This window comes from Lutra lutra, chromosome 1 (genome assembly GCF_902655055.1).
Source record: "Lutra lutra chromosome 1, mLutLut1.2, whole genome shotgun sequence".
In the NCBI taxonomy this organism is placed as follows: domain Eukaryota; kingdom Metazoa; phylum Chordata; class Mammalia; order Carnivora; family Mustelidae; genus Lutra; species Lutra lutra.
This window is the reverse complement of record NC_062278.1, coordinates 1,929,043-2,061,804: the sequence shown is the minus strand read 5'-3', so window position 1 is coordinate 2,061,804 and position 132,762 is coordinate 1,929,043. Positions and strand designations below refer to the sequence as shown.

The following is a 132,762-nucleotide window of genomic DNA, read 5'->3' as shown; positions in this document are numbered from 1 at the left end:
CTGCGACAGCCCCGGGGTGAGCGGGTGGGGCAGCAGGGGTCCCTCAGCAGAGCACAGAACCCCGTCCTCCGGGGCTCGGGAGGGACCCTGGGGAGAGACGCTTGCCTGTGGGCACTGCTGGAGGGACCCTGTGGGTGGAGGGACGGGGCGGCCTGCACCGGGACAGTACTGGGACAGCAGCCATGAGGGCGCCCCGCCTGGTGGGCAGCATTTGCCTGGTGACCCCACGCCCCCCACCGGGCACCCTGCACGTGGTCCTGGGGCTGTGACCCCCTCCTCCAGGGTTGGGGCGAGCCAAGGGACAGAGCCCAAGCCACCCTACAGAGAAGTGGGAAGAAACCCTGAGAACACCCGGAACGGGAATGGCTGACGTCGCCTGTCCCGGGCCCCGTGTCGGCCCCTCTCGGACCTGAAAGTCTGAGGCCACGGTCTCAGGAAATATTTAGGAAGTTCTGGGAGGCCTGAATTTCAGGATGACTGAGCTGGCAACTGACAGCCTGGGATGGAGGGGAAGTCCCCCCACCCCCAGGCCGCGGCCGCCCGGTGACAGGAGCGGCGAGGGGCCCCGTTCCCTTTCCAGCCCCTCCCCACACGCAGGGGTGACGTGCCTGGGGTGTCTGGGTCTGAACACGGGAGACTGTCCCCACGCTTCATTGTCAAGACTATTTCCTGAACCAGTTCCGCTTGCGGCACAATCCATGTTGTGCTGGTTTGGCTGTTGTAAGTGCCCATTGCCGTGGGGCTCAGCCCCTTCACGCCGTCAGGCAGCGTCCCCACCGCCCGCGTCCAGGCCCCTCCAGCTCCCCCGGAGCCCTGGCCCAGGAGGTGCCGCCCCGCACCCACCCCGTGCCCTCTGTCCAGCCCTTGCGCCCCCGGCAGCCTCCGGGGAGTGGACCACAGCACACGTGGCCTCGACGGCCGGCGTGTCACCCTCCAGGCAGCCTTCGAGGCGCCTCCAAGTGGCAGCAGGGGCCGGGCCTTGTCCCTCGCGGAGGCTGACGTTCCGTCGCGGCGCAGCGGGCCTCTCCCTCCTCCCTGGGCCGTCCCAGCATCCTGCCGCCGCGAGGGACGCTGCTGAGAGTTGGGCCGTGCGGACGCGTCTCTGAGATCCTGCTTTCACTTCTGGTGGAGGAGCGTGGGGTTTCTGGGCCGCAGGCCGGCTCCATGTTGGGTGTTTGAGGAACCGCGATGGTGCGTCCACGGCGGCTGGACCCCTCCACGCTCTGGCCCGCTGGGCGCGGCTCCACGTTCTCCGCAGCGGCTGTTCGCACGGGTGTGTGCAGTGGCCGTTGTGCTGTGTGTGCCGGAAAGGTCAAGGCCTGGGGTGGGGGGGCGAGCCCCCGCACCTTCTCCCCGAGAGCCGTGAGGGCCTCCGCTTTGCCTCTTGCCCTCCCGGCGCGTCCATCAGTTTGGACGTGCTGTTTGGGAAGCTGTGGACATTCACACACTTGTCCTGGGCTGAGGGGACGTCCTCACGGGCTCCCTGCCCTAGAACATTCCGCAGGACCGCCTGTGGCCATGGCTCTGCTGCTCCCTGGATGCCTCCCGGTCCGCGATGGCTCCCAGCGTCTCTGGGCCTGGACTCCGCTCCCGAGGACATTCCCTTTGCTGCAGACGGTGAACCGAACTCTGGGTCCCGCTGCCCCTGGGGGTCCCCGGCCTACCGGCCGTCCCCTCCCCAGCTTCCTGTAACCTGGGAGGTGGGTCTACAGTGGCCCGCCCCATCCTTAACCGGGGCTGCAGGTGTTTGCTCCCAGTGGGCACGTGCCAGGCATGGGACCCTGACTCTGGCCTCCAGGCCACGTGCTGTGACCCTTCCCTGCCGCAGCCCCCAGTGGCCCCTCCCAGTGGTCTCCGCTCCCCCCCAGTCCCAGGACGAGGCGGGGATCACAGCGGGGGCCGCGGGGGACTGGGTTCTGGGCTCACGGGCACCCTGGTGACTGGCTGGCCTTCCTCCGCAAGGAAGAGTCCTCCCTTCAGGTTCCTTCTTTCCAGCCTCTGCTTTTCTGGGCTGGTTCCCAATTTAGATTTAATAGAGCGTCTCTTTGCGTTTTTATCCCTTCAAGGTGTTAGTGGCGAACCCCAGCTCTGATTCCAGGCAGAGCTCAGCGTGCCCTCGGCTCCACCCCGGGGTGGCCGTCCGGCCCATGCCAGGTGCCTGGCGCCCTCGCTCCCGCCTCACCGGGCCCGTCACGGGGCCTGGATTCGCCGCTTCTCTGGGTCCTTCCGCGGACGCTGCACACCGGTCCCGGGTAGCCCACACGGGCCAGGCGGCGCGCCCTCTGGGTTATCCAAGGGCCCCACGGCCGTTAGGCGCGGGACGTGCAGCGGAGGCTTCCGGACCCTCGCGAGCACTTGACGGTTTCCGTGTTGAGCCTTGCGCCGGGAGGGCTGCGGACCCCCCCGTGGTGCATCTGGGCGTCTCTGTCGCAATCTGAAACTCTCGGTTTCTAAGAAAGTCGCCGTATTACTCAGTTGCTGGGTCTCTGGGAGGCCTGGTTCTGCGGCCGCAGCCCCGAGCCTGGCGGGTTTCCTCGAGCTCCCGGGCCGGCTCCTCCCCTGCAGCCACCGCCGGGGCCGCGAGCCCCGGGCACACGCGTGGTGTGTGGACACGCGTCTCAGCAGGCGTGTTAGTGGCCGGGGATTATGGAAATTTAGCTGTTTCCTCGAAGTACCAAGAGCAGTACCTTGCACGTGGACTTTCTTTTTCAAACCCTGAAACTGTTTTGACAACGTGAGCATCAGGTCCAGCTGCTCAGCCCCTGTGGGTGCAGGGCTCCCTCACGCATCCCCCGGCCTGTCACCACCTCCCTGTCCTGCGAAGCTCCCACGTGACAGGGGCAGCAGCCGCGCCACCAGCTCCCCAGGCCGGTGGCTGCCACACGCATGCTCCGGGGCTCCCTTGGGTCCGTGCACGGAGGCAGCAGGCCCTCCTGGGGTCCTGGGCTCTCAGCTGCCCTCACGGGGGCTGGCGGTCATGGTAGCGCGTGTCCACGACTGCCCGGCTGCCCACCCAGCCCCATCCGTCCGTCTGGCCTCCTCGGTCTGTGTCGACAGGAGCACGTGGGTGGCCTGGGCTTTCCTCCCCCAAGCTGCTGTCCTTTGGGGGCATTTCCTGAGTCAGCCTGGCATGGCGAGGGGCCACTTAACTCCACGCGAGCTCTGTTCTCCGTGCTGTGTGGCCCTGGGTGGGCTGTCCAGCAGTCTGGGCCTCCGCTTCCTCGCCTGTGAAGTGGGGAGAGTGAAGAAGCTATTTCTGGATGCGCCGGGAGGTCAGGGCAGGTTAGTCCAGGGCGGCAGGTGCAGGGTGCGGACGGTGTCGGGACGTGATGACGTGGCCAGGTTATCAGCAAGCAGGCTCCAGAGAACAGGGCCAGGTCCCCCATCCCTGCCCACGAGCGGACGCCACCCTGGGCACAGGTGGGAGGGGGCAGGCAGGTGGGGCAACGGGGAGGAGAGCTGCCAGGAGGCCGAGACACAGGGCAGTCGTGGGGCTGGGGGCTCAGCTCTGTCGGAGGCCCTGGGGCGCTGCCTGGGGGCCAGAGCGTGGATGCCACGGTGGAGTGGCATCTGGAGCGTCCCTTAGTGGCTGTGGAGGGATGCCAAGCTGCGGGCTGGGAGGAGTGGGACCGCTGTAGCCAGTGGGGCCGAGAATGCCAGCCAGCAGAAATGAGGGGCGCTGGGGTGCTCGTTCTGGGGGTTTGGTGCTTGCCAGGATACATCTGAGATGACATTGGGCCTGGGAGGCTGACTTTGGAGTCTTTCCTGGAAGAGAAGCAGCAGTGGGGAGTTGGGAGTGGGTGGCCCCAGCAAGGTGGGGGCCAGAGGTCAGAGAGGACCCCATGTCCTGGACCCAATGGGAGAGGACGCTGCAATGGGGACTCTGGTCGGTGCAGTCACTTTGGGAGAACACACGCGTGTTCCATGTGGGCCCCGCTTGTCTGGGGTTCCCCAACCTCAAGGGCAGGGACTAGAAGGCTGTCTGTCTGCTGTGGGGCCAGTGGAGCGGCTTCAGGAGGCCCCGCCTGGAAGAAGGAGGCACATGGGAGGTCAGGCAGTGTCCGAGGGCAGCCCTGGGCAGGAACTAGGTGCCCGGGTGGCCGGGAGGCCCTGGCTTCCTGTCCCCTGAGCTCAGCACCCCTGCAGGTGGGGGGCTCCGCCCAGGGGTCCAGCGCCCCTGTGCCCTTCTCTGCCCCCCTCCTCAGACCCCGAGCTCCCTTCAGATGATGACCCCAGGCATGCGGGTCTCAGGAGAGCGAGAGCGCACTAGCAGGCGTGGACGGGAGGCCCCGGTGCACAAACGCCCCCACGCTCCAGCCGTGGCCCCTCATGCCACAGTGTCTCCGGAGCACCCAGGACTGAGCCAGGATGCGGGAATGGGTGGCTGCTGGCACTGGTGCGTGAACTTGACCGGGCTGCCATACTGGAGATCTGGAGTGAGGCCTCACGGCCCACCCTGTCCTCACCGGTGTGGACCAGCGTGGGGCACAGCGGGCAGGGGTAGGACCTCTGGTGCAGGGCGGTCGTGGGGATGGAACGGATAGAATCCGCAGGCTTCCCTTCACTCCAGGCGCTGTTGATTTTAAATAAGGCCAGGGTGTGGCCCCTCCCCTTGGGGCACCCCTGGGCCTCTCTTCCTCTCTCAGGGTTCCCTGCCCTGCAGCTCCCTGCCCTCTAGACTTCTCTGTGCCCCCCACCCAGGTTCCTGCACCCCTCTCCGGCTCAGAGCCCCTCCTTGCACGGCCACCTGCCTGACCCCCACACGCTTGGGGCCTCCTCCTGCACCCATGGGCGGGGCAGCTCATGACCTGGAGCGCCAGAGCCCTGCGGGTGCTGTGCCCTGCTCTGCGACTGCCCTCCGTCCCTGGCTGGTCCTCCAGCCGTCAGAGTTTGGGTCGCTTCCCAGACAGTGACCTGCCGTCCGGGGCCTGGTCACCCTTGCTTCGCCCCCTGCCCCTCGCTGGCCACAGCGAGTCTGCTGTCCCCTGGTCCCACGGGCCAGCCCACGGCCCGGAAGGTCACTGTATGACCACGAGGTGGCCTCGCACAGGCAGACAAGTGCCGTCCCTGTAGGGAGGCACGTGCTGATGCAGGGACGCTGCGCTCTCCTGCCCTGGGTGCAGCGGGAGCCCACGCCAGGCTCCTCAGGCCTGACCTTGCCTGGCCTGGCCTGAGGCCAGTTCTCCCTCGCGGACTGTTCTCTGGGAATTTCCTGGTCAGAGTCCTCGCCACAGACACAGTCCCTGGGGAAACCCCATGTGAAAGTGCAGTCACCAGGTCAGCGGGGAGAGTGCTGGCTCCAGCAGGGCCAGGAGGGGACACCTGGCCTCCTGGGAGGTGCAGGCAGGTGTCTCTTCACGCCCGGGGTGGAGTGTATCACACTCTGAAGGGCCATCCCTCGAGGCCACACCCCACCCTGCCTGGACAGGGACCTCGACCTCTTTGAGCTCGGAGCTCTGATCTCCAAGCACCTCTCTGCTCCAGGGCCTTGGCACGGGCTGTCCCCACGCCTCCTCCCTGAGGGCCTGTGCAGGGAGGGGCCTAGCACAGCGTGGATGCCCATCACGGGCTCATTGGATGAAAGTCGGTTTAAAGCCTCACAGACTCCTTGAACTTGAAGGAGCAAAGATCAAAGGAAAGGCCATTGGGGGATGGGAGAGAGACTCTGGTGGTGGAGGGCCTGGGAGGGCTGACTTAGGAGCCTTACGAGGCTCCAGGGAATGCCGAGGCCCAGGGACGCTGTGAGGCCAGGGCTGAGAGTGGGGGGTGCCGAGTACATCTCCTGCACACGTGTCCAGCTCTCCAGGGGCTGTCCCGGGAGCGGGTCCCTAGGGGCTGTCACAGTGGCTGGAGCCCAGGATGCCATCCTGTTCTGTTCCATCGCCTTGCCCTGACCCCAAATATCCCTGCTTCCAGGCCCTTTTCCACAGGGGTCTCTGGTTCCTGGAAGGTACCTGCAGACCCTGTTGCCCCAGGAACGTTCTAGAAGGCGTGAAGCAGGTGGGGCTCTAGCACCCCATGGTGGGGCATGCAGGGTACCCCCTTTCCTCTTCTCGGGCAGCCCAGCCACCAAGGGCCCCTCTCCCCGGAGCCACACTAGGGGCTGCCTGTCAGACTCTTGGGTTCTCAGGAGAGAGAAATCCCCTTTCCTGCTCGGGCTAAACTGAGCCTCGTGGAAATGTCGGGCGGGAGCGGGGCTCCGTGGGGACTTTCTTGGGAAGTGGCAGGGGACTTGCCCTGGCTTTCCATTTCTCTGCATGGGAACCTGACCCTGAGACAGGCCTGGCTGGGAGGAAGTGAGCTGTGGGCGGCACCGAGCGGGGGCAGAGGGCAGCGTCCGGCCCAGGGAAACAATGCAGCCAGACATGGGCCGTACACCAGGGGCGGGCACCCCTGCCACCTTGCTGGCCAGCGTGCCCTGTGCCCTGGGCTGGGGGTCAGCGAGGCTGGAAGACGGGGCCGTCCGAGGGGTGGGGGCTCCGAATCCCGCCAGCAGCTGGTGCTTCCCCACTCCCGGGACAGGAACAGGCTGTTTCCTCCACAGACCCCCACAGCCTCTGGGTGCTGGGATGGGTTTGGGTGGACAGCGGGCACCCCGTACTCCGTCCCCTCCCGCTGTGGCGTGGGCCTCCCACTGCCCCACCCATCCCACCCCAGCAGTGGGGTCCCAGGGCGCACCTAGTGTCCCAGCACCTGGGACCGGGTGGAAGGTACATTAGTGGGCTGGGCAGGTGCTCTGGCTCTGTGGAAAGTGGGTGCCAAGCCTGGCAGAGAACAATTGGACGACCAGTGCCATGGGGGCCTCACTCAGGCGAGGAAGTTCCCCAACTCCCATTCAGTGGTAGAGCACGTCGCTTCCTCCCGAGGCAGCCTCCCCACGGGGCCAGGACCGTGGTGTGTCATCATTAGAGGGACACCGTTGGATTCCCATGAGATGACCAGCTCGGGAGGAACTCGGAGGACGCACCTTTACGCCTGCCTGTGGGAGACCCCGCACCTGCTCCAGGCTGGGTTCCCACCTGCCCTGTGCTGCCCATGCCCGTGCCCGGGGCCGTCCGTGCTCTGGCCCTGCATGTCCTGCGTGCCCCACGTGTCCTGCACACGCACAGTCTTCCGGAGAGACAGCACGGTTTTTCCCATGCGCTCTCCACGGGGCTCCCTTGGGACAGGAGCCGGGAGCAGCGGGCAGGGCTGCCGACAGCCAGGCCCCAAGTGTAAGGTGTGTCCCTCTGAGCACAGTGCGTGCTCCCATGTGGGGCTGTGACAGGAAGCCCGGTGTTGCCCACGCTTTAGGACAGCTTCCCCAGATCAAAGCCACAGCGGCACTAAGTGACAGCTTCACGTCGGCATCGAGCTTCAGAGCCGTGGAGAGGTGGGTGGGAACCGTGCACGTCTGCATGGGTGGTCGGACCTCACAGTGGCAACCGGGTTCACCCCATGCAACTGGATGCTGCCTATATCCCCGACGATGTCCCGCCAGCCGGGGACGCACGGGCCCTTCCCTGGGGTGAGGGTGGCCGGGCGGTGTCCTGAGTGCAGAGGGAGGGGCCGGACCTTCATTTGGGTTCTTGGAGAGGTGAAAACGGCTCAAATAAGAAAGCTGGCACGTGCCGACTTGAAGGGGTGGGTGTGGCTGTGGCTAATTCCTCCCCTTATTTGATGGCCAGAAAGAAGATTCTAGCATGAGCCTTGATGTGGACAAAGAGGAACCAGAAGGCCCCCGGCCCTCACCCACCCCACGACCGCCCCCGATGTCCATCTGTCTCCAGGAAGGGGAAGACAGGTGGCCAGTGCCATGTGCTGGACGGTAGTGCTCCTGACCCGAGGCCACCGAGGCTCGTTGGGGGCACTTGCCTCTGCAGAATTATGATCGTCCATTCACATTTGTGTGGGTGGATGGATTCGTGGCGGGATTGGAGAGAGCGGCTCCGTTTTGCAGAAACAGAAACTCCTCTCTGGGAAGGAAGCTTGTGTATTAGGACCCTGGCCTGCGGCCAGGTGGCAGGTGCTGGAGAAAGTCTGGTTTCTGCAGCCTGGCGGGTGTCTGGTCTGGAGGCAGTGCCCGCAGCCCCGGTCAGTGCACCCCTGCCACAAAGAGCCACGGGTACACCAGCACCCCACCCTCCCCACCTACCTGGAGTCTAGCTCCTCTCCTGGAAAACTCCTGGGCCTCGGGTGGCGGCCAGGATGCCCAGGAGTGGCTGGGGAAGGTGACCTGCTGGCCCCCGGTGCCCCGGGTCGAGAGCACAGCAGATGCCTTCCCGTCCCCCACCAGCTAGCACACCCTAGAGTGTCCCCAGGCTCACGTCCTCGGGGAGCCCGAGGTTTGCAGCACTGGAATGTTCTCCCGCGAGCTGACCCGGGGGGAGCTGGGTGTGGAGTTTCCCCAGGCAGCCTGGAGAAAGTAAACACAGGTGGGGCTCGCTGGGAGGAAGCGGGCTGCACGTTGGCCTGGCTGGTGAACGGGCAGCAGGGACTTCCCGCCGCTCCCCGTGGCCTCTGGCCAAGACGCACGACTTTCTCCAGGCGAGTTTCCAGAGGTCTGACACCAGACAGAAGCGGTGCTCCCAGTACCGCGAATGTACTTGAGGCCGCTGAGTCGTGCATTTAAAGTCCATAAAATGGTGAATTTCCTTATTTGTGTTTTAGCACGGCACAAATAAACAAGTAGGTGGGAAGAACCCACACGGGCCTTTTCACCCCGCCTGCGGGCAGAGGTCCAGCGCGGGGGCCCCATGCTCCATTCGCCAGGCCGAGGCGGGTGCAGCGGGATCTAGGCGCTGGGGCGAGAGGGCCGTGGGCCCTGTTTCCGTCCTCCTGTCCCAGGGCCGCCCTGCGGGCCTTGCCTCCAGCCAGCACGGGGCGCGCAGAAGCCTGCCTGGCCCTTCTGTGCCTCCCGGAGACGGCTGTGCTCTCACGGGCTTCGGTGAGGAGGCCAGGCCCGCCGGAGAGCCTCTCCCGGGAAGGGCGGCCCGTGCGTCACCAACTCGTGTCTTTAGAACCCTTTGTCCGTAGGCCGTGTGGTCGTGGGAGTGGCGTGGGTGGAGATTGCGCGTGCCAGCCTGGAAGTCCTCCTGCCCAGGCCCTTGGAAGCGGGGGCTTGTCGGCTTCCTGCCTGGCCACTGGAGCCCTGCTCTCTGCAGCGCGTCCCTGAAGCGACGGGCACCGGTCACCTGCGGAGCCGTTGGACGTGGGTGCTGGCTCCCTGGGTCCCGGGCCACTGTCCGTGGGCCACACCACCAGGTGCACACCAGGCTCACACACTTCACGCCGTCCTCTCCTCCAGCCCTGGCCCGGGGCCCACAGGAGCCGCTGTCCCTGCCCCGGTCCCTCGTGCTTAGCACCGGCCTTGCCAGAACCGCGCTTTCTCAAGCCCAGCTGCTGGGCTCCGGACGCCGCACGCGTGTGCATCTGCGTGTGCGTGTGTGTGCGTCCGTGTGTGGGGGGGGCAGCCCGCCTGGCCTCGCACGCACACATGCCCCTCCCCCCCCCCAGGCAGCCTAGGAGCTCAAGGGGCTCCTGAGCCCGCGACCCTGCTGAGCAGGGGAGAGCTGAGAGCCTGGGCAGGGGTACCCTGGGAGGTGGAGCCTGCCTGGACCCCAAAATGCCCCTGGAGACCTGCCCCCGTTTCCCTACAGGGAAGGCAGAGCCGGTGGCTTCCTGGAGACACGGGTCCCACAGGGCCCACACCCCAGTCATGCCGTGCACGGTCCCGCACCTCCCTGTCCTGGGCTCATCTCCCCACAGGCGGGGGCTCTCTCTCTGGAAGCCGAGTGAGCAGGGGGTGCTTCTGCGGGGCCCACCCTGTGGGGCCGTGTGCCCGCTCTGTGCCAGGGCTTCCAAACTGGAGCCCCTGATGGGACGGGCACCGTGTGTGGGCCTGGGGATCCTGTGACACACCGCCTGGGACTGGGGCTGCGGCCAGGAGACCCCAGCAGTAGGGCTGGGGCCCCAGACGGGTGTCGCCAGAAGAGGGGAAGGGCAGTGAGGGCCGGGTGGCCGAGGGGAAGGTGCCCAGGTGACCCAGAGCCGTGACTGGTTTCCGGCCGAGTGTCTCTGGTGTGGAAGCCGGATCAGCTTTCTTCCAGAGACGCTGAGAATGAGGGAGTTATGGGGCTTCTGACACCCATCACTTCAGTCGCAGGGCTGGGTTCTGGTGGCATAACCCTTCTCCTTTGGGAGGGAAGTGATGTATTCGTTTCCACCCGAGTCACCGGGTCAGTGTCAGGGCCTAACCTGAAATCCCCGGTTGGTCCTGAACCTGGGCTTGAGCCCAGGCGGGCGAAGACCATATCTTGTCTCCCCTCAGGGACAGGGGACAGGGCTCCTCACGCTGACGCCAGCTGCTGGGCGCTCTCGCCAGCACGCTTCGCCTGGGGTCTGCGACGGGACGCCAGCAGCAGCAGCAAACCTGGCCGTGGGCACAGCTGGCCCGTCCCCGGCGCGGCCCAGACACTACGCCTCCGGGGTCAACGGCGACCGTGTGTGTGGGCTGGGTCGAGTCCCCCCTCGCAGGGATGGGCTGAAGATAATGGGCTGGGCCGTGCGGGAGATGAACACGAACCAGAGATCAGACGTCACAGAAGGACTCATCTTGGTTTAGTTGAGTGCGACGGTGTTCTTGGGCCTCAAGTGAGACGTTTGTAGTTTTGGCAAATGACCACCCAGCATCTTGGGGAGGGATGGAGGCACGAGCAGCGTCCGGTTCTTCAGCCGTTCTGCTTCTCTGCCATTCATCGTGGGCCACCGAAGACTCACACCACGGCCCGCATGGGACCCCAGCGTAAGCCTGGCCGGTTTGCCCGCCGCCTTGGAGGGGCCGGAGAGGACGGGACAGAGGGGTCATCTCTGAACTGCCCGTCCCCTGCCTGAACTCCTGGCCCCGGCCATGGGGCAGCTGGCCCTGTCTCTGCCCAGGGTGGGCTCTGAGCCCAGGAAGGCCCGCCGGCTCCCTTCCTCGGGAGTGTGGCCTGGAGCAGAGGAGGGATGCCAGTGGGGTCCAGGGTGGCGTCCCTGGGATCGGCCTGACTTTCTGCCTCACCGTGCCCTTCTGATCCCCTTGGCGCTGGTCCCCACGCTCCTGCCGCCACGCCCACCTCTGCTGACCCCGGGCTCAGGCCCCCCGTCTCAGGGCCTGCATCTCGGGGTCTCTGCACCCTTCCTCCTGCCTGTGCTCCTTCTTGACGCTGGTGGCGTCCTGCTCCCAAGCCGCGCTCGCACTGCTGGCGTGGACGTGGTTTGGTGGCAGTGTGCGGAGACCGGACACGGCGCGGGGACCGCTGAGTCGGGAAAGCTCATGTCTGCAGGCATGCATCCCTCCCCTGGGCTGTCTTCATGGGGTCACGTTTTCCTAAATTAGAGGAGGCTTCCCGTCTCTCTCTATGGCCGCATTTACACAGGATGGAAACAGCTCTTCAAGAGTTACACGCGGTCCAGGCGGGCTGGTCCTCACCCCCCTCTGAGCTTCTCCCGTGGAAGCCGAACTTCGGTGTACTTCGACGGCTGAGTCTGGCAATCCCTATTTTGCCAGGAAAGCAGCCTTTCGCTCCTGATTTTCATGAGGGTGGGCTTGACTCCCTCATCTCAGCCCCAAGTGCTGGAGCAGCTCTGCAACCAGCCTGGGCTCCGCGGTCCCGGGGACCCAGGTGCGATGCTCACAGACGTTTTGGGGAGGGCGAGGCGGAATCTTCGGGCCCGTGCGGTGCCGCACGATTTACTTCTGATACGGCCGTGTTCCCGCGCAGGTGCCGATCCTGGCCACCCCCAGGGGCTCTTCCTGCTGGAGCTCAGGACCCGCAGGCGCCGCTGGCCTTTCCTTACCCCGGTGGCCGGGGATTGGCTCTTTATTCAAGTGAACGTCCGTTACTGCTCTAAGTTCCCCGGTAATCGGATGCATTCGTTTCTCCTCTTAGGCATTTCAGACCCTACGAGAAACATCGCAGCAAACAAACCAATCATTCAGACACTTACGTGGAACTTTTTTATCTTATAAATGAGCTTTTAGCAAATCAAGTTCACTTACGTGTTCTACTGCTTTACGGACTCAAATTATTTAACAATTCTTAGCTTCAACTCACTGTTCTCCCAGCAGTAAACTGCCCTCGAGTTTAACCAGCCTCGAGATGACCAACGCGAGAACCGCCGATCTGGTGCGTCGTTACCGGGAGGTCTCCGTGGTCGCGGCGTGGCGTGGTGTGGTTGCGGCGCGATGCGTCTGTGAAGAATTTCGTGGACCATTGAGCTGAACGTGTCTGTTACAGAAATACGTCGCAGTCACTTGCAGGCTCTTCATTCTTCGGGCGGCGGCAGACCCTACGGGACGTGAAATTCACCGTTCTCGCCATTTCTCAGCGCACAGCCCAGCAACAGGAGCACGTTCGCAGGGTTGCTCAGCCGTCCCCGCTGCCCACCTCCGGGGCCCTTCATCTTCCCAGAGTGGAACCCCGTCCCCGTGACACGCCGACTCCCCAGCCCTCCCCAGCCCTCCCCAGCCCCTGGTAGCCACTGTCTTACTTCCTGTCTCTGCGTTGACTCCTCCGCGTCCCTCAGGTACGTGGATCACACAGGATTTGTCGTCTGGTGACCGGCTCGTGGCACGCAGCCTCGGGTCCTCAAGTCCGTCACATTGTGGCAAATGTCAGAACGTCCTTCCTGTTGAAGGCCTGAGTGCTGTCCCCTTGTCTGCGCCGTTGACCCGTCCCTCTGCGCAGACAGTGGGTTCTTTCCTTCCTCCTTCTGGGCATCGTGGAGAGCGCCGTGTGGGCGTCGGCGTGCAAATACCCGTTCGACTTCCAGCTTTTGCTTTTTTGGGGTGTTTGCCCAGAAGCAGGATTGCTGCATGACGTAGTAGGTCTTTAATTTTTTGAGGGGCCCCCATCCTGTTTTCCGCCATCGTACATGCCCTCTGACAGGGTGCGCCTCCCAACTATCCCTCGTCCTCACCAACGCTTGTGTTTTTCCTTTTTCTTTTTCTTTATTTAAAGGTCTTAATTTTATTTTTGTGTATACACTTAAAAAATTAATAGACTTTATTTTTTTAGGACTGTTTCAGATTTAAGAGACACCGAGCAGAAAGAACAGAGAGTTCCCACCTATCTCTTCTGGGGTCCTTGTTTGGTGTCGCGTCTTGCTGTTTTCAGAGCAATCCTAACGGGTTGGAGTGACCTCATCCGGTTGGGACGTGCGTTTCCCTAGCGGTTAGTGATGCGCAGAACCTTCTGATTGTTGCCAGTTTTTGTATCTTCCTTGGAAAAGTGTGTATTCAAGTCCTCTGCGCACTTTTACAATCAGGCCTGTGTTGGGTTTGGTTGAACGTTATTAGTTCTTTGTATGTTCTGCACGTCAGCCCCTTACCGGATCCGTGCTTTGCAAACACTCTCTCTCCTTCTGGGGCTGCCTTCACCGTGTTGATCACTTCCCTGATGCTCAGCAGGTTTTAATTCTGACGCAGGTCCGACTCATTTATTTTTTCCTTTGATGCTTGTGCTTTTGGTGTTCTGCCCGAGAAATTGCTGCCCCGTCCGCCGGCACGAAGCTGGCCCGCACTTTTCTCTAAGGGTCTGTAGTTCGAGCTCCTGCATTTACGTCTGGGCCCAGTGTGAGCCAGGATCTGGTGTGAGCTGAGGGCTCAGCTTCGTTCTCTTGCGCCGGAATGGGCTGGTGGGCTTTTCTGAGAAGAATTACCCGCGTTCGCGCCCGAGATTTCTGTGTTCTTGTTTTGCTCTGTCTCTGGCTGTCCTTTTGGCAGATCGTGGAGCTGGGGGCTGAGAGACTGCTTGATCAAGGCCATCTGTTCAACTTGGCTTGAACTGCAAGCCAGCACGCCTGGGGACAGTCATGCACAACTTCTTGATAAACCTCAACTAAAAACAATAAAAATTCGCACGCGGATGGAGATCTAATGGTGTGGGAGTCGTCCTGGCTGGCGGGGCGTAGCGCACTGGCGGGCCCCGTGGTGATGTGAGGTGGGTGAGGGTCTCAGTCCCGGCCCCGTTGTCACTGTGATTGCACCAGGATTGGCCCGTCCCAAGGCTGGCTGCTCGCCGCCTCTCCTGCCCATCCCTGCATGGAGTCCGTGGTGCTGTCCTCCTGCCCTTTCGCTGAGTCACCGTCCTGGCCAGGGCTTGCTGGGCAGACCGTGGACCTCCCGCGTCCATGACCCCGGCCACACGTTTCCCTGCCACCGGTTGTAAGGGAGTCCGTGCTCGCGTGTGCCCATCTGTGTGGACATGGCAAGCAAGGCTTCCGGCGTCCCCCTGGCTTCCCTCCCTCCCGTCAGGCGGCCCCTTGGCTGAGTCACGTGTGGGCCTTGTTTGCCCAGCCGGAGCCGATGCTCCTTGAGGGTTAAGGCTGCGCCTGCCATCCTCCTTGTCCCCGTCCACAGCTCATGCCACATGGGGCACGTTCCCGGTACACGGCACACACGGGGGGGCCTGGGATGGGGGTGGGGCCGGTGTGGACCACACGCAACCGGGCAGAGCCCAGCCGGCCCACGCATGGCACTTGCACACTGACGGCCAAGTCGGTGGGACCCGCCAACCCGGATGCTTGATCACGCAAAGAAGCCTCTGGAAGCCGGGACTTGGGCGGGTGGCCCTGTCTGGAAAGGCTGACGGCCACGTGCAGCTCCCTGCCCGGGTAGGGTGGTGAGTCGGAAAGCTCCGTAGCGCTCCCTCCGCTGCGGACGGGGAATGTCCCTTAGCCCCGAGACTAGCATCAAGCTGTTCCCCGGGACCCGCCGGCCCCTGTTGCTGGGCCACATGTCTGGGCCAGGGTCCCCGGCTGGACTGCCTGGCCTCCTTCCCATGATGGGGGGAGCCGTCTCGGTCCCCTGGGTGACCTGGAATGGCTGCCCGGGGCACAGCGTACATCTCTGAGCTCGAGGGCCCTGTGGCGTCTCCAGGGAGCGGACAGCTTCTGCGGCCTGAGGGGCCAAGGGGAAGCCTCAGCCTGGGGAATAGGAGAGACCCCTCCCCCCGGACACAGCGCTGAAAGGGATCCGCTGACATGGGCTGGGACGCCAGGGTGCATGACAGGTTCCCAGTGAACAGTATCCGTGCATGAAGGCAGGGCGGGCCCCCGGCCCTGGGTGGGCTGGGGTGGGTGAGTCTGGGCAGAGACGCATCAACCCGTGGGCGGCAGTGAGGGTACCCCACATCCGGGCACCCCGGCCCCGTGTGGCATGGCTGTGCTCCGTCCCTTGGCATGTGACAACACGTCCTCCCTGCGTCGTGGACGTTTATGTCCCAGGGCTTGGCAGTACGGCTACGCAGGTGGGATGTTCCTGCCCGCGGCCATCCCCAGCCCACCACTTTCCAGTCACGTTGCCCAGGGGGACGGCAGGGCCCGACCAGCTCTCCCACTGCCCGGCTGCGTGTTCGCGGTCAGGCCCTGCCCAGAGGGCTTCCTCCCCCCGCCGCCCATAGCACATGGTGGTCCCCGATGTAGGGCTCACCTGGGAAGGTGACAGGCCCAATGCCCACAGCGGCAGGTTATGCCCCAGCAGCCTGAGGGGGGCCTGTCTTGCCCACCCCCTCGCCGCCCTCCACCGCTCACCCGCTGACCGCTTGCTCAGAAACTTCTAGCAGCCGTACGCACAGCTGTGGCTCCCCACAGGACCTCCCAGATGCACAGGCCGCACCATCACCGTTCGGGGCGCGGTGGCCATGAGCTCACTGTCCACAGAGGACGCTGGGAGCAGCTAGTGTTGCGGCAGACTTTCTCTTCTGCCCCAGAGGGTCCCGGGAAAACCCCAAGAAGCAGGGAGCCATCCCAGGATGGTTCTGTGAGTGGCTCCCTTTTGACTTCTGGTCTGCCTCCTACCCCTGGGGCCTCGGGGGCCTCCCCTGGCCCCTGGGCCACCCCACAGGCTGGCAGGACCATGGTTCACGCAGGCAAGCCCAGACCTGGGGCTCAGCCCCTGCCAGCTCAGCCGGTGGGAACAGTGCTTCTCGGGTCGCTCCAGGGGCGAGCAGCAGTGTCTGTGGTGATAAGAGGGTTCCTGGCCAGTCCCCCGCCGGAGCCTCCGCTGTCCCTGCTCCTCGGCCTGCTGGCACGCGTCCCATCGGGGCTCTGCCGGTGGGTGGGCAGGAAGGCGTGAGCTGCCCCACAGTCCCCTCTCTGCTGCTGGGGACACGGCGTGGCCTGAAGGAGGACAGCCCCGGTGGCAGGAGAGCTGGTACCCAACCGGGGTAGAGGGTGTCGCTTGCCCCATCCCGCGGGCCTCCCTGATCCCACCACACAGCGCCTTGACCGTGTGACTGGCTTCAGCCAATGGGAGGCGGCCGCACCCCAGCCAGACCTGTTTGACCCTTCACGTCTTTCTGTAGCCATCCTCCCGGAGAGCAGGTGCTGGGCGACTCTGGAGGGGCCCTCTGAGGCCAGCCACGCCGGCAGAGCTGTGACGGGCCCACAGTCCTCGCCTGTCATGCCCAGGATGCCATGAGCCTGAGATGTTGGGGCCGTTGTCCCTGCAGCCAGTGCTGACCGATACGAGAACCCAAAGGAAATTAAACTCATTCTGAGGGCAGATTCCACTGTGTCCCGTGACAGGTGGTGACTTGAACGAGGTGGGGGTGGCGGTCAGGCAAAAGGCTTGGGGACGCAGCCCAGGGTTGGGGAGCAGGAGGGAGCCTGGAATTCTCACTCAGGTGCCTGGTGGGGCAGAGTGACGGCACGGGGCCTCGGCTTGGCTGGGGGGCACCTAGGGGCAGGCGGGGTGTGGACACACGTTCTCGGTCCTGCCTGGGACAGCGGCTGCCTGTCTCGGGATCACCCTGTTGTCCTTTTCCTTCGGGAGCACAGCGGATCCCCGCCTCCCAGCGCCCCCCACACTTGGGGGCAGTCACGTGTCTGCGTACAGACAGCGGGCACAGGGGCAGAAGTGGTACCCGCCCCCTCCAGGCCTGGCCCTAAAGCCCTCCCTAGTCTGAGCCCCATCTGGATCCCGCACACAGCCTGGTGTAGACTCTGACAGCTCAGAGCGAAACCTGGAAGCTGCCTGGGTGTGACCTCAGGCTTCCCCGGGACACACCTGCCTCGCCTCCCTCCGGTGTCCCGGGACGGCACCTCTCCTCCCCACCCCCTGCTAGCCCTGCGGTGGCCCCTGACTGCCCACGGGATGGAGGGTGGGTGTCCCTGGAGCTGCTGCCCCCTGCGCCCCCAGGTCCCCAGCCCTCCTCGGACCAGGACCAGCGGCTTGCTTTCGAAACCCTGTGGTTCACAGTCCTGAACCGTGTTGAGAAGCTCCGAGCCCCCGCACCGCACGTTCTAAAGTTAACGGCTGCACAAGTAAACCAAGAGTCCCCGAATCAAGGCCATTCTCCAGTTCACTGTGGCCAGGATTCCCGGGAATGCAGAGAGGTGGGGACTGGGGGCTGGGGCAGTGGGGGGCGAGCACCCATGGGCTCCAGCTGGTCGGGGGCGCCGTCTGGCTTCCTGTGTGGTCCCTAGAGGCAGCAGGCGTCTTCCTGCCGTGGCTCGGGGGTCACGGGGCGGGCTGCTGCCGTGGGGGTGCGGGCAGAGCTCTCCGGGCCCCCGGACGTGCTCTGGCTGCTCTCGCGGCCACCGCGTCTCAGGAAAGCTCTCGGAGCTGTGCGGGGGGAACGCCGTCAGCAGCTTGGAGAAATTTCCCACGCTCCCCTCTTCTCCCCGCAAGGTATCATTTCCCTTCATCTGCTCCCCAAGGACTTTCTCCCAACACGTTTTTGTTTGAAGACGTTTTCTTTTCTTTTTTTTTTTTTTAAGATTTTTATTTATTTGACAGACAGAGATCACAAGTAGACAGAGAGGCAGGCAGAGAGAGGGGGGCGGGAAGCAGGCTCCCTGCTGAGCAGAGAGCCCGATGCGGGGCTCGATCCCAGGACCCTGAGATCATGACCTGAGCCGAAGGCAGCGGCTTAACCCACTGAGCCACCCAGGCGCCCGTGAAGACGTTCTGTTCTTGATGGCGACGGCATTCTTGCTTTTCCGCAGCGAAGCGGTCGGTCCGTGGAGGGGCGGCGTGGGTGCCGCGTCCCTGACCGTGAACTTTCAGACCTTCCGCTGGGCTTCTGGGCTGTGTGGATTTGGAGACTTGGCTCATGTCGGACGGAAACAGCCGCGTGTCGTCACGGCGTGGGATTTCCACACCCGGGGCAGATTTGCTGGGAGAGCGTGTCTGTGGGAAGCAGGCCCCGCGGGGGCCCGTGTTCCAGAGCCTTCTAGAGCCCAGCGCCGCTCTGCCCCATCCTTCGTGTTAGACGTGGGGCGGGAGGGGCTTTTGCTGCTGCTAAAAGTCAAAGAGCCAAGTGTCGTCTTCCCTAGGCGATGCCCCAGTCACAGGACTTGGGGGTGCTTTGTGGGGGATCCTGGGGCTCCTGGTTCCCAGAAGGTGCGTTCAGCAGCCCGTTCCCTCGTGTCTCCCTGATTTGGGGGCTGGCCCGGTCCCCAGGTGGCTGGTGGTCTCCCGCGTTCCTCTCCCAGGCGGAGGCCAGCCCTGTGCCCTCGTCACGAAAGACGGGGAAATGGTCTAAAAGCTCGTCTCGTGACGTTTCTCTGCTCAGCGTTTCTAGATATTTACATACATAGAAGATCAATTAGATCTCTGTGTTTATGTGTTTCAGGTGTGTTTTTGTCGGAGAACCCCAAGTGGCAGCCACCCCTCCCCCAACATCGGTCCCCTGGGGATGGGTCTGCGGGTGGTGGACGCTCCAGGGGAGCCGCGGAACCGCGGACAAGTGCGTGGACCCAAGACGACATGCTCTGTGGCTAGTCGCCATCCCTAGCGAAAAGTGGGTGCCTTCCGTAACAGGGGGAGCTGTTGGGGATCCGTCGTGGATGGCGGCTGTGTGGGCGTGGCAGGCCGTGTCGTGGCTGGGGGGGATGGGGCTCGTGCGTCATACGCAAACCGGGCTCTTATGCGTCTTGGTTACTATGTAAGAGTCACGTGCCCGTCGTGGCCGTGTGGTTGAAGGTCAAGTTTTCCTGCGTAGTGGGTGGCTCAGACCTGCCGGGGGGGGGTGGGGGTAGTGGGGTGGGACCCAGGCTGGGAGGACAGGTTTGTCCTTGAGGGCAGGCTCTGGGAAACATGGCTTTCGTCCCTGAGGCTCAAAGGCGGGCGGTGCAGGAGACCTTGGTGCCCGTGCTCCCAGGCCTTGGGGCCACGGCTGGACCAATGTCGAGTTGAGGCTGCGTCCCTTCCCAGCTATGTCCGCCTTGGGGGCCGCCGAGCCGCTCAGCATGCGGACGTAGCCTTTGTGCCGCGATTCGGGGTCTCCCCCCGCCCCCGCCCTGGCTTCCTGGCCACCGTCAGCGTGACCCAGAATGTCCGTGTCTCTCCTGCCACCTCACCCTACCCTCACAGCACACGGTGTGGGCCCAAGAGCCGCACGCATAGCCAGGCTCGCCCTCAGCGGGGACGGCGACAGCGGGGTTGGCGGCCACTCTGCACACCGTCTCCGGAAAGGAATCTTCAGGCGTTGAAGCTCCAGGGCCTGGTCCCCTACCTCTGCCCCTGGGAAAGCATCTGGTACTTCTGTGCCCCCAGTTCGAGGGCTACCAGCCTAGAGGGCCCCCTGTGTTCTGGCCCTTTGTCCCCAGGCTCGCCTGGCCTTGGAACAATGTCCTGTACCACACAGTCGCCTGTACGTGACACCCTCCACCAGCGGCCAGCACGCTGGGGAGGGGGGACAGCCATGTGGCCGTCCTCGTCTACCTTCCTCTTCCTCCTCCTCCTCCCCTTCTCCTTCTCTTATTCAGTAATTGAAAAAATATTATTATGTAACAATTGTTCTCGGTTAAAAAAAAAAAATCTGATAAACCAAACCAAACAAAACAAAACCTCAAAAAAATCTGAGAAGTCTGTGAAGACAGTGCTCTGTGTTCCCATGCCGCCACCGCTGTGCTGGCCTGAGATGACCACTTTTTTTTTTAAGATTTTTTTTTTAAGATTTTACTTACTCACTTGGCAGAGACAGAGCACAAGCAGACGGAGAGGCCGGTGGAGGCAGAGGGAGAGGCAGACGCTCTGCTGAGCAGGGAGCCCGATGCGGGGCTTGATCCCAGGACCCCAAGGTCATGACCTGAGCCGAAAGCAAACGCTTCACCGGCTGCGCCCCCGGATGACCACTTGTAACCCTTTCTGCTGTTTGCTGCTGTTTCTGAAGGTCACCTCTGCTACTCCTTGTCTTTTTTTTTTTTTTAATCTTCAGATAGTGTCCCATTGAGCTAGAAAGCTGTGCTGACCACTCACACAGTCTCAGTGTAGCGGGTGGGATGCCGGCCCCCCACAGACGCCCGCGGCCCATCCTGGGAGCCGGGGCTGTTAGCGGACAGGGCGCGCGGCACTTTGCCGTTGGGACCCCACGCCGGCACTCGAGAAGAGAGGTGACCCTGGGTTACCTGGGGCCCAGGGTGGTCACCACATCTTCTAAGGAGGCAGGAGGCTCCTGGGAAGGGAGAGGGGGCGGGAGGGGCCACAGCCTCTAGGAACGGACCCTCTCCTGTCCTCACCCCCGCGCAGGGGCATACCCCGCCGACACCTGCGTGCTGGCCCCCCGAGGCTGACTGGGGACTTCTGGCTGCAGGACAGCAGTGCTGTGCCTTGTGGTCAGCGTCTAAGTCTTGGTGGTCCTGCGGCAGCTCTAGGAAGCCTGGTGTGATGGGAACTTCCATCCCACTCGCTGGCCGGCACCAGAGCAGAGACATCTGGGAGTGGGTACCAACCCTCACAGAAGGGGCGTCGGGGGCTCCCTCAGCTGGGCGTCCCGTCTTGCTCTTCCAGCTCAGGTCGTGATCTGGGGCCGTGGGATCGAGCCCTGCGTGGGGTTCCGGGCCCAGCGGAGCGTCTGCTGGAGAGTGTCTCCCTCTGTCCCGCCCCCTGCCCCATGCTGTGTGTGTGTCTCTGTGATAAATAAATCTTAAAAAAGAAAACCCCTCCCAGTGGAAGACCACACTGGAGGCGCCGCAGGAGAACAAGGAGTCGTTAAGCGGTTTCCTCACGAACAGCTGCGCGCGTCTTCACCAACGGAGCGGCCCCGAGCCAGGACCTTGACACTGATGCTTATTTTGCTGCTTAAAGAGCAGGATGACCTTCCCGTTGGGTGCATTACTGGGGGCGTTTCCACTCTGTATTCTCGCCAGCAGAGAGAGAACCCTGGCGGCCGGCGCCAAGTGGCCAAGAACCGTGGGCTCCGCCGGCCAGCTGTGGGGTGGGGGGTGGTCACTCTAGGACGAGATGAGACACTTACCCTCCCAGCTGCCCCCACGCCGCTGGGGTTCAGGGAGGCCCCAGGAAATGAAACCACCAGGATGCAGGGTGCTTTGCAGCCCCGTCCAGACCAGGAGAAGCTGCGGGGGGCCCTGGACAGCCCCCAAGGAGCCCTCAGAGCGGCTACATCCCGCTCTCAACGTCAAGGGTGCACCCGCGAGCCCAGCGCCCGCTCCCAGCTGGGACCCATTAAGCAGCACCGAGAAGCCGGTTATGGGACAGCGCAGAGCAAACCAGAGCCCCACTTCTTCGATTCCAGAATGCGAAACTCCCTTGGAATGGCAGTCCTTGTGGTGAGACGGGGCGTAATTGTTACCATTCCTGCTCCTCTCACAGGAAAACAACATAAATCCTCGATGACCCAGAAAACAAGAATGAAAACCTCGCGTTGACTCTTGAGAAAGGAAGTGTTCTCAGCCCGTGAGAGCCCCACAGCACAGAGCCGGGCCCTCCGGTGGGACCGGACAGGCTTCGGAGCAGTTTGGGCGAGGGCTGCCTGGGCACCTGGAGACCCTCAGTCTCGTTGGGGGTCGGGGGGGGGACTTCCGATCATTTATTTTAAATTCAGTCAAATGGCGATCATCCAGCTGTCTTTTATTCTGTCCGTGAAACGTCTCTGCCGAGAAGACTTCATGGCCCAACGTCCTGTGGAGCTGATGCTCTTATGGCCACGCAGAAATAAAGCTTTGCTGGGTGCTCTGGGCCCCCGACCCGTTCGCTGGAGAAGCCGCGTGGAACGTCGTATTTCGGTCTCAGACGCTCAGTGTCCTCTTTCTCGTGGCGTGACTTCGTAACTTTTATTTTCCCCCCAGTTTACTGAGGTAGACCCGAGCAGAACGTCTCGTACGCTTGGGGGCACAGCGTGTAGATGTGACACCCTGATTGTGAAGGGACGCCGACACCCTGAGTGGCTCACGTGATCACTGCTTCTTTCCGTGGTGAGAACATTTAAGAGTGAGTCTCTTCGCAACTTTTGCGAGTGTAACACAGTGTTACTAATCACCCTCCCGTGCGCACGTCAGATCCCCAGAACTTACTCATTTGATAACTGCGAGTCTCTACCCTTCTGCAACATCTGCCCGTCCCCGCCTCCCTCCCGCAACCACCACCCACCCCCAGCCCCTGGTAATCAGCTTCCAACTCTCCATGTCATTTTATAAAAAATTTGGACAACACAGAATTTCCCATAAAGAATCAAAAGAGCAAAATCTCTAAAAATAGGTACAAGAAAGATCCAACTTCCGGGTTGAAATTCTGGAACCGGCATCTCCGTTCAGAAGAAGGGATCTGGTCTAGAGAGGTAGAGAGGTGCCAGGTACCCGAGTCCCACGCAGAGGCTGCGCTCTGCTTGTGCAAAGTGTGATCGGTAGAAAACGTCCTAGGCTGTCTGTGAGATCTGAGCGCCTGCTAGGCGGGCTTCCCCCTGCATCAGGTCCAGACGTGGAATTACGACTTCTGACGTTGCCGGCGTCCGTCATTGATTCAGAATTTCAAGCCCGTTGTTTACACACACGTAAGCTTCTTGCGTTTGATAATACAAGTTTGTGACTATCAATCCCGTAACAGTAGCTTTCCACCAAGGGCAACGGGCAGGGAACACGTGGTGGTTCCGAAGGCGTATCTGCTCTTGGCACCTGGCGGGTCGAGGCCGGGGATGCGGCTCACCATCCCACAACGTGTTTTCTGTTGGAAAAAGGGTGGACAGTCGGGAGCTCTGCCGGTGGTCCGTCAAGGTGCCCCTCCGAGGGGTTGCAGGGTTACCAGGGGACTGGAGAAGGGGTGCGTTGTCAGCACGTCACCCCTGCGCCAGGACATGACCCACAGCCACGCTGCAGAGAGCCTGCCACGTGGGCGATGCCATTTTTACACCTTGTTTATTGGTCTTCTGCTATGAATAATTCGATTTTAGCTCTTTCACGCCCTAATTTCCCCTCCTCATTCTCTCAGTATCATGACTTTGTTATTTTTTTTAAAGATTTTTTTTTTATTTATTTGACAGAGAGAGACCACAAGCAGGCAGAGAGGCAGGCAGAGAGGCAGGCAGAGAGAGAGGGGAGGAAGCAGGCTCCCCGCCCAGCAGAGAGCCCGATGCGGGGCTCGATCCCAGGACCCTGAGATCATGACCTGAGCTGAAGGCAGAGGCTTAACCCACTGAGCCACCCAGGCGCCCCATGACTTTGTTATTTTGATTGAAGAAATAAATATTGCTTGTAGCAAAGACCAAGAGTTCATTATGATTACATTTCATTCCTGATGCTGCCTTATGCTTTCCCTGGTCTTTCTACCTGCTTTTCTTTTCTGTCGTACGCTCCCCTCTCCCTCCCCACCTCTCCACTCTCTCTCTGGGAGCTCGTAACAACACCTCCTCCCAGCTGCCCTTCAGGCCCTGACTATCAGTGCGTGCAAACAGATGCTCCCTGATGCAACCTTCCTCCTGCGGAGGCCTAGCGGGGTTGACCCTGCTGAAGCAGGGGGCTCCTTCCTGATTATTATGAGCACCCTGCTTCCTTGCACAGAACCCTGCAAACTGAGGGGCTTCCTTGACGGAGAGAGGGGGCCAGATGGAAGTCACCTAGGACAGAGACTGTCTGTCTGTCTTGTCCTGGCTGCCGCTTGGTTTCCTGGTGCCGAGCATGAAGTGGGCACTCGGTACGGGCTTGCGCAGGGACGGCTAAAGCAATTAATTGCTCAACAAGGTGAGTATTGCCTCAAGGGGCGTTGGGTTAGGGCTGGCTGGAGACCCTGTGTGTGGGGCTTTGCTTCTGTTTGCTTTCCTGGGAGCCGTGGACACGGAGGGCCTTGATCCCATTAATGGAGGTCAGAGTGCAAACTTGGAATGTGCTTCTCTGGAAAATAAATCCCAGTGGCCCCAATCTTTGGGGCTTTCTGAGTTCCCTGTGAGTGTTTGGGGAAGAGAAACGTGCATTGGTCTCCTAAAAATCCCTAGAATTTCCTCAGAGGTTCCAGTCTACCTCTGTCCACAGTCACTAGGGATACTATCCAGCATGGATGACGCTGGCCAGGTTTCTGTCGGAGCCCCCCGACCCACGCTCACCCCAGAAGAGTCTCTTGGCTGGTAGTACACTGCGACTGCATTTCTTTTCCGATACTGCCTTGTGTTTTTCCTGGTCTTTTTACGTGCTTTTCTTTTCTTTTCTTTTTTCTTACACTCCCTTCCTCCTCCCAATCTTTCCACTCTCTTCCTGGGAGCTCATAACAGCACCTCTTCCCAGTGCCTTTTGGCCCCTGACTATCAATTTGTGCAAATAGACGCTCCGTGGTACAACTACCTTCCTCCTGTTGAGTGGGTCTCCAGGGATAAGGCCACAACCCAGGGCACTGCCTGCTGTGCCCCTAGAGCTGTTGGCTTCGGGCTGTACCTGATCCCCTCCAATTGGCCCTACAGAGGCCCAGGGTCCCACCCCAGGCACACACCGAGCTAACTGCAGAGCAGCCTGTAGATGGTGGGCTCTGCTCCTGCGTCCCACGGAGTGGATGGTGCAGCAGAACCAGGCTGAGCACCTCCCACCCCGCTGCCTCCCCAGGTGCCTGCTCCACTCTACCCAGCACTCCCCACCCAACTTCGTTCCCTGCAGACACCCCTGCCTCCCCAGACCCTGCCAGCTCTTTATCCCCAGTGATGAGGCAGAGGGGACCCAGACACCACTCAATCCAAGGCAGGCAAGCCCAGGAGGGTGTGTGTGGCGGGGGGTGGGTGCTGCACTTGACCTGGACCTGGGTAGGTGGAAGGGGGAGCCACTTCTCCCAGGCCAGAGGAGCAAGGGCTCGTCCCTCATCCATCAACAGGCATTGCTTGCTGAGCACCTGGGTTGCTGGCAGTGACAGCAACAGGACAGATACTGTTCTGGGCACTGGGGACCTGGGACGGAAAAGACAGAGTCCCATGCAAATGCAGCACAGCATGACTGGGACTCTGTGGGGAAGGGACGAGAGTGGAGATGGTGGGGCTCTCTGAGCAGAGACCAAGTGGAGCGTGGAGAATGTGCCTACAGACGCCTGTGGGGAGCACATTAGGAGAGGAAACAGCAGAAGCAAAGGCCCCGAGGCCGGCTGATGCCCCGCAAGATGAAGGCATTGTGGGAGGGGAGGGGAGGAGAGGGGGGCAGAAGATTGGAGTTTCATGGCTGTGGTTTGGGCTTTTGGGGTGGGAATGATGCCTGCCAGCTTGCGTGTCGAGGGGAGAGATGCAGGGAAGAGGAAGTGAAGGCTGGGAGGGAAAGCGATGCTTGGGGTGGGTCTTTCCAAAGGTTTCATCCATGCCCCTCTGAACACAGGCTCCCAAATCCCAGGCTCTGACTCAGCCCCAGGCCTGTGGGTTCTTTGGACACATACCTGGGACCCCGCAGGCTCTGGGTGCAAAACAGAGCTTACCCAGTCCCCAGGTCCTGTGTCTGCAGCCGTAACAATGATATCTGTCATCCCAGGGGCCTGGAATCATTCTCCAGGAGCCAAGTGTAAGGGAATTGGGAATGAGCAACGGAGATTCAGAGACGATGTCCTGTAGGAGCAGGGCAGGGTTTCTGATTTAGCCTTTCCTTGCCAGTGGGCACTTGCTTTCACGGCAGATTACACATAATTGAGAGCAAAATGGGGAACTTTTGTTCATAGACTGGGGGGCTGAGCAGTGGCCTCAAAGAGATGCGTCCCCCCTCCAGCCCCAGGCCCGATGAATGGAGATAGCGTTTGCCAATGTAATTGACCTAAGGACCTTGGGATAAGACCAGCCTGAATTAGGGATGTTGATAAAATCCAGCAACAGGTGTGTTTATGGGAGAGAAAGCAGGTGCGGGCAGGAACCTAGAGGAAATGGGCAAGGGGCACTGAGACCGGAGCGGGCGGGGGCCGGCCAAGCCGCTGGGGAGGAGCTGTGGGCCCCCCTCCCCACCGTGAGAGCAAGAGCCCAGACCTGCGGTTGGGAAGCATCCCGCGTGCACCCCCAAACCCGGGAGAGCCGGCCAGCAGGTGAGCGCCTGTCTCCCTTCCCCTGCTCCACCAGAGTCCTCCTTCTCACTCCGCTGGAGCCTAAAATGAGTCACATGAGATCTCCAATGTGCGTTCGTTTTCTCTCAGCAGGAGGCAGGACTTCACCTTGCGGGGAAGACTGTCTTGTAATGTGTGTGATGTCTGGATTGTGAAATAGAAACTTCTGGATGTAAAATCAGCCTCTCGTCTGCCAACCCAAGCACCTGCTCCAACTGCTTACTCATGACTTCAGAAAGTAAGTCCCAGTGCTCGTGGGGAAATGGCTCTGATCCCTGAGGCACCACCAGCTCTGAAGCCAGGAGGAAAGGATCCCCGAGAGCTGGCCCTTTCGGGTCTGGTGAGGCCCCCAGATCTGCACCCCCCGCCCCTGAGGAGACACGCTCTGGCGCCTCAGGGTGCCCTCTGGGGGCCCCAGGGCTGGCTCCCCTAAGGCAGCAGCCCACCTGTGAGGGCAAGGGATGGGGCCTCCACACCAGGGCAGTGGGGGGACCCTGCACCTTTGGGGCCTCCTCCGGGTGGCCACGTAGGGAAGTCCCAGCCGAGGAACCCCTGAGCCCAGCCCCTCCCCGGCCCGTAGCCCACCGCGTACCCGGCTCCTGGCCATCCTCACAGCTGTGGCCAACGCAAAGACAGTCCTAGTGATGGCAGTGATGCTGGGGGGCTGCCGGCCGGCCACACCGCGACCGCGAGGGTCACCCGAGGCGGAGTGCGGGGGCAAAGGCACTCACGCTGCCCGCCCAAGCCCAGCACCGGCCGCAGAGGGACAGGCCGACGCCCCTGCCCCGAGGCTGTGCAGTGGGGGTTCCGGGCCACGGCCCTTTGCAGACGGCTGCCCGAGCGTGGATGCGCCGCTGTTGTGCTACATTTCCTGCGACGGACCGCACACTGGTGTTCACTAGACTTTCCTGGAGGAGTTTTCTGATAGTAGCGGGGTCTGCTCCCAGCCCGGCCTGTGTGGCCCGGGCCTTCGAGCTCTTTCTGGCCGGCGTGCTCAGTGGTGTCCCAGCGCTGTCCGGGGCATAGCATGACCGTCGTCACTGCCAGCCCGGCCCGGCTGCGTACCTCAGACCCTCGAGGCACGTGACCGGGACAGTTCTCATCCAGGGGCATAGCTGGGTCCATGCGTGAGTTCTCAGAGCTCAGCCTAGTCTGGAGACTTGCTGGGTGGTCCCTGCTGGGCGGGGTGGCCCTGGGACGTCGTGTGTGGGGACTGGAGGCTCTGTTCCCCATGGTGCCCAGGACAGAGGGACAGGACCCCAAAGTCTGTGGTCCCTGGGCAGCACCCTGCTGTGGACAGAGCCTGCACCTCGTTCCCCGGGCTGCGTTTGGCTCATTGACGTCGCGGATGCCCCCTGCCTTTTCTGGGACCGATCCTGCCCCTGAACTCTCTTCAGCCCCCGGTGCATGGGCCCGCCATCCGCGTCTGCACCTACCTGTCCCTCTGCGTCCTTCCTCCCCGCTGGACCCATGGGCCCAGAGTGAGCCACACAGGGTTGTGGTGCCGAAACCCGGCTCCTCACAGCACCCCAGACCCCGCGAGGAGCACCAGGCCCAGGTAACCCAGTGCGGCCCGTGCTGTCGCTCCCTGCTTCGTGTGGAGGCGAGGGGATCCTGTCACATCGTCACCACTGGGACCACGAGGATGGCTTTGTACAGGAGATGGGGATTTGAAGGGGGGCCTGAGGCACGTGTGAGCGAGGTGGGTGCAGGAGGGGAGGGGAGGCAGGACAGGTGAGGGGACACCGTGGTGAGAACAAGGCCCCTTGGAAGGCCGGGGACAGCCCGAGCCCATGGGGGAGGTGAGAGGGGCAGAGGGCCCGGACCTGCGGCACAGACCCGAGGCGTCTTGTCTGCCCGGTCATGGGAGCCCTGTGAGCTGGGAGGGGGCTCCTAACACAGCCGCGGGGGGGAGGTTCGGGGGGCCTGGGTTGGAGGTTCAACCTCAGGACGCTGACCTGGAGAATGTCCCCCTCGTAGGAGAATGACACCTCATAGGTGTCTCCCTGCCTGTCCCACCCTTACCCTCCACCTGCTCACAGAGGGGCAAAGCCCGGGTCCACAGTCTGAGTGGCTCGTAGGGGATTATCCTGGGCACGTCATTCTGAATCCTGATTGTTTGCATGTTTTCAGGTCAGAATATAAACGTATCACTTGTTCTGTTACCGCAGAGCGTGGCCCCATGGGGGTCGGGACCACAGAGATGGGCCCCGTGGGGGGTTAGGACCACAGAAATGGGCCTCGGCCGGGTTGGGGGGTCGGGACCACAGAGCCGGGTCCCAGCACTTGCATGTAGTTACCTAACAGGCCCCTGGGTCCTCTGAAAGCCGAGGGCACTGATGGGTCAGTTCTAGGTCTTTCTGTGGCTGAAGCACACGGTGTTAGCCATGTCAGGTAACGTTAGGAGTTGTCTGGGAACTGATTCTGGAAAAAGGCTCACCTAGTTCCTGTCCAACGTGAGAGGCTCAGGGCTCCCTCCTTCCTCCACCCACCGAGGGAAAATGGACAAGGGCCCGGAGTCTGTGTTGGGGCTGTGTCCCCTCCCCTTCTCTGCCAACAGCTATGAACCCCAGCTCGCAGCGGGCAGGCCCTTGCACTGCTGGGAACCGGAGGTCTGGAGCCTTGCCCGCAGCGGACAGCAGTGGTGTCAGGAGAGGGCGGGCCGTTCCCAGCCTGCCCACACAGGCAGCGCCCTTCCAGACGGGCATGCCAGCGCTTGTCCCACCCCTACCGGTGTCAGAACACCCCAGGGATCCGGAGCCCGTGCAGACAGGTCGTGCTGTGGGAACCCCACACAGCTCTCAGGCACTTGCGACATGCCCAGCCCAGTGGCTGGGTGACCCGGGCCCTGGGGGCAGGAAGAGCCCTCCGGGGCAGCGGGCTGAGGCTTCGGGCCGCTGGAACCGGGAGAGATGTACGGCGTCTCTGGAACGGGTGCGTTCGTGTTCTCAGTGAGGGTCGCCTTTACCCACTTACCATGTGTTCTAACTCCTCAAGATAAACCCGCCAACTCCAAGGTAAGCTGAGCCATCGTCCATCTTGAGGAGAGGGTCTGTGGGGCCCTGAGCCCCTGCTCACCACTGGCAAGCCCAGCCCCTGAGGGGACACGCTGGCCTCCGTCCCCACTGTGGGAGGAACGTTCCTGGTTTCTTCCTTGTGTCTTCGTCAGCAGGTGCTGGCTTGGGTCCACCCCTGAGAGAGGGTTGATGGCTGAGCCCGTGTCACCCCTCCAGCGGGTCACGGCTCCTCATTGCCCAGCAGGAGTGTTCGGATACAGGGAGTAGGTCTGCACACACAGCACGTCCTCAGAACCCTCTAAAGAACACAGAGAAAGGCCCCTTCTGCCCTGTCATCCTCTCTGTTCTCTTCCAGAGCCCGATCACCCTGACATTCTCTTGTTCACACGACCTCTCTGTAGCACGGCCACATCCCCAGTGCCCAGAAGAGATCCTGCCCTGACTTGGTGCTTGGAGAACATATGAACCTTGAGGGTGAGGGGCGGGGTGGGTGTCGAGTGAGTAAATGCTGAGTGGGTGGATGCTGGGTGGGTGGAGGGTGGTTGGAAGCATGACCAGAAAGCCACCAGGTGTCTTGTACCACGACCGCTGTAACAAGACCATTTCCTGAGAAGAGAAAGCTTGGATCTTGGACTTACAGAGGCAAAGGGGGCCTCAGCTGAAAGTGTTAAAAATAGAGGCCGTTGAAAACATTTTTAACCAACTGATGGAAATTCCCCTTATCAAAAGGAGCTACTGTAAATCGAGCCACAGAAGCGATGTGGCCTGGAGCTGAGGGCTATTTCTTGAGCAAACAACGCGCTCTCCGGGGGCTTCCCTGGGGGGAGGCTGCAGAGGCCCCTGCTGCGGTCCCAGCGGCCCCTCGGGTTGGGGGTGGTCCTGGGGAAAGCAGCCATTCAACATTAAAAAAAAAACAAAAAACATTCGTTCCCAGGTTTTGCAAATAAACCGTGGGGCCCATGGAGAGCATCGTTATTTAGAGAAAATGCTCATGGCTGATTCGTGCCAAGGGTTCTCTAGCTAAACAGCATCTCAGCAGCTAGGGCATTTGGGTGGGAAACACGAAGATCTGGATGAATAATTTGGGGAGGGTTCTGGGCTCAGAGACCAGGGAGCGGTGTGTGGCGGCAAAGTGGCTTTCCCAGATGGGTCCCAGCCCCGCGCTTTCTGCCGCGTGAGCCGCCACACCCTGCGGCTGCCTGCACGCCGCCGCCAGCCCCTTTACCCCTCGCTGCAAGGTTTCTGAACACCGGGCGGCTGTTTCCCAGGCCCCGGGCTGCAGGGCCCGAAAGGGTGCCACTTGGCAGAGGGGCGTGCTGGCGGGTTCAAGTGCGCGCAGGCCCTGTGGGTGAACGCTGGTGAACGCTGCCTTAGGCTTTCACCCGGGATGCCTTGCTGGAGTGGGGCCCCACTCGGGGACTGCCTTGGGGCACAGACCCCTGGGGCCTGGCTCAGTAACATCAGGAGGTGGGACTTCCTCCGGCTGGAGCCGTCGGTAGCGCCCCAGTCCCCAGGGGCGGGCCGGGTGGGCGCCTGGAACAATTCACCTTGGGGAGCTTTAAAACCCGGTGCCTGGGGCTCCCTCCAGACCCTGTGACACGATTGGCCTGGAATGGGAGTCGATTAAAAGCTCCCAGGAAGTCCTAATGTGACCCCAGGGTGCGTACCGACAACTGAACCCCTCAGGGTGTGTGTGTGTGGGGGGCACTGGGAGCTCAGCGGGTACAGCGGCGACTCCGGCGCAGTGGGGAGGCCACGACATGGAAATGGAAGATTCTGCCGTTAGTAGCGCCGGGCGGTGAGTTTGCTCAGCGTCCTGGCCGCTGGGAAGGGGCATCTGGCTCGTCCTGGCCGCCTGTGTTGTCATGGGGGTCCGCTGAGCCGTGACTCCTAACAATGCGCCATGCAAATGCTCACCATTCACGGTGCGGTTGTAGAGGAAGACAAATGGGCAAGAGGCTTGTTTTCAAGTCCAGGGGCGCCAGCGCCCGCCAACGACACAGGGCCCCAAGCCACGGAGCGTGACTGCTCAGCCCAGGGAGTCAGTACCTGCAGAGAGGTCCCACCCGGAGCTGGGTCTAGAGTGGGGCACAGCCTGGCCTCTCTGGACAGAGCTGGGGGGCAATGCCTGCTCTCTCTGTCCCCCCACCTGGCCCTCCCCCACCAGCCCCCAACGGGAGTGGTCCTGAGACCCCTGGGTTGGGACACGGTCTCTCACAGGCTCTTGTCTGAACGAACGGGCCCCAGCTCTCTTTTACGGGGTAAGACCAGGAGGTGGGCGTGACCGTCTAGAGGAGTAAATCCAGCTGTTCCGGAATTTTTCGTTTTTGGTTTTTGTTTTTTTTGTTGTTGTTTTGGTTTTTTCAGAAAAAAATTGCAGGGGTTGTGGAATTTGATGGAAACAATTTAAAAATTGGTTTGTATATTTAGCTAATCGTGTCCTTTGGCCCCCTGTGGTTTCCTGTCTAAACTCTGCCCTGCCTGGCAGCTCCACTTCTGCCCCGGCCTCCCTGGTCTACGCTGCGGGGCTCACCCACGGGCGGCCTTGGGGCTCAGGGGGACCCCATGGTCCGGTGGGGACCGGCCCTGGGGTGTGGGTGTGCATCGTGACCCCCCCACCGTGGGTCCGGCACCCTGGGTGGCCCCAGGCTCACTCCTGCCGGGGATCCAGGAGGGAGGGGGCCCCTCCCCGGACCTTACTGGCCTCACTGCCCGGTGGGACCCCTGCAGCCTCTCTGGGAAGCTGCGGGCACTCAGTCTAGAGGCGGCCGCCGCGGAGGCCCGTGGACACCAGCGCTCTGCACGGAGGGGCTGGGGTGCCCAGGGGGGCGCCTTCGGCAGCGTGGACGGCACTGGCCGGCACCCCGTCTCCAGCCCTGGACCCCAGCTTTGCCTCCCGCATCCCTTCTGCTTCCATGGGACCCTGTTCTGGCAGGAATGCCAGGGCAGGCTTTGGGGGATTCTGCGTGTTCGAGGGGGCCCTTTCTGAGCTGCCTTCTTAGGCTGTGGAGTGCCACTTCCTCTCTCGGGCCCAGAAGGCAGACAGGAAGTCCAGGGAGGTAATTTTAACCGAAAGTGTGTCGCTCTTTCCTCTGCTCGGGTCGGGTTTCTATAAATGCGATTCTCCGTGGGGCTCCTCGCCAACCTTCGTTGAGGACACTTTCGGCTGGCACAGAAGGGGCCCACTGCTCTCGCCCCGCGGCAGCCGCTCCCCGGAGCCCTGCACCCCAGCCTGGAAGCCGGGGCTCACACAGCACTCGCTCCCGTGTGCACTGCCCCTGCCCCCAAGAAGGGCTCCAAGCCAGCCGGCTCCGTAGAGGACCGACTCCCTAATTCTGATGTCGGGTCACGATTCTTCACGATGAAAACAATCCAGGACAGTCCCTTCCTCGGGGCAGGGCGGGCCCCCTATTCACAGGTCTCCTCCTGATTGTGGGTCACCCCCTGACCGTGGGACCCCTGACTTTGGGTCCCCCTGACTGTGAGGTCTCTGCACGTAGGTCCCCCTCTGACCTTTTGTCCCGTGACTGCGGTCCGCCCCCCGAGCATGGGTTCCCCCTCGGACCATGGGTCATCCCAGAATGTGGGTCCCTTCTGACTGTGGTACCCTCTGACATGGGTTCCCCGACCATGGGTCCCTGTCTGACTGTGGGTCTCCTGTCTGCAGCCGGTAGCCTCTCCCAGACCTGGGCCTCAAGATGCCCGTTACTGTACGTTCCTACTGGCCTTTGCTTGATGCTTTATCATAGAAGGAAAATGATCCCTGAGTCTGTTCCTCCGTTCAATGTTGGATAAACAACGGTCCTGAGTGGGTGGGGTTCCTGTCCTTCGAAGCCCACAGTGCAGGTCTCCCCCCACTGGTCCCTGGACTGGTGCACGGAGCCCTGGCGGCCCGCCCCGCCACCATTTCATTCCCAGGCCAGGAGGGGACAAACCAAATCTGGATGGTGACATGAGCTCTCTTCTGTCCCAAACGGGCCGCTAAGACTTCCAGGAAGGGATTTTCTTTTTCAGATTTGGAGGTTTTGTGGAAAGATGAACAGAGAACCCCATCAGTTAAAACACAAGCACAGGCCCAGATCTTGATCACACCCGCAGGGGTAAACGGGAAACTGGGCCGAAACCCTGAGACGCTGACCCACTCTGTGCAACGAGCCCTAGCCTGTGTGTGGCCGAGGGCAGCGCCCCAAGTCCGCAGCGAACTCGGGGGCCAGGCTCCCCAGCAGCCGCTGAGCAGATCGGGAGGACCTGCGCCTTGGCCTGGAGCGCACAGCAGCCCTCGCGCCCGGCCTGCCCCGAGGAAGGATGCGTCCGTGGGGTCCACGGATGGCATCGCTTTTAGGGGACGAGCAGCGGGAGCTTCCCAGTCTGGACACACCAGGCCGTCAATGCAGTCCTTGTGGTCGGGCCGGTTCCCGGCGACAGGAGACGGGGCCATGGCTCTGTGCCGACCACCAGGCCTTGCTGGCCACTACGGCAGGGACATCCGTTCTGCTCAAGGCTCTACAGGTTATCCCCCACCTTGATTTTTAGGAAGTGATTTCTTTTAAGCAGCTTTTCTGCCCCTGAGACACTATGGCATGGCTCTAGTCCTCTCAGTTTTGGAGTCTGCAGCGAAATCAGCGACTTCTCTTCCTGGGCCGAAGGTGGCCGCCAACCTCCTCTGGGCCAGGTGGAGGCTGGGCTCCGTGAACCGCTGAGTCCCGGGCCTTGCGGGGTTGGGGCCGCTGAGGACAGGGTCCGACCTTCTCTGTAAAAAGGGATTTGCCAGATCTCAGTCCGCTGGGGCTGGCGATTCCTGAGCCTGAAACCCATCGCTCCCCCGGCCCCTCCCTGGCAGCCTCAGCCACGGGCCCTGTCGTCCCCGTCACACCTTGGGGGTTGGCCCCTTCTCTTTCTAAGGACTCCCCGGCCAGACTCATCCTCCCCCCATGACCTCCTCCTCCTCCGGCCTCAGCCCGGCCAGCATCCAGCTTGCTGGGGGACAGAGACTCTGTTTCGATGCAGGGAGGCCAAGGTCTGAGAGCTCGTGCTTACGGGTGCTGCCCATGCACGGAGGGGGACAAGCCCTCAGGCAGGCCCAGAGGAAGGCAAGGGTCTAGGCTGCCTGCCTGGGCTGCCCCTTCCCCAGTCAGCCTGCCTGGCAGGCTCTGGTGCGGACTGCAGCCAGGCCCACGTTGCAACCGTTAGATACCGGCGGAGAGCGGGCCCGGGGGAAGGGTGGTGCGGTGCAGCGTCAGACGGTGCAGGGGGAATCACGGGCCGGCAGGGCAGGACCTTGGCCGGCGCAGGGTCAGGGCTGGGACTCACCTGCTGGGCCTGGCCTGTGGGAGGACGTCCTCGGATGGACTGAATACGGCCGTGTTCGTGCAGGCCATCCTAGGGGCCCGGGGCCCGGGGGGGAGCACTGTGCCGCCAGTGTGCCCGCGTGGGCATCTGGACCCTAGCCAGGCTGTGGCCCCCCGCTCGGAGCCCTCTTCCCTCTCCTCACCCTCTCCCTACCCTGTCCCGGCATTCTCCCTCTTCCTCTCCTCTTGGGTGCTAGAGTGGGTCGAACGGTGTCCCCTAACCCCTAAATTTTAGTTAAGATGAGGTCAGCCTGGGTTGGGGTGGGCCCTGAATCTGGAGGCCGGTATGCTCTGGAGGCAGGGGAAACGGACACAGGGAGAAGCAGAGAAGGGGTGCAGCTTACCGGGATGGCCGCGAGTCCCTGGCTGCCGGAGGAGGCCCGGAAGGATCCTCCCCGTGGGCCCCCACAGGACCTGGCCTGCTGACAACTTGACCTTGGACTCCGGCCTCCAGACCGGGAGAGAAGAGACCTCCAAGCCGCCAGGACCCTCACGGAGCTCACGGGCTCCCCCTGCCCTCACCGCCCAGGACCCCTGGGTCCTGGGCCCAGCTCCCCTCTCCGGCTGTGTTCTGCCGAGGCCTTGCGCGTAGCAGGGATGGGAAGACCACCAGGGGGGAGGGGCCCGGGTGAGCACAAGGGTGAGAACGTGACGCGGGGACTCAGCCCGGACCTGAAGCAGGCGGCATCACTGTCCCCTTGTGCCCACTATGGTCAGTTCACGGTGACATTTTGAACACATGACTTCAGCACTCCCCGAGACACTGCGCCTTCTGGGCCCTCAGAGCACAGATCCCCGGGGCGGTCTGGTGACCGCTGCCCCCACAGGCTGGGACGGGTGCCCTCCCCCTTCCCCGTGCCGGCTCACAGCAGCCCTGGCACCTTCCCCAGGCAGACCTGGGTCACATGGGGGACTCAGGGAGATGAGTCGCGCTCTCCCAGGGGAACGGTGGTGCCCGCACTCAGCCCAGACCCAGGGACAGGGGACTAGGGGAGGCAGGGTGGTGAGGGAGGGAAGGACAGGGCGGGGAGGACAGTGGTGAGAGGACGGTGTGGGAAGGAGGGAGGATCCTGGACAGTTCTTGGCTGGGACAGCCCCCGCCACTCCCCCAAGGCCCAGATCCAGGTCCGGAGGGGCCTCTGCTCCTGGAGGCCGGCCCCGTCGCGCTGGGAGTCGGTGGTCCACGGCCCCACACAGCCCGGGGTATCACAGCTTTCCTCTGTCCGTGTTGTGAGGGGCCCCAGGGTCCTTCCCAGGGCCTCCCAGCTGGAGCTTTCGGCAGGAGGTACCCCCTCCCCAGGGCTCAGCTCCTGGCCCCTGAAGGGGGCTGATGGCACAGGAGGCCCCTGGATTCTTGACACCGATGCCCCACGGGCCCTGGGAGGGTAGGAATGAGGGGGCCGGGGGCCGGGGTGAAGGACAGGGCTGGGGCGCCCTGTCAGGGCTGGAGAATCCCCCCCAGGAGCAGCGGGAATGGGAGTTCTAACCCTGCTGGGGTGTCGGGGTGCCGTCCGTCTCCAAGGAAAAAATGATCTCAGGTCCCATCGGAGTGACTGCGTTCTGTTTCTGGAAAGCTGGGAAGGGGGGGTAGGGACCAGGTGTGGGGCTGGGGGACCTTCCACACTGCCCAGAGCCCACCTGCCGGCTCCAGCCCTGGCCCAAATGGCCATCAGAAAACCACAGCTGCCCTCCCCAGGGCGGGGGCTGACACACTGGCCAGACTTCTAGAAAGCATCTGAGCAGCTGGGCCAGTGGGCAGCAGCTCGTTCTGCCTCCTCGCCCCACAGCAGGGACAAGTGTCTGCCTCAGGCCACACAGGCTGCTGACCCTTCTCTCCCCTGCCCTCGTGACGAGCCGTCCTGTGTGCTCACCCAGGCTCCTCCGCCCCAGTGGTCTTCCCATGCCCGCTACCTGCAGGTGAGTGGCCGTGGTGGGAGGGCCCCCGAGGCCAGGACTCCCAAGGGCACAGGTGTCGGGGCAGGGCCTCTGGCCAGGCGCTGAGCGCACGGAGACGGTTCCAGGCTCTGGAAGGAGCCAGGCTGAACGGGAAGGAGCCCGATGGGAGACGTTCCCCAGCCTGGCCCCAGGAATCCCCTGTCCTACGCCACAGACAGCCATGGGCCAGGAGCCCCCATGTGGCAGGGGACAGGGGCCCCGTTCACTCTGCCTCCCAGGGCCAGGGGCCAGCGGAGGGCAGGGATTCTCGCTCCTGGACACTGACCCTCAGGGCGGGGAGCTTTTCTGTGGCGGCCATTCTGTACCCTCTCTCCCCATTAAAGGCCAGTGGCAACCCCACGCGTGACAACCAGACATGCCGCCAGACCTCGCCCAACGTCCCTGCGGGGCACGACACTCCCTAGGTCAGCGGGAAGGACAAGGCAGGCCGGCGGGGGAAGCCGCTGGACACAGACGCCGCTTTCATCTTATATTCTCATAAACCAGGTTTCCAGAAGCGGACGTGAGAACAGTGGTCTGCGACCCACCCACAGACGGTGATGTCCAGGCTGAAGGGCAAGGGGTCGCTGTACTTCCTCCCAGACCACACTGGGTCCTGCCCGGGGGGCGCCCCGCGAGTGGGGTCGGCTACAGGCTGCAGGGAGGGCGCCCGGGACTGGTGGCCGGCCCCGCACCCCCTCCCCGCACCCTGGCCGTCCTCGTGCTTCCGCTCTGGACGCCCCGGACCCCGTCCCCCTGCAGGGACTTGTCCCTTCTCATGCTTCACGCAGTCGGATGCTCACGGGTCTCGCCGCGCTCGCGTCAGAGCCGTGAGAGGAGTTCCAGGTACAGAAACAGACACGGACAGTTTCTCCTAGAAAGTGCTGGGCTCAGCTTCGCCCCGAGCCTGGCCCTCGTGTTTGTCCCAGTCCGGGTCCGGGTCTGGGGGCCCCTGACGCCGTCAGTGCTGAGTGACTGCAGGCGGGACGACAGGCTGCGTGTCCAGGGGCTGTGCACACCTGCGTCACCTGGCAGCCCCCTTCACAGAAGCTTCTGGAAGCACGAGCAGCTAGACTCATTCAGGGCCACAATATGTGAATGGCCAGAGCCGTGGGCCGCACGCCTCTGCGTGCCCTGCCAGGGCCCGGGGGGCTCCGAGGAGCCTGGCGTTTGTCCCTTCTGGGCGGGCCAGGGGTGACAGGTGCAGAGGGTGGCATGGAACTCACGCCACATTCTGACGCTAGGGGGACGCCCCCTCCATGCGTGTCGTGCTGCCACTGAGGGCCCTGGACGGACCCTGGCGAAGCCATGTCCCCCGGAGACGCGCGCTCCCTGTCCGGCCTGAGCGAGCTTCTGGGTTGTTCCCTTTGCACCCTTGGAGGCCGTGGCTCCTGCCAGGGCTGCCTGAGAGCAGACTATCTTCTCGAAAAATTCCACTGACTTTTTCGGAGGGAAATCCAGCTTTGGGCCAAAACAAACAAGATCGGGGTTTCTTCCCAGTGAGCATCTCAGAAGAACCCAAAGTCCCAGGAGTCTGTCAGGGGTTTTGCAGCACTGACCGTGACTGTGACCGGCATCCTGGACAGACACACACGTGCAGACACACGGCCCTGCGTCTCGGGGGGCGGGAGGGATACACGGGTGCCTCCGTGTCCCACAGACACCCCTGAGTCACCTTCACCCAGCAGGGCAGTCGCGGGAGAGCCCGCGCCCTCGCTCTTCCTCCTAAGTGAGACGCCCTCCGCCGGTCTCAGAAAAGCCACACTGCCCCCAACCCCCGTGGGTTTTGGATATAGAGGAGCCCCACGGGCTGCGGGGGTGGGTGGGGGAGGGAGCCATCGCGAAGCACCAGAGCTGGGGAGCCCGCCCACGTGGGGGCACGTGTGTCCCGCTGACTGGAGAGGTCCTTGTCCTCGTTCCGGGATCGGGATCGGGGAAGCCCCTGGAGCGCTCTCCCTGGGGTCAGGCAGGGGCCTGCGTGTCCCTTCCAGGCTGGAGAGGCCCCGAGTCCACGAAACCCCCTTGTTAATGGCGCCGGTGGGGGCAGATGGTCCCCCTTGGCCACCGGGCCTGCCACTTCTCAAGCGCCGTCCGCCGTCCCTCCTGGTGGCATTTCACAGCAGCCCTGTCCACCTCCCAGGCGGGGAGTTCACATCAGACACAGTCTTAGAAAGAAAAAGAAAGGAAGCGGAGTCACGGGACCGGCACCTGCTATCTTCTGGGGGAGGGAGGCAGACGGCTGACTTTTCTGGGGGGCTTAGAAGGGTGGAAACAAAGGGCGAAAACTTCGAAAACCCACGGACGGGATGCTTCCGTCCACCCTAAGAACAGGCAGGCCCTAAGGGTTTGGTGAGTTGCTGGTCTCGGGCTGTCGGACACAGGCTCACGTGGCCCCAGGACCACATCCCGGGCGCCCGCCTGTCAGCTGCTGGGAGCAGGGTCCCGGGACCAACGGGGCCCCCTGGGGGTTGCTGCATTTCATGCCCAGCCAGGGCCCGACCGGCCACAGGGCGGCCACAGGGCCGGACGGGCTCCCGGGACTCAGAGCAGGGGCTCACTTGCCGGGGCTGTCAAGTGCACACCGGCCCCTTGGCCCCCGCAGCCCGAGGCACCTGCGTGCGGGAGACGGAGGCTCTGTGGGTGGGTGTGTTCCCCACTCTGGGGGGGTCACCTCGACCTTGGCTCCCGGGACTGGGGAGCTCGCCTCGCACATGTAGCTACTCTCTGACAATGGGCTCGGTGTCTGGCCTCTTGTGGGCCCCATGGGGGGAGGGTGGGGAGGGCGGGGCGCCGGGGGGGGGAGGGTGAAGCTCGGGGGCTGTGCCCGGCGGTCACCATCCCAGGCTCTCTGCTGGCGTGTGTGTCTGGAAAATCCCGTCACCCAAGGTCAGCAAGGACGGATTACACGCCAGAGGGGGCAAGTGGGCAGCAGCTTCTCGAGGGGTTCCCGAGGGGTTCAGTGTGTCTCTGAAAACAGAAACATCTATCCCCTGGCCATCAAGTACAACTCGTGCCAAAGGCAGCCCCCAGCCGCCCACTCCCGTAACCCACACGCGCCCCCCGCAGGCCCCTGCCCTCGACACCCACTCACCAGGGAACGTCCGCTCTGGCTTTGCAGCCGGGCAAATGACGGAATTGGCCACGCGCGCACGGGAGGCCCCAGGGAAAGGCTCCAGCTTGGAACCAGCTTGTCCAGCAGTGACCCAGGCCCTCACCCCATGAAAGATCTGGAAGGTCCCCACCTTTGTCAGTATCTTAGGGGAAGCCCGCCGGCCTCTCCCCCCAGGGAAGACGTCCCTTGCCCCCCCCAGGGTCCTTCCTGGTTGACCCTTGGGGTGTGACTCCGTTCGTGTTCTGGGCTTTTCTGCGAGTTTTGCTGCTTGGTTTTAGAGGGTCAACACCCAGACTTCCTCCACCTGTCTTAACTGGCCAGAGTTCAGGACCGAAGGCAGCTTGTCTTCCACGGAAACGGACCCCGTCCTGACCTCTACGCTCAGAAGCAGCCACTCCCGCCCCACGCGAGGACACGGCCTCCTGCTGCACCCACACCTTGAACACGGCAGCTGGCTCATGCCGGCCCGAGAAGCACTCAGCCCCGAGCCCCGGCGCCCGGTCGCCTACCTGGTTGGAGACCCGCGGGGACATCGGCTCCTACACACCCAGCCGGTGGCCACGGCCACGGCCACGGCCACGCCCAGCACGGCCAGGGTGCTCAGCACCATCCCGTGCTCCCTCCTGCGGACGTCCGTGTGACTCCCTGTGTTGCCGGGTTCGGGGGTCGTGAACGTTTCTGCTGGAAGAGAAAAGGAACCCAAGAGTTAACGGGAACGGAGGAAAGGCAGGGCCTTCCGACCTTCCGACACAGCAAGAGGGGCCTGAGGGAGGTGCTGTTTTGGGGATGCTGAAACCCTGAGGCCGGTGAGGGAAGGGGTCCTGTCCCTCAGGGGAGCACCCCCGTCTTCCTGGGGGCACAGGTGGCCCTCCACACCCCCACCTGGGCCACGGGAGCCCCTGCAGCGCCCACACCTGGGCCGGAAGTGCTGATCCACTGGGTGTGGGCATGGGGAGCTTGTACGGGCTTCCAGCGGTCCCACAGCGCCAGAACTGACACCACTGCCTGGCGAACCTTCTGGTTTCCCTTCCACCCACCGCCCACGCTGCTCTGCGGGGAGAACGCGGCTCAGAGGCCGTGGTCAGAGGCGGGCTGTCTGGTGCTACCCTTGTCTTGGTCCGTTTGGGCTCAGAGACCGTGACCACAGAATCAAAAGGCTGTGCCCTGATTTCTGGAAGGAAAACAGTGGCCCTGCCACTGTTCCCGGGGGTCACGGCGTGCGCCCCACGCAGGCCCAGGCCCACACTCGGGAGGCTTGTGCGTGCTGTCACCCTCTGCTGGTACCATCTCGGATTCTCCCCATTCCTGCACAAGGAGCCCGGCCTTTCCCTCCACTTTGCACCAGGACCTGCAGGTTACCGGGGGCGGGGGGCGGTCCTGGGGCAGCATCACTTTCCTCTAGCAGGCAGGGCCCGCGGACCCCACTGCCAGCTGCTGGGAACCTGTCATCTCAATGTCATGACAGGGACACGCAGATGGAGAGCCTGGGGCCTCTAGTACCTGCCTGTACCCCGCACCCCAGCCCCCCACACCCCAAGCCAGCAGCCAGGCCCGGTTCCAGCAGCTGGAGCCCCAGCGTGGTGGCTCCAGCCTTCTGATGGGGCACAAGCTCATAGACGGAGCAGGCGTGAGCCTCGGTCCTGCTGCCGTCACTGCCCGGTCCTACACAGCCTCTTGGCCTCAGTCCCTCGTCCGTAAAGTGGGTCAGCGAAGCTGAGCCTGAGAGTGACCACTGAGTCAGGGCACGTGCCCTACGCGCCCAGCCCCGCTCCTGCCCTTCAATCTGCCTGTCACCTCTTCCCACTTCCAATCAGCTTTCGGAAGCCACAGCCAAGACCCCTTGCAGGGGCCGGTCCCCAAGTCACCACAGGCCCCCAGGCTCGGGCTGGCCTCAGCGCGCGGACCCCGGGGGACCTTACCTGTCTGGCACAGGCCCGTGAGGTTTTGGTGCAGAAGGACGTTCTCGATGCAGCAGCCGACGTTCACGCTGGGGGTCCGGCTGACCCGCAGGACGCTGACCACGTCGTACAAGCCGCGTGCGTTCAGGACAACCGTGCTGTTCTGCAGGCCCTCGGGCAGCACGCTGTTGTCCGTCTTGTTGATCCAGTACACGTTTGGTTTTGGATAGCCGTTCACCGACGTGCACGTGAACGTGAGCTCCTCGTCCTCGGAGGGGCCGTGTGGCGCGAGGACCACCGGCACGCTGTAGTTCGCTGCAGGGGAGGGGGTGGGAGGGGAGGGCGGCAGGGGCTGAAGGTCAGAAGCGGAAGGGCACACGGCCCTACTCCCGATGACACAGCCTGTCTGTCTGCTGCGCTGAGGTCCTAGGTCGGCCTGAACTGCCTTCCTACGTTCTCTCTCACTTAGTGCTTCACAGCACTCGTTCCTAATCTCGTTCAGAACCTCCAGTTGGAGCTGATTTGCAGAATTCCAGGCAAAGACGGAAGATTCAGGGTTCATGCGTGAGACCAGGTCAACTCAGGCTACAGGGGACTTCCTACGGGGCGGATGCGTTTTCAACCAGCTCGGCCCCACACCCGCTTAGACGCAGACCCGCCTGGAGACGTTAGGAGGCTCTTTACGGACGGAGATGAGCCCAGGACCGCGCCTTGTCCACGCGGGCTTGGGCGTAAGGCTGGGGTGGGTGGGCCACCGGCCTCCACGGTCTTACCTGCCACGTGCAGCGTCACCACCACGTCCAAGATCTTTTGTAACTGCAACGATTTCCTAAACACCAGGCAGCTGAACTTCTGTTCGTCGAGGGGGGTGACGTTGTAGAGACGCAAGGAGAAGTCGCCATGCTTCATGCTGTCCGGCGAGAGCCAGGCCCTGTCCCTGTAGCGGTTGTCCTCGAGGCCCGCCGAGCTGTTCCCCGACAGGTAGTAGGTCACGGTCGTCGGGTGGCCCACGGCGCCGATTTGCCAGTACACGTACAGGTCGTCGAGATCAAAAGTGGGGCTTTCGGGGAAGACGCAGCTGAGCTTGACGTCGCTGCCCACCAGCGCTCTGACTTCCTGCTCTCGAGTATCCGCTGGGATGGAAGAGGACGAAACTGACTTTCTGCACCTGATTTCTTGCCCACAAACTTACTCTACTGGGGGGACAGGAGGAGGATTTTTGGTCGCAAGACTCAAACACCACTTCTGACTCATTTCAGCAGAAACACGATGTGTTAATCAGGTGGCCGTAGGAATGGGAAAGCGCACTTAAAATTCAGGCATTTTTGGCAGGCACGTGGATTTCTATCCTTACAGGAGAGGCTAACGTCGGGAGAAGTGGGGGGACGGGGGACACCCAGAATTGCACTGCACTATTTCGGCTACTTCCAGGGTATTTCCAATTAATTAAAAATAAAATGTTCCTTTTTTTTTTTTCTTTTTCTAGTTCAGACATTTATAAGGAAACAGTTTCGCTTGACGCTCGCACTACATCAGGAAGGCTGACAGGCTGTTCCCAGGGTGGTGCAACGGAAACACCTGCCGGGCGAGCCATTGAGTCCCCGGCCCGCCACTCTCAGGGCTGGAAGGCTTGGCGAGCCCTCGGCCTTCCACGTTTTGCCGAACCCTGTTCCTTGCTTTTCTGCATGGTGGCGGCTTTGCAAATTCCTGGGGGCCAACTGGGGCGAAGGGGTCAGGAGAAAGAGGGGGCCCAGCTCATCAGGGAGCAGAGGGACTGAAACATGGAGAACGAGCTGCCTTCTACCTCCGTGAAACGCGAACTCAAACAAGGACTCCGGGGCCTGCACAAGCGGCCCCCGTCGTGGCCTTTGGTTTGCTCATTACCCAAACCCCGGACTCAGCTTCCTCGCGGGGGACCCCAGAGGGGCAAGAGGGCCGTAGGACCCTGTGGACACCCGCAAGCACAGGACACCTGCACCCACAGCCTCCCTGCTCCGCAGGAGGGCAGAGCCCCCCCGGACCTACCGGCTTGCAGGGCCCCGAGCAGCAGCAGGAGCAGTCCAGGACTGGAAAGAAACAACCAGAAAGGCGGGTGAGCTGCTGCTCCTTCCAGACAGGGCACACTGCTCCTCGCGGCGGGAGTGGTCGTGCCCAGGGAGAGATGTGACCACACGCACGGCCTCAGCCCGTCCGGTGGCTCCTGGGTGGTGGGGCGACTCTGCTGGTGGGGCGGTCAGGGCCACCCCCGGCAGTGCCGCCAGTCCTGAGCCACCCGCCAGCTCCCCCATGCCAACGGTGTGATCACAGGGAAGGTGGGAGCCTCCCCAAGGTCACAGCCCTCCGCCCTCCGCCCGCTGCGGGCCTGGCCTTTGCTGTGGATGGATTCCAAGAAACTACATGAAATCAGAAAAGTGTACTTTGAAGGGATTTGTAGCAGAGCTACATTTACGTTTGGGGGCACAGAGGGGTGCCTGGGTGGCTCAGTGGGTGAAGCGCCAACTCTTGGTTTCTGCTCAAGTCATGACCTCAGGGTCAAGTTCCGGGTCCGGCTCCCCGCGCCACGGACAGTCTGCTCACGGACTCTCCCTCTCTCTCTGCCCCTCCCACTGGTTCTCTCTCTCTCTCTCTCTCTCTCTGAAATAAATAAATAAATCTTAAAAAAAGAAGTTTGGGACACAGAGAGGATCTAACGTGGCCAAGAGCAACGGCCGCTGAACCTCCGGGGAGCCCACGGGAGGAAAGGAACGCGGTCATTCTGAAACCAGAAACCAGATCTGAAGGCTCCTCAGAGCGGGCAGGCCGCTCGCCGGCCAAGGGCCAGCAAATCCCTCTGGGGACTTCCCAGACTCCTTGAAGCAGACCTTGGACTTGGGAGACTCCACACCCCGCATGCCTCCGTCCCCACCACCCCATCCTGCAGCCTCCCAGGATCCTGCGTCCGCTGTGTGAGTTCTGGACCTGAAGGCACCCCCGCCCCGCCCCGCCCCCAACAGCTGTCATCTGAGTGGGCATGGCGGCCTGTGCCTTGCGGGGACGTTCCGGCATGCACTGCTGTCCTGCCAAGCCAGACCCTGGGCCACCATGGGCTCCCCCACACCCTACAGAAGTCGCAGCCTGTTGGGATCACCATTCCAGCTTGTAAGGACAACTTCCAGACCTCCCTGTCCAGCCCCCTTCCCTGGAGCCAGAGCTGCCTTGTAAGCCACAAGGCTGTGAAAACCCCTTGGTGACTCCCCACGGGAGACCCACAGTCTCCCACAGTGCCCATCAGACCCCCCTTCTGTGCTGAGGGTCCAGGGGACATACGCCTGCTAGGGCGTCATTGGGTTATCTGGGGGCTCTCTGGGGGCGTGCACATGAGCACATGCTCTGGGTTCTGGCCAGAGAGACAGGTTTGCCTTCTCCCTGGTGCTCCCTGGGCCCACTTCTTGGGCCCTCCTAGGCCTCTGCTGTTCCACCTGGGCCCCAGGCCAAGCCCCCAGGCTCTGGAGTATGGGTGACTGTGACATTCAAGGACCTACATTTATAACAGGGAAGGCTGGGTGTCAGCACCCAGGTGTCACTGCCACACCAGCTTATCAAGGGGTGCACAGCCTGCCGACCCCACGACTCCACCCAAAGTGGGTATCCTGGCAAAAAGCTGGGAGCAAAGCTGGCATCCGCGTCTTCCCACGAGCAGGGACCAGGAGTGATGGGCAGGCCTGAGCCCATCCTCCCCCCGGATCGGCTGATGGGGGCAGGGATCCTAGGTGTGTGGGGGAGGACATGGCACCAGCCAGTGGGCACCAGCTGTTCTTGGAGAGTGATTCTGGCGCTTCGAGGTCAATGCGTGCCTCTGGGCAATCTGCTGTGGGTGGCCAAGCCAGGGTCTGGGCGCCGGGCCTCGGGGACACTTGTCCGCTAGTCCGCTGCAGGCTGCTCTCCTTCCAGCTTTCGCTCTCACCCTTCCTTCGCGGGACCCGCCTCCAAGTACACCCACGCGCTGCCCTGCGTCCTCCGCCACCTGCCCCACCCCTGGGAGGACGCCACCCGCCCGCAGGTAGGGGCTCCGGATGCCGCCTGGCGCCCAGGGACCGACCCTCCCACGGATTCCGCCCGGGCCACCAGGTGAGCGGTGTCCTATCGGACGACCTCGGGAGCCTGCTCCCCGCCCCCGCGGCGCCCCCAGCTCCTTCCCCGGCACCCGCACACGCACCTTCTCAGCCGCATGGTGGGGGCGGGACCTCGGGTCGCGGGAGCCCTCGGAGCCGGAGAGACCTCAGGCGGCGGGAGACCCCGGAGCGCGGGAGACCTCAGGCCGCGGGAGCCCTCGGAGCTCGGGAGACCTCCGAGCGCGAGAATCCTCAGACCTCGGGAGCTCTTGGGGCGCCGGAGCCCAGTTGAGCCTCCGCGTCCCGCGCCTCCGAGGCTCTGAGCGCTTCGCCAGCCGGGGCTCTGAGTGCCTACCCTGGCCCCGCCCGGCCTCGCCTCTGATCCCACCCCTGCCCCGTCCGGCTCACGAGGGGGGAGGGCGGGGCTAGCGGGACGGAAGCTCGGCCACAGGCCCGGCGAGGTAGCCTCCCCGCAGGGACGCCGCGCGGGGACCAGGGCGCCGAAGGTGTCCCGGGGAGTTGGGTGCGGCAGGGTGCTGGTGCGCGTTCCCGGGCGGGAGGACGGCCGAGGGCTCTGCGGGAGGCTTGCCAGGCTGGAGGGGCCGTGGGAGGCCACGTGCTGTCCCCCGTGTCGCACAGACCGTCCGCGCCCCCAAGCGCCTACCGCGCCCCCCCCCCGCCCCAGGAGCCGGCGCTTCCCGGCCCGAGGCTGGGCTGGGCTGAGTGCCCGCCGGCCTCCCCCCTGCCCTCCCTCTCACCCACGGGAGTCCGGACCTCCAAGTCTTAGGGGAAGTGAGAGCCCTGCGGCCGTTTAAGAACGGGTGAATGAACGGACGGGAGGCGGGAGGGCAGGCGGGCTCTCCTCTCCAGTCCAGAGCTAGGTCCAGGAGATCCGCCCCCAGCTTCGCCCCCGATCCTTTGGGGGGTCCTGCGCCACACGCCACAGCATGTGTGGCTGGTAAAGGCTCTGAGGGGCCCGCTGCGTGGAAACCAGTTCCCGTCTCCTCCTCCAAGGCCGTGGCTCTCTTTTTCTGGTCTGGAAAGGGCCCTCAGCTCCCTTCCCCACCCTGCCCAGCGCCCTTGGCCTGCACTGCGCGGCCAGGCCGGGTGAGTCACTGTTCCACCACGTCCCGAGCAGGCCAGGTACGAGCCAGGGAGGTAGGCGGGGCCGCAAGGGAATGGGGTGTCCTTCCTGCAGAGGCGGCCCCTGGAGAGGCCTGGGATCCCAGGCGCCCCACCTCTGGTGTCCGGGGAGCTGGCAGGAGCAGTGCGTCCTCACCCAGTCCCCGGACCCTCTCCAAGTCCGCTTCCCAGGCTGATGGGGAGGCAGAGGCCGGCGCAGGAGAAGGCAGGGTATAAGCGAGGGCCAAGCAAGGAGGGCTCCCCCGACCCCAGCCACCTCTAGCAGGCTGCCTGCCCCTCAGCAAAGACTAGCGCGCACCTACTGCAGGCCAGGGCCTCTGTGGGCGCGAGGGGTCCACTCCGAAAACACAATCTGTGCTCCGTGGAAGTGATCATTCCCGTGCAAACGGGAGCGGAAGCGGGGGTGGGGGGGGGGCGGGGTGGCCGGACGAGGGGCCGCCGAGCAGGGCGCGCAGGGAGGGGCGGGACCTGCAGGTGAAACCCGGGCGGGGATCGCGGGCGGAGAGCTCCGGGGCTTCCCCCCTTCCCGGGAGGCTAGGCCCTTAGGGTGTACGATTTCGCCGGGGCAAGCGGGACTCCCTCCCCTTTAGTCGGGGAGGGCACGGCCAGGGGGCCAGGAGGGGACTCCGTTCACGTGTCCAGTGGGGGCACCGGCCGTCTGAACTTGGGGCGCCGTGAAGGGGGCGGGAGGCGGGGACCCAGAGGAAAGGTTAAAATCCGGCTAGGAGAGCACCGTGTGGGCGTGAACCGGCTCCCGCAGGGGCTCGGGACGCTGCCTACTCCCGGGCCGGAACGGAAAACGGAAGACGTTGCCGTCCTAGGCCGCAGTTTGAACAAATGTAGCGGGGGACGCTTGGGGGAGGGGCTCCGGGTCAGGCCCGGTGGGCCTGGAAGGAGACGCGATGTTGGTGGCCTGGCTGCCCCCGGGGCTGGCGGCGTTGGCAGCGGAGAGCCCGTCCGGGGGGCCCCGCCCCGGCCAAATCCGCAGGAGAAGCGCGTCAGCGGCCGCCGGACACCTCCACCTCCCAGCCCTCTGGGGTCCCGCCCCGCGAGCAAATCCCGGGGCTCCCTCTGACTGGGGGGGGCTACGCTGCGCTGATTGGCCGACGCCTGGGCAGCGCTCCGCCTCCGGAGGCCCCCGCGGGGAGCCCACGTGGCCCGTGGGCGGGGCTAGGGGAGGGGCTAAGGGAGGGGCGGACCCCAAGTGCGAGGGGCTTTTAGGCGCTGGGAAGGGTGCGCAGTCGGTGGGTCCCGAAGCGCGACGCAGCCCGGGCCTGCTCCAGGGCAGCGGGGAGGGAGGGGCGAGGGGCTCGAAGGGGTAACCTGGGGGGCTGAGGGGCGCTGCGCTGCCACCGGTCCCGTCAGGAATGAGGGCTGGGACGCAGCCCAGGGGCTGTTTGTTGAGGGGACTTCTAGCCAGTCGGGCCGTGGGGGAAGGGACGCCTTGGCTTGGTACATGCATGCTGGTTCCAGTCCCCGCGGCTTCCCAGGAGCTGTGTGACCTCGGTCACTCGTGTGACCAAGTGGGAACAGTCAAAGAGCAGCGGGTTCCCGTGCGGGGCTTGTGAGCTGACACAGGGAACGTTCGCACTGACACTGGCGCCTGGGTCACAAACAGTTATTTTATGGAAAAGCAGACCAGCAGCCCTCGGGGCTCCCCGACGTTGGCAGGTTTTCGTTTCTTCCCCTTCAGGGCGACCATGTTTCCCAGGCGGTCAGAGGCTGCAGAGGGAGAATCTGCTGGAGGAGCATCTAGGCGGCCCTGGGCACCAAGCGGGTCGGTGCTGGAGCTGGGGATCAAGGTCTCCACTGTGGGAAGGGGCAGCATGCACTTGGATGCTGAGACCCAGGCTTCCCCCTCAGCCGTCCTGAGCAGCTCCCTGGGGGTCGGCACAGCCTGGACATGGGGGCAGCCCTCAAGCGGGGTCCCTGGTCCAGGGAGCCCATCTTTTCTCCAGCGGGTGTGCCTGTTTCCTGGGGAAGCCGGATGTCAGCACCACAAGCTTGACATCTCAAAGCAACAGAAATGCATGGTCTGCGAGTTCGAGTTCGGGAGGCTGCTGCCTGGATTCGCAGCTCCTCTGGGGTCTCTGGGCGAGGCGTCTGCTGTCTTCTGCTCCTGGTGGCCCCAGGCTCTCTTGGCTTCTCTGTCTCCAGGGTCATGACCTTCCCTGTACCAGGTCAGGTCTCCCTCTGCCTCCTCTGACAAGGACCTTCGTGATCACATTTAGGGGCTCCCCAGGGTAATCCCGGACAATCTTCCCATCTGATGTCACCGTATCGACAGCATCCTTTCTGGCCACAGAAGGTGACATTCACAAGCTCCAGGGATCAGGACAGGGACACCTTTTGGGGTCTGTGGGTGGAATTAAATACTTGGAGACTCTCAAGGCATTTGAGAACAGGGGCAGCTCTGGGCCCCTCCTGGGGTGCGGTCACGGTCTGGCCCAGAGCTTGGCGTCGATCCCAGGAACCTCGGATCACGGACTGAGCCACTTGGGCACCTCTGACCTCGATTTCATTACTCATCTTGCTAAATTCGCCCCTGGCCCCTAGACCTGGGACCCCAAAGCCCAGGGACTATCCTGTCCACCCATGAGAGAGGGTTTATGTGGACTCAGGGAGGACTTCTGAATTAGTCAGGCTTCTCTACAACCGATGGCAAGGATGGGCTTGCAGAACTACCGAGGCTCGATAAATCCGAAATGTGGGGGGCGCGCTGGGTGGCCAGAGACCCGGGGAGGAGGGGTCACCAGAGTCCACAGGCCGTCTGCCGGAGAGGGCCCTGCTCAGAGGTGAGCCTGTTCCCTCAGACCTTCTCGGCTGGGCAGAGGCCCTCTGTCTCTGGCCCCTGGGCCGTTGTAACAAGATAGGACACACTGGTGGCTCCTGAACGGTGGAGATGTGTGGCCCACAGCTCCAGAGGCTGCAAGTCCCAGGCCTGGGGCCGGCTGAGCGGGTGACAGTCCTCCTCCTGGCCACACACCTGTTGCGCACCCTCACGTGGCATCCCCATGTGGCATCTCCTTACGGCACGAGGGGCAAGGAACCACTCTGGGCCTCTTCGATGAGGGCACTCGTCCCATTCCCGAGTCACCTCCCCAAACAAGTCCTGACACCACCGTCCTGGGGGTTCGGACTTCAGCGTACGACTTGGGGGGGCGTGGCACAGACCTGCAGACCGACTGCCCTCACGTCGTGGAAGGTCATCTGCTCCATTCCGGGCCCACCAATTTAAACATCAAACTCCTCCAAAAACACCTTCACTGAAACGTCCAGAATAACATTGGAGCAAATATCTGGGCCCCGTGGCCCAGCCGAGTCAGAACATAAAATTAATCCTTACCACGAATATTCTACTTCAAGGTATTTTTTTAAAAAGATCTTCAGGAGGTCCAATTTTAGCCCTACTTTTCCTCTGCAAGGTGTGCACACGGCTCCCAGCGCTGGCACGGGCCCCGGGGGCTCGTCGCCCCTGCCCAGACGCCCAGGACAAGCTGTCTGTTACCGTCTAATCTGCATCCCTGGGGAATTCCCAGGCTCATCGGGAAAGATCCCTTTGGGATTCATTACATGTGACTTGAAGCCAGCTCTGCGACCGGCTGGGGTGCGCAGGGGTCCCGCCTTCTGTGAGCAAGTCCCTCTCGTGCGAGGGGTCCCAGCGGGCTTGTGCCTCATGCTCGGATCTGGCCTCTGAGCGGCCTGCTCTGTCCTTCTGTCCGTGCTCCCTTTGCTTGCCAAGTGTGATATTCTGTGATGTCCTGCGGCTATCATCAGGCTTGGTGGTTTTCACGATCACGGCCAATGGCGGTCACGTGCCAGCATGGCCAAGGGCGCCAGGGAGCACGGGCCACACCCACTCAGGACAACGGGTCCTGCTCATCTCCCCCCAAGCCCGACCCGCCCCGTCCCACAGGATACAGTACGACCTTACACACAGAAACACAAGAATGTGACCCATAACCAGCACGATAAATATATTTTTTAACTTCTCAACCGGCACACAGAAACATTTTCAGCAGCAAACATGCTTCGTAACGGTCGGGGGCTGGGAACGTCATGCCCCCCCACCTCGGAGAAGGGCACCGCAGGGCTGGGCCCTCATCACCACACCCAAAGGGAAGACACGTCTGTGGCAACCTTGGAAAATCCAAAATCAAGCAAATAAAATAATAATTTGAAAGGAAAAAAGAAACAATGTAAGGAAAGTTGCCTGGTTCTAACAAAAATCTTTTTCCTTCATAGTAAAATAAATCATTTATAAAGAGGAAGTGAGTTCTGTTGAAAATACTTGAAATATTCTCTCAGGGGGAGAAAACAATTCTTCACCAGCTTGGCAGGTCCCTGGCCTGGGGGCTTTGTCCTCTGCCTGTCCGGAGCCAGCAGGGACAATTCGTCGTGGGGAGCCAGGGCCGAGTGCCTGCTGCCAGGGGGAGAGGGAGGCTCATTACCACCCCGAGCTGCCCACGGCCCTGGGGACCAGAGCGGGGGGGTGGAGGGTAGGGGTGGCGGCACATGGGGAAGTTGCTGGTGCCCATCCCGCTAGACAACCCAGAGGTCTCTAAGGGAAGTGTCCTTAGAAGACCTGGCCCTTCTCCTGGGACTCTCCCAGCCAGCGGTAGACAATAAGCCGTCCTGGCAGTAGGGGACGAGATGGAACCCCCTGCCCCCCAGGGAGGAGCTGGTACCCTGGCCCCAGCTCGGCAGGTCCACTTCCCATGGGAAGAGGCCATCGCGGAGGAAACCACACAGAAGAAATGGCAGGACCCAGTGGGCAAGGTTGGGCAAACTGTGCCGCGTGGCATTCCCGGGGAACCCCTGTCCCCGAGAGCCGAGCCATATGGAGCAGGTCCTCGAGGGTCCTGCGGCTGCCGGCGCTGGAGGCCCCGCGTGTGGGGCCAGCCGCGGGGGAGACACACACCGCCTGCCTTGCAGTTTGAGCAGACGGCGGAGCTCACGGCTTCCAGACGCGGCAGCCAGCCCCCCACCCTGCGCCCCCCGTCTCGGGCTCCCAGGCACCCCACCGCAGTCGGGGAACTCCTCTGGGTTTACTTCGGGGATTAAGGCCACAAATGAGGAGCCAGAAACACAAGTGCCCGTCCCAGTCCCCTCCCCAGATGCTTCCCCGGGGCAGCCCCTCGTCCAAGGGACGACACTGGCTGTGGGCAAAATGCTCCCACTTGCAAGGAACGTGAGGCTGGAGACAACGTGAGCCTGAGGGAAGGCGTCCGTGTGAAGACGCTGCTTCCAGCTTTGTCTCTGGGAACCAGGAGCCCCAGTGCTTCCCTGGGCACCTGCATCTCCCTGGCCCCCGCCTGCCCGCCCCCAAGAGGGGGAAGAGGGGGAAGGGCGCTGAGAGCGCAGGTGGGGCAGAAGGGGCGGCCTGACGGTCAAGGCGGTCAAGGCTTCAGAAAACGTGTGGACGCTGCTTCCCCTGGGCTCCGCCTAAACTCAGAACCTGGTGTGGGCCTGGCGAGTGCCGGGCCGGGCGCGCTCTGCTGTGAGCACCTGCCGGGGCGTGTGGCATTGGGAGGCGGGTGGACAGAAGTGTCCAGAAGCTGTCAGGAAAAGGCAAGACTTCGCTTGGATCCTGTCAATGTCAAGGGCAGGGGCCACGAGGCATGGGGTTGGGGGAGGGGGCGGCTGTGTCCTTAGGGGCTCTGGGGCACCGTGTGCAGCTGAGGTCAGGAGCGTGAGGGCAGGCGTCCTGGGAGCAGAAAGCTGTCCAGAGCAGTGGGGCTGGGGGGAGCAGGGGTGTGGGATGCGGGGGGCTGCGAGGCAGACGGGACGTTTGTGGGAAAGAGCAGTCCCAAGAATGTTCTGGCAGCGGCGCCCAGAGTGCAGCGTGTTTGAGGGACTGTCGTTCAGTACAGCCCAGAAATGCATCGTGGGTAAGCCTGCGTGAGAAAGTGAGAGTGAGTGTGCGCAGGTGTGGGTGTGAGCAGATGGGCGTCGCTGTGCGAGCAGGTGTGGGTGTGGGGATGGCTGTGAGCAGGCAGGTGTGAGTGTGCGCAGGTGTGGGTGTGAGCAGATGGGCGTCGCTGTGCGAGCAGGTGTGGGTGTGGGGATGGGTGTGAGCAGGCAGGTGTGAGTGTGCGCAGGTGTGGGTGTGAGCAGATGGGCGTCGCTGTGCGAGCAGGTGTGGGTGTGGGGATGGGTGTGAGCAGGCAGGTGTGAGTGTGCGCAGGTGTGGGGTGTGTAGGGCAGGGCACAACTTCAAGGGGCTGCGGCGGGAGGCGCACATGGCCAGGTGACGTGTGTCTGGGAGCGGGGACTCTCTTCCCGGGACTTGGGGAAGCACCGCCTATTCCCGAGGGGAGAAGCCCGGACAGGCCCAGTGCCAGCAGCCGGGGAGAGGTCCCCAGTGTGGGAGCGGGCATTCCTGACCTTGATCATGCCCTGAATTTGGGGGGTGGACCTAGGGCCTGCCAGACCCAGCCCCTGACATGGGCACAGAGGCAGCCCGGGCAGGGCTCTGTGTTCCTTTGGTGAAACCAACGCCACACCAGCGCCCCCCAGCCCCCCCCAGCGCCCAGCCCCGCCAGCGCCCCCCAGCCCCCGCCAGCGCCCAGCCCCACCAGCGCCCCCCAGCCCCCGCCAGCGCCCAGCTCCACCAGCGCCCCCCAGCCCCCGCCAGCGCCGCCCAGCCCCGCCAGCGCCCGCCCCGCCACGCCCAGCCCGCGGCCGTGGAGCGCACAGGGACCTTCTCACAGCTGGGACGTTGCTCCACACGTGCACGGCGTCCTGCACGGCTCGGCCACAGACGTCCTGCATGGTCACGGGGTCGGCCTGCAGGGTGGGAATGTCGGCTGGGGAATCAGGGACGACCTCTGGCCCCCACGGTGGCAGCAGGCCTCAGCCACCCTGGCACCACGTCGGGCCCTCCGGACTGCGTCTCCGGCTACCGTGCTTGTGTGTCACGTCTGTTTCCCTTGATGACCTTTGAGGGAAAGAGGCTGAGATCGTGTCGTAAAACTTCTCTCGGGCGGACTTCCCATTTCCTTGTTCCCCCGGGTCACACGCGGGTTCCCCTCCGCTCCAGCACAGAGGAAGACCCCCCTGCAGGACAGTGACGTCCGTGGTCTTGCTGCTAAGGCTGTTTTGCTTTGGGAAGATAAAAGGCTTTGTTGGGAGAAAAGAGTTTTCGGAGAGGCTGGCCTCAGGAGCCGAGGGGGCTGCCTGGATCCTGGAGCCCCTGAAGCACGGGGTGGGGGTGGGAGGGAGATGGATCCTCCACCAATGGGAGGGGGAGCCACAGGAGGGAGGGGGCATCAAGGAGAAACTGAGGCAGGAAGCCCCCTGGTCCCTGACACCCAGCAGGACGCAGGCTGAGTTGGCCCGCGCGCCTCGTTCCCAAGCCCATCGCTGCGGACACACGGGCCTCGTCCTACACACACAGGCCCGGCGGGGGGAGACACGCAGCGGCTGCCTGTTCCGCAGGGACAGATGTTTCTTGATTTGTCCCCCAGAACCCACCACCGGGACCTGCCCGGGCAGCCGGGGAATGAGGCTGGTGAGCGGCCCCCGGACCCGGTTCTCTACAACACGTGGTCAGGCCTCCAGGTCAGAGCCAGCCCTTCCGTTCTGGACACCGAGGGCTACGAATCCTGTCTCACATCCCCTCCCGCTCCAGGCGGGGCTGGCCCCCCAGGATGGGATCCCCGAGGGGAGGCAGACACACAGCCCGGCCTCCTGGAGGACGTAGAGACGCAAGAACGTGGAGATGCCGCGCTCCAAACTGCACGGAGGTGAACAGACGTTTAACCTCAGACCCCGTCACAGGCCCTAGAAACACGGCCCTTCCGGGGACAGTCAGCGGAAGTCTTCGCTGCAGGGAGGACGCCCTGCCCGGGCCTGTCACCCACCCCGGGTGTCTCCACGGGGCTCCCCCCGCTGAGAAGGCTGGGTGTCGTCAGCACCCGATCGCCTTGTTCTCGTTTGTCATCCTGACTACCGTCATCGGCGTGCGCGTTCCGTGCGTCGCCTGTTTCTGCGGGTTCTGAGACGAAGCTCTCCCCTTTGGAGGCCGACACGCGGCTGTTGTGAATGTTTGTGCAGAACACCCGTCACCCGCCAGGGCGAAAACACACGGTACCATGTGCAACACATCTAGGTCTCCCCACCCCGGCAGGAACGCACGTGCACCGCAAGACGGGGGCTGTTAGAGACAATGCGGGGCGCAGGGAGCACGGGACCCATTTCTGGGACAGGCAGACCCGGACGGGGTGTCCCGCCAACGCCGCGCTCCGACAGCGTCTGACAGGCGCCTGCACCACGAGACAAAGGCAGGGCACCGCAGGGGTGATGTCGGACGAGAAGACGACTGCTCTCTGCAGAGGACCGGCCCAGACACCCAGAAAGTCTAACCTAGTCGGCCAGAAACCGCTGTGATCCTCAAGGTGACGCGGTAAGGCCTCGGAGCCAAAGGAGCCCGACGGACAGTGCAGTGAGTCGCACACACATCTGAACCCGCCAGATGGCAAGGCGGAAGGTCTGGAAAATCTCAGGGGGACCCAGGCCCCCACACAGCAGGACTGCAAGGAAGAGTGTGCACCCCCGTGGGCCACCAGGGACCAGGACTGCTCCACGGCAGATGGTTGCGGCCGCGAGGATGACAGACTTTGGTACACGCACGCCCCCCGGGTCCATCCCACAGACACCCACACACGCACTGCATCGGTCCTTTTTTGCGACTGAGCAAAGTAAAGCCGCACAAAACATGCCACTGAAGCGGCGAACGAGGGCGGCCGGTCCGCAGCAGAGGGGCTCGGAGGGGCTGGTTCGGAGAAAGCGTCCACAGATCTGAGGCATCTGCGTAAAGCAGCCCCGAGGTAGCCAGGCGAGGGGACAGGGCCCGGTGGCCAGGAGCTTTCCGCTGTGAGTGTGGGGGGGTCGTCCTGAGAGGGGACGCCAGGCCCCAAGGGTGTCCTGTCCCGGGGGGTCAGTGCTGGGAGGGCCCTGGCCGGGGAGCCCAGGGCGGCTGCTCTCAGGGTCAGAATTCAGGGGGGCAGAGAGAACACCCAAGGCTGTTGGCGCCCAGAGGCCGAAGGCCCGTGTGGTTCTGTGCACGTGTGTGGCGTGTGACCGCGTGCTCGGCATACGGAGATGTTTCTGGGCACGGCCGGGAGCCCCACGCTGGCAAGTGCGGAAGGAAGTACAGGAACCACGGGTTGCCGGACACCCTCCAAGGCCACCGCAGGTCTGTGCCTCGGGAGAGCCGTGGGCCCTCCTGAGTCCCGAGAAGGGGGGGCTCCGGGCGGGGCCGTGAGCCCTGCTGTCCCCGGGGAGGTCACCCTGACCCGCCCTGACGCCCTCCTGGACTGCGGCTCGTACCTCCAGGAAGCGAGTGGCTACGTGCCGGTCATCTTGGCTCAGCACCAGATTGTCCACGAACATCCAGAAGAAGGGCTGCCGGCTGCCTGGGCTGGGCCTGGCGTACTGCAGGACGCGGTGGAACTGGAACAGGTACCACACTGGGGGGGGTGTGCAGGGGTGGGGGGAAGGTGCCCAGTGAGAGGGTGCGGTGTGTGGGGAGGCTAAGTGGCTGGGGGAGGGTGGGCAGGTGTGGGGAGGGGGTGCTGAGGGGCTGGGGAGGCAGGGGTGACTGTGGGACAGCCATTCCGGTGTGGCTGGCCTGGCCTGGGCTCTCACGTGTTCCCCAGGGCAGGCCTGTCCCCTCCAGATTGACTGGGCCTCAAGGGCCCTGGGGTCCGTGTGGCCCCGGGCGCCGACCCCAGCCTCCCCCAGGGCGCCCGCATCAGGAAGGGACCGAGGCACTTAAAATAGCGCAGGGCGAGAGGTGCCCGCGAGCAAAGTGCTTGCCTGTGTCCGGGAGAGCACGTGCGACAGAGACATGGCGCACGGCAGGTGGGGGCCGGGAAGCTTCTGGGGTGACAGATTCCCCACCCCCACTGTCCGGTGCAGTGTGGCTTCCCGCGGCTCAAAACCACCAGACCATACCCGCCAAGGGGGCAGGTTGCTCATGCAGGGGAGGCCCGGGGATGGCTGTTTGTAGGAACGCAGGCTGCTGGCGAACGCTGCTGTCGCTCAGGTGCAGGATGGTGGGGACAAGAGGGCTGTGACACGGGCGGGCCGCCACATCTTACCTGGCGGGTGGTCACAGGCCTGGCCGACGGGGGGTGTGGCGCCGTACACGAGGTCAAACGGGCCCCACGCTTCCACCTGCCGGAGACGGGCACACTGCCGATGGCCGCGCGGGACAGCCCTGTCCTGCCACATGCTCGCACAGCCCAAGTGCCCCCACAGCAGCGGGCACCCCGTGGGTCCCGGTGGGTGGCTTGCGATAGGGTTGAGACCCCACAGGGCCCTGGTGGGACAGTGAGGCCCACCAGGTCAGACCTGCCACAGTGGCTCTTGGTGGCCCCGGCCTCGGGGACACGCGGAGCCCAGCCTCTGTCCTCTGAGGAGAGGCCAGCACCCCGCAGGGCATGTGGGATCTGAGGTGACGCCTCTGCGTCTTACAGAACCGCCCCGGGAAGGTCGGCACCGTGACTGGCTGGAATTCACACAGATTCTGTGCGCGTCCCTGACGTGATAGCGGGTGGCCGGGAGCTGACCGCTGGCCACCACCTTCCCCGCCAGCCATCAGCAGCCGTCAGCCGGCCCTGCAGGCCCAGGAAAAAAGACAAAATCCACCCCCACTCATACCCGGGCAGACAACAGTGGACGCTCTTCAACAAAGGGACCCAAGCACCCCTCTCCGGGGGCCCGAGAGATTCCCGCCAATGACAGTTCTAGGCCCTGTCATTCTATTAAATAAAGAAATTAATGAGAGACCCAGATACCTGACGACTGGTTTTCTGACCACCCCAAGCTGCTAACCAAGAGCCCACATCCCATGATATGCCCCTAATCCTTGTGTCCCCTCCAGCCGGTCCCTGTGTCCCCCCAGGGCTAATAACACGCAGTGTGCTCCTGGGGGCGTCTGGCCACTGGGCTCAGGGACGGCAGGGTCGTCTGCACAGAAGAGAGGGCGTCAGGGGCGAGAAGCCAAGAGTGGGCTGACGGTCCCAACAGTCAGCCGCTCGCCCCCGGAACCTGGGGCAGCGAAGTTTCGCACAGAGAAAAACCGAGTCTAAGCGAGGACCTCCAGGTCCCCCACAGCTGCCGGCCCCCCTCCAGCCTGGACCAGAGCCGTCTGGGACAGCTGCAGCAGGTGCAGGTGTGGACCGCTGCTCCCCACCTCTAGGAGGGGCTGCCAACAGAGTGGCCTGCGTCATGGGCCTCGCGAAAGGAAGTGAGCCCGGAGGGGCGGCGTGGGGCACTGAGGGACGCCACGCACCCCTGAGCTGGGCTTGCTGGAACAGGTGTCCCCGGGGCTACAGAGAGAACACAGATTTCCAGTACTGCATCAGGAGCGCTGCCACACGTCACTGATCGCAGGTGTCACGGGACTATCAAAGAGGCTTGCCACAGAAGACGGGTGTCCCGCCTTGTTCCCAACCGCGGGGCTGAGGGGCAGGGAGATACCCTGGGCAAGGGAGGCCTCGTGTCACCCGCCTGTCCCATGCCCTGTCTTACCCTTGAGGGACGACCTTGCCCTGGGGTCTGGGAGAAGCATCACGCAGGGACGGGCTCCAGAAAGGCCCCATGGGGGATCGTCTAAAGGGGATGGGGTGAGGGCAGACGGGGGGTCTTGGAGGAGGCCCATAGGCATGGCGTTTAAGGGTGTGGGGTTCAGGTGTGCCCCACAAAGAGACAGCACCAGCTTTGGGGCAGGAGGGCCCAGGGTGTGACGAGGCTGCCCGGCTTCCCCAGGCGCAGCCAGAGAGGAGGTCCAGCCCCTCGGACCACCGGCTCCGGGCCTGACGGGGGGCAGAGCCGTGGGGCAGGGACAGCACAACCCCACGTGGGCCCCTCCTCGTGGCCGGCCACCCCCTTCAGCAGCCTGCACTCCCGGCTCTCAGCCCCCTCTCCTGCGCCAGAGACGGACAGACCAGGTCCTCCTGCCCCGGGGCCACCAGGGGAGGCTGCCCAGCCCCCGCCTGTCAGCCGCAAAGGGCTGCTGGCCGAGCAGGGGCCTCCTGAGTCATCTCGAGGCACTTCCTCCCAGGCCGCTGTCCCAGCCAGCAAGAGACGGCCTTCGAGGGAGCCAGAACATTCTGTTGTTGTGTTCGGAGAGTGCCCCCAGCGATGAGCTGCTGGGTTCCAGACTTTCTTTGAGACCCCGGGCGGGGCTGGAGCCTGCTGTCTGGGCCGCGCTGTGCCCGGTGCCAGGAGTGGTCCCCGGGCTCTCCACACCTTGGTGGGGATGTCGGGCCCACGGCTGTGCTCTGGGCTGTGGCAGCGTGGGGCCCACAAACACGGTCCTCTCCTCTCTCCCCTGCCTCCGGGTGCCATCCCTGCCCCCCGCCCCCCACCCCCGGATCTCCCGCACACCCGAGCTTGTCCTCGCCCCCCGGGGGCACGCAGCAGCACTTACGTCCTTCCTCACGACATCTGTGACATCGTCCAGGTGCTTCAGTCCCCCCGGGGCGGAGCCGCTCTCCAGGAAGCCGAGACTCACGAGCTCTGCGTGGGGAGACATGAGGAGGGCACTGAAGGGCCGGTGCGTGACCCCCGCAGTACAAAACGGCCAATGGCTGATCCGAAAACTCGAGCAAACGCTCGCTGGTTCACGAGCTGACGGGGGCTGAGGACGACGCTGTGTGCGACGTCACACGCCAAGCCAGCAAACCCCCCGGGTGCTGATTTAAGAAACTCAAGGGATTTGTTGCAAAACCAGGCCTTCTGGGGCTGTGGTGTCAGGCTCTGGGTTAGGAAACCCGCCAGGCCGTGGTGTTCTGGCGGACGTCACCCGGCCAGGCTGTGGGACACGTGGGCGTGGTGGCGGGAGCCCTCGGCCTGCGGCTGGGAAGAGTCGTCCAGAAAGGACCTCACTGACTAGACCAAGGGAAGCAGCCTCGGGGTGAGGAGGCCGGGGCGGTGACTCCTGGCCCCTTCCGCTGGCCGCTGCCCGCTCTGGCCGCAGGCCCCTGGTCCGCAGCATGGTGCCCACAGGCCGCCTTGGCCGCGGTGCGCATGGCCCAGAGCCCAGGGCCCGGAATGGAATGAATGAATCCCCCGAATGCATTTGGCCAGAGACTAAGAAGTGTTTTCATGGGTTCCTCTCATGTCTACTGGGCCCAGAAGAATCCAGAGGGTTTCCAAAGGCCCCAGCAGGTGGGGGTCAGTGAGGGGCCCGGGCGGCAGGGGCAGGACCCCCAGCAAGGCTGGAAGGCGTCACATGGCCAGCAAGCTGGGGGTCTGTGTGGAGAGGGAGAGGTGGGCAGCCCTGTGGGGCGGTCAGGCACGCGGCGAGGTCTGGAGTGGACTTCGTGTTCGGAGGCCGTGGGCGGGCCGCTGCTGGTGGGCCCCTCTAGGAGGACCGCCTGGGCCCACGGCCCCACCTCGTGACATTTTGCATCCACGCTCGCTTCCTGCGTGTTGGCTCCCGGGAGGGATCCCCGGGCTCCTCTCCGGCCCTGCCCGCCCGCCTGCCGCCTGCCCCTCAGGGAACATTCTTGGGTCCGTCCCCAGGGCAGGACCCGCAGCCCTCACTACACTCACCTCTCCTGATGTCCCCAAAGAGGGACAGCACCCGGACTGGCTCTCTCTTCCACACGGGCACCGTTTTATACGTCTCCAGCGAATTCTATTAAAAACACAGTTCTCGAGGTGACGGCTGCAGAGCCCGTGAGGCACGAGGAAATGTCTTTCTGGTCCTGCAGAGGCATTTCCCGACCGAGGGAGACACCCCTGAACGCGCCTCCAGGCCAGGCTGGCCCTGCCCCCACCCCCAGGTGGCCTCCCAGGCTGAGGTCTCCAGCCCTGACCCCCGCCGGCTCATCTCCAGCGTGGAGAAGGCAGGAGCGAGGGCCTTTTCCTGATGGCGGAGGAAGGAAAGTGGATCCTGAGAGGAAGCACTTCCTCTGGGCTTCTCGGGGGATCCTGAGTTGTACGACAGTGGGATTCCCCGACTCCTCTCCTTCCCCATGTGGGCTCTCCATGTGGTCCCCGAGCCACGGGGCAGCTCTGTGAGCTCCCAGCTGAGGACAAAGGACAGGAGAGCTCCGACCTGCCCCTTCCAGGACGCTCGCTTGTGCCTCAAACACCCCAGAGCCCCTGCCTCCAGGAGGATGCACTTGGGGGTTCCTGCTGTCCCACGAACAGGGCATCAAGCTGCCATCTGGCAGAGCCCAGGCCTGAGGGGGTGACCCCGAGCCATACGGGGAAGGGTCTGCCCCGGGTGGAGCCGACGGGTGGGGTGTTCGGAGGTGTGTGTGAGGAGGCCAGTGGCTCTGATGGACCCCGGGGGCGTCCTGGTCCCCTGCTGCAGCTGTGGCGGCGGGGAGCTCCTTCCTCCTGCCCCCACCCAGCCTGACACCACTTCTGACACCAACTTCATTTCCTTTCCGAGGGGAACTTCCCGCAGCTGACAAGCGTGGTGTCTGCCTGCAGGGGGATGGACTGCACTGATGGGGTGGGAAGAAGGTTCTACTAGGATCGCGTGCACTTCTGTTTCCAAGAAGCACCATAAGGCCCGTCAGGCATGGAGCACAAACTGTCCATTCTCCTGGGCAGTGCCAGGCGCCTGACAGGCCCACCCTGTGCCCAGGTGACCAGCAAGGAGGTGCGGGTGTTCCCAGAACTGTTGTGGCCAAGCAACTGGGTAAGGGTGCCCCGGGCCAGCACCAGGTCCCAGGATAGAGGGGAGCCCGCAGAGGGAGCACCCCAGGGCTGGCACACGCTCTCCCCCAGCCTGCTGGCACCCCCAGCCCTGCCTGTGAGACAGTGGCTCTGGTACATCCTGGGGGGCGGTGGGCAGCCCCGTCACCCCACCTGCTTCCCACCACACAGGAGCCGCCCCAGAAAGCCCACTCCACAGAGCTGGGGGTCTGCCCTCTTCTCACATCCACGGGGTGAGTCCTGCTCGGTAAGAAGACTCTGCCCAACCTCCAGAAGGAGCCGGAGGCTGGGGGTAGCTGGAGTCTGGGGGGGAGCCCGAGGCTGGGGGGAGCCTGAGGCTGGGGGGAGCCCAAGGCTGGGGGAGCTGGAGGGGGTGCCCGGTTTTGGCAGATCTGGGTGTGGGTCACTTGCTGTCCCTGCCTGCTCCCCCAGAGTGACCATACTTCCGTCCTAGCTTCCTGGGGCTGCCGTAACACGAAATACAAGCTATGGCCTAAAACCACTCCTGTATGTTTGCTCTGGAGACCCAGAAACCCCAAGTCTGGGTGCAGCTGGTCTGGCTCCTTCCAGGGACTCCGAGGGAGGTCCTCCTGCCCAGCGTCCCTGTGCCGGCAAGAGCTCCTTGGCTGGCAGACGGTCCCTCCCACGGCTCACCTGTGGTACGTGGCTGGCTTCCTTCTGGGTGTCTCCATCCCTGTCTCCTACGACACCTGTCACTGCCTTGCAGGGGCTCCCCAAGCAGGATGATCTCACCCGGAGACCCGGAGCTAAGTCGCACCCACAGAGACCCCAGTTCCAACATCGGCCCCCGTCCCAGGAACCACGGGCTAGGACTTGGAAGACGTAGCTCAACTCACTCGGATGAACCCATAGCTCCTGCCTAGCTCACGGCTCCTGGCCTCCACCCTCGAGAGGTCCCGCGTCCATGCCCTGTGTCCGTGACCCGTCTGTGCCCCACTGCACTCTGTCCCTGCCTATGCCTGCTGCCTCGGGGTTTGCTCCCATTTGCCGGACTCGGGTCCCACCTCTGCTGAGGCCCAGCCCCGCCTGCCGCGAATGCTCACTCCCTGCTTGGCAGAAGCTCGCCCTCCAAACCCCGGGGCTCCCCCGGCCAGTGGGGCGCGCCCTCGGGGAGGAAAACGAGGCAACAGCATTTGCTTCAAGCCGGTTTCATCATCGGCTCTCAGAGCCACTAGTAGCAGAGGAACGTGACAGTCACGGCCCTGCGCTTCGCCATCAGTCCTGGAAGCCCGGTCCCCAGCCTCCCCCAGCCCCCTCCCCCCACCCCCGCCCCCGCGCTGCCTCTCACCGACTCGCGGTCACAGAAGGCCTTCAGCCCGCCCCGCCACTTCTGCCGCCTCTGCAGGAGCCCGCTGCGGGGGAAGGGCAGGCACAGGAAGCACACCCAGTTGCTCATGGCCTGCGCCCTCCCCGACGTCCCGGGGCCCACCAGCGTGTCCACACACTCGAAGCAGTAGCATCTAGAGTCAAACGGTCACGGTCACGGATGCGGCCTTCCCTCGGCCACCGGGCAGCTGGGAGCCGGCTCTGGCTTCGGAGCGAGGGAGAAGCCTCCCTCATGCTCCTGGGGGGCAGAGTGAGAATAAGCTGACCCCCGGAACGGGGCCCAGTCCCTCCCAGGAACCCAGAGTGACAGGGGCAAGCGTCTGCAGAAGACAGCCGTGTGGGGGGTGATCTGCGATTTTCCGGCAGATTCCTCAGAATCCGCTCTGGCTGTGGGAAGTCAGGGTCTCCCAGCCAAGCCGAGGGCGAGGACACCAGCCGGAGGTGGGAGGGAGACGGAAGTACAGTGGCCCAGGGGAGGACCGCAGCTGGGGCGCGGGCGGCCCCTGCCTGGCCCCGAGCCTGACCGCCTGTCCCCAGGGAGCGGGTGTGCGTCACTTCCCCGCTCATGACTGAGGTTGCCGCATGCCTTGGCACTGACAACAGTGAGGAGAAAACTCGGGGACGCAAATCTGCTAACACCCCACCGCCCCCACGTCAAGGCTCCACACCACACAAGACACTGGGCTGGAGATGGAAATCGTCTTGGGGGCACGTCCCCCCACTCTCCGGCTGAGGCACCCAGAGGCTGGGTGAGCCCTAGATGGTGGGCAGGGGCTCACCGTCCCGCCTTCCCGACGGCTCTGAGCGCCCCCCATGCCGAGGCCCCTACGGCACGAAGGTCCTACTGCCCTCCCCGCAACCCCCCCACCGGGGCTGAGCCCCACCCCCGCTCTGAGCCACCTGCTGCACAGAGGCCCCCCTCCCCAGGCTGAGCACCCCCTCTGAGCCCCCCACAGAGCCCCCCACAGAGTCACACACCCCCACTGAGTCCCCCCCAGAACCCCAGGGCTGAGCCCCCACATACACACAAAGCCCCCCCACCTCCTCCCCCCACCCCGCCCCGCTGAGCCCCGCCCCCAGCCGCACCGGGTGCAGTCTGGGTTCTCACAGATGAGCAGGGTCTCCCCGGCGCAGCAGATGGAGCAGTAGGACTGGTACCCGTCATCGTCGTACAGGAAGAGACAGTCCAGAAACTTGTCCTTGGAGAGGGCAGAGCTGGGCTGGCACCTCCCCGGGCCCAAGGCCCCCAGCAAGGCCCCCCTCGGCTCCCCACTTACCTTGCAGGGGGCGCACATGCCGCCTTCAAACAGCGGGTGCTGCGTGTGCACCCGGAAGCTCCCGCAGCAGATGCACACGTCTGAGCACACGGGGTCGCAGCGGGGGTCGTGGCACCAGCAAACGAGCGACACACTTAGCAACGGGGGAACACAAGGAGGGCAAGGCCCACGCACGGACAGGAGCCCCTGCTCCCGGATCCGGGGGACTCGACCTGGTCACTGTGCCGGGTCCCCCCCACCGGTGCACACACCCCTCTCAGAGTCCCAGCTGGCTTTTCTGGTTTGGGTTCTTTTGTTTGCAAAGATTGATAAACGGACCCTAAAATGCATATGGGGGGTGTGGGTGGCTCCTTGGGTCAGCGACTCCTGATTTTGGCTTGGGTCGGGTCACGACCTCAAAGTGACCTGCCTCGGGCTGTGTGCTGGGCACCGGTAGGCTTCAGATTCTCTCTCCTTCTGTCTGCCCCTCCTCCCTGCCCCGCCCCCCCTGCAGGTGTGCTCGCTCTCTCCAAAGAACAAATCTTTAGAAAATGCATATGGAAACCCAAGGGATGAAGAACCGGCAAATCCACAGAGAAACACAGAAAAACAAAGGAGAGTCACGGTTGCCTAATGCTGGAAAGGGGAGGCAGTACCCCAGGTGGGGTCCTGGGTTTCTTTTTGGGGGAATGGAAAGTGAAGTGAAAATCTCCACTGTGGGGAAGGTTGCGTAACTCCGGGACTGTACTGGGAGACACTAGAATGAAGCTTTGGGGCCCTGGGGTGGGTGCGGGGAGAGGAGCAGGACCCCCACAACGGCCAAGGCCTTCTCCACGACGCCGAGCAAGGCTGGCCGCAGCCGGCTGACCTTCCCTCTACCCCCGCCAGGGCTCACCTTCTATGTCCCTCTGGTTCACCCTGACTTCATGCGCAAGAAGCCCTGAAAAAAGAAACGAGAAGGGGCCGCTCCCTCTCCGGCCTTCCTCTCATGTAAACGTGGCCCAGTGTCACAGGGTGACCTGATCTCACGGGAACTGACGGGCGGCGGGGGAGGGGTGCCTCCTGCCTCTGCCAGGTATGTGGGTATTCCAGAAGCCTGGCACCGTAGACATGGCCCAGGCCTGGGGCTGGCTCCCTCGGGGAGGGACCCGTCCTCGAATGAGCCCTCACCTCTGCAGGGCGCAGGGGAAGCCGGCGCGGACAGCTCGCTGGAGCCCACCAGGATGACATCCATGCTCTGTTCCGTGTCCGGCTCCAGGACTGGGACAACCACATGGAGACCCCGCCGGGAGACAGGACACGGACAGAGGGAGAAAACGGCCGGTGGGCCTCTGCCTGAGAACCCTGGCTCCCAACACAGGGGCGCACCTGATCACCCAGCTTGGGCCCCCCCTACGGTGCTGCCTACCCCTCCTGACCCAGCACCTCCGGCCAGGAAGACCTGTGGGGAGCGCCAATCATGCCCCAAGGCCCAGTGTGTCCCCTGTGGGCTGTCCCTCCCGGCCCAGGGCCCCTGCCACCTTGGAGGGCCCGGTGGGCTTCTCTCCACAAAGGGGAGGGCAGGGGGCCTGAGGTGGGCTGGAGGGCCCCAGGTCCACCCCCAGCTGTGGGTCCCTCCAACACCCCCGTGCTCTCTCCTCCCATAGGGTCCCCCAGACCCCCTCCTGTGGTCTCCCCCGATGACACCCCCAGCGCAGGAGGCCAGGAGCAGTAGGAAGGGCTCACGGATTTCGCAGGCAGCCTGCCACGGCTCCTCCTCGGGGGGCAGCTCGGGGTCGGAGCGGCCCAGGGCCTCCACACTCGGGGTCCCCTCGGGCGAGAGAGCCATGACACCGTGAGGTGACGGGGGCTTCCCAGAAAACGCCTGCAGTCGAAGAACTGGGGGCCAGGGGTGTGGACCGGCAGGAGAGTACTGGGGTGGGGGTTGCGCAGGGCTCCCACGTGACGCCTGACGTGCGGGGGCGGGGGTGGGGCGGGGGTGGCACGGCAGAGGGGTGTGGAAACCCTCACTGCCAGGGGGTGCTGGGTGGAATGGTGAAGGGCTCACGCCGGGCACTCATACTGGGTGGGGGTTTGGGGGTGCGTGGGGGAGGGTGAGGACCGCCCTCAGGATGGGTGGGGTTAAGAGCCCACATCTGTGAGGAGGTTTAGGGTGTGGGAGGAGGGGGGCGGAGTTGGGGGGCAGCTAGGGAGCTGGGTGGGGGAGGGGTGCTGGGGGCGGGGCTTAGGGGCTCAGTGCTCTGGGCTGGGGTGGAGGCGGGGCTCCCGCAGGGGAGGGCAGGAGGGGCAAGGGTCGGGGTGAGGGAGTTCTGTGCTGGCTTGGGTAGCTGGGGGTGGCTTCCAGAGTGGGGCTGAGGAAAAAGGAGCGGGGGGCATTTACTGCGGGTGGGAGGGGCCCAGGGACAGCGGGTGGGGGGTCGTGTTTGGGAGGGGGACACCTTTGAGCCCTCCTGGGGACTCCGCAGGGACCCAGCCTCAGGACGGTTACAGGGCTGGGATGTTGGGGTGATACCAGGGGAGGGGTAGTAACTCCCTTTCCCCCAGCTTGGATGTGGGCCCAGGGACTTTCCAGTGAAAAGTGCAGAATGGGGGGGGGGTAATTCTGCACGGACCCCCGCCTCTGCTGGGTGACCTGGCTTGACTTCCTCAGTGACAAGGAGGGCGCTCCTGCTCTGGGGTCTTCCTCCCAACAGCCCACGAGCTCTAATCTCTCGACCCATGAGAACATCTGCGGAAGATTCCAGTAGGGGGACTTTCTGCAAGGTCCCGCCCAGGCATTCTCCAAACCGCCAAGGTCCTGAGCAGAGGCTAAGGACGTCCACAACACGGTCACAGCCAAGAGGAGCCCAGGGAGACCTGCAACTGAAATGTCCCGCGGGGTCTTGGGAGGGAAAAGGACGGGAGGGAAATGGGAGGAAACAGGAGTGCACCGCGGCCAGTTAGCGTGGGTGACTGTGTCAGCGGCGCTCGTCCGTGGGGACGGACCTCCCCCTGCCAGGCTGTCGCCCGATGACAGAGGATAACGGGGCAGCTGTGCAGTCTGTGGGAAGCTGGGACTACGAGCTCGGCAACCTGACTGTAAAGGTAAAAGTACAGAACTTGCTGGAATTATTACTGTTGTTCAACCACGCGGTGTCGTCAGCTGTCGTCCCCGCGGTGCGTTATGTTCCCAGGACTTGCTTATGTACCCGGAACAGCGTGTGTTTCGGCCACCTCCACCCAGCTCGTCACCCGACCCCTCGGCCTCCCCCGCCAGCAACCACCAGCCCGTTCTCTGCGGCCCTGAGCGCAGAGTGTGTGTGCGCGTGTGCGTGTGGGTGTGTGCGTTCCGATTCCACACCTAAGAGAGGTCCTGCGGGGAGGCAATTACGGGGTTTCATTCCTTTGTAGAATTTAAGAAACAAAACAGAGGAACGCAGGGGAAGAGAAGGGAAAGGGAAATAAACTTAAGACCAAAACAGAGAGAGAGGCAACTCGTAAGAGATGCTAAACTCTGGAAAATAATCAAGGTCGCCAGAGGGGAGGGGGCGGGGGGTGGTGGTGACTGGGGGCCGGGCAGGAAGGAGGGCTCGATGGGACGAGCGCTGGGTGTTGTACGCCGCTGACGAGTCACCAAACTCTACCTCTGAAACTAGTTAATACACTCTGTGTTAATTGAATTTAAATAAATTTAGATAAAACAAAAAAGAGGTCATATGGGGTTTGTCTTTCTGTCGACTTCACTCACTTGGCATAATGTCCTCAAGGTCCTTCCACGTTGCAAATGGCAAGATTTCCTTCTTTTCAGGGCACACGGTAGCCCTGTCCGCACGCCGCGTGTTTTCTCTCCATCCTCCCACCAACACTTAGGTGGTTTCCAGGTCGGGGCTGTTGCCGTCGTGCCGCAGTGAGCACGGGGGTGCACGTCGCTTTCTGAGTCAGTGTTTTGGTTTTCTTTCGATTGCTGAAGTGCGGTCGCTGGGTCGTAGGGCAGCTCTGTTCTCAACGTTCTGAGGACCCTCCACGCTGTTTTCCAGAGCGGCTGCCCCAGCTTGCGTTCCCGCCAGCAGGAGGAGGCTCCCCTTTCTCCGCACCCTTGTCTTTTTGATCCTAGCCACGCTAACAGGTGCGAGGTGGTGTCGCTGTGGTTTTGATTTGCATTTCCCTGATTCGTGATAGTGAGCACCTTTTCATGTGCCTGTGGGACATCTGTCGGTCTTGTTTGGGTAAAAGAGGCACTATGCAGATCTGCCGCCCGGTTTTCAATAGGATCGCTTGTTTTACGGGTAGTGCATTGTATGTGTCCCTCGTCTGTTTTGAACATTGACGCCTTATCAGATAGGAAACTTACAAATTTGGAGTTTTAAGGTTTCGATTCTTAACGTTCAAGTCTTTAACCCGTTTTTGAGTTTATTGTTCTGTGTGGTGGAAGAAAGTGGCCCTGTTTAATTCTTTTGCATGAGGCTGACCAGTGTCCCCAACACCGTTGATAAGAGAGACTGTCCTTTTCCCGTTGTATATTCTTGGCTCCTTGGTATAAATTAATTGGCCACACACCCGCGGGTTTCCTTCTGGGCTGTCTGTTCTACGTGTGTCTGCCGATCTGCGTGTCTGTTTTATGTGGCTCTCGCACCATTTTAAGTATCACAGCTCCACGATACAGTTTGAAATCGGGAAACACGACATCTGCAGCTTTGTTCTTCCTCAAGATTGCTCTAGCCATGTGGGGTCCGTTCTGTTTCCATACACATTTTGGGATAGTTTGTCCTATTTCTGTGAAAAATGGCTATCAGAGTTTTGCCAGGGGTGGCACGGGGTCGGTAGACTGCTTCGGGTAACGTGGATATTATAATAATATTAGTTACGTGAACACAGGATATTTAAGATACCCTTATAAATAGTTAAAAGTATTTCTTCTAAAATTGTTTATTTTTGACTTTTAACATTTTTTTTAAAGACTTATTTATTTTAGAGAGAGCGAGAGCACGGGCAGGGGCTGCAGAGGGAGAGGGAGAGAGAGAACCCCGAGCAGACTCCCCACCAAGCGCGGAGCCCGATGCGGAGCCCAATGCGGAGCCCAATGCAGAGCCCAATGCGGAGCCCGACATGGAGCCCAACTCAGGCTCCATCCCACGACCCTGAGATTGTGACCTGAGCTGAAACTGGAAGTTGGACCCCTAACCGACGGTGCCACCCAAGTGCCCCCAGTTTTTTTAATTTTAAATTTAATTTTTTGCAGTGGAACCGTCTCTGTTGCTCTCCTTCCTCTCCTTAGCTTTGTTTGGGTGTCATTTAGCAAGGACACCGGGGACGAGATCATCACAGGGATGCTGGGCCCCAGTGTCGCTGCTGAGCCTCTGGGCCTGTTCGCCTTGTTCTAGAGTCTGGAGGACGCCGGGCTCCTTGCGGGGCTGCAGGGGCCGTTCTGGTCCACGGAAGGGACCGTGTTCTTGCTGTGGGGCCCACGCGGCTGGAAGAGCATCTGGGGGGGACAGGAGCCGCCGGTCCTCCCGGTGTGGGGCGGAGGCTCCCAGAACGTTCTGCACGGGGTGGGAGACAAGTGCTGGTGTGGCCCTAGGATGCTCCCACGCAGAGGCCTTGCTGTCTGTCTGGGGGTCCCTGGGTACCCTGTTGCAGCGGTCTGCAGGAGGTCACAGAGAGCAGGTGCCCTGGTGGTCTGGAGATAGACCCCGGAGGAGCTAGCCTCTTGGTGACCAGCTCAGGTCCTAATGCCATCCCCAGGACCAGACCATGCGGTGCGCGGGCTTCTCCTGCTGGCTGCGGGTGCCAGGCTTCCGGGTCTCTGGACACCTGTTCTCACCCGTGGAAACCCCAGGAAGCCTAACATCACACACGTGGAGAGTCCCTTGTGGGAGCAAAGGGCAGGACCTAAAATCGGTTCTCTCTACCTCTATGGCAATTACTGGCTGAGCCCTGCCGGTGTACCCGGCCTCCTCCAGGCCCCATGGGGGCCTGTTTCGAAGCTGTCCAGGTGAACCCTGGCCGGGCCTCCTGACCCCCTGCCTTCCCACGGCCGGGGCGTGGGCACGGGTCAAACACATCGACAGCCTTTGCAGGAGCCGCCACAGCCTCAGACCACGGAGGGCATGGGAGGAGGGCCCACGTGCCTGGGGGTCACTCTCAGGGGGCTGCCAACACCCTCTTCCGGCCTGACAGGGTCACCTACAGCTTGATCCTGGCGGCGGTTGGGGGAGGACGGGGAAGTTCAGGTGCTTTCGGGCCTGCGGGCGTCCTCCAGACTCCAGGGGGGCCCCAGGCCAGCGGCGGCGGCGGGGTGGTCACGTGTAGCCAGAGGGAATCCCAGCCCGGTCCAGGTGCCAAGCAAGCTGGCTGCTCGTGTTCTGGGACTGGGGAGAGACAGCCCCCCCCCCCCCAAGCCAGCCCACATGCTGTCCTTCTGTGTTTCTGCAGCAGCCCCAGAAATAGCAGGAGGGACTCGGGGGTCCCACTCCAGGCAACCGGAGAAGGTTCTCGGGCAAACGAAGCAAGAGAGTGGGCCTGGCAGCCGCGGCCGAGTTGCCTGTCCCCTGGAGAGCTAAGGGCAGACGCCCGCACGTTTGGGAAGAGATCGGGCACGAGTGTCCATCTGGGGGCTGGGGTTCGAGACCCTTTCCTTTTACTCCAGATATCAGGTGAGGGTTCTGGCTGCCTGTAGATTGGTCAGGCCGAGGAGACGGAGAGACAGTGCCCGGGCAGCAGGAGCTCACAGCCGTCACTCTCCTCCCAGGATGGCAGGCTCCTGGGGAGAGTGGCTGCCTCTCTCTGCTCGGTCTGGAGCTGGTTTCCCAAACTGGTGTTCCGCGAGCTCACTTTCACGTGCCGTGCCGGTAAACGCGCTGGGAGGGGAACATTCTTTGCTAAGCACGTTAACGGAGCACGTTAAGCACATTTCCTATAGGACTTCCCAGAGACTAAATGAACCTCCAGGCAGAGGACAGGCACACAGTAGGTCCTGGGCCCATCTGGCCGCCAGACCCTCCCGAGGCTCCCTGTGACCGGGCTTCGGAAGATGGGGCAGAGCTGCCAGCCCCTGGCCTGGGCTCATGGGCTGCGGGGACAAACGACGCTGGGCTCAGAGCTTCAGCCACAGAAGCAGAGGGGAGAGATGAGGTGGCCAAGCCTCCCAGCTGGGTCCCCGGTGCTCCTGAGGACACCGAAGACCCCAGACGAGGCCACTCTGTGACCCGAGTGGAAAAGGCCAGCTGCGCTTCCAGCTGTGCAAGCGGGTGCTCCCCACAAAAATGACCAGACAAGCCCCTCTCCTGGCTAAGACGGGGACTGCCGCCTCCCCCTGCCTCTGGATGGCCTCCTAGGGGCACAGGCCCCAGAGCCCCAGAGCGGCGCCCCTTCCCCACAGCACCCCACTGTGCTGGGCAGGGGTGGGAGAAATGGGGCGGTGGGGGAACAGGGGGGAAGCCGGCTCCACTGTGCTGGCTCTCACTGCCGACTGTCTGTCCTTCCCTTACTGATCCGAGTGCTGCTTGAACATTAAAGACACTGACTCTCACGTCATCTGCGGGTGTTGGCCGCCAGCCTTCTCCTGGGCTTGTCGCGGACGTCTTCGTGTTCAGCGCTATTTGTATACGTGACTGTCCTGCATCGTGAAGTCACATCCAGTGGCTTTTTCCTTCGTGATCTCCAGTTTTCCTACTGAACTTTAAAAGTTCCTCTCTATCCCAAGAGGAAAAAGACATTCATCTCGATCTCTGTATTGTGTTTCATTTTTGCTACTTTCGTCTTTATTCAGAATATTTTTTGGTGTTTGGCACGATTTTTGCAAAAGATTTGCCCTTCGTCTCAAGACCGGGTACGAGGACCCCATCCACTCAGTCACACGAGTGTGTTAGAAATGACACGTGTGTGACGTCATCGGTCCTTGGGTGTGTCCGGGTCCTGCTGCGTGGGGGCTGGGATCCCAGCCATGGTGGCGGCTCCAACCCCCCACCCTCCTAATGACCACGCATGTGTCCTGGTAGCACCACAGTCTTCAAGAGGGTTTTGTGCCTGTGCCATCACCTTCCCAAAGAACACTGGGGTCAAGTTCTAAAGCCCCTGTACTGATGGGATTGGACTCTGTGAGCCTCATAGATTAAGGAAGAACAGACTTTTAAAAAAACAATTAAGAAATGAAGTCCAGAAACATGGTGCATCTTTCTGTTTCGTTCTTCTTTTTTTTTTTCTTTCTAAAGATTTCATTCATTTATTGGAGAGAGAGACAAAGCGTTCACAAACAAGGGGAGCAGCAGAGGGAGAGGGGGAAGCAGGCTCCCTGCTGAGCAGAGAGCCCGATGTGGGGCTCGATCCCAGGACCCTGAGACCATGACCTGAGCCGAAGGCAGAGGCTTCAACCACGGAGCCACCCAGGCACCCCGTTTCTTTCTTCTGCGGGTGCTGCAAATTCTTATCTTTATTTCTAATTATTTGATGTTTCCTTGGTATCGTGAATATTTTCCACTACCTTTTATTTTCTATTTTTTAAAAAATCTTAAAAAAAAAAGTCTTTCACTATTTTCTATTTTTACTAGAAAAATGAATGCAGCTGCGTCTCACAGAGCCGCGGCCACACGGAAGTGTGGTGACTGCGCAGGGAGCGCCGCCCTCCCCGGCCTCACGGGGCGTGTGGGCCCTTCCAGGTGCCCGGGCTTGCTTCTACCCTTGCTCTTCTCCACGATGACGGCGTCACCCTACACACGCTGCGTGGCCACCTAGAGCCCTTCGTACTCGTGGGGCAGATCCCCGCTCACAGCCCGGCTCCCCGGCTGGCCTTTCCCTGGCCCATGGGATGCTCTGTCTGGCTTCTGACCGCTTCCCTTGAGGGACACTTGGGTGGTTTCCATTCCTCAATCCTCACGCATCACCGACAGGGGCCTCCCCACCCCTGCAACCACGAAGCAGGTCACATCTGTCCTTGGTTCTCTGCAGACTCAGCAGGACAGGGGCAAGTGGGACGAGCCAGCCCCACCGTGTGTTTTGGGAGCAGAGAACGCTGGCCCCCCTGCTGGAGAGGTGCCTCCCCAGGACTGCTGCACCTGTGGCTCCTCTGTCTAGAATGCTGCTCTCCGGACTCTGCCGCTCGGGTCTTAACTCAGAACTGTCTTCTCAGTGGTCTCCCTCTCATATCTGCAAACCCTGCCCCTTCCTGCTCCTTGCCCACTTCTCTTGTCCTTTCTGCTTTGGTTTCCTCTTCTGCATTTGCCGCCTCTAGGTGCAGCCCGGGTCACTTATCTATCTGTTTATTGTGAGTCTCCTGCTAGAGTAGGAACTTCTTGGGCAGCGACTTTGGTCAGTTTTGTTCTCCCAGAACAATGTCCGGCTCAGAATAGCTGTTAAATAAATGCTTCTGCGCTCCACGCTGCGTGCACACCTGGCACACCTGGGATCTTGGAGGAGGGTGCCGGCTTGGTGTCCTCCCACTGAAACCTTGTGCTCAAAAACGGAACTGCAGAAACCCCAGAACCTTCTGTCAAGGCAACGACCACTTGGGCAGCCATGCACCAGCTGGAAAGTGTGCATTTAATATATGCTTTTAAAATAACAGTGTTACCTTAAAGATGCAAATGTAGTGATCCAAAGGGCACGTGCACATGAATGTTCATAGCAGCAATGTCCACAGCAGCCAAACTATGGAAAGAGCCCAGATGTCCATCAACAGATGAACGGATAGAGAAGATGTGGTGTGTATATATATACAATGGGATACCATGCAGCCATCAAAAAACGCCCAAATCTTGCCATTTGCAATGACGTGGATGGAACAAGAGGGTATTATGCTGAGCGAAATCAGCCAATCAGGAAAGACAATTATCACATGATCTCCCTGATATGAGGAATCTGAGAAACAAGACAGAGGATCACAGGGGAAGGGAGGGAAAAATGGAACAAGACAAAACCAGAGAGGGGGACAAACCATAAGAGACTCTTAATCTCAGGAAACAAACTGAGGGTTGCTGGAGGGGAGGGGGTGGAGGGTCAGGGTGGCGGGATGATGGACACTGGGGAGGGCATGTGCTATGGTGAGGGCTGTGAAGTGTGTAAGACTGATGATTCACAGACCTGCACTCCTGAAACAATAATATATTTTATGTTCATAAAAAAAATAGAGTCTCACCCTCTACAAAGAATTTAACTTGCACAAGTTTATAAACGGCGAGCGAGGGGCAAATATAGAATTTGAACCCTGAAAAAAACCGCAACTTCCGTGTGGGAAGAGGGATAGGCATGCTTTACCCTATTCCTACTGCTAAGTCCCATAAAACTCCTGGGTGTTATACACAAAATGAATATAAGAAGACTCTGAACAGTGGAGAGAAGGAAGACCAACCTCCCAAGGGACCTCGGAACCCAAGGATTAACATGGTGATTGTTTCCCTGGTTTGATTTTTTTTTTCTTAATTTTTGCCTCATATCCCAGGCCTGCTACCGAAGAAGCCAGCAATCCAGAAACACCAACGGGCACAGACCAAAAAAGCTACCCAATCAGTGGAAGGCCTGAAGAGCATAAAAAGGCCGGCCTCCCATGAGTAAGAAGGCGCTCTTCCTCCCTGATCACCCTGAACTGGGGCATTGGTCTTTTCTGGCCTTCAGGCTGGACTGAAACATGGGCTTCTCTTGGGTCTCAGACCTGCCTGCTTTCAGACCGGAGCCTACACCATCCACTCTGCCGGGTCTCCACCTTGCTGCCTGTGGGTCTTGGAACTTCTCAGCCTCCATAATCCTGTGAGCCAATTTTTAAATAATATATATGCATTCTGTTGGTTATGTTTCTCTGGAGATCTTCTGTGGCAGCTCTTATAAGAATGCTTCTGTGAGAAGTTATGAACACATTAGAAACAAGTGGAAAAATAGCAAGTCCCAGGCAAGAAAAAGTCTCAACGAAGAAAGAGAAGATGAAAGGAAGAACCCAGTGAAAATACAATAGCCAAATAAATAACAACTAAATAAATAATTAAACAAACAAACAAACAACAACAACAAAAAAAAAACCCAGAACTCCACGGAGGGATCAGAGGCAAGACTCAGTGAACTCGAAGATAGAACAGAGGTACCAGAGGCATTTGGGTGGCTCAGTCGATTAAGCATCCTACTCCTGATCTCAGCTCAGGTTTTGGTCTCAGAGATGAATTAAAGCCCTGTAAAACAACAACAACAAAAACACAGGTACCCAGTCTGAACCACACAGACATAATATACTGATAAAAGTGAATGGAACCCAAGGGACCTGGGTGGCTACAGCCACAGGATATGTCACCAGAGTCCCAGACAGAGAAGAGAAAGTGCATGAAGCTAAAAAGTACATGAAATGATGACTGAAAAAGTCTCAAATTTTGGCAGAGGTCATAAAGCCCTATAGATTCAACAATGTGAACAAATCCCAAATAGGATAAAACCAAAGAAATTCACTCTGAGACACATCACAGTAAAACTTCTGAAAACCAAGGACAAGGACAAGGAAATCAATGAGAGAGATCTGACATTATACCTATAATAGCAGAAACAGTTCAAATGACACCAAGTTTCAGAAATCATGGAGGAGAGAAACATTTTCAGGTGTTGAAAAAGGAGAACTACCAACCCAGAATTCTGTGTCCAGTGACAATGTCCTTTAGGAATGAAGGAAGAACCAAGAATTCTCCAATAGAAGAAAACTAAAGGAATTTGTCATGAGCAGTCCTACCCTAAAAGAATATCCAGACAAAAGGAAATGATTAAAGAAGGAGTTCTAATGGGGCACCTGGGTGGCTCAGTGGGTTAAGCCTTTGCCTTCAGCTCAGGTCATGATCTCAGGGTCCTGGTATCGAGACCCGCATCAGGCTCTCTGCTCAGCGGGGAACGTGCTTCCCCCCACCCTCTCTGCCTACCTCTCTGCCTACTTGTGATCTCTCTCTGTCAAATAAATAAATAAAATCTTAAAAAAAAAAGAAGGAGTTCTAAAACAGCAAGAAGGAAAGAACAATGAAAAGAGTTAAAATGTGGGTGAATACATTTCCTTTCTTCTCTTGAATTTTACAGATTTATGTTTGACAGTGGAAGCAAAAATTATAATGCTGTCTGATGTAGTTCTAAATGTACTTAGAATAAATATTTCAGGAAATCATATTATAAATGAGGAAGCTAAAAGGATGTAATGTGAGGCGAGGTGTCTGTACTTTCACACAAACTGGGAAAATGTTGACGCCAGCAGATGGTGATGAGTTATGTAGATAACATGCATAATAGCATAGATAATATGCATATCAGATACTAGATAGATAACAGCATACCAGAGCAGCCACCACAAATCTATACAAAAAGATACTGTAGACAAATCACAATGGGATCCTGTAAGGTATTAAGGTAACCCACAGGAAGGTAGGAAAAAGGAAACAGAGAACGAACAAAAAGAACAAAATTAAATGGTGGATTTAAGCCATAACACATCAACAATCACATTAAGTGTAGATTTTTTCTAAGTAGACTAGACTGGTTAAAAGCCTTGTTGCACAGAGTAGATTTTAAAAACGACTGCCTATAGGCTGTGTACAAGAAATTCACTTCAACTATAACAATATAGGTAGATGGGAAGTAATAGGGCGGACGGGGAAAGATGCAGAACGCTAACATGGACCAAAAGAAAGCATGGCAGAGCGCCTGGGTGGCTCAGTCGTTAAGCCTCTGCCTTCGGCTCAGGTCATCATCCCAGGGTCCTGGGATTGAGCCCTGAAATGGGCTCCCTGCTCAGCGGGAAGCCTGCTTCTCCCTCTCCTACTCCGCTACTTGCATTCCCTCTCTCACTGTCTCTGTCTCTGCCAAATAAATAAATAAATAAATAAATAAATAAAGTCTTTAAAAAAAGGAAAGAAAGAGAACATGGCTATCTTAATACCAAATAAAGTACAGCTCAAAGCAAAGCAAATGACCAAATGACCAGAACAATGAAAACTGACTCTTTTATCATTACATAGTGATGAAATGGCTAATCTACCAAGAAGACATGAAAACCTAGGCAAGTATGCAATGAACAATGAAACTGAAAACAATGTGCAGCAAACCTAATAGAACTGAAAGGAGGAGCAGATGAATCCACAAGGCAACCGGAGACATCAGCATCCCCCACTCAGCAATAGCCAAAACAATCAGCAAACACGTAGGGAGACCCTACATCACCGTCAGCCAACAGCCAACATCTCATCAACATTTACAGAGTGTCCCACCCAACAGCAACACATGCACATTTGTTTCAAGTGTGCATAGTTGTATACAAGACAGACTGCATCCCGGGCAATAAACAAACCCCAACAAACTTAAGAGAAGTGAAGTCATATAACATGTCTTCTGATCACACTGGAGTCCAACTAGAAATTAAGAGCAGAAAGATAACAGAAAAGTCTCCAACTGCATGAAAACTAAACATCACTTTTCTAAATAATCCATGGGTTAAAGAGAAATATCAAAAAACACATTGAATTGAATGACAATGAATAAACAACATACCCAGCATTGTGGGTGGTAGCTACAGCAGAGCCAAGAGGATGCTCTAGTGCTAATGCAGACATCAGAAAAGAGGAAACATCTAAGCAACAATCTATGCACCCTCAAGAATCTAGGAGAGGGTCACAAATCAGGTCTCAACTGGTACCAAAATGTTGGAATTATTTCTTGTATATTTTCAGACCATAATGCTTTAAAACTTGTACGTAATCACAAGAGGAAATTTGGAAGGAAGACAAATAGAAAGAGGTTAAAGAGCATCCTATTAGAGAATGACTGGGTCAACCAGAAAATTAAAGAAGAATTAGAAAAAATCATGAAAACAAATGAAAAAGAAAGCACAACTGTTCAAAAACTTTTGAGGTGTAACAAAGTCGGTCATAAGAGGGAAGTACATAACGATACAAGCCTTTCTCAAGAAACAAGAGAAGTCTCAAATACACAACCTAACTGTACACCTAAAGGAGCTGGAGAAAGAACAGCAAACAACAAAGCCTAAACCAACGTGAGTAGAGGAGTAATAAAGATTAGAGCAGAAATGAATGAAATAGAAACCAAAAGAACAGTATAACAGATCAACAAAGCTAGGAGCTGGTTCTTGGAAAGAATTAATAAGATTGACAAACCCGTAGCCAGACTTATTAAAAAGAGAGGGAGAAAGAGAGACAGGACCCAAATTAATAAAATCATGAATGAAAGAGGAGAGATCACAACCAACACTGAAGAAATGCAATTGTAAGAAAATGTGATGAGCCATTATATCCCAACAAATTAGGCAATTTGGAAGAAATGGATGGATCCCTAGAACTATATAAACTACCAAAACTGAAACAGGAAGAAATATAAAACCTGAACAAACCCATAACCTAAAAGGAAATTGAAACAGTCATCAAAAATCTTCCAACAAACAAGAGTTGAGGGCCAAAGCCTTCCCAGGGGGGAATTCTAGCAAACATTTAAAGAAGAATTAATACCTACTTTTCTGAAGCTGTTTCAAAAAATAGAAAATGAAGGAAAACTTCCAAACTCTTTCTATGGGGCCTACATGACTTTGATCTCAAAACCAGACAAAGACCCCACCAAAAAGGAGAATTACAGACCAATAGCCCTGATGAACATGGATGCAAAAATTCTTACCAAGATACTAGCCAACAGGATCCAACAGTACATTAAAAGGATTATTCACTACAACCAAGTGGGATTTATTCCTGGGCTGCAAGGGTGGTTCAAAATCTGCAAATCAATGTGATACACTAAAGTAAAGAAAGAAAGGACAAGAACCATATGATACTCTCAATAGATTCAGAAAAAAACATTTGACAAAGTACAGCATCCTATCTTGTTTAAAACTCTTCACAGTGTAGGGATAGAAGGAACATATCTCAATATCATAAAAGTCACAAATGAGAAGCCCACAGCAAATATCATTCTCAATGGGGAAAAACTGAGAGATTTCCCCCTAAGGTCAGGAACACAGCAGGGATGTCCGCTATCACCACTGTTGTTCAACACAGTGCTGGAAGTCCTAACCTCAGCAATCAGAAAACAAAAAGAAATAAAAGTCATCCAAATAGCAAAGAAGAAGTCAAAGTCTCGCTCTTCACAGATGACATGATACTCTATCTGGAAAACCCAAAAGACTCCTTCCCAAAATTGCTAGAACCCATACAGGAATTCAGCAAAGTGGCAGAATTTAAAATCAATGCCCAGAAATCAGTTGCAATTCTATATACTATCAATGAGACAGAAAAAAGAGAAATTAACAAATTGATCCCATTTACAATTGCACCAAAACCCCTAAGATACTTAGGAATAAACCTAACCAAAGAGGCAAATGATCTGTACTCAGAAAACTATAGAACATGCATGAAACATTGAGGCAGACACAAAAAATGGAAAAAGTTCCTTGCTCTTGGATTGGAAGACCAAATACTGTTAAAATGTCTACGCTACCTAGAGCAATCTATATATTCAATGCAACCTCTATCAAAATACCATCACAGGGGCGCCTGAGTGACTCAGTGGGTTAAGCCTCTGCCTTCGGCTCAGGTCATGATCTCAGGGTCCTGGGATCGAGTCCCGCATCGGGCTCTCTGCTCAGCAGGGAGCCTGCTTCCTCCTCTCTCTCTCTCTGCCTGCCTCTCTGCCTACTTGTGATCTCTCTCTAAATAAATAAATAAATTCTTTTAAAAAAATCACAATTTTTCACAGAGATGGAACAAATAATACTAAAATTTGTATCAAACTCAACACCTAAAGAACAAATAATCCAGTCAAGAAATGGGCAGGAGACGTGAACAGACATTTCTCCAGAGAGGACATACAAACAGCCAACAGACCCATGAAAAAGTGCTCCACATCACTCGGCATCAGGGAAATACAAATGAAAACCAAAATGAGATCCCACCTCACACCAGTCAGAATAGCTAAAATGAACCAGTCAGGAAACGAAAGATGCTGGCGAGGATGCGGAGAAAGGGGAGCCTCCTGCACTGTTGGTGGGAACGCAAGCTGGTGCAGCCACTCTGGAAAACAGCATGGAGGTTCCTCAAAAAGTTGAAAATAGAGCTACCCTATGACCCAGCAATCGCACTACTAGATATTTACTCCAAAGATACAAATGTAATCCAAAAGAGCACCTGCACCCCAATATTTATAGCAGTGATGTCCACAATAGCCAAACTCTGGAAAGAGCCCAGATGTCCATCCACTGATGGATGGATAAAGAAGTTGTGGTTCATCTACACAACGGAATATTACTCAGCCATCAGAAAGGATGAAATCTCCCCTTTTGCAATGATGTGAATGGAACTAGAGGGTATTATGCTGAATGAAGTAAGTCAATCAGAGCAAGACAAATACCATATGATTTCACTCATATGCGGAATTTAAGAAACAAAACAGAGGATCATAGAGGGGGGGAGGGAAAAATAAAACAAGATGAAAGCAGAGAGAGAGAGACAAACCATAAGAGACTCTTAATCATAAGAAATGAACTGAGGGTTGCTGGAGGAGGGGGTGGGGGGATGGGGTAACTGGGGGATGGGCATTAAGGAGGACACATGATGGAATTAGCATTGGCTGTTGTATGTTACTGATGACTCACTGACCTCTACCCCTGAGACTAGTAACGTACTGTATGATCATTAACTGAATTTATTTTTTAAAAGGCTTTATTTATTTGAGAGAAAGAGAGAATGAGAGAGAGGGAGAGAGAGCATGAGAAGGGGGAGGGTCAGAGGGAGAAGCAGACTCCCTGCCAAGCACGGAGCCTGATGCAGGACTCATTCCCAGGACTCCAGCGTCATGACCTGAGCCGAAGGCAGTCACTTAACCAACTGAACCACCCAGGCGCCCCCTAAGTAACTGCATTTAAATAACATAAAATTTAATTTAGAAAAAGAACCTAGAAGAAAAAGAGCAAAATAAGCCCAAAATGGGCTTTGGGAAAAAGAAAAGTATTTTCCTAAGAGTATGGGGAAAGGAATAATAAAAATAAGAGCAAAAATCAACACAAGTGAAAACAAAAATAATAGAGAATATCAGTACAAGCTGGTTCTTTGAGAAATTTTTTGAAAAATCAACACATATCGGGGCACCAGTGTAGCACAGCTGGTTGAATATCCAACTCTTGGTTTCAGCTCAAGTCATGATCCCAGGTCCTGGGATTGAGTCCCGAGGTGGGCTCCAGGCTCTGTGTTCAGCAGGCAGTCTGCTTGAGGTTCTCTCCCCCTCTCCCTCTGCCGCTGTCCTGTGTCTCTCTCTCTCTCTCTCTCAATTTAAATAAATAAATCTTCAAAAAAAAAAAAAGAAAAGAAAAATCGATACATATCTAGCAAGACTGACAAAAAGAGAGAAAACAAAAATTACCAATATTGAAACTGATAAAGGGGATATCACTACAGACCTTGAGGACATCAAAAGGATAATAAGAGAAAACTATGAACAACTCTACACTCATAAATTTGACAATTTAGTTGAAATGGATCAATTCCTTGAAAACCACAAAGTGGCACAATTAATCTATAAAATAGGTAATTTGAATACCCTATGACTATTTAGGGAATTGAATTCTTAATTTTATTTTATTAAAGGATTTATTTATTTATTTGAGAGAAAGAGAGAGAGAGAGAAGTGGGGAGAGGGTGGAGGGAGAGGGAGAAGAAATTTTAGCAGACTCCTTGCTGAGCTCAGAGCCAGATGTGGGACTTGATCTCAAGATCCTGACGTTAGGACCTCAGTTGAAACCAAGAGTTGGATGCTTAACAGACTGTGCCACCCAGGGGCCCCAGGGAAATTGAATTCTTAATTTTAAAACTCCCCAAAAAGATTTCTCCAGGCTCAGATGATTTCACTGGGGAATTCTATCAAACGTTTAAAAAATAATTAACATCATTTCTACACAATCTCTTCCAGGAAATGAAAGAGGAGGGAATTTGCCTTCATTTTATAAAGCTAATATAATTCTGATACCAAAACCATACAAAGATTGTAAAAACAACAAAAACAAACCAACAAAAAACTACAGGCCAACGTATCTCATGAAAATCATTAAGAAAATATTAGCAAATCAAATTCAACAATTTATGAAAATAATTATACACCATGACCAAGTGGAGTTTATTCAAGGGATGCAAGACTAGTTCAATATTCAAAAATCAATCTATGTGGTCTACTGCATCAACAGACTAAAGAAGAAAAATCACTTGATCATATTAATCAGTGTAGAAAGAGCATTGGACAAAATTCAACACCTGTTCATAATAAAACCTCTCATAAATATAAGAATGGAAAGGCCTCTGAAAATTGATAAAGAAAACTTACCAGAAACCTGCAGCTAACATTCTACTTAATATGCAAGAGGATGTTTTCACCCTGAGATCAGGAACAAGGCAAGGATGTCCAGGCCCATCACTTCTATTCAACATAGTGCTGGAAGTCCTAGACAGTGCAATAAGGCAAGGCAAGGAAATTAACGGGCGTATAGACTGGGAAGGAACAGATGAAACTGTTTCTGTTTACAGATGACATGACAGTGTTTGTAGAAAATCCCAAAGATTCTAAAGCACTTCTAGAACCAATACAGGGAGTTCAGCAATGCTGTGGGATGTAAGATGAACATGCAAAAAAAAAAAAAAAATCATTTGTATTTCTATGCACTAACAATGCACAAACACGTGGACATCAAAAGCAGAATCGCAGAACTATTTACCCTTGCTCAAAAGATTAGCTGCTTAGATGTAAGTCTAACAAAACGTGTAGGCCTCGCATACTGAAAACCACAAAACACTGATGGAAGAAATCGGTGAAGGTCTAGATAAATGGAGAGACAGACCATGTTCATGGATTGCAACACTCAACATAATAAAGATGTTAATTTCCCTCAGATTGATACAAAGGTTCACTGTAATTCCTATCAAAATCCTAGCAAGATTTTGTATAAATAGAATATTTTAAAATTTATATGGAAAATCAAAGGAACTAGAGTAACAGAGACAATTTTGAAAAAGAAAAGTAAAATGGGAGCAGACAGAGATGGCCTACTGGAGTTCAAAATTCATTATATGGCTGTGGTATTCGAGACTGTGTGGTACTGGTGGATGGACAGATACACAGATCAGTGGAACAGAGCAGAGAACCCACAGATAGATCCCCACCAATACATCTGCCTGATTTTTAGAATGAGTTTTTATTTATAGTAAGATAAACATACCGTAAGATTTAAAAGTTTTAGCATTTGAAAGTTCAAAATGCTGGAGTAATTAGTCCACTGTAATGGTGTGCAACCATCACTGTCTATTTCCAGAACTTTTTGGTCACCCTACATGGACACTCCATACCCATTCGCTGTCACCCCACTCCCCTTCTCCCAGCTCCGCAAGCCACTGATCTGTTTTCTGTCTCTACAGATTTGCCTCTTCTGGGAATTTCATATAAATGGAGCCGTGCAAGGGGCGGCCTTTTACGTCTGGCTTGCTTCAGTGAGCATCACGTTTTCGAGGCGTATCCGCACTGCAGCAGGCTCTGTATCCCATCTTTCTCACAGCTGAACAATTCCGTCGTGTGGCCAGGCTGCATTTGATGTATCCATTCTTCCGTAGATGAACACCTGGGTCGTTCCCGCCCCGTAACCGCTGTTGAATAGTGCTGCCGTGGACATCTTTGCACAGGCTTTTGTTTGCACACCTCCTTTCAGTTCCTTTGGGGATGCAGCTGGGAGTGGAATGGCTACCACGGTAATTCTTATTGAAGAATTCAGCATATTGAGGTACCTGGCTGACTCGGTCGGGGGAGCTTGTGACTCTTGATCCTGGGTTTGTGGGTTTGAGCCCCACGTTGGGTGTGGAGATGACTTAAAAATAAAATCTTAAAAAAAAGAAGACCTTAACTTACGAAGGAAATTACTGGGGAGCCGCCATTTTTCTCAGTGGGTGCACCATTTGCATTTCCCCAACAATTTATGAGTGTTCCAATTTCTCCATATTCCCGCCAACATACTACTTTCTAGTTTTGGATAATAGCCATTCTGGTGGGTGCGAGGTGGCCTCTCATTTGGTTTTCCTTTGCATTTCTCTAAGAATTAGTAGTGTTGAGCATCTTTCATGGGCCAACGGAGGCTCAGACAGGGTCATGCAGCTCACTGGTGGCTGACAGGGTGTTAAGGTCCTGGCAAAGTGTCACCAGGAGATAGAGCCTCCCTGGATGCCCTCCCAGGTGGGAAGTCCCTTCCTGCCCTGTTCCCCGAGCTGAGGCCCAAGTGCCCTGAAGTGGTCCCTACCTCCTTACCACTGGGAGCCCAGCCCCTCCCGGGAGCCACACATTCTGAAGCCTCCATCTGCGGCAACACAGAAGGTCACCAAGTCTAGGCTTCTTTGAGAGAGCCAAGCCGAGCAGCCGAGGAGCAGCCCCCTCCGGTCTCTGCCCTACCCTGCCCTGATCTCTGGGCATATCACATAGGAAGTATTTCCCCCTCTTTGACCTGACACAGCCTGGGCCTGAGAGCAGTGTCCTGTGTGCTGAGAGCGTGGACCCGGACACCGTCCATCCAAGGCCATTTACTCACAGCCTCCTTGGGCCTCAGTCTCCTCATCTGTAGAATGGGATCATCAAGGCCGGCCTAGCTGGGCAGCTGCGAGATGGAGTGTAATTGCAAAGTACTCAGAACAGGGCCCGGGGCGCGGTGGGCGAGACGTGTCTGGTGCGTAAAATGACCACACCGGAGGAACAGATCCCACGCAGGTGGGGACAGAGGCTTGGAGACCGCCAGCCGAGCGGCAGGCGGGTCTCTGTGCCCTGCGCCTCGAGGGGGACCTGAATAAGGCCCAGCTCTCCGACAGCCGGAGGCAGCTAAAGGCGGGGTGGGCCCCTTGCCCTGGCTCCTCTCTGGGTCTCATAGGCTGCCCCCAGCAGCCCCTGCAGGAGGGGGCTGCCAGGGAAACCCCCACGGGGTGGAAAGTCCAAAATTCTCCAAGGAGCCTCTCAGATCTGTTAGCGAGAAGCTGGGCGGCGCCTGTAGGCCGGGCCGGCCGCTGACCCAGGTGTACCCACAAGGCTTTCAAAGCTCAAGAAAAGCGAAGACTCAATCCTTTTGGCTATTTTTATCCCCTGGACCGTTGTCTTGTGGTTAAAGTGTCCCTTGATGAGTCGGCTGCTGGGGGAAAGCTCGGCCGGCTGTGGAGTGACACCGCAGGGCAGCTTGGCCCGAAGGAGGGGGACACCGAGCTGCCAGGGGGGTGGCTGCGGTCACCCTAACGCTACCAGCACGGCTCCTCAGCACCCCTAGAGCCTCTCTGTGGGACCCCTGCGGCTTGCTGGCCCAGCAGGTGCCCTCAGATGGGACACGAAGTGCTCGGCTCCCTGAGACCAGACCCCCATGAGCGGGGACACGGCTGCTCCAGTGGATGCTACGGTCAGCAGTGACTGCGACTTCTGCTTTCTTTCAGAGGCCACAGTGCATCCCCCGTGCAGAGCGGCCTGGCCGGGGGTGGGGTGAGCATGTGCTTCTCTGAGAGGGAGGCTGGCCCTGCGTCAGTGGGACCCCGGGGGTGTTCCCTCTGGGCAACTGTGATGGCACAAGGCAGGACAGGCTGGGATGGCCCCAAGCCCCACCCCTCTGCGGCCACCACCCACAGCACTGCAGCCCCTGGGCTCGCAGCCCTGGATGCCGGCAGAGCGGGAGGGCCCTGCTCCCAGGCCTGAGGCCCCAGAACATTCCACAGCCGGCCCCGTCTGCTCCGACCCTCATTGCTCTCGAGGTCCACACACAGGTCCCAGCTCTCTGAGTGATGACCTCCACAGCCCGAGCCCAGGCTTGTTCCCGAACACCCCAGAACACCCATCGGGCAGCAATCCGAGGGACCCAGGCACAGGGAGGGAGACAAACCCACACAGGCCTCCCATGGCAGGAGGAGGGGGCCCTCAGCAGCGCCGCCAGAACTCCCACCGCAGTAGAGAACATAGCGACCTAAACTCGTGAGGGATCTTGGCGACACCCCCACCCCCACGGAATCTGTCTGGGCCCCCTCCCGTTGCCTGGGCGACCCCTCCTCCCAGCCCAGCACTGCCCTGACCCTGGGCTTCCTGGGTCTTCTCACCCCACACTCACCACCAGCCCATCCAAGACTGTCCAGGTTCTTCCAAAAGACCTCCCGTGGCTCTGAAGCCCGGCCGCCTGGACGTGCCTTTCGTCTGTGGCCCTTGTGCCTCTGACCTAGGCCACGCTGGGTCCCGTGATCTGGCAGCACTCGGTCCCCCACACTCACCCATCATAGCCTGGGATGCGGGTCCCCCGTCTGCTACAGCCTCCCAGGATGGCCTCCCCGATTCCCTGCACCATCCTCCAGCCTCTGTCGTCAGCCCTGGAAAGGCTCCTGGGGCGTCCCTCCACTAGGCCATGAGCAGGACAAGGACAGGGGCCCACGCTCAGGGGCATCCGTCCACCGCGCCAGCTGCCTTCTCCAAGCTTTTTCGGAACACACCTGCAGGAAGGGGCCGGTGGATTGCAGCTGGTCCCCCGGGGCATGTGCTCCTGTTGAAGGTGGGTCTCAGAGAGGGAAAGCGACTGGACCAGCGTCACACAGCCTGTAGGCAATGCCCAGTGTGTGCCCATTGGCGTGCACTCAGTCCTCCATCAGACAGGCACTCCTCCATCTGACCCTCCTACAGCCCAGGCCCAGGGCCCTGAGCAATGGAGGTGGTAATGCCCACTCCCCACTGGGGACCCTGCCCCAGTCAGCCCCGTGGTCCCGGGCTGAGTGTCCTGTGCGCCTTGGGTGAGGTGGAGGGTGCCTGGGCTGGCTGCCTCCCAGCCCTCTCACCGAGGGGTCGGCCCCAGTCCAGAAGCCTCCTTTACAAAGGGGAGGGATGCCAGCAGCCTTCTGGCAGGTTCGGAACTGGGGGGGGGGGGGGCTGGGGCCTTGTCCTCACTGGATTACACGGAATTTTCCATGCTGGCCCCTCCCTCTGGCCCTGATTGGCTCTGGGGAACAGCCTTTGCTCTTTTCGGGGAGAGTCTGCTATAATAGAGACGGGGTGCTGGTTGGGCTCAGCCCTCCACAGGTGCCCGCCCCGCTGTGCCCCCGGACAGGGCTGCGCGGGCCAGGAGGCAGAGATGGCCCAGACACTCCCCAAGTCCAGTGGCGTCCCAAGGCCGCGCGACCCCAAGCGGGGAGAGGGGGCCCCGAGTCCCATGCCCCCAGAACCCACAACGGTGGGCGAGGCCCGGGCAGGTGGGGACGCTGTGCTGCGCCGTCTCCTGAGGCTGCACCGCACAGAGATTGCCGTGGCCGTGGACAGTGCCTTCCCGCTGCTGCACGCGCTGGCCGACCACGACGTGGTCCCCGAGGACAAGTTCCAGGTGGGCCCCAACCCAGACTCCCGGCACCCCCCAGTCTCCCCAAGCCCTGCCGTCGAGCCAGCGCCGGCGTCTGGGAGGACAAGCTTCAGATGGGCCTTATTGCCCCCCGACCAGTGGGTGTCAGAAGGTTGGGACGGGGGCTGCTGGTGTGATCATAGGTCAGGGGCCTGGCCTCCAGGACAAGTTCCTGTCCTCCCGATGCCCCCTCCCAGCCCTCCTGAAGCTGCCCTCCAAGCCAGGGGTGTGGTACCCGAGTCCCAGGCCGGCCTCCCTCGCCCCCAGCACCCGCGGGCGTGCCCATGCCCACCTCAACGCAGGGGCATGGACACAGTGCCCACGTCTCCTGCAGCACCCTCCAGAAGGGTGTCAGGAAGTGGGGGTACTGGGGAGGCAGGCGGCAGGGCCTCCCACTCCCCACCCTTGCTTCAGGAGACTCTGCGTCTGAAGGAGAAGGAAGGCTGCCCACAGGCCTTCCACGCGCTCCTCTCGTGGCTCCTGACCCAGGACGCTGCTGCCATCCTGGACTTCTGGAGGGTTCTCTTTAAGGACTACAACCTGGAGAGATACGCCCGGCTACAGCCCATCTTAGATGGCTTCCCCAAAGGTGGGGAGGGCACCGTGGGGGTGCGGGGGTCCCACGGGGCTAGGCCCCTCTCGCTGGGGGCCTGTGGCGGCTGGAGTCACTCCAGCTGGACTGAGGAGGGAGGGTCGGGGCATGGTTAGGGAGCCCCTGGACATCACCCAGGACCGTCCTGGCCTCTGCGTGCCGAAGGGCCAGGGTCTTGCCCTCCTTGCCATGGTGGGGGCTCCGGTCTTGAGGCTCGGCCCCCCTCGCACCCTGCAGATGTGGACCTCAGCCAGCCCCGGAAGGGGAGGAAGCCCCCGACGGGCCCCAAGGCCCCAGTGCTGCTGCCCAGACCCCCCACCAAGAGGAAGGCCCAGGAGGAGCCAAGGGTCGCCCTGCCTGTGGCATCGTCTCCACGGGGGACCTCCAGCCCAGGTGCCTAGTTGAGGAGCTAGTCGGCCACAGACTGCCCTGGGGAGCTCCTCACCCCCGACCACACCCCCTTCCCCACCGCCTGGCCAGGAGCCTGCCCGGCAGGGGCTGCAGAGGTCCCCTCTGGATACCTAGAGGGTGAGCCTAGCTGTCCCTTGTCCCGGGACCCTGGGAAGTGGGCAGGATGTGGACACCAGAGCTCAGTAAAGCAAGGGGACCCAAGCGAGTTGGGGAGGCCCCACCTTGGCCCCAGCAGGGAGATGAGGGCAGGGCTGGTGCGCTCCCCCTGCAGGCTCCCAGGCGAAGGCCAAGCCGTACAAGAAGCCCGAGAGCAGCGCGGAGCCACAGCGCCCCCCGCCGGGAACCGGTGAGCCAGGCGAGGTGGGGTGCTGCCCTCGGAGGGCCTGTCCTGGCGTCTCAGATCACCCCATATGTGGCTGGCCCCGTGTCTCCGTCCTTCAGGGTCAGCCCAGACCACGCTTCCTCCAGAGTGTCCTGCTTGTCCGTCTGCTGGATGAAGCCTGGCCCCTCTCTGTCCCCTCCTTGCCCCAAGCCTGGGGGACCTCAGAGACCTCCTGTGGTCACCTGGCCTGCAGGCCGCCCCGGAACTTGGCCTCCCTCCCAGCAGCCCAGGGCCAGGTGCTGGGGTCCATGTTCATCCGTGCCCGCCGTGCGGAGTGAGCTCCCACACACACCCAGCACGCACACACACATGCACACACACCCACGGGTTCTCTCTACAGTTACTCATGGGCTGTCTGTCTATCTGCGTCCAGGGGCTGGGCCCCCTCCAACGCCCGCCCTGGGCAGAAGGAAAGAAGGGTTCCACAGCCCAGGCACCTCTCGCCCCCCACCCGGAGCAAGGCGGTGTTCAGGGGCTCTCCTTGCGATGGGTGACCCCCATCTGCCTCTCCTCTTCTCAGGAATTCAGACCATGTCCACTTCGGTCCAGAGGGCAGTGACAGTGTCGTCGGGGGACGTCCCAGGAGCCTGTGGGGCGGTGGAGGGGATCCTCATCCAGCAGGTGTTCGAGTCAGGTAGACGGCTCGCGGGGGGGGGATGCCAGAGGGACGTAGGCCCCCTGAACCCCGACCACCCTGAGCACCTGGTGGCCCCAGCGCTGGTGGGACCATGACTCTGCTACCTCTGGAGGGGGATGGGCACCAAGGGCTCCCCTCGGGGGTGTGGGGCCCTGGACTTTTGGGGGGCCGGCGGTCCAGGGCCACAGCCTGGGTCAGCTCTGCACATTCAGACGGGCCCCTCAGGGTCTTGGACTCACCCCCCCCCCCACAGGAGGTTCTCCCACAGGACAGCCTGAACACCTGTGCGCCCCCCCACCTCCCTTCCCTCCCTCTGAGCTGGGCAGCTGCCCGTGGGGATGCTGAGGACAGTGAGGGCCAGCTGGCCCCTGGGAGCCAGGGAGGGTCCCAGAGAGGGCCCCGAGGACCCTGCAGGAGCTCCCCATGGCAGTTATTTCCAACGGCCACAAAGCAGGCAGCTTCGAACACAGGACTCCCCAGATCAAGGTGTCGCAGGGCCTTGCTGCCTCGGAAGGCTCCGGAGGAAACTTTCCCGCCTCGCAGCTCCCTCCCCCGGGATGCCCGCAGGCCTCCACCCTGCTGTCTGCCGCCAAGCCACAGGGTCTCCTCCCTGTGTGTGTGTCCTCTCCGCTCTTCTTGGGGGCACCCGTCATCGGACCCAGTGTCTCCAGCGTCCCTCAGGAGCCTGGTCCCGAGCGGAGCGGGGCTGAGCGGGGCGGGGACGTGGCAGGAGCCAGCGGCCGAGAGCCTGCCCAGGGCGCCCGGTCCCGGGGCCGCTGAGCGGGGCCCAGCCGGCCTCTCCTCCCAGGTGGAGCCAAGAAGTGCATCCAGGTCGGGGGGGAGTTCTACACTCCCAGCAAGTTCGAAGACCCCAGCGGGGGGAAGAGCAAGACGCGGGGCAGCGGCCTGAAGACACTGGTCCGGGCCAAGGGTCCCCAGGCTTCTGTCCCCGTAAGCACTGCCCTCCGAACCGAACCGGGAGCTCAGCTGAGGCGGGGCCTGCCGGACGGGGCTCCTCTGGTGGTGACCCTCCCTTCCCCCAGCAGGGCGGAGGTGAGCTGAGAGCTGGCCAGCAGGGCAGGGCACAGGTGGCTCCCGCCCTCCCCGGCGAGCCCCAGCCCCACCAGGTAATGCGCCGCCCACGGGGGGAGGGGGAGGAGCATGCCTCCATCACCTTCTGCCCCGAGCCCGGGGCACTCCCGTGGGGGCGAGGACAGAGGCCTGGCTTTCCTTTAGCACTACTCTTTCTGGTAACACACAACCGTAAAATTCCAAGTAAGTCAAGGAAAGCGAGTCCTACCGGGCTTTGACCACCACGGTCTGGTCTAGGCACCCGCTGTCCCTTGTCTCCCAGCGGGCCAGTGGGTGGGGGGTGGCCCCTGCTGGGAGTCAGGAAGCGGAGCATCAGTTCTGTCCTTGGGCTCCCAGCGCAAGGTCACGGCTCTGACAGCCCCCCTCCCATACCGGGCAGGGTGCTGGGCCCCAGGCACTCAGGAAGGGCGGGATCCCTGCCTGCCTCCAAGGGCTCCCCGGAAGGCAGTGGCCGGGGGCGGGGGGCTGGTTATGACAACGAGTGTGCTCATCGCTGTGCAAGGCTGCCTGGTCTGGTGGGCTTCTGGAGGAGGTGACCCCGCGGAGGGGACTGTGGCACCATTTGGGCTGCGAGGTGGGGACATCTCAGAGGTGGGGACATTGGGGAGGGCAGGGAGCAGGGGCAGAATCTGGGGCACAGGCCAGCAGGGAGCAGGCAGGGGATGCTGCAGTGGAGCTGCTCTGAGGGGCTCCCCGGGAGGGCGCCCCCCACCCCGGGATCTTCCAGAGGCTTCGTGTGTCTTGCCCGCGTCAGAAGAACGAGGACGAGTGTGCCGTGTGCCGGGATGGGGGGGAGCTCATCTGCTGCGACGGCTGCCCCCGGGCCTTCCACCTGGCCTGCCTGTCCCCGCCGCTCCGGGACATTCCCAGGTGAGCCCGGCACGCTGGCCACCCAGGCTGCCCCCACCTGCCTCCATAGCCTCTTCTACCCAGAGGACCCTGACCCTGGGCAGGAGGCTGCCCAGAAGTTTCTCCGTTCCGCAGCTGGGAGGGAGGCCTTCGTTCACATCACTGGACGTGAGGCTGGGGCCTGGGTCCTCCCTCCCCACCTCCCCGTGTGCCCACACTGGTCCCCCATCATTCCCCAAGCCTGGCCAGGAGGGGGCCCCAGAGGGCAGAGAAGAAAGAAGGCTTCTGGTGACAAACAGCCATCCTGTCCCATCTCACCGCACACCCAACAGCCCAAACTCCCCCAAGCCGCCCGTCCCCCCTCTCCAAGCAAGGTCGTCTTCAAAGTCAGGCCGAGTGTGCCCATCCCAGGCAGGGTACCTGTCCGGAGTCTGTCTCCTGGCTCTCCCTGCCCCGATACTCCCAGCCCTAGCCTCTCCCACCAGCTCCCACAGCAGGAGGGGAAGAGCCTGGGTGGGACAAGTGACCCCCCCTTCCATCCTGGCCCAACCCCCTGAGTGACCTTGACCGGGTGGCTTGTTTCTGAGCCCCAGATGCTTGTCACTGGACTGAGAGGGTCGGGGCGGGGCTGCCGTCTTCCTTCCTGCCCTTGACCATGTCCCCTTCTGCTGGGCACCACCTGCTTGTGGAAACGTGGGTCCGGGGGGTATAAACACCCCAGTTCAGAGAGGTCCCATGGACGCGGGGCCCATGGGAGCCACGCCCAGGCTCTCTAGGTTAGCAGGAGTCCCGGATTCTCGGGGCTCGGCCGAGACGCTCTCAGACAGGACGCCGACGAGGCTAGCGAGGGCCACCCCACCAGGGGTAACCTCCCCAGTGTCCTGGGCTCTCCTGCAGACTGGCTGGGCCAGCGCCTCCATCGTGGCTTTGCCCACTGGCCTGCCTGGGCCTCCGTTTCCCCACCTGAAAAGGGAAAGGGTGACTTGGAGGGAACTTCAGGCCTCCCCTGCCCTGCGCATTGGGAGTCTACTGTCCCTTCTGCTCGCCTTGCACGCCCCCGGCTGGTGGCCATGGGAGCAGCGGGACGTGGAGGTGTTCCAGATGCCTGCAGGCAAGAGCCCCGCCGGACCTGCCCCGGGCCGAGGAGCCCCCGCCCCCGGAGCCGCCCGCGGAGCCCCCGGTACGCGCAGGCCCCTTCCAGGACCCTCTCCAGCCTCCTGGCCGCTCCCGCAGGTCGGGCCGGCCCCAGCCATGCAGCTGTGCGCTCCCCGCCCGGCCTGGCCTTACTGGCTCAGCTTTCCACACTGGGAAGTGGCCCTTCCAGTGGCCCCATTTCTCTGGCCTCAGCTCTGTCGGTCCAGCACAGGGATGCCCTTCGGCTACTGAGAACATTATCTCAGAACGTTTTGAGCATCTGGCTGGAGCCGAGACGCAGGTGATAGAATACAGGCCACTGTACAGACTGAGCTCACCGACAGCCCGCGAGGGCCACAGACACCCTGCGAGGGCCACAGACACCCCGCCTCAGATGGGGACGCAAGGACCTTGCTGAGCAACTGGACCCAAACCTTTTCAACCCAGTGTGGGGTTCCCCGACACCAGCTCCCCTGGGCTCCCAGGGTCCGGGGATCACTGACTCCCTGGGTGGCCCTGTGCCAGTCCCCCTGTGGCCTCTCCAAGCACTGACCCTCCGGTTCCAGGTCCTTCTGGGACTGAGGCTGACAGGAGAAGAGGCGAAGGGACTGTCCAGGGAGACCCTGGTCGGGGTCGACACCGCTGCCCCCTACAAGCACCTGCCCCCCCCACCTTCGGCAGCCCCCTTGCCGGTGCTGGACCCCTCAGCCCTGCGCCCCCTACTGTGTGTGGGCCCTGAGGGGCAGCAGGTGAGGGGTGCTGGGGTCGGGTGGCTGTCTGCCGGGGGCTCAGGGCCTGCAGGCCCCCACATGGAGCTCTGACACGCTGGGGGAGCTGGGGGAGAGGGGTTGTCGTCAGATGGGGGGTCAGTGTTAGGGCTGAGGGAGGCCTTTGCCAAGAGCCTCCAGACTGGCCATGGAGAGGGCGGCCCGGGGGCTGGGTGATGGAGGAGCGCCCCGAGAGCTGGGCCGGGAAGGAAGCTTCCGGAGGGACCCCAGCAGGAGTGAGATTCTGTCCCTGATCCTGAGACCCCTACGCCCAGCTACCACGATAAGGGGGGTGGCCCCTCATGTTGGGGAGTCCCAGTCCCCCACACCCTCCCGCCTCCTCTGGGGGTGCAGTCCTGGGGTCCCCTTGACCAGCCCTTAAAAAGGGGGTCTGGGCCCACCAAGGCAGAGGAGGTCTCTTCCAGCTGCAGTCCCAGGGTGCCGGTGTCCCTGAGCTCCCAGGGGCGGGGCAGAGGGCGTGGCCGTGTGTGTCCCCCTGTCCTCCCGACACCGCGCTGCTCCCCTCCAGGGTCCCGCGGGCGCGCGGTGCGGCGTGTGCGGCGACAGCACGGACGCGCTGCGGTGCTCGCACTGCGCCGCCGCCTTCCACTGGCGCTGCCACTTCCCCGGGGCCGTCGCGCGGCCAGGGTGAGTGCGACGACGGCTGGGGCGCCGGGCCGGGGAGGGACACCGCTGGCCGAGGCGCCCCCGACACCCTGTCCGCTGTGTGCAGGGCCGTCCCGCGCTGCCGATCCTGCTCCGGAGACGCAGACCCGGCCCCCGAGGAGGGGGCGACCACCCCAAACCCCGCCCGCGCTGCGCTAGGGCCTGCCAAGGTCAGTGCTACTCGGGGAGGCCTTGACCCCGTGGGATTGGGGTGGCCAGGACACCTCCAGGGACTGCCCAGGTGCCCGCTTCCCGGGTGTGCACCAATGAACCCCTCGTTGGTTGTTTTCACACGGTACAGTTGTTCAAACGGGCCCCTTTTGGGTAACTTAGCATCGGTATGAAAGGGACACCCACTCAGCAACAGTGGTATGAGTTGGCGGTTGGACCTGTTTCACGGTGACCGAGCCCAGCCCCAAGTCCCCCTCTCCCAGTCCCTGGGGCGCACGTAGCCCCGGTGGGTGGGGGTGAGGCGGGAGCAGCACGGAGGCCCCACACCTGGGAAGAGCAAGCCCGCTGGGCTGCCCAGTGTGGCCGGGCTGCACGGGGCTCCTAGTCCTCTGGCCCCTCTGGCGCCCCTGCCCCAGGCTCCCCTGCAGCCCCCTCCTGCCTCCAGCCAGGAGAGTTCTCCGTGGTTGTCAGTCTGCCTTCCAGCTGAGCCGGACTGGTCCCGGGAGCCCCGAGGGCTGGGAGTCCTGTGTGCAGGCTTCCTGACATGTCCCTGACCCCAGGACAACCTCTGAGAAGTCCCACCCCCATCCGTGGCCCAGCCTCCTTCCCAACAGTACCACCTACTCCCCGGACACGCTGTGTGGGTAACAGGCCAGCCCAGGAACTGGGGGGCCAAGGCCGTGCCCACGAGGGGACTCCCGCACAGCCCCACAGCCTGGCCCGCACCTGCCCGCGCGCACTTTGCGGGTCGGCCTGGAAGGCTCGTCCCCACCCGTCTGCACCGCGCACGCTCAAGCGCGCGGGGGAGGGGGGGCACCGTGCCCGCCCCACCCCAGGGGGTTCTTCCCGAAAGAAGATGCTTCCTCTTGGACACCTGGGATCTTTGCTTTTAAAAGACCTCGTCCTTGAGATGTAAAGTGTAATGACCTTGGAGAGTAGCCGTCCCGCCCCCTCAGCCCCTCCCGCGGCCCCACCTTCCCCAGGCGCAGTCCCAAGAATGTGGGTGTGGCCCCGGACCTTTTTTCCCCAGCCCCGCCCCCCCACCAGACAGCCTTGGAGGCTGTGCTCCCCCTTCCCGCCCTCGGGCTGGTGCTGCCTCCCAGGACCCGTGTTGATGAGCTTGGACTTGGCGATTTTGAGCCAGAAGCTGGCCGTCTCCTGTGTGGTTCGTTCCCTGGCCTGGCCCCTTAGCCAGGGGCACCATGGGCTCTGGCAGTGTTTGTTGGATGGTTGAATGGCTGGCATAGGACCAGGTACTTTCTTCTCTGGGCCTCAGTTTCCCCATCCATGACAGGTTCCCTGCTAGCTGGTTCTCTAAGTTGCCTGGCTTTCCCCAGAAGGCTGCGCGTAGCAGGTGGAGGCAGGCAGGCCCTGGGAGCCTCGGGGAACCAGCTTCCAGGGGAGCCGGGGACTGGCTAGCAGTCAGGAGCTCGCTCATGCCCACCCTGCCCGTGCCCAGCAGCCTGGGAGGAGCCAGGTGCTAGAATTCAGATCCCGGGGCCCTGCCTGGGGCAGCGGCCCCACTGCTCTGGCATGAGCCTCTGCCCCTAGGGCACCGCCCCCCCAGCCCCGTTGCCTCAGCAGGGAGTCCTGCTTTGTTTCAGCGGTCCCTAGCAGGGGTGCGGAAGCTGGGCTGACCTTCCTTTCCTGGGCTGCAGGCAGGGGACAGTTCTGCTGGTCACGAGCCGGTTCTGCACAGGGACGACCTGGAATCCCTCCTAAGCGAGGTAACATGTCACCCACTGGTCCCTAAAGCAGCCGGCACCCAAGCCTGCCCAGCGGCTGGGACAGCCCCCTTCTCTGGGGCTCCCAAGCATCACAACAGGCCCATGCAGGCCCCTCCCCGCACACGCAGGTGCCCACAGGGGGCCCTGAGCCCTTCCCGCCTCCAGCCCTGTCCGGGGGTCCTAGACCCTGGGGTCCGGGGACTGCGGAACCTCACACCAGCACTGCTGAATCCTGGTGTCCTCCGGGGGTGGGTCAGGCGCCCGGAACCTCTCAGTGGACCTCTCACGGCCCCATCAACCCAGGCCTCTGCCCCCAAGGATGAGCAGCTTCAGTCACTGGGAAGAAAAAGGGGCTTTTAGGGGTTCCACCTTCTTTTGACAGGGGTCAGACTCCTCCAGCCATCCCCAGAGCCAGGGGGCCAGCATGTGTCCTCCTCGGGCCGTGGGGCCCTGCCCTGTGCGGTGGGCTGGGCGCAGGGGGGTCCCACACAGTTCAGGTATCTTTGGGGGGGACCCCAGGCCCTGTAGCTCTGGCAGGGGCAGCTGCCGGAGACCAGGGCCCTGAGTGCAGGGAGGGAGAGAGCCCCCAGAAGAAGGGGCAGAACAGCTGCAGTGGCCTCACCCCGTGCTTACAGGATGCTATGACGGAGCACTGGATGAGGAGTCCATCCCCGCCTGGCATGTCTTGTGGTGCCTTGGGCCTCAGTTTCCCTACCTCTGAATGGGAGGGTCAGGGTGCTCAGAATGCCTGGTGACCCTGGCGGCCGGGCTGTGCACAGCTGTCTGTGGGCTGTGCTCGGTCCCCGAGTCCCTGCTCTGCTGTCTTGCAGCACTCCTTCGATGGAATCCTGCAGTGGGCCATCCAGAGCATGGCCCGGCCCCTGGCCGAGGCGCCCACCTTCCCCTCCTGATCCAGGAAGCCGGGGTCTGTGGGGCAGCCCTGGGGGAGGGGAGGCCCCCCGCCGACGCAGCCTCAGCTGAGAGCTGACCCCTGCTCCCCACTCCCCACTCCGAGTCAACATGCTTGTGAGTCCCCCGCTCGTGCTTACGGCGGCCTCCCATGAGCGGGCAGCAGGACACACTCCCCAGCCCTGGGAGCTGGGTTAGGACCAAGAAAAAAGGAAAGGTCCAGGTGTCGTCTACACTCGGCTTGCAGCCGCGACTTATCTTTGTGCACACACCAGCGTCGCACAGACTCAGATAAAAACCACTCCGGGGGGGTTTGACGTGTTCTCCTGTGGGGGGTGGGCCCCCTGCCTTTCCTGTGCCCCAGGCGTAGGCCGCACTGGGGGGAAGGGATAGGCCCGAGAAGCGGACAATGCGCTCCTCTCTCTGCTGGCTCCTGTCCCCGCCGTCCACCTGCAGTGAGGTCCAGGCTCCCCCCCCATCGTCTGCTGCCCCCACGGGCCCCCAGCTCCTGCGCCCCTCAGAGCCTCGGGGACTGACAGCCTCCTTCCCTCGGGGCTCCCTGTCCGCCTCCTTGTTCTGTCAGAAGTTTACCTGGGAGACCTTGGTGGCAGATCGTCTGTATCTGCCCAGGCACGCCGGTCTGAGGGGACTATTCCGGCTGGAGGGACAGATCGTGTGTAGGAGGCAGGTGACCTCCGTGAGGCATGAGGCAGGCCCAGGCCGGGGCAGGAGGATGCTGGGGATGGAGGCTGAGGGGGCAGGTGGGGGGACAAACACCGGGCCGGCGGGTCTGGGTGAAGGGGGCCACAGGACCAGCACCTCCCCTTACTTTCCTCGTGGTGCATGCTGTGGTCAGATGCTGGTCCATGGCCAGGGTCCGGGCCAGGACCCTGCCTGGGACACAGCTCTTGGGTCAGTTGTGGTGGAAGAAGACATCGGGGCCATTAGAGCTCCCCACCCTCAGGGACCCCGTGGTGGGTCGCCCCGACGGGGAGGGAGGGAGTGGCCACAGGCCTTGCCCTGTGTGGGCAGCTGAGCTGAGACCCATGTGCTGACTTCGGACGGCAGCTTGCGTCCCCTCCCAGGGCAGCCCAGCCAGGGAGTGACATCAGGGATAGGACTCGTAGCCCTTGGTGCCTTGGGGGTCTGGCTGGCTCACCCCACTTCTCTGGGCACCTCCAGGGCCCCCTGATCCACACACAGCCTTCTTAGGCAGGCCCTTGGGAACAGACGGGAGATGGCTGTGCTTTAGGGTCAGGTCAGGGCTGGGAGGCCAGACTAACCCCCAGCGGCCGGGGTAAGCACCCCGTGACCCTTAGTTGAGCTGCTTGTTCAAACGAGGACGTCCCCTGGGTGGACATTGGTGTTCTGAGAGCAAACAGGCAGCTGGCCCAGCCAGGCCATGTGGGCAGTGGTGGGACAGACAGGCAGTGGGACAGCAAGGCTAGGAGGGGTGTCCCCAATGTGTAGACGGGTGATCCCATATCTGGACTGGGATAGACAGAGATGGGCATGGGGAGGGAGTGCCCACAAGCAGGCCCAGGCTCGGTGGCCCAGAGCAGGGTAGGGTCACGGGGGGCAGGGCATCCCAGCTCACAGCGCCCCACTTCCCTGATGGAGGAGTGCCACTGGGCCCTGAGCCCAGCCTGTCCCGACCCCCTCGCTGACGGGGTGGAGTGGGGCTGGACCTTGAGCAGCTGCTGGGGGGGCCGTGATGGGGGAGGGGTTGTGTTGGGGAGCTGACAGGGAGAACCCACATGCTGGACCCTCCTGCCCATCGGCGCCCACATCCCCCCTTCTGGAATGCACCCTGACCAGGAATCCTTCGGCCACTGTGCACAGACGTGGGCTGGCCTGCCCCCTGGGTAGCCGTGGCACCACTGGGTCTCCCCCTGGGGGTTCCGGGGCCTGTGTACCCCAGCTCCATCCGAATCCCTCTACAGACCGGCCCACGGAGGCCCCCCGGGGGCTCAGGGGTCCCGCTGGTGACCCAGCTGGCTCATCTCCTTAAGCTCAGGCTTCTCCGGGGGGTCTGAGGCCCTGAGCTCCCCTCATCCGGCCACACGTGGGCCACATGGCTTTGTGGGCGCCTCTATCAGGCGGCACTTCCATCCTTGAGAAACCGCGAGAACTGTCTGGTGTGTGTGGCTGGAGGTGCAGAAGGACCCCCAGGCCCGGCCTCCAGCCCCAGGCCAGGGACAGCGGTGGCCTGTGTGCCCACATTTTCAGTCGCTCTCTGCTGGCCATGAACCTGCCTTCCCGTGGCCGTCGGGTGCCTCAGCATCTCAGATGGGGCGACAGAAATGAGCAGAGCGGCTGCCTTCCCGGGGGGGGGGGGGGCCCTGCGGCCCTGCAGCTGGCCCAGCCGAGCTCCGAGCACCAAGAGCGGACGCCCCGCCAGCTGTCACACATCCGCTTGCTCTCGTCTGTCTTTCCGTGGGGTGGAAGTTTGTCTGGCTCGTCTAGCATGAGAACAGTGTCTGCCTTCGTAACGGCCCGAGTGGCGGGTGCGCACTGGGCAGAGCCGGTCCTCACACCTGGCTTCCCGCAGCGCGGCTCGGGCCGCAGATGCTCAGTCCTGGGGCTGCGGGTGCAGGCAGGACCGGCCCCTCCCAGGCACTCCGCGTCCTCAGCTGCCGCTCCCTCGGAGGCGTGTGTCCTCATCACCTTGTCTCAGAGGGACCCTGGTCAGACGGGGTGAGGACCTGTGCTCGTGATCTCCTTTTACTGGAAGCACCTCAGGAAGAGCCCATGTCCAAACACCGTCACATTCTGAGATGCTGAGGGCCGCCAGTGCTGGCCGGTCACCCAGGTCGCCCTCTGTAAGAATCCCAGCAGGGCCTCAGCCCCGGTGTCCCCATCTCGGTGTTTCTTCTCAGTCCTCCGTCCTTGCTCAGGTGCCGCACCAGCTCCCTGGCCTTGGATCCCACGTCTGGGGGCTGTGTTCAGACGTGAGCCCGAGCTCTCTGCCTTGTGGCGGTGGTCCCCTCGCTAAGTCCCTTGCCGTTGTCAGTAAGCGCCCTGAAGATCTTTTTCTTTAGAGGGGCCGTGACTGGGCCAGAATCCTAGTATCAGCTCTTCTAGTCCAAAGAGGCAGCCAAGGCCTGTGGACAGGCCAGCACTTGCTTGGAAGCTCTGTTGTCAATGTTTATGAGCAAGGGGTCCAAGTTTCATCTGAAGCCAGGCCCTGCGGCCAGTCCTGTCCTGAGGTGCCCGGTCCTGTTTGGTGGACTGAGTGGGCTGGGCTGGTGCAGGGTCAGGGACATCACTCACTAGTAGGCAAAGAGCCTGGTGTCATGTCTCTGTCCCTCCACCCCCACTCCCTTTGTGACCATCTCTTGTCTAGTTACTTGCTGCCTGTCCCCTCCTGATGGTGTGCACTGGGGGCAGTCTGCGTGACAGACCACGAAGAGACCAGGCTGACAAGGGCCAGCACAGAGCTGGTTGGCAAATACTGGCAGAACTAGTGACTACGACTTTGAAAATGCATCAAACATTCTGTGTTCAGGGCATATCTTGATAAACAGGGTTAGAGGCCCAGAGTGGGGTATTATCCAGACAATAGAAATGCTGAGTACAAGCCTGGTGGGGAAGCAGATGAGTATTAATTTAAATTAAGTGTATTTACTTATCTATTTATGTATTTCTATTTACATATATCAATGTGTACACATGGATGTAGAGTACGCATATGTATAAAGAAAGAAGGTATATAGAATGTACATGTACAGGATATATGTAAAAAGAGTATACATATGTGAATACATGTGTGTGTATGTGTGTGTAATAGTGTGTGTTCACGCACGGGCAGAGGGACGTTCCAGGAGGAAACACAGAACAATGAGTACAGGTTGTTACCGCAGGGATTATGCATGATTTTCCTTTGCAAGTTGTCATTCAGATTGTTTTAAAATAACTGTACGAGTATGATTTCTGAAGGGCATGTGTACTTCATGCTGGACATGCGTGCCCAGAGCTGGGAGCCCTTGTGTGTGGGTGGTCGCGCACTGCTGCCCCGAGCCCACGCCTGCCAATCTTGACAGAGCCTGTGTGCCAGTGTGAGTGAGAATGAATGAGCACCGCCTTGCCCTCCCCATTTCAGCACGGTGCTTCCTATCGTGGAGGTGGGGCTCCCGCTGCTTGTTCTCTGAACATCCCTTGTGATGACCCCAGGAGCTGCCCTTACACAGAGATGAGGGGCAGCCCCAGGCCAAGGCCGAGCAGTGGCCCTGCCATAGCCAAAGGGCCGCATGGGGGGGATCCCAAGTGGACCCCATGAAAGCAGTGTCTAGCCCTGGTTGGCACAAACGCTGTCCCACCCTGTGTCCCCAGGCTTTCTGGTTGGGTGTCTTAAACACCCCATAGATCTGTCCCCTTCTCTGTCATCCCACTGTAGAGCCAGCTGGCACTGCTTGGACCCCAGAGATAGCCACCCGCCCCCACTGCCTCTGCCCCCGGAACCATCTGTCCCCTCTGTCCACCACCCAGAGAGGCCTTCCTGAAGACTCTTCAGAGGAGGGGATGGGGTCAGTGGCATATGGGACCATTGTACTGCTCTCTCTGCTCGATTGTGTGCTTGAAACCCAATGCAGCAAAATGGGAAAGCAGGCCCATGAGCAAAGACAAAACCCCCACAACAGATGCTCGGGTCATTTCCAAGCTACCAGAAGGTGATTACAGTCCCTAAGTCAGCCAGCTGCCAAGCCAGCCGCACACCTTCCCAGAGGGGACATCCCAGCACTCCCTGTTGACATGGGCCACCTCCCCAGGCAGGTCCCCGCCCTGCTCCTCTGTCTGACCCTGGACTGCATTTGTAGCACCTGTGTCTCCCTCTGGCCCAGAGACCATGAGCAGGGGACAGGCAGATGAGGCTTGTGGTGGGAGCCCTGGAGGGGGTCTTCCTTGGGGTTGATGTGCAGGCGTTTGGGATGTTTCTGCAGCTGGTGCAGACAACCAGATTGGGCAAGTTCCGGGCCAGGGAAAGCAGGCAGGGGTCTCCCAAGATGTCTGCAAGCGAACCTCCATGCCACAGCCTTCCAGAAGACCCCCAGGCAAGTGTTGGGTGGTTCTGAGGCCTTGGTAGATGTACCTGGTGGGGACCTGACCTTGGTGGAGGGGAGGGGGCAAGCCAGCTGAGAAGCCAGTGGAGACCCACAGTCCCTTCCCCACCCCAGCAAAGGTCAGGAGGTCTGTTGTCTGGAGGGGGCAAGCAGTGTGTCTGGACCTGAGAACACCACCAACAGCTGAGATAGGGGCTTCTCCCTGCATGCACATGTCCAGGTCACCACAGGCACCCCCTCTTTGTTCAGCTCCAGACAAAAGATGGAAAGACTCTTCCCTTGAGTCCGACCAGCCTAAAAGGACAATGGTCCTGGGGACTCCCCCAGCAAGTGGCCCGGCAAGGTCACTCTGCAAGGCTTAATAACCTGTCACCTGTCACAGAGGTTTCACTGCTTAACCACAACAGTCAACATTCCCCAGACATCCCTCCAACATGACCAAGAGCCAGACAAACAGAAAGAAGTAAAGATGAGCAGATGAAAGAAGAGACTTGGAACAGAGGAGAGAATGTTAGATATTCAATGAAACTATTGAGACCCTTAGGGAGATGGGTCCTCCCTTTCAGGAAACAAGAACAGGACTCTGTCAAAAGAAACATCCAGAGAATCAAAACCTTGTCCGCAGAGAGAACTTCACACAAGGTTGGGGTATCAGGGGAAGGAAATCTCTCTGTAAGTAGAGCGGAAATGAGCTGGAAAATAGGAAAGTACAGACAATACACAGAGGTGGTCAGCCCAGGACCCAAGCTGTAATGGACAGGCGCTCCCAGAAGAGGGAAGGGGAGGGCAGAGAGGAAGAAGTCCTTGGGAAAACAATTCAAGAACTTGCCCCAGGTGGAAAACACACACAACGGCACTGGGAGGGTGCAGCGTGTGCCCAGCTGATGCACCTCCTAGTGGAATTCTGCAACAGCTGGGAAAGGAAGATTCTACAAGCTTCTGGAGAGAGGATATTGGGTGGTGTGCAAATGGTGAGGAATTTGTGACTTTGACTTCTCAATAGCAACATTGGAAGCCATAGAACGATGGAATGAACCTACCTCTGCGATTCTAGAGCAAGATGCTTTCTAACTAAAATTCTATATGCAGCAGATGTCCATGCGGGCATCAGGATAGAGAAATGCCAATTCAAACACATGCAGAGCCTCCCAAAATGGCTCCATGAGCGCTTCATCAGGAACATTCTAGATCACGTGCCCCACCCAGATTCGGGAACTGGTGGACGTGAGATGCTCAAAGGACGCTGGTGGGGACAGAGGTCCTAAGATGACAGGTGCACACCTGATGGTGATGGCAGTATCCACACTGGGGCAGCAGGGCTCAGGACACAGTTTGAGGGCTGTCCCCAGAAAGATGTTGTCCCCGCCATCGTTCCATCTTCATAGTCTGAGGGCAGACAGCCAGGTGACTGGCCCCAATTGTTATCTGGCCCGAATTGGCTTCACTGTGACCAATGAGCCTCCTTTTCTCCTCTGTGATAACAGGACGTATATGTTTATCCTGTGTCTCCCAGACTGCTAACATAAGAGCTTCTAAGACCCTGGGGATTTCCTGCTGTATAGGGCTGAGAGGAGCACCTTGTGTTATTCAAAGCAAGCCCCTTTCAGCCACACCTGAGGGTATGTCAGCGAGACGACTCTTGGGGGACGGGGGACTGGTCACCAGAACCAACCAGTGATCAGAGAGTGAGAGCTCTGAGCCACCCCCAACCTCAGAGAGAGTCAAGGGACTGAGGCTGAGCTAGTTACAAATGGCTGGCAACTTAATCCATTGTTCTAACAAGACGGAACCCCATAAAAATCCTAAGCACAGGGGTTTGGTGGGCTCCCAGGTTGGTGAACACACCGGCCAGCCACCATGAGGACAGAAAGCTTCTGCACTTGGGACCCTTCGGGACCTTGCCCTCTGCACCCCTTCACCTGGCTGTCCATCCGCAGCCTTTATCATACCCTTTATAATAAATCAGTAAGGAAAGTGTTTCCCCGAGTTCTGTGAGCTGTCCTAGCACATTATCAGTCCTGAGCAGGGGGAGTGGTGGGAATGGCCCCAAATGTGGCCAAGTCGGACAAAAGTGTGGGGGACCTTCGGCCCCACTACTGTGACTGGCAGCTGAGGTCGAGGCGGTCCTGTGGGGCCGAGCCCTTAACCTGTGGAGTCTGACCCTGACTGGGTAATTAGAGTCAGAATTGAATTAAATCATTGCACACCCAGTTGGTTTTGGAGAATCAGCTTGTGTGGGGAACACATCCGGGCACTTGATGTCAGAAAACATTCAACGTTTTCTCTGTAGTCAGGACGTAAGTTTGATCATCTGAGAGCCAGAGGGGCCCTCAGTTTGCTTGGAAGCAGGACAAACCAACCCAGTCCCCAATTACATGCCTGCCTAATGTCTAAGACCTGCCCACACCATAGCCTGGCTGGCTTGCCTTCCGGGAAGGGACCCGTGGTGGCTTTAAAACATGTCAGCACATTCTTTGATACCCATTTGTTCAAGAAAGGGAGCTTCATTCCCCTCCCCTTGAGTGCAGGCTGAACCGAGCTTCTTGTTTCTAGTGAGTAGAATATGCTAGAAGAGCCATGGGTGACTCCTGAGGTTAGGACATCAAAAGCACTGTGGCTTTCCCCTTGGATGGCATTCTCAGGGGGAAGCCAGCACCATGTTTGAGGACACGGAAGCGGCCACAGCCACGTGCCATCGCAGGAGCAGCCCCTCCCGCCCTGTTCGGGCCCACAGATGATGCAGCCACCCTTACGAGAGATCCTAAACCAGAACCACCCCATGGAGCTGCTTGCCAAGCCCTGAGTCTCAGAAATCATGAGATTGTAAAGGGGTATCACTTTACAGTCCTCCAAGTTTCAGGGTACTTGGTTACAAAGGTCTCCCTGAGAGCTGGCAGCTGTCAGGGGCATAGGCGGACTGTGGCCCAGGGACCATTCCAACTCTGCAAGAGCCTCAATCCAATAGTGGCTCCAGTGGCCTTTCCTTGCCCAGTGACCTTTGTGTTTGCCACTTTTAGCTTTGCACCACAAAACCATGCATTTTCAAGCGCACACACAAGCCCACAGACACATACGTAAAACTAGAGGAAAAGCAAGAAAATGATGAAAGAAAACATCATCATATTTGTTATCCTGGAGGGCACATCGGTGTCCAGCTCACACTCTCTACCCTGGACACCGTGCCTGCTGCGTTCGAACTTTCTGCAGTTAAATGAGATGTGCGGTCTGTCCACGCTCTCCACTCCCCTGGCCTCCTACCCCTTGCCAGTCCCCAGACCTCTGCTCTTTCTCAATATTCCACACAATGGAATGATTTTTGTTTTGTTTTGTTTTTTTTTTGGGTAAAAAAACATTTTAAATGTTGTTAGTTACCTTCTTTATTCGTTATTATCATTATCATTTGTGATAAAAAGCTTTAGCATTAGGTTTTTTTTTTTTTTTTTTTAAGATTTTATTTGTTTATTGGGAGGAAGCAGGCACAGGGGTGGGGAGAGATGCAGAGGGGGAGGTAGAGGGAAAGACTCCCAAGCGGACTCCAGGCTGAGCTGGGAGCCAGCCGTGGGCTCGGCCCTGCCCCGCTGAGATCCCGGCCTGAGCTAAAACCAAGACTTGGACGCTGGCCCCTGTGCACGAGGCCCTCGGGCGCGGGCTTCAAGTGCGCCGGCGCAGAATTGTGAGCAGGCGCCCGTAGGACCGCGGCGCTCCAGGACTCATCCTGCGGATCCGACCCCTGCCCGCCCTTTGACCAATACCTCCTGGTTTCTCTTACCGCAACGACGTAATCTTTACAGGCCAACCTTTTATCAGAACGTAACACAGATAAGGAACAGGCACAGAGCAGACACCCCTTGTCACCACTCCGCTCAGGAAACGCAATGTTCCCTGTGTCCCAAGATGCCCCGTGGCTGTCTGGGCCTTCCCAATCTCCAGTCCTGGGTCAGGGCTCCTGCAGGGTGGGTCCCCCCTTTGGGGGTCCCTACTCACCAGAGAGGCTCCACCACGGCACCTGACTGACCCAGGGACCACGTAAGGTAGAGACCATTGTCCCGACCCCACAGGACGGTGTGCAAGTTTTCCAAGGGCCCAACGGATGTTTACTGAAGCAGGAATGAACGCGTGAAGCCTGGTTTTGTGCTTCCTCCCGGCACCCTAACTGAGCACCGCGCTCTCGGTGGCCCCTGTTGAAGCCTGAAGGCCCTTCCTGGCTGCCTGAACAGGAGGGAGGGGAACTTGGGCTCCTGCCACCAACTTCTTGAAAAGCAAAGTTAACGCAGACCGGGCCTAGACCTGCAAATACTTCGCAGGACTTGGCAGGGGACGGATGGTCTGTAACGCGCTCGGAAGGCTTCGCCGCAGGTGGGGTTTAGCCCCTGGACTCTCGGCGCCGACTGTGCGTCCACGCGCCGCGTTTGCTAAATTGAAACAACGCGGCCGGGTCGGTCCAAGGTCGCAGAACCCCTCGCGGTGGCTGTGCCGCCCCGTGTCGTCCAAGCGGGGCCCGGAACCGCCTCGCGGCCGCCCTCTGCCCGCGCCCCCGGCCGGTGACCTCACACGTGGCGCGGGGCGGGGACAGCGGCGCGGGGCGGGCCCGGCGACAGTGCGCGGCCCCGGCAGGAGCGAGCGCGGCCCGTCTCGGCGCCGCCATGGCCACCGTGGACCTGGAGAAGCTGCGAATGTCCGGGGCCGGCAAGGCCATCGGCGTGCTGACCAGCGGCGGAGATGCGCAAGGTGAGCGGGGGCGCGGGCGCTTGGCCGGGCGGGGGACACTGCGGGGGGGTCTGCCTGTCCCTCCACCCCTCCAGGCGCCCCCGCCCCCCTCGGCCGCGATCCGGGGGGCGCGCGGCCGGCCGGCCGGCCCTGCGCTCCAGCCTGCGCCCCCGGTGCCGCTCATTCCGACCCCTTGCGGGTCTCCCTGTCGGCGCCGGCGCCCTCCCCGCTCCTCGCCGGACGCGCCCGAGCCGCCGGCGGACGTGCCGACAGCCACGACCTCCGCGCCCCGCCCCCGGCCGCCGGGGGTGTGTCTGCGCGGCCGCGGTGGCCCGGGACGCTCGCGGGTGGCGGCTCAAACAGGCGCCCTCGCCCCTCGGGCCGGCCGCCCGCCCCCGCCCCTCTTTCCGGGCCGCACGTGCCAGGACTCCGTTTCCTGGAGCTCACGACGCGCGGAGGTGCCCGGACTGGGCAGGTCCCCCGCCCGGCAGGTCCCCCACCCGCAGGCCCCCCACCCGCAGGCCCGGGAGCCCCGCTCTTCCTGGCTACCCGGGGCCGTCCTGCTTCCCCGAACCTCCGACGATGCACCCCTACCTCTCCTCCTCCACCCGGCTGGCAGGGCTGGGGCTGGCAGGCGGACCCACAACAGCCCTTCTGTCTGGGGCCTCGGTGGGGACGCGAGCTGGATCGGGGGAGGTTTGGGCAATTTTCCCGTGCTCAGACGTGTGCTCACTCCCTTTGTACAGGGGAAGCCAGCGGTCCTGGTGGCCTGTTCCGTTGGGGGGTGGTTGCCACCGCAGGGGCCTGGTCTGGTCCTGAGTGCTGCTCTCCAGTGCCTCTGGCCTGGGGGGCTGCTGTGGCACCTGACTTGCTCAGCCTGCATAGCCCCACTGCACACCCTGACCCCTGCACCCTGCACCCCGGGTGACCTCAGACCAGAAGGAAGATCCCTGCGGGGATCGGCCGGGCCTGCCTCCTTCCAGATCAGGAAGCGCAGACACATCTCTCTGCTTCTCTCTCAGGCCCCGGCTCCCCATTCCTCCTTGGGAAGCAGGGAAGAGGTGGGAGGAGGAGGCCTTCAGGAGCCCAGAGGGGCGGAGTTAGCTGCTGTCCGGTGCTGCCCTGCACAGGGGCCCTCTTGCAATTTGCCCCCAGGCCTCTGGGCCTGGCATGGCTGGCGGGTGGGTGAAGGGACCTGGAGGAAGGGCTCTGGCCCTCGAGGGTGCTGCCACCCCGGTGAGAGCAGAGCCTGTGTGAGCAGCCGGTGCTCTGTCTGATGTGGGGCCAGGGTAGCCTGTGGCCTTGGAGGGAAGCTGCAGGGGCTAGCTGGTGTCCTGGGGGACAACAGAGCCTTGCGGAGTGTAATTGCTGAACCCAGTCCATGGGTGCAGGCCCTGGGCTGGCTCACCCTCTTGCCAGCTCCGCCCCCACGATCTGGCCCAGATGGTGGGTTCTCGGTTTAGGGGTCCCAAAGGCCGAGCTCACAGGGACCTGGTGACGCGTGCCCGTGTGGGTGCTGGGCTGACAGCACTACGGGGAGTGGGGACTTTGGGGTACACTTCCCTCGGATGCTAAATTCTGCACTTGCTGGAGTGCGGGAAAAGGACCCACCTCATGCAGGGAGGGCCAGGCCTGGTCATGATTGGGCTGTGACCTGCATGCCGACTTGACCCAAGCGTGTCCCTTGGGGCCATGGTTTCCCCTTCTGGAAACAGGGGAGGGGGCGAGAGCATCCTTGGCCGGTGGAGGGAAGGCGGCAGGGGAGGACTTGGTGCCAAAGTAACGAGAAGACTAAGAAAGAGTGGGACCTGCCCCCCACTTCTCCCCCAGGTCTCCACAGGCGGGACTTAGCTTGCTCGCCCACCCCACTGCCCCCCACCGCGCGTCTTCCCAGCCCACAATTAAAGTTGTTCCCTGAGCCCAGTGTCATCGTGTGGCCGCCACTTTCTCACACATTCGTTTTCTGGGAGCAGAGGAGGAAAGAGCACGTGAGGACGTGGACTTCAGGCAGAGGTCTGGTTGCTGTCTCTGCGCCCATTGCAGGGTCGAGGGTCCTGGGTCCTGGGGTGGTCTGGCAGCTGCGGCTTTCTCGCTCGATCTCCTGACCCCGCCCGGGGCCTGGGGCCTGAGGCTGCCGCCTAGGGTTTATTTTGAGAAAGAAAAGCAGATTAAAGGGAAGTCAAAAGGCTCTTTTAAGAAGCAGCTTACAGTGAGGTGTACAAGGGAAACCAGGCCTCGGGCCACGTTCCCACGGCGGCTGACCCAGTGCCGTTCAGTCCTGCTCTGAAAATCACACCGGCCCGTAACATGGTCTGAACCGGTAGCAGGAGCTCGGGGCCTCCACTCTCCGAGGCCCCAGACAAGCCAACCGCAGGCTCGGGAGATGATCATGACCCCAGGGGTGGCCTGCCCTGTGTCACACACAGCTGGGGGCCACCAGAGGACCTCCAGTCCCACGGTGGGCCCGGGTCCCTGGCCACTGCCCTCCCACCCATAGTTCCCACCTGTGCCCTCTGTCCTCACCTCCCGGGCCAGAGCTGGGGCTTGGACCTTGAGCTCACAGTGGGCCCAAAAGGACCTCGCCCTGAGTTAGGAGAGAGTGGAAGGCCTGGGCTGGCGTGGGTCTGGGGGCTGCAGTGGGGCAGGGGGGCACTTTGGCACAGTGGGGGAAATTTCCTGCCATCTCCTCTCCCTTGCCACCCCCACCTCGGGCGGGGAGCTGGGCTCCTGCCTCAATGTCATTCTCTGCTTCTCCCCCTTGGGGGATCGTGGGACACGATGATTCCTGTAGAAATAAGATTTTCTTGCTAAAGTCAAGAACGTAAGTGGCGAGTGTGGCCAGCTCAGGTCCCGGGTGGCCTCTTTGCTCTGTCCCCCGTGATGTCTTGGGTGCCCCGCCTCTGGAACCCCTGGCATTGGACCTCAGATGTAGGACTCTTGGCTGCTGGGTGGGGACGAGGATGGGTCAGGCTCCATCTGCCACTGCCTTATCCGAGGGGCTCCAGCAGGCCCCCTACCCTCCCTCTGGGACTCGGGCTTCTCATCTGTAGAATGGGGATAGTGGGCAGCACACCATCTGCTCTCCTGGGAGCCCCGTGCCGTGAGCCTGCGCATGGGCCGGGCTGTGTGCTTGGGCTCCTGCTCAGGTGCTCCATGCAGCCCTGTGACCTGCCCTGTCCCCCTGGGCCCTGCCTTCTAGGCTGCAGACCTGAGAGACTTGTGTAACCAGGGCAGAGGCCTAGAGTCCTCATGTCAGGGTCCCCAGGTGGAGCGCACATGCGGTGAGGGACCCTGGAAGCCACGTGCTCCTGCAGGAAACCAGGGCCGAGAGGCCCTGCCTGCCTACCCCAGCTCAGGGGGACCAGAGGGCAGGGGCTCAGGGGTCGGTGGGGAGGTGCCGAGTGGCCTGTGTGGGAGTGGATGCGGCCACGAAGGGTCCAGAACGTTCACACTCACCTGGTCCCTGGCTTGGGTTCTCCTGCTTTCACTCCAGGGACCCCTTCTTTCTGAGTGCTCGGGAGCTCAGAGCCCGCCGGTGGTTCACCTGTGCCTGGCCGGCCCCCCCAGGGTGGGACCTCGAACTCCTAGCTCGGTGCCCCCTGAGACACAGGGGTCCCGGGTCCTGACCTGCGTGGGCCTCCGCTGACGGGTGTGTTGCCCCGACCCTCGCAGGTATGAACGCGGCTGTCAGAGCTGTGACGCGCATGGGCATTTACGTGGGAGCCAAAGTCTTCCTCATCTATGAGGTAAGGCGTGGGGTGGGGTCTCGGACCCCCACGAGGGTCTAGGCCAGCGTGTGGGTGGGGGGACGGACCCCTGACCATGGCTCACTGTTCAGAGAACAGGGATGGGGCCGTGGAGGCCGGTCAGGACATGATGGGTGGAGAGGGGCTGGGCCCCAGCTCTGGGGTGCAGGTGGCGGGCCCACCCTGGGTGCTTGCAGGGAGGGCCATGACCCTTGAGGTGCAGGATTGGGGGAGGCTGGGGGAGGCTGTGGCCCTCAGAGGCCCGGGACCTCATCCCCACTCATCTTTCCAGCCCCGTCCTCGGATCCCGGCCCTCCTGCCCCCTTCAGCACGCACGGGGCAAACGGTGTCCCGAGTACCCGTAATGACAGAGAGGCACACCGGCGCTCTCGCTCTGTCGTGTTCCGGCTGAGCGCTGCCCCTTTGCCTTGCCCCCACCCCATCCCTGTTTCAGTTTGAGGCTCACCCTCCAGCCTGCGGGTGCCCACAGCCACATGTGGCACCAGCTCGCTCGCACACCTTTGCAGAATGTAGCCTTGTGGTTTTTTGGCTGTTGTGTTACTTTGTTTTCACTTTTTACATAAACTGTAATGAGTTTCCCAGCCTCCCTCCCCTGCCTTTGGGCTGCTGGTGCAGATGTCTGGGGGTGTCTGAGTATGAGAACCAGCGAGCAGGTGGGCAGGACTCCCTTTGCAGACCGGGCTGGCAGACTCTCAGGAGCTGGGCGGGGGGGGGCTCCCTACACCGGTAATGGTCTAGAACCTTCTAGGGGACAGGGAAGAGTCCCTGGAGAGGGACTGGCAGGTTCCATGGACAGGGAGGGCTGGGTCCTGCCCGGGCTCCCTGAGCCTGTGTACATGTGACAGGTACGTCCTTCCCTTCCGTGAGTGTGACCTCTGTTTCTTTGGCTAAGCGGGGATGTTAGGGCACATAAGCTCTTGCAACATGGTGAGTGATGGCACGTTTCACGGTCCCGAAACCTGGAAGGTTGGAATTGGCCCAGGAGCCAACGGACCTCGGGGCTCAGAGGTGACGCAGGGAGCTGCGCAGGGCTGGGCCTGCGAGAGGGCTGGAGAGGGTGGAGGGGCGGGGGCGGAGGGGCATGGTGACACACAGCGGGTAGAGGTATGCAGAGACATTCTAGAAGTTTCCAAGGCTAGACTGACTCCAGCTGAGCGGCCCGGCCACAGCCGTGTCTCTGGGGACGCAGGGTGCACAGTGGGGCAGGGGGCGGCACCGAGCTTGGGCTCTGCGCCCAGTTCTGGGCTTCCGCGGGCGGAGAGCTGCCTGTTTGCAGCTGCTTGCCCTGGGCAGTGCTAGCTGTGGGTTTTCGGGTCATTTTCTTGCTTTTTTTGGTACCTGGGTTTGGGGGGAGGGGCTGGCTTCTGTCCTAGTGGCAGAAAATTCCTGAGGGAGATGGGGGGAGGGGAAGGAGGGGGAAGGAGGAGGGTCCTGACCTAACCTAAGTGGAAGAAAGCAGCCTCGTGGTCCCTCAGGTCCCCCTGTGGCCCTGAGAGCCCTTGTCCAGTTCTGGTTCTTGGCGGTGGGCTCCTGACCCCACCCCCAGCGCCAGGAGTGGGAGGCCCCTGCAGGCCCAGGCGATGGACAGCAAGGGTGAACCGGCCCGAGGGGAGGAGGCAGAGGGGGGAGCAGATATGCAGAGCCAAGCTGCGCTCCCGCCCCAGGCAGGACAGTGGCTCATTCCCTGTGTCACTGGTGGGGCCCAGAGGGCTTCAGGGAGGAGGTGGCCCTGCTCCTCTCAGCGTGGTGGTGCCGTGTCTTCCTACTGTTTACAAACGCACATGACCTGTGTCCAGACCCTGCGAAGAAACCCTGCAGTTCAGGAAGGGCTGGGCCGTGTGAAGGGGAAATGGGCATGAGGCTGGAACCCACCTCCTCCCAGAGGCCCTCCAGCTGACGTCCCAGGGAGTCCCAGTTATAGCCACCTGCAGGCACTGCCACACCATCGGAATGGAGACTGGCACGGCCCAGCGCTGCGGGGGCAAGTGCCCGACCCCCGGCCACTTTGCCGCTTGGTGGGGTGGTGGCCGCGAGCACACAGGGTGGTGTCAGCGACTGCGGAGCGTCACTCAGACACAGCCAGGACACGTGTGTGTCCCTAGCCGCAGCATTTGTAAATCTCGAGCTGGAGACCACCCAGATGGCCCCCTCAGTGGACAGATCACAAGCCCATGGGGCTGTGGGCTGACCAGGGCACAGCAGCGGCCACACACCCCTGGATGTGGCTTGTGGGTCTCTCAGACCCCGGGCTGAGCCAGACACAAGGAGCAGACCCTCGGGCTGTCTTTTGTGCTGCCCGTCGGTACCCCTAGCGGGCAGGGCAGCAGCTTCCTCGGTGGGAGGCTCCTGGGCAGAGGGACGCTGGGCGTCGGGCCGGTTACATTTCTGGTCTCGGTGACTCGGCGCACGTGCTCCGGAGCTCCTCAAGCTGGCCACCTGCCGGCCTCCGCCGCGTGTCTGCTCTGTGGAAATAGGCTCGCCAGCCCTGCAGAGGGTCTTCTGGAAGGGCCAGTGGGGGGCCCTGGGCTTGGGGAACCTCGGCGGCCAGGACCCCTCCAGTCAGATGGGGTCTGGGAGGATGTTCCGGGGTCCTGCTCCCCGCCACGGTGCCGTGTGCGCTGGGCTCATGCCTGTCCCCGGTCCAGGGCTATGAGGGCCTCGTGGAAGGCGGAGAGAACATCAGGCCGGCCGACTGGCTCAGCGTCTCCAACATCATCCAGCTGGTAAGGCTGCGCGGGGCGGCCCCGTCGTGCCCAAGGGTGTGTGCTGTGTGCACCCACACACGTGTACACATGCAGAAATGCACACGAACACCGTCCCGCAGTGGGCGGGCTCCAGGCTGACCTGGCCGGCGGCTGCTCTGGGGTGCTGGGGACACGATGGCTCCGGAATGTCCCTGCTCCGAGATCGCACTCGGTCTTCAGCAAAGGGTGGGTAGGGAGGACGGGCCCCGCTGGGAAAGGTGTGCCACGGCCCCCGAGCGGCCTCTGCCACCCTTCAGCTCTGGCTCCTCCCCTTGGTCATCATGCCAGGCTTCCCGGGCACCGAGGCAGCGGGCAAGCCGGCGTCTACAATCACATGGACAGAGCGCCCCGCTTGGGCCGGGGGTCCTGAGTGGAGGTGGTCTTGGGACCAGAACCGGGTTGTGTGGGCACTTGTTACCTGTTTATCCCGCCAGCCTGAGTGCTCAGGTGGCAGGTGGCTGGTCATCGCTGTGAGCCACCAGGGGGTCAGCAAGGGCGGTGGGGGCCAAGAGCCAGACCCTGGTGCCGAGCACGGCCCACCCCTCCTGTCCAGGGCGGGCGTTCCCGACAGAGCCCGCTCCCCCAGGCACCCGTGGGGGCCACTTTGCCGTCCCTGTTGTGGTCAGTCCGTGGGGACGTGGATGAGCCTCCTTCTTGGGCTTCACCAGACACCCCCTGCCCCTGCCAACCCAGCCGTGTCCTGGGGTGGGGCTGTGGCTTGGTCCTAGACCTTGTCCTCCACCCCAGGGGTCTAGGGAGGGTGTCCCTTAGGCCTTAGATACCCGATCGGGACATTTACTCTGCCCTAACCCTGTGTGTGAGGACGCCCGTGGCCTCTGTTCTGAGCGAGTGGCCCTGGGGATGGGGCTTTAGGCCGAGCACTAAGCTGGGCTGTGGAGCAGCGTCGAAGGTAAGGCAGGGGGATGGGGGAGCCCAGAGCACAGAGGTGGGGGGACAGGGGGGTCGAGGGAGGAGGGGACAGAGGGGCAGGACAGAGAAGGAGGGACAGGAGGGGACAGATGGGCAGAGGGGGCCAGAGGGGCTCCTGGGAGGAAAGCTGAGCATTTGCAGGGGCTGCTGGGAGGTGCTCTGCCATCCCGGTCTCCGCCGGAGTCACCAAGGGGGCAGAGGAAGGATTTGGTCTTTGCCTCCAGGGCAGTGCCACTCCACCAGCCCCTGTAAGTCTGGGGCCTAGGCCGGCCTGGTGGGTCTCACAAGCTGCATGGTAGGACACGGGGCACCCTGCTGTCCGGGTCCGGCCGGAACACAGTAGGCTCGCAGGTGCATGCCCTGAGCCATGTCCTGGGGCTGCCCCCGACCCAAGCCGGCCGGGGTTGCGCTGATGAAGACATGCTTTTGCAGCTGACGGAGCTCCTTGCGTTTGTGGCTGCTGTGTGTGCACGTGCATGTGTGTGTCTGTGTGTCTGCATCTCTGCGTGTGCATGTGTGTGTGCACACCTGCATCTCTGCGTGTCTCTGTGCACGTGTGTGTGTGGTTGTGCATGTCTGTGTGTCTGCATCTCTGTGTGCACGCGTGTGTCTGTGCACATCTGCATCTCTGCGTGTCTGTGTGTGCACATGCGTGTGTGTGTCTGTGTGTCTGCGTCTCTGCGTGTGCCTGTGTGCACACCTGCATGTCTGTGTGCATGTGTGTGTGTGGTTGTGTGCGTCTGTGTGTCTGCATCTCTGTGCACACGTGTGTCTGTGTGCAGACCTGCATCTCTGTGTGTCTGCACGTGCATTCGTGTGTGTTTGTCTGTGTCTCTGTGTGCACACGTGTGTGTGCACATCTGCATCTCTGCGTGTCTGTGCACACGGGTGTGTGTTTCTGTGTCTGTGCCTCTGCATGCGCACATCTGCATCTCTGCGTGTCCGTGTGTGCATGTGTGTGTGGTTGTGTATGGTTGTGTGTGCACATCTGCGTGTGTCTCTGTGTGCGTCTGTGTGCATGTGTGTTTGTGTGCATGTGTGTGCATGTGCGCGTGTCAGACTTTGGAGCCTTCCCTCTCCACCACCTCGAACGTGTGGAGCCTGGCACGTAGCTTAATTCTCCGGGTCGTGAACGCGGGGAGGACCCTGGGAGGTGGGGCCCTTGCCCCGGCTTCCAGAGAAGCCCTTGGACTCGTCTGTCTGTCCTGGTTCTGTGAGATCCAGCAGCCCCTCGCTGCTGTCCTGGGCCCCCCGGTGCCCCCGCGCACCCCAGGCCGTGTCGTCTGTGCAGGGCGGCACCATCATTGGCAGTGCGCGCTGCAAAGCCTTCACCACTCGGGAGGGCCGGCGGGCGGCGGCTTACAACCTGGTGCAGCGTGGCATCACCAACCTGTGCGTCATCGGCGGCGACGGCAGCCTCACGGGCGCCAACATCTTCCGCAACGAGTGGGGCAGCCTGCTGGAGGAGCTGGTGGCCGCAGGTGGGCCTGGGGCCCGGCACGGAGCGGCCGGGGTTGCGGGAACAGGCGGGATGAGGCCGTGGGGCCATGAAGATGCAGGAGGCGTCTGGCCACTGGCAGGGAGCAGTGGGCCCGGCGCAGCCCAAGGTCAGGGCGTTGCGGGCCTTCTGGCCACTAGTGAGGACGTCCGTGTGTAAGCCCAAGGCCTCTGGGGACGCGGTGCTGGGGATCCGCAGGCAGCGCCCGTGCTTTTGGGCGTGGACAGCCGTTCCCGGGTGACATCCTGGGCTGTGTGTACACGGCCTGTCCATAACTGATGCCCGGATGTGGGTTCTGGACCTTGTCAGCTTGAGGACGTGGAGCCCCAAGATTGCCAGTCCGATGTTGACTTCTTGGGGTCATGTTCAGCCCTTCCGGGACCTGGAGAGCAGGGGTGCCATCTCCTAGCCTCCCCGGGAGGCCTCTCAGGCCCAGCCTCTGCCGTTCACCGCCACACCCCTGCTGCAGGACCCGGGGACTGGGTGGGGATCCTGTGTGGGATGGGGGGCCCTCTGGCTGGGGGGCTGGGTGTGGGTGCCCCGGGGCCAGGGCCTCATGCTGGCTGCTCGCACAGGCAAGATCTCGGAGAGCACAGCGCAAACGTACTCGCACCTGAGCATCGCGGGGCTGGTGGGCTCCATCGACAATGACTTCTGTGGCACCGACATGACCATCGGTACAGACTCGGCCCTGCACCGCATCATGGAGGTCATCGACGCCATCACCACCACGGCCCAGAGGTGAGCGAGGCTGTGCACGCCCTTCCCTGGGGGCAGGTGGCTCCCGGGGCTGAGGCCGCAGCTCTGTGGGGTCCGTGGGGGCCCCAGCTTTGCATGCGGTCTCCGTTAGACTGCCTGGTGACCCTGGGGTGGGGTGCACCCCTCAAGGGGCGTGCAGACTCCTGGCCAGGGACGGCCAGGCCCAGGGAAGGTGAGTGGCCCAGCACGGTGAGGGCAGATCTGTGGAAACCAGCCCAGAGGTGGGTGAACCCAGGCATGGGTGGCCTTTAGGTAGAGACCCAGCCGCCCTGGGTGTGGGAGGGGCCATCTGTCCTTGGGCTGCTTCTGAGTCTGCTGGGTTGCTGGGGCATTTCTAGGGGAGGGCTGGGGCGGTGGGCAGTGTGGCAGTGGGCAGTGTGGCCCTGCTCCCGTGCCCCGCGGCCGTTTCTGCGGGGCTGGGCCGTGCGCACAGCTCACTGTGGCACGTACGGACGCCTTCCACCCTGTTCTGTGTCCACAGCCACCAGAGGACCTTTGTGCTGGAGGTGATGGGACGGCACTGCGGGTAAGGGGGCTGCCGCGGTTAGCCGGGGGTGGGCTGCTGGGGAGCAGGAGTCGGGGTGAGGAACGTAGCAGGTGCTGGCTTCCTGCTCGAGGGATGACAGTTTGAGGCGTGATGAGTCCCGGTCTGGGGGCTGGATGAGGCTCAGAGCTGTACCTCCCCAGGCCCCGGGGTTTGGACCGTGGTGCTGGGCTACACCCTGCCATCCCTGGTAGCGCCCAACCTTCCGCTCTCGCAGGTACCTGGCCCTGGTGTCCGCCTTGGCCTCGGGGGCCGACTGGCTGTTCATCCCCGAGGCTCCGCCCGAGGACGGCTGGGAGAACTTCATGTGTGAGCGGCTGGGTGAGGTGAGCGGGGACTGTCTTGTCCCAGAGGTTCCTGCCACGAGCTGCTGCGTCGGCACAGGGGCCGGTGTCCCCCAGGGCGCGTCCCCGGGCAGAGAAGGCAGAGGAGGATAAAGCTTGTGACGCTGCCCCAGGCTCAGCTCCTTGGGGTCAGCGCTGACATGGGGAGGGGGCGGGAGCGGGTCACGGTCATGCTGGCTTCCTGGGGACCGTGGCCACTGAGCCTGGGCCAGGGAGGTGGCCTTCTGAAGATGTGGACGGGACGTGGGCAGTGACCCCAGCAGGTGAGGCCCCAAGCAGGCTGTCGGGGCAGGAGAGGACAGAGGGTGGCTGGGGGCTGAGGCCTTGTCCGGGGAACAAGCGGAGTATTTGGGAGTATCTGGGCCCCTTGGGATGGAGCCGGGGTGCCGATGCAGAGCGGGCACACTTACCTTGGGGACCCCCAAGGGGTTGAACATAGGTTGGCCCCTCGACCAGCCCGGGGCTCAGTGGTGGCCAGGAGGGCCCTAAGGTGGGGAGGGCGCCTTCAGATCAAGGGCTGTGGTCTGGACTTGAGGCGGGGGGACCCCTGAGGTAGAGCCGTGAAGTTCACACTCAGGTTGGGGCTGTGCCCCAGAGCGAGCACGGAGGCTGCCCAGGGGCGTGGGCCTGTCTTCAGTTCCGACGCCCTCGGAGAGACAGGTGGGTGGGCCCAGGGTGGCGCTCAGTGTCCCTTCCCCACGGGATGGGGGCGGCGTCAGTCCCATCCACTGCCCACGCTGCCTGCCGGCCACTGTGCTGCATCTCTGCCCAGACCCAGTGAGGCCAAGGGCAGGGCCTGGCCAGAGGCCCATGTTCTGTCCGTGCGTGGAGTCCTTTCCTTCAGCGGGGCCCGTGGCCTTGACCCTGTGGAGTGGGGCTCAGTAGCATGGTCCCTGGCTGACCTTGGCCTCGGCTCCCTCACTGCGAACGTGGGGCTGGGCCTTTCCGGAGTGGCCTGCACTCAGTGGCCTCCACTCTCCGTGGAGCAGGAGACCCTCGGGCCCTCCCTGGCTTCCCTGAGCCTCCGATTCCCCACCTGTGAGGTGCAAGTGCCCCCCAACTCTGCCCGGCCCCCGGCTCTTCTGCTCCACCTGTAGCCCTGTCTCTGCCTGTCTCAGCTCACTTGCACTGGGTCACCTCCTCCAGGCAGTCCTCCAGGCCCACCTCTCTCTCTCACTGCACTGGAGCTCATAGGAGCTGCTCTGGTCCTCTTCCTCTCTGAGTCTATTTGGATGCTGTGGGGCGAGCAGGGGCTCGTGGGCGAGAGCGAACGTTTGGAATGTAGTTGAAGGGATAAATGATTGGGAAGGGGCCTTCCCCGGAGAGCTCTGGGTCTGCGATGCTTAGTCCAACGCAGGGCTGGGGCAGGCTGCTGTGGGTCCCTTCGGTGCCACCGTTGACCCTCCACAGCCTGGGGAGGGGAGGGGGTCTCGCTCCAGGAAACCCTGGCTGGTGGCCAGCACCATGAGGTCCCCCCATTCTGAGGATAAGGAAACTGAGGCTCAGAGGTGACCTCAGGGTCCCAGTTAGCCGCTGGCAGGGTTGGCTGGGAGATGCCCTCCATCCCCGCCGGCAGCCCCGCGTCCTGGGGAGGCTGTCGCGCCACATGGCTTCCTGTTGAGACTCCTTTCACAGGAGCTGGGTACCAAGTCCCCGCCGCACCGTCTGCCTGGCTCCTGGCTCTGAGGGCGCCACCCTCCCCTGCTGTCCCCAAGCCCCTGCTCCCCAGCCTTTCCCCGCCCCCAGGAGGCCCCCCACCCCTGCTGGTGTGGACTGCGGGCCCCGGGGCATGGACACCAGGGAAGGCATGGGTTGCTGCGGGTTGGGGGCCGGTGTCTGCGGGCTGACGGCTGGGCCCTGGGGCCTCTGCCACAGACGCGGAGCCGGGGTTCCCGACTCAACATCATCATCATCGCTGAGGGTGCCATCGACCGCCACGGGAAGCCCATCTCCTCCCGCTACGTGAAGGACGTGAGTTTTGGGGAGGGGGTTGGGTGATGTGGGATGGGTGGGGCCTCGGTTGGGGCGGACCCCCCCTTTATCTCCAGTCCCCAAGGGCTCTAGCTGGGGCCCGCGGACAGAGGGTGCTTCCTCGTTCCCGACGATAGCCAGATGTGGGGCGGGCATGCCGGGGGCTCCCCGAGTCGGCTGGCCCCAGAGGCCGAGCGGGGCCCCACATCTGCTGGGAGCCACCCACCCCCCGGCTTCTCGTCTCCGTTCAGAACGTGTTCCCTGAAGGGCAGGCCCACCCCCATCCCGGGGGCCAAGTCCAGGCCCCCAGCAACATCCCTGTGACAGGGCCCTTGCCCCTGCTGGCCCTTTGGTGACCGTGACCCCCACCGAGTGAAGGACCAACAGCCAAAAAACTGACTCTGGAGGGGGGAGGGGCTTCGTATGACCTCCAGCCACCTGTTGCACTTCGCCCCAGGGCCCTGGGCCCCGGCCTCCTGAGCGGGCACAGCCCCCAAGAGCCTCTGTGCCCCCTTTCATGGGCCATCCAGCTTCTGTGTCCCTACCGAGTCTGCGCTCAGGGCCCAGAGCCACAGTCCTGGGGGAGCCTGACCCGAGGGGCTAGACCATGGCCACAGGCTGCGGGGACACGGCCACGCACACCCACAAGGGAAATGCCGACGCTCACACGGCAGCTGCACACACACACTCACACTGTGGGAATGGAGCTGGCACTGCGGGGACCACAGGCTGTGGGGACCCCGACACGGGGGCACGGACACCCCGACATCCCTGAGGATGGGGAGCGGCGAGGACCGGGGCTGGGGGCCTATGGGGCGGGCACGGACCCCAAGACCCCCTACTCTCTCCCAATGAGCAGCTGGTGGTCCAGAGGCTGGGCTTTGACACGCGTGTGACTGTGCTGGGCCACGTGCAGAGGGGAGGGACCCCTTCGGCGTTTGACCGCATCCTGGTAGGTGGGGCTGGGCTCTGGCCCTGGGTGTGTACTTGGGCGAGTGTGGTGGGCATGTCCTTGCCGCTGCTGGTCTCAGGGATCGAGGCGTGGCCCCTCCGTTTCTCTGTGTGGTGAGCAATGTGGGGCTGGGGTCCCATCCCCACCCCACACCTCAGCAACCTTGGTGCCAGACCCCCTGCGGTGGCACTTGGCAGGTCTCTAGGAAGGGGGGGGTGCACAGGGGCAAGGCGCACGGCTCAGCCCTGCTAGGGTCTGATGTCGGGTGGTCTAAGCCTGGCACCATAGCTCCTAGGGTCTGGGGGAGGCCCTGGGGGTGCAGAGGCTGGACTGTGGCCTGAACGCCGTCACTGTCCTGACCCTGCTGGGTCCCCGGTCCTCTGCCAAGTGGGAATCCTGCGCCACCAAATGGGGACAGGGTCAGGGGCCCAGAAAGGCCCCATGGATGGTAAAGTGCCCACCTACGGGGGCTGGTCACCCTGGGCCTGGGGCCCACGGCGAGCTGCACCTGCCTTCCCCAGGAGGCCCTGGTGTGGTGTCTCCTCCCCCACCTCCCCCAGTCAGTCCCACATGGAGCAGCAGGGACACTGACCCACCCGGCTGGGCGCTTTCAGCTCCCGACCGTGTGAGACTGCAGGGGTGAGGTCAGGAGAGCCTCCTGAGGGTGTCAGGACAGCAGGGCTGTCCTTTCCCCGAGCCTGGGGGGCAGAGATGTGGGGACGGCTCCGGGTCTCCCTTCCACCCGTCAGGAGATCGGACTGGGCGGCCGGTGGAAGGTGTGAGCTCCTGGGTCAGACGAGCAGGTGGAGCAACAGCATTTTGTGCTACTGCTGAGCTCCGTGCCCCCAGGGCCACCCTGCACTCGGTGGGCGGCACCGGCCGCAAGGAGCCCGAGCTCGGGGACGCCAAGGCCCCCTAGTGAGCTGCCCCAGCTCCCGTCAGGCTGTGCCTGTGGTGGGGCCGAGCCTTCCTCGCGGGGCTCTTGTGACTGGTGGTTGCGTGAGGTCAGTTCCGGTACCACCTGTTCTAGAACCTTCGACCGGTGTGTGTGTGTGTCGGGGGCAGGGCCCTGAGGCTGAGGGCGCAGAGACCTGGGGTGCATGGTGTGGGCCCAGAGCCGAGAAGGGTCATGTGCACATGGTTTGTGGGGGCCGGTGCCCCTGCCTGAGAGCCGCCCGCCCTGTCCCCACTCAGAGCAGCAAGATGGGCATGGAGGCTGTCATGGCGCTGCTGGAGGCCACGCCGGACACGCAGGCCTGCGTGGTCAGCCTGTCGGGGAACCAGTCCGTGCGGTTGCCCCTCATGGAGTGTGTGCAGGTGGTAAGTACTGGTCTGCCCGGGGCGGGCCAGGCGGGGGATCCAGGGAGATGCCCTGCTCTGCGCTGCTGGCCCCCTTGCCTACGGTCCCCCCGGCCCTCCCAGGGCCTCTGAGGGGCCCCCACCCAGCAGGCCCAGGCCCAGGCCCTTCCCCACCCCGTCGCCCTCGGGGTCCTGCTGCTTCTCTGTTACCTGTGGCCCCCTCCTGTCCTGGCCGCAGTCCTCGGGTCGGAGAGGGGGGCAGGAGCACGTCCCCAAGGTGGGATGAGCCCCGAGAGAGGAGTGGGAGCTGCAGAGAGCAGGGATAGCCGGGGTCATGAGTTTCCTGGAGCCTTCGTCCCTGGCCTGACCTGGGCTGGGCAGGGGAGGGCGTTTGGGGTAGGCTGGCAGTGGGGGCAGTGGGTGGCCAGAGCCACTGTGTAAACTCTGCAGATGTTGGGGGGACACTTGGCAAGGCTCAGGGGGGCAGAGGGAGTGGGGACGCTGGCCCTGGTCTGCAGGTGGCAGGAGAGTCCCGGGGGCCTGGTGGGGCCCCACAGAGCTGAGGAGGATGGGGAAGACCTGGGGACCACCTAGTCTCAGCCGGCTCTCCCGACTGCCGGCCTTGGCAGTGTTCGCTGCCCGGCAGGTGCAGGACAGGCCCACCGAGTTGGGCGAGCACCGTGCGTGTGCGTGTGCACGTGTGTGTGTGTGCACGTGTGTGTGTGTGCACACGTGAGCGTGCGCCAGCCTCCTCCAGCCTGTGTTTCTCGTCTCCGTTAAGACAAAGGAGGTGCAGAAGGCCATGGACGAGAAGAGGTTCGATGAGGCCATCCAGCTCCGTGGCAGGTGAGGCCCTCGCGGGGCCTGGAGCCGGAGTGGCTGTCTGGTCGAGGGGCCCACCGCACACCCCTGCATGGCTCGCACATGGCTGTGCCTGCAGAGGTGAAGCTGCATGTCTCTCCTGAGACTCTTCCTGCTGAGCGTGTGGCCAAGCAGTGTGGAGTGGAACAGCAGGAACGGGGGCTCAGCGGTCCCTGTGACTGGGAAGCAGGCAGGCCGTGGGGTAGAGAGGAGCTGCCTGCAGGGTGGAGGAGAGAGGGCGGCCCGGGTGGGGTCTGGCGGGGGCTGTCCATAGAAGGAGGCAGTCGGGGGAGGTCTGGAGGGGCCCGGAGGACCGGACCTGCAGCTCTGACTTCCCTGGCCGTGCCTCCTGCCGGCTCGGAGCCGCCCACCCTGCCCTGCTGGATGCAGGGTGCTTGCTTGGCTGAGGGGTGTGGCCGAGGGCTGCGGGCTGCACTGCGCAGACTGGCTTCCTTCGCAGGAGCTTTGAGAACAACTGGAACATTTACAAGCTGCTTGCGCACCAGAAGCTCTCCAAAGAGAAGGTGAGGTCACTCACCGCCGCTGCTTCCTCGAGCCTGGCCCGCTGCTGGGGTCTGCCCCGGCTCTGCCTGTGGGTCGGGGTCCACCCTGGGGGCCCGTGGACCCGCTCCTGTCTGGGTTCTGATCTGTGAGCCGAGAGGCTTGACCAGCAGGTCCCAGACAGCTGGTGTCGGGCTGGAGGTGACCTCGGCTCCTTGCTTATTAACCAACAGCTGAAGGAAGTCAAGTCAGGTCCGGGGGTTTAAGTCAGGACAGAAGGGATCTAGCACTTACGTTCTAAAACAGCTAATAGCCTCATGACGTGGGCTTTCTCCAAAACTTGTTCTGATGCCCTGGGGACAAGGAAGGGGTCCCGTGGAGACCGTCCTAGACCATGGGATCCTGGCCCCCGTTCGTCCCGGGGCTGGTCAGGGAGGGATCGGCTGCACCTGCCCTCCAGCCGAGTGGTCTCCCCGCCTGGAACCGCTGCAGGGGGACTGAGTCTGGGGCGGCAGGGCTGTGTTCCCAGGACCCATGAGAGCCACGCTGCCTGGAGAGCCGCTGGCCGGCCACACGTGGCCATGGAGCGCTCGGGACGCGGTGCCCGGCGGGGTGGGCTGTGTGTGCCCAGCACGCACCAGACTCCGGGCCCCCGGTCAGGAAGCTGGCCGCTGGGAGTTGCTTGAGGTGACACTGGTTCGTCAGGTTAAGCCAACCGTGCTCCTAAACTAGTGTCACCTGCTTCTTTGCACTTTTTAACGTGGCTCCTGGAAAACCTCCGTGACACCGTGGCCCCCTTTGCTGTGCGTCTGTGCTGCTGGCCCAGCGCATGGGGTGCCGGCTGCCCTGAGCCCAGAGTGTGGGGTGATGGCTGGAAGCTTCTGGATAGGCTCTGATGCCGGCCGGCGCCCGCACCGCTGTCCCCCGCCAGCATGCTTGGCTGGGAGTCCCCACAGTCCCACGGAGGCCTGTGGCTGTGGCGCGGCGGGTGCCCTCACCACACTGGGTCTGGCCCTGAGGCTTGCGGGACCCGGGCCCGGTGCTGGGAGCCGCGCTCTCACTGACCTCTGTCTGGCTCCGCCGGTTCCTCCCCAGCCCTGTGCTCACCTTCCTGTCCCCTCTCATTCTCGAAGACCAACTTCTCCCTGGCCATCCTGAACGTGGGCGCCCCGGCGGCCGGCATGAACGCGGCGGTGCGCTCGGCCGTGCGGACCGGCATCTCCCAGGGCCACACGGTGTACGTCGTGCACAATGGCTTCGAGGGACTGGCCAAGGGTCAGGTAGGTGTGGCCGTGCGGGCACGGTGGCACGTGTGTGAGTCGTGTGACCGCCCCCAGCTTGCTCACAGCGAACAAGGACTGGGGGCTCACGGTACAAAGTCAGGGCGATGGCCCGGGTTGGGTCCCCGAAGAAGGTGGCGGGAAGGCCCTCGGGAGAGGGTTAGCTCCCCTGTGGGGGCCCCAGGCCATGTCTGTGCCCCACTGAGTGCCTGGCACAGCCCACTGGTGCCGCGCGGATGGGCTCGCGCTGAGCACGGGCCCGTCGTCGGAGGAGGAAGGGTGCCCCTGCCTGTCCCTGAGGCTGCGTCTCCCCCGCCTCCCCACAGATACAAGAAGTGAGTTGGCACGACGTGGCCGGCTGGCTGGGCCGGGGCGGCTCCGTGCTGGGGACCAAGAGGTGAGCTGCTGGCTGCGGGCCCGGGCTCCCCGGCCACCGTGGGCAGCTGGGAGAGGGAAACGCAGACAGCGGGCTCGGTTGCGGTGGGGTGGCTGCAAGGGGACGCTTGCCCCGTGGCCGGGAACTGAGTCCTGACTACTGGCGGGTGGACCTGCTTGCCCCCTCGTGGCTGAGAGCTGACCGAGGCCACCTGTGCAGGGAGAGCTGCCCGGGTGGCCCTGCACCCATGGAGGACATCCTGTCAGGCAGGAAGTGGGCTCCTGGGTGGCGGGAGACGAGGGCTGCCCCCTCCCCCCCAGCAGGTGCTCAGGCCTCTTTGTCCCACTGTGGGCCCCACATGTCCCCCGGCGCCGAGCCTCTTCCACCTCTAAGTGGGGACACAGCATGTCCAGGGCCCGCAGTCGCCCGGGGTCGGCTGCCGCGCTGGCGGGTCCTCGTAGCCCGTGTGCGGTGCCATATCCGTCTGGTTTTCGTGCGCCACAGGACGCTGCCCAAGAGCTACCTGGAGAAGATCGTGGAGAACATCCGCGCCCACAACATCCACGCTCTGCTGGTCATCGGCGGCTTCGAGGTGAGGGCCGCGGCGGGGCACCAGCTCGGGGCGGGGATGCTGGAGGGTCGTCCCTGCCGGAAGCCCCATGTGCGGAGAAGTCCACGGCCAGCCACACTCACGGGGCCGCAGACACGGGGTTCAGTGTCGGCTTCACGATGCGCAGATTGATGTGGGCACCTGGGTGCTGGTTGGGGGGCAGGTGGGGGATGGAGGGGAGCGGCAGGGGGAGGCACAGCAGCTTCTGGTTGGGGGGCGGCCCGGGGTGCCGAGCCCCATGGCCCCCTCACCCGTTCCCCCTCCCCGCTCTGGCCTTACCCCGCCTGTGAGCTGGGGTCCCTTGTGCAGCTCCTGGGTGGGGTTCTGAGCATCTTAGCTGCCTGCTGGGGGACCCCGGTGCTCAGGCAGCCCCGTAAATGACGCCTGCCCGTTCCCGGAGCGGCCCCAGTCCCCTGCCACTGGCACCAGGTGGATGGGACCACAGCAGGGCGGGCAGGCCTCCTTCCTGTCCTTGGAGTCCAGCTTCCCAGGCTGACGGCCGCACAGCCGGCTGGGTGGGGTGCCCGTGGTCGTGGCCCTGGGGGTAGGAGCAGGTGGGTCCCACACCCCCATCCCAGGCACACGGAGGGTCAGCTGGGTGGGAGGGCCGGGAATGCCCGGCCTGGGAGCCCGCCTGCCCCTTGCGACCGCAGCCCAGCCTCGCGGGCATCCCTGAGCCCCTGGCGCCCGCCTGTGCACCCCAGGCCTACGAGGGCGTGCTGCAGCTGGTGGAGGCCCGTGGGCGCTACGAGGAGCTGTGCCTTGTCATGTGTGTGGTTCCCGCCACCATCAGCAACAACGTCCCTGGCACCGACTTCAGCCTGGGCTCCGACACTGCGGTCAACGCTGCCATGGAGGTAGGACACTGCCTTCCCTCATCCCCCGCGTGGGCAGGACACGGGAGGACACGGCGTGGCACTGGGAGGGAGGGGCGGCAGGAAGTAAGGCCTCGTGGGTGGCCTGCAGGTCTGTGGCTCTGGGGTCACTGTGGCATGAGGCCCTGGGGGGTCAGGGCCGTGTGGAGGGGGGCCGTGGTCCTGTCCAGTGAACAGCCACATGTGGATGTGGGAGAGCCCAGGCCCCTGGTTGGGATGTGGGAGGGTGGGTGCCCGCCTGGAGCTCCATGGGGCCTCCCCGTGACTCTCACCCCATCCATGACCCTCCCATGAGCCTGCTGGGGTCAGCACTTGTATGTGGGGGGATCTTGGGCTGAGCCGAGCAGCTCCTGTGTGATACTACAGAAAGGAGAAAAGAGAACAAACGAGACTACAGGGTCCACTGACCCAGGGACCGCACGATCTTTTTTTTTTTTTTTAATTTTTTTTTTTTTTAAATTTATTTGACAGAGATCACAGGTAGGCAGAGAGGCAGGCAGAGAGAGAGGAGGAAAGCAGGCTCCCTGCTGAGCAGAGAGCCCGATGCGGGGCTCGATCCCAGGACCCTGGGATCATGACCTGAGCCGAAAGCAGAGGCTTAACCCACTGAGCCACCCAGGGGCCCCGGGAGCGCATGATCTTAAACGTCAAGCCCTGCCATGTCACCGCTGTGGACCGCCCGCAGCTCCTCACCAGCACCAGACATGGTCCTGTTTTCTTTGCCTCTATGACGGCAAGAGAGGCATCTGTTTAATTTATAGCTGTGATTTGGGTGAAGGTGAACTTTTTTCTCTGTTTATTACCCGTTTGAAGATTTTATGGAAAAATTACGTTTTCCTGATTTTTTGCTCGTTTTTCTCTTGGTGAGTTTTTTATTTGTAAATGCTCTTTACATATGTAGGCTATCGATCCTTTGGCAAACATGAGAGCATTTTCCTCCACTTTGCTGGTTGTCTCTTACTTGGGGTTTAAACTCATGGTTCAGACCCTAGTCACCTACTGGTCTCGTTTCTCCTTTGTCAGTTTTTTATGTTATAATTTCCTTTCAAACTCTGAAACGTTTGGGTAAGAATTATCCTATGTCACATCGCTGTTGGCATCTACAGAATGTGGGCATCGTGTCACCTGGTCCCCTGTTCCCATGACCCTGTGGCGGCTGGGGTGCGGGTCCCCTGCTCACACGACCCCACGGTTCCACGGACCACTGAGAAAGCGAAGGCCGGGTGTTTCCCAGGCCCAATGTCAGAGCCTTTGAGCCACACCCCTGGCCTGCACCCAGCAGGAGCTGCTGACACTCCTGTCTCCCTGGGGGCACAGTGGCCCCGCTGAGGACCCTGCTTCAGACGGCCCTGTGGAGAGTGTGTGGGAGGGCATCCTGGGCGTGGCGGGGCATGGGGCCATCCTGGCCTCCGCCCCTGCACAGTGCGCCCTGGGGAATGCCCTGGGGCCCCGGGGAAGGCCCTGACCGCCCCGTCCCCCAGAGCTGTGACCGGATCAAGCAGTCAGCCTCGGGGACCAAGCGCCGCGTGTTCATCGTGGAGACCATGGGTGGCTACTGCGGCTACCTGGCCACGGTGACCGGCATCGCAGTGGGCGCCGACGCTGCCTACGTCTTCGAGGACCCTTTCAACATCCAAGACTTGAAAGTGAGCTGAGCCCCCAGCCCGTCTCCCGCCGCGGACCCCGCAGTGGGGCTGGGTGCGGCTCCCAGACCCACGCAGCCCCCCGCACCCTGTGTCTACTCTGTGGCAGCCGTGGCCTCCTGGCCCAGCCCTGGCCCTGGGGCCCCGCCAGCAGCTGCAGGCCTCCCCTTGGTCACACAAGCTCCAGGGTGGGCCGGGCTGGGGGACTCCGGCCACATGGCGGCTGCCTCCCCACTCACCCTTCACGTCCCCCACCCCTCAGGCCAACGTGGAGCACATGACGGAGAAGATGAAGACAGATATCCAGCGGGGCCTCGTGCTGCGGTGAGGCTGCTGGGGGTCCAGGCGGGAGGGGGTCTGCCCGAGCCACGGTGGGCCTCGCGACGGGGCTGCGGAGGGGCCGCTGGGCAGAGCTGGGCCGGACGGGCCTCGCCGGGGGCTCCATGCCCTCTCCCAGAACTGGTCTGTGGCCCGGCAGGGGGTCAGTGTCTGGGACCAGACCCCGGGGCGCCTCCCTCGTAACCCGGGCCGGGCCGCTCCTTCCAGAAACGAGAAGTGCCACGAACACTACACCACGGAGTTTCTATACAACCTGTACTCCTCGGAGGGCAAGGGTGTGTTTGACTGTAGGACCAACGTCCTGGGCCACCTGCAGCAGGTAGGGGCTGGGGGCATGGGCTCTGGGCTCGGCCTCCACCAGGGAGGGCATGGCAGGATGGGGGCCCTTCCTTGTTCACGGCCTCATGCGGCGCCCTGGTCACAGGCCACCGGCCGCTTCCTGCTCATGCCCAGCATCCCTCAGTGTAGTGAGGAGGGAGAGACGCCCGTCCCACGAGTCCTTAGTGCTAAGAAGGGGCAGGCCCGGTCCCCTCCCTTCTAGGCCTCCTGGGGGCCTGCCAGCAGCCCGAGCTGTGGCCTCCCAGCCCACGTGGGGGCTCCCCTCTCCGGGGGACTACGCACTTGCCAGGGGTGGGCCCCCAAAGGCTGCCCAGCTGGAGGAGCCCGCCAGTCCCTGGAGGTGGTTCTCAGGCTGGATTCGGGGTGGAGAACGAGGGAGCAGATGGGAAATGGGGTGGGGGTGTGGTGGGGCTCCCCTGGCATCATCTGCCTTGTCCCTGCTGCGTTTCCAGGGCGGAGCTCCGACCCCCTTTGACCGGAACTATGGGACCAAGCTCGGGGTGAAGGCCATGCTCTGGATGTCGGAGAAGCTACGGGCCGTCTATCGCAATGGTGCGTGGCAGGACGGGGTGGCGGCCCTGGGCCCGACCTTGCCCTCTGCCAGGACCTGGGGTTCAGGGCCGCCAACCAGAGCCTGTGTCCACAGGGCGGGTGTTTGCCAATGCCCCGGACTCAGCTTGTGTCATTGGCCTGCGGAAGAAGGCGGTGGCCTTCAGCCCCGTCACCGAGCTCAAGAAGGACACGGACTTTGAGTGAGCACCTCGGAGACAGCGGGGGGCGGCCCTGACCCCACAGGCGGCCCCGTTCCCGTGCCCAGGGCCACCCCTGTGCCCTTTCGCCCAGCCGGCCTGTCCTGGGAGCATATGTGGGAGGGATGGGGACGGCCGTGCTCTGGGGCTGGGTCCCGCGGGGGCTGCCGTCCCAGCTGTGGCCCCTGAGCCCCGCCCACCCACCCCCCCTCCCCGCAGGCACCGCATGCCCCGGGAGCAGTGGTGGCTGAACCTGCGGCTGATGCTGAAGATGTTGGCCCACTACCGCATCAGCATGGCTGACTACGTGTCCGGGGAGCTGGAGCACGTCACCCGCCGTAGCCTCAGCATCGACAAGGGCTTCTGAGGCCGCTTGTCCTCTCTCCCAGGAGCCCGCAGGCGGGCGGGCGGGTGGGGGCTGCGGCCTTCTTGGCCCTGGCTGTGCCCCCGCTGTCCGCCAGCCTCTCTGACAGCACTGAGGCCCCTGGATGCCCACCTTCTGGTCTGGGGGTGGGGGCACCCGTGCGGGGTCACCACTCCCCGTGGGCCTTGCTGGGCCAGCTGTGTGCACTGGGCATTGTGCAGTGCGGAGCTTGCCGCTTTTTCTAGAAATAAAATCCCCCTGTCTGTGGAGTGTGGCCGGTCTCTGGGGAGCAGGCCCTGTGGAACCTTCCAGGAGGGTGGGCGTCTGGTGGGAGTCCCCAGCCTGTGCACACAGGCCTGGCCTCCCCCAGTCCTGGAAGGGTTTCTGAGCCTGGGTCCGGGCCTTGAGTCTGACCTGGGACAGTCACCCCCACTGCCTGGACTGGGGTCTCAGAAACAGAGCCCAAGATCCTGGGGCGAGCGGCTGATCTGAGAGCGCTCCACAGGAAGACCCTGGGGCCTGGGGGATAGGGGAGGCTGGCAGAAATGTCACGGGGAGCCAAGGGCCCATCCACCATGAGCTCGGGGAACAGCACGGAGCCTTGCTGTCCAATGTGGTGCCAGCACCAGGGTCCCCAGGAGGATGAGCTGAACTCCAACACTGCTCTCTTGGGGGCACTCCCGTCCCTCCTGAGCTTGCCGCACGACCCACTTCTGTTCCACCGCGGTTACGGGGACACTCAGTGCCGGGCTGCTCCTGGTCTGCACTCCTGCTCTCAGCACCTGCAGAGGCTTGGGGAGGGGGTGCTGGTACCCATGAGGTTTTGTGAGGGAGCCCTTGGCCTTAGGGGGTCACAGGCCACATCGGGGGCTCCTGGCGGGGGGGGGGTCTCCTGGTTGAGCCTAGGGACCAGACTGGGGCCCTCTGTTCCTCCAGCTGTCTTCACGTCCCCAAGACTTTGACAGGGTGCCTTGGTCACTCCGGGAGCAGCAGGCTTGGTGGGGGCCAGGCCAGGGGACCACACCCTCCTCACTGTGGAGGCCCCTGAGCCTAAAAGCCTTCAGGTCTACTCTGCCTCTGATGAGCGTGGGCGCTCCTGGGGCAGGCTGAGGAGGGGACAGTTCCCCAAGGAAGGGTCCCAAGTGTCTGACCCTCGAGAGACCAGGGACCAGTTCCTGGGTCCCAGAAACTTGAGTGTGCCCCTGCGTGAGTGCATGTGTGCACCTCTGTGGCTGCACACATGTGCACGTGTGAGTGTATGTATGCATGTGTGTGCCTGTGTGCATATGTAGGCATGTGAGTGCACGTGTGTGCCTGCATGTGTGCGTGTCTGGATGCATGTGTGCACGTGGACCGTGTCCGTACGTGTGAGTGCACACGTGCGTTCCAACGCGTGTGCGTGGGGAGGCTGCAGCTCAGAACTGTGCATCTGGGCTAGGCCCCCACTGTCCCGACACCCCCTCCCTGCCGCCAGGCCCTGCTCCCCAAGCAAAAGGGGGGGCTCCCCGTCCTGGGGGAGACCCCGAAGGCCTGGCTGTCCTGGGGCCATCCCAGATTGCGGAGCTGGCGCTGGACCCCAGGTTCAGTGGGCTCTGCCCTCCAGCTGGTCTTCGAAGACACTGTATGGGGCCCTTGAAGGTGCCAAAAGGGTGGGGTGGCACCAGTCGCCTGGCGATAGAGCACCCACGAGTATGTCCTCTGCACCGTACCCGAGGGTCAGGGGCTTGCCACGTGGGAGGCCTCAGCCCAGGGCAGAGCTGCTCTGGCGGATGGTAGATCCCAGGAAGTGGCTTCCATGTTCCCAGAGTGTGTGCGCACGTGGGCCTCTGAACACGACCCGGGGAGGCTCTGGACAGACGCTGGAGACTTCTCTGTCCCACCATATGGACGCCGTGTGGAGTCTGCTCTGAGGCCAGTGGCCCAAAGACACGGCCAAGTCCTTGACAAGTCTGCCTGTGAACCCAGACACACACAGTGTGGAAGGGAGGGCGCCCACGGTGGGTCCCTGCTGTGTGGAGATTGGGGGGGCAGCTGGGGCAGGCAGCTGGCTGGGCCAGGAGGGGGCTGCGGGCTGAGGGTGTTCCCTGATTAGACCAGGCCCACCCAGGCGAATCTCCCTTCTGATCACTGAGGCAGCTGGTTAGGGACTTTGAGTGACATCTGTGAACATCCGTGAAGCTCCTTCACTTCGGCCATATGTGTAGAGTATCCATCACGTTCACAGCACCCCCCACTTGGGGGTGGAGGTCACATGGGGTCTGGGACCTTGGGGCCACCTGAGAAGCCCACAGACAGCAAGCCCCGCCCTCACGTGCAGGAAAGCATGTGCTGAGCTGGGGGTGTGAGGCCAGGGTCAGGCCTCAGGACCGTGGCTGGGGAAGGGGTGCTGGAGGCCCCAGGAATGTGGTGAACTAGGTAGCAGACATCGCCCGCTGGTTGCCTGAGACTGGGGAAGGGTCCTGGGAGAGGCTGGGGGTGGGTATGCTGCAGGGTGGGGCACGGGGGAGGTGTCTACACAGTCCAGAGCACAGAGCTGGCACTCCACCTGCCTCGTGAGGCAGTCCCGCCCCCCAGCCCCGCGGGCTGACGCTGGCCTGCTCTCTGCCCAGAGGGCTGTCCCCACAGCGCAGGGCAGCCCTGGAGGGCAGCTCCCCTGAAGCCACTGTCCCTTGTGTGGAGGAGGCTGTGTCCCCAGGGCAAGCTGGCTGCCGGAGGCTCTGGGACACAGGTGGCCACAGTGTGTCGTCCTGTCCCTTCATCCCTGCATGTCCTGCCGCTCTGTGCAGACTGTCTCAGGCCCTGGGGACACGGGTGTTTCTGCGAGCTTTGCAGGGAACAAAGTCCACGAGTAAATCTTACCGGGGTTCCCAGACCCTGAGAAGCATCTGCTGAAGCAGGAGGCCTCGTGTCCGGTGGCTTGCACACTTTTTGACAATTCTGCTGTGCGCAGGGCTCAGGGGAGCGCTGGGGGCGTCGCTGGGAAATCGCCCAGAAGCTCGCAGTGCACACAGGTGTGCTCACGCTCACAGCGCGGCCTCAGGGAAACACCTCCCCAGGGCCTGCATGTGGGGCGGGGACGCGCAGCAGCAGGCATCGGGCGCTGTCCCAGCCCCCCAACAAGGACCCCTGCCCGGCACGCTTGGTCCACGGGCACAGTGAGGATGCTCACCACGGGGACCCCCAGCTGCCGGGCACAGGGGCAGGTGTCCTGGTTTTCCTGCCTGATGTCTTGAAGGCAGTGGTGAGGTGGACACATTCCCAGGTTTCTCCCACCCCGCGCCTCACCCCCATATCCCCCTCCAGCCCCTGCGGAGGGGAGGGTGCAGGTGGGACTCCCCGGGCGAGGGCCGTGGCCACCAGCCTCCCCAGCATGGCACCGTGATGGGCAGCTTGGCCCTTTACACACGAGCAGCATTTCCTCCTCACATGAGACCAGACAGCCCTGCGGGACTCCAACGGCTCAATTCCCGGGGGACGTCTAAGATCCGGCTA

The 132,762-nt window shown here is 61.6% G+C and overlaps 4 protein-coding genes, 1 long non-coding RNA gene and 1 pseudogene across 9 annotated transcripts; 2 read left to right on the top strand and 4 right to left on the bottom strand.

Moving 5' to 3' along the window:
* Nucleotides 1–10,793: 10,793 nt before the first annotated feature.
* On the bottom strand, nucleotides 10,794–12,703 carry LOC125093532 (uncharacterized). The gene is made up of 3 exons (XR_007125278.1): nucleotides 12,514–12,703; nucleotides 12,023–12,251; nucleotides 10,794–11,924 (listed from the first exon to the last, which is right to left on the bottom strand). It is a non-coding gene; the product is annotated as an uncharacterized LOC125093532 (long non-coding RNA).
* Nucleotides 12,704–37,025: 24,322 nt separating this feature from the next.
* Nucleotides 37,026–46,402, bottom strand: ICOSLG (inducible T cell costimulator ligand). Of its 5 annotated transcripts, none has more exons than XM_047718793.1 (7): nucleotides 45,754–46,401; nucleotides 43,584–43,624; nucleotides 42,332–42,691; nucleotides 41,580–41,873; nucleotides 40,167–40,341; nucleotides 39,640–39,671; nucleotides 37,026–38,713 (listed from the first exon to the last, which is right to left on the bottom strand). In XM_047718793.1, the coding sequence occupies exons 1-7, from the start codon at nucleotides 45,765–45,767 to the stop codon at nucleotides 38,703–38,705; spliced, it is 927 nt and encodes a 308-aa protein (XP_047574749.1). In that variant the 5' UTR covers nucleotides 45,768–46,401; the 3' UTR covers nucleotides 37,026–38,702. The 5 variants fall into 5 exon arrangements, with proteins under 5 accessions (XP_047574749.1, XP_047574758.1, XP_047574721.1 ...); XM_047718765.1 differs by lacking the exon at nucleotides 37,026–38,713 and adding an exon at nucleotides 38,720–39,160 and having other exon boundaries at nucleotides 45,754–46,402; XM_047718776.1 differs by lacking the exon at nucleotides 37,026–38,713 and adding an exon at nucleotides 38,720–39,160 and having other exon boundaries at nucleotides 39,640–39,673; nucleotides 40,169–40,338; nucleotides 45,754–46,402.
* Nucleotides 46,403–50,745: 4,343 nt separating this feature from the next.
* On the bottom strand, nucleotides 50,746–66,247 carry DNMT3L (DNA methyltransferase 3 like). The gene is given in 12 exon segments (XM_047718752.1): nucleotides 50,746–51,076; nucleotides 51,079–51,212; nucleotides 53,490–53,581; nucleotides 56,126–56,265; nucleotides 56,899–56,974; nucleotides 59,235–59,323; nucleotides 60,362–60,446; nucleotides 62,790–62,961; nucleotides 63,914–64,026; nucleotides 64,105–64,184; nucleotides 64,979–65,023; nucleotides 65,254–66,247. Coding segments are annotated over 12 exon segments (1,116 nt in total). The 5' UTR covers nucleotides 65,318–66,247; the 3' UTR covers nucleotides 50,746–51,050.
* A 17,181-nt stretch (nucleotides 66,248–83,428) lies between these two features.
* On the bottom strand, nucleotides 83,429–86,771 carry LOC125093477 (uncharacterized; annotated as a pseudogene).
* AIRE (autoimmune regulator) lies at nucleotides 86,444–100,518 on the top strand. Its single transcript, XM_047708541.1, has 15 exons — nucleotides 86,444–86,587; nucleotides 87,137–87,406; nucleotides 87,836–88,010; nucleotides 88,251–88,406; nucleotides 88,696–88,770; nucleotides 89,327–89,440; nucleotides 90,252–90,394; nucleotides 90,490–90,570; nucleotides 91,290–91,405; nucleotides 92,465–92,564; nucleotides 93,085–93,267; nucleotides 93,815–93,933; nucleotides 94,019–94,121; nucleotides 95,781–95,849; nucleotides 96,680–100,518. The coding sequence occupies exons 1-15, from the start codon at nucleotides 86,444–86,446 to the stop codon at nucleotides 96,758–96,760; spliced, it is 1,929 nt and encodes a 642-aa protein (XP_047564497.1). The 3' UTR covers nucleotides 96,761–100,518.
* Nucleotides 100,519–106,390: 5,872 nt separating this feature from the next.
* PFKL (phosphofructokinase, liver type) lies at nucleotides 106,391–129,537 on the top strand. Its single transcript, XM_047718659.1, has 22 exons — nucleotides 106,391–106,546; nucleotides 110,198–110,271; nucleotides 112,938–113,015; nucleotides 115,258–115,447; nucleotides 116,040–116,205; nucleotides 116,705–116,749; nucleotides 116,985–117,093; nucleotides 118,987–119,082; nucleotides 119,942–120,034; nucleotides 121,229–121,354; nucleotides 122,115–122,179; nucleotides 122,655–122,718; nucleotides 123,829–123,975; nucleotides 124,302–124,372; nucleotides 124,856–124,943; nucleotides 125,666–125,818; nucleotides 127,318–127,482; nucleotides 127,742–127,803; nucleotides 128,026–128,137; nucleotides 128,610–128,709; nucleotides 128,804–128,909; nucleotides 129,126–129,537. The coding sequence occupies exons 1-22, from the start codon at nucleotides 106,462–106,464 to the stop codon at nucleotides 129,271–129,273; spliced, it is 2,343 nt and encodes a 780-aa protein (XP_047574615.1). The 5' UTR covers nucleotides 106,391–106,461; the 3' UTR covers nucleotides 129,274–129,537.
* The last annotated feature ends 3,225 nt before the right edge of the window (nucleotides 129,538–132,762 follow it).

Excerpts from the sequence above, each read along its gene's own strand:
- ICOSLG (XM_047718765.1), bottom strand. Across the intron at positions 41,874-42,331 it reads GGTGACGCTGCACGTGGCAG|CGAACTACAGCGTGCCGGTG; the intron begins GTAAGACCGTGG and ends CCTCCCCTGCAG. Across the intron at positions 39,161-39,639 it reads GCCAGAGCGGACGTTCCCTG|GTGCCTCGGGCTGCGGGGGC; the intron begins GTGAGTGGGTGT and ends TCCCGCACGCAG.
- AIRE (XM_047708541.1), top strand. The coding sequence starts at position 86,444 with ATGAGCAGGACAAGGACAGGGGCCCACGCTCAGGGGCATCCGTCCACC. Across the intron at positions 88,011-88,250 it reads CTTAGATGGCTTCCCCAAAG|ATGTGGACCTCAGCCAGCCC; the intron begins GTGGGGAGGGCA and ends CGCACCCTGCAG. Across the intron at positions 93,934-94,018 it reads GGGGCCGTCGCGCGGCCAGG|GGCCGTCCCGCGCTGCCGAT; the intron begins GTGAGTGCGACG and ends CGCTGTGTGCAG.
- PFKL (XM_047718659.1), top strand. The coding sequence starts at position 106,462 with ATGGCCACCGTGGACCTGGAGAAGCTGCGAATGTCCGGGGCCGGCAAG. Across the intron at positions 117,094-118,986 it reads TGTGTGAGCGGCTGGGTGAG|ACGCGGAGCCGGGGTTCCCG; the intron begins GTGAGCGGGGAC and ends CCTCTGCCACAG. Across the intron at positions 128,710-128,803 it reads ACGGGCCGTCTATCGCAATG|GGCGGGTGTTTGCCAATGCC; the intron begins GTGCGTGGCAGG and ends CTGTGTCCACAG.